Below are 115,828 nucleotides of genomic sequence, written 5' to 3'. Positions count from 1 at the left end.
GAAGGAAGGCAGCAGCTGGCCCAGGCCTTTTCTCGCCCACTTCAGCTTTTAAAGGCATCGGAGCATCTTGTTAATTGTTCATTTCCTGGAGCTACAAATGAAATTAGCTTTGCAGAGCATGCTGGCACATGGCAAGGAGGAGATCACCTCCCATCACAGACTGCAAGGCCTGCCTTTTCTCCTCCGCTGTCACCTGCTTCTCCTTAACCCTCTCGATTCACTGTTTCCCCCTTTTGCTGGCTTCTTGGCTTCCACCTGGCCCATACTGAACCAACAGTATGACCACTGGTCTTGCTTGCTAGGGATGATGGGAGTTGTAGTCCAAAAATAGCTGGAGACCCAAGTTTGGGAAACCCTGGTCTAGCCCCAACACTTTAACCGCTGTGCCACAGTGGCTCTTTCTCCTACTAACCCACAGTATGAGTTGCTCTCCAGCACTTGTGGCCCCAAGTAGACTCTGCTGCCCTAAATGAGCAAGAGAGATCTTCACTTGCCCTCCAACACACCAGTAATTCTAGACGGCAAGCAGATTCTCTTGAGCTACCTCAGCCTTAGCTCTGTTTCCACAGGAATCAGAGAAGCTGTTACATATTGAGTTCTTTTGGATCCAACTTCTTAGGACTCAGTTCTCTTGCTTGAGGTTTTAGACTTAATGCTATCATGGAGTCACTGCACCCAGAGTCGGCTGGTCTGCCACACTGCACTTCAAATAGAATTTATAGTGCAACATCAATACGTTTATTAAGGGAAGACATGAGGTAATCTGAGGTGGAAATGAGGTTTGTGCGAAACAAAATGGCTGTGCAGAAATAAAGTGCCAAACAATTTCTAATTTAAGATAGAGATTCCTAATTAATATTAATTTCTCGGAGATGCTCTAAGATTTCCTTGGGCGCCTTCTTGAGTTGCCTGCTGAAAGATCAACTCCTCATACTGCATGCAGTTCAGAGCTTGTTTTTGGTCCTTTGAGGATGCTCCATAAAATTCTTTGTTCTTTGCTAAAATTTGATAGGAAATCCCCCAAACGGGCTACGTCTTCATTCCATGGTCAACCACATCAGCCTGATGTGGTGAGAAACTGGTTGTACCTTAGAAGCTCTTTGAGAAGAGGAGATGCTCACTGCACAGGACCACGAGCAAGTCCCATGGTCACAACTGCTGCATCCACACACTCCCATTTGCCGACTGATGGAAGCCCTTAGGGACCACTGTTGGCCCACAAAGCCACTTGTTGCTGATTCCCACCTTAGACCCTCTATCAAAATCCTTCCTCTTTCCCCCCACAATAAATTGACAATCAGAGCCTAGTCTGATGGCGTATTAAACCAAACCATTGCCCCCCTCCCTGAAGCTAAGCAGGTCTGAGCCTGGTCAGTGCCTGGATGGGAGACCATCTGTACACTGCCCTGGGTTCTATGGTGGAATAAAAGTGGGATTTAACTATATGGAAATTTCAGTAATAAGAGGAACATAACAGAGCTTCTTTCACAGGCACTAAATGAGCTACTATAGCAAGATCAATTTTGATCAGAGAAAGGAAAATGTAAAAACTCCAGTTTCCAAAGAACCAGGCTGATACACCTCCCCTGCGGTGCATTGTGAAAACCCGTTAAAGTTTTTGACTGTGAGCTGTCAGATGAATTGCCTGCACCTATACCACCCTGGAATATTATGTCGTTATCAGAGTTTTGAGTCTGTTTTTATTTTTGTGATTCTGTTTCATTATTGACTCTATATGGTGATGGAGGGGTGATATACTTGTAGCTTTCATTGTTATAAACTACTTTGGATGGGCTTGCCTGGAAAAGTGGCACATAACTATTTTAAAAGAAAATATATTTTGAAAGAAGAAGGGGAGAGAGAGGGGGAGAGAGGGAGAGAGAGAGAATGAGGCTATAAGTTTATGGGGGGGGTGATTAATAAGCACTATCTTGCATAAGACATCTTGGGATAGCTCAATTGGTACAAGACTCAAGGTTAATCTCAAGGTCATGGGTTTGGGTACCACATTGGGCAAAAAGCTTCCTGCCTCACAGGGGGTTGGACTAGATAACCCTCATGGTCCCTTCCAACTCTACGATTCTATTATTTTGACTGTCAAGTTGTTGTGACGGTATTCTGCACTGAATAAGTCCTCTTAACAGAGCTGAGAATGGGAGGCAACATGGAAGTGCCCCTTACATCTGCAGAAGCATTTCTACTGGGTCATCTGTTCTTCTGGTTCCCTCTCTGTTCTGGCAGCCAAGGCCTAAAACACAGCAAGTAGGGGAGAGGACAGTGTCATTGCTAATAGGGCACCTTGACTGCAATGTTAACTGTGTCCAGCAACTGGCTGGGACCACTCTGTTCTCCCGGGAAAGAGCTTGCCTAGGCAGCTGCATGACTGATAATAAGCCGAGCCAAGAAGGAGCAAGTGCTGCTGGGAAAGACAAGCCCAGATGTGGCATGAGCATCTCCTTTAGGACTATTTATCGGCTTCATGCAAATAGAAGAGGCTAATGAGTCTCCAACTTCACGCTGCCAAGTGGATGTAAATAAATATCCAAGGGACGGGACTAGTAAGTGGGAGCAAGTATGGCTTTGTCTCATTCTCTCGCTCTCTTGCCAGCCACCAAAGTGTTCCAGAACAGCAGGGACTGTGCCATGGCTGGGGCCTGCCACATTATTTGCAGGAGTTGATTCCTGGCAGGTATATGGCAAGGTCCCTGAGAAAGGCTTGGCAACTGTACATAATGTTGGAGGACAGGAGTGAATGGGCAGAGGAAGGGGGTTCTGGCAAACAGACACCCAGAGGGAAGACTCTGCAGCAGTTGTTGGCTAGGGAAACCCTTCTGGGGAAGAAGAGGGACCGTGGGTCCATCTGATGGTGTGTAAAGGTGTCATCTCAGTGCCCAGAATTACATGGAGACAAATTAGCACAGGAGACGCCTATCTCTGCAACCACGTTCTCTGCCAGCGTACCTCATGAAAGCCACTCTTGATCAATTGTGCCCTTGCAGCACACAGTTCCACTTTTCAACTGGTGACATCTGTACTTATTCCAACAGTAGGGATTTGCAAAATTTGGAATAGTTTGGCAAAGAGTGGGACAGCAGAAAGGACAAAGCTAGAGGAAGGGTAAACCAGAGAGAGTAAAGCAGGCTTAAGGATAAGGGAGTAGGGTTTGATGGGGCAACACAACTAGTTTTTGAGAGCACAGAATCCCCATTTCATTCTGACCAGTGGGAGCCCTGGCCAAGGTTTCGTATATATTTTTTAAGGCAGAGCTTTGAAGCAGGCATAGTCACATCAGTTTTCACCCCTTGGGACCAAGGAAAGCTGGAGGCTTGCTCTACCATCCCCATCACAACTCTCTTCAGACGCACACACCAAGGTTCTCTGGAAGAAGTCAAATTCCATAATATATCTGTGCTACTCAGTGTGGTGTGTGCACATATACGTGATGTGGGGGAAAGTGTTGCAGTCCATAATGGTTGAGCCATAGGTAGGCAAACTAGGGCCCGGGGGGCCAGATCTGGCCCAATTGGCTTCTAAATCCGGCCTGTGGATGGATCAGGAATCAATGTGTTTTTACATGAGTAGAATGTGTCCTTTTATTTAAAATGCATCTCTGGGTTATTTGTGGGGCCTGCCTGGTGTTTTTACATGAGTAGAATGCGTGCTTTTATTTAAAATGCATCTCTGGGTTATTTGTGGGGCATAGGAATTCGTTCATTTTTTCCTTCAAAATATAGTCCAGCTCTCCCACAAGGTCTGAGGGACAGTGGACCAGCCCCCTGCTGAAAAAGTTTGCTGACCCCTGGGTTGAGCCCACACTCTCTATCCTGGCAAAATAGTTTCAGAGGCCCTGACTTCCTTTCAGCCGCTAAACAGTTTTTATAAGCAACCCTCAGCCTAAGCTAAAAGATGTGTTTCCCCTAACCCTGGCCACTCTCACCTGACACCAGGCCTGTTCTGCCCAGTTGCCAGTTCAGCACAACAATGAATGCCTGCTCCCCAAGTCTCTCTCTCTCTCTCTCTTTCTTTCTCTCTCTTTCTCGTGTGTGTGTCTCATCCTATATTTCCTAAACTGCCTCTAACATTATCAGAATGTGTTTATGTGGGGGGTGTTATCTGTCACTCTTGGGGCCATTTGCTGTCACCTTTCACTGACATCAGAAGAGCAGCCAAGTAACCAGAACATGACCACAAGCAGGGATCAGTTGTGCATTCACATTTACTTGATACTGCTCAGTACCTGAAATTCCTCTCCTCGTCAAAACCATTCAGGGGATGATGAACACCTGCTGGCTCATGGCCAGATCTTCCCCTCAGCCTCCCATCAGCTCTGGTCAATCTGTGTTGAAAAGAGGGGGGTGTTTCTATGGAAACCCCAGTGCTGGGCAGTGATGTCACTACCAAGGCAATGCCTCATGCAAGGGGGGGGGCTGTGGCTGCCAGGATGGGCATCCCCTCAGAGAGCATCACCCCCTTTTTCCCTCTGACATTTAAAGTGTTTGTGTGCTGCTGCATGCTCTTTGTAGGGTGCTGAGACCCGTGGTGGCAGAGGTCAGGCAGTACTGACAAAACAGAGCAGGCTCAGGCTGGGATCTGTGGTGGGGAAAGCACCCTCCAGCGAGACTCTGGGGGTAGGGCATGGGCCTGGCAAAAAAGCTCTCAAGATAAACACACACACAGCACAAGAGCATTCTGTAGGAGGCTGCAGCAGGAGCAGATTTATTCAAAGTTCTATAACAGACAATTCCATTCAAAAAGCCCAATGCATTCTGGGCCACAGGGGAGTTGTGTGTGTTAAGAAAATGCAATCTTTAAATAAGCAGAAGAAGGTTTTCTGTGTGTGTCTGTGTGTATTTAAAGGTTGTGAACTTCTTAACTTTGACTAGGTCTGCTCCTGCACCTACTTCCAAATTGCTCTTAGGCAGCCCACCCTGCTTGAGGAGCAGTCGAAGGGTGAGAAATTGGGGTGGGGAAGGGGTTACCCTCAGCCATGTGTTTTGCTTATTCCTTGGAGTGATGGGATGACTGTAATACTGGCAGCAATGCCTGGCTGGCACTTGGTGCTGCAGAGAAGCTAACTGTGGCCAGCAGTTTCCCTCTCCGCAAAGTCAGGGTAAAAGATGGAAGCCCTTATGCAGCTGCCAAAGAGATTCCCGGAGGCTGGATTTGGCCCCACTTCCCAGCGCCCAGCGCGTGTCTTGCAGATGAGGGATGGGAGACTCAGGCACAAAGCTCACTCGTGACCTTGGGCCAGTCCTTGCCCCGCAGTCTGACCTACCTCGCGGGGTTGTTGTGAGGACGGAATGGGGACGGGGAGAACCATGCAAAACACTTTGAGCTTGGAGATAGTGTGGAGCATAACCAAAGGCTGGTATTCAGCTCCGCCCTACTCAGAGTAGACCCATAATGAATCTATGCGAGTTCGGTCCAATTCATTCCAGTGAGACTACTCTGAGTAAAACTAAGTTGCAGAGGCCACCCTAAATAAACAAACAAAGTGTAAGGGGGAGGCTCCCGCGTCCTGCCCTCCTAGTACCATGTGGTGAGCGTGGGACCTGGTGTGTTGAGCTACGAGCCCCGCTCTATACAAAGAGGCAGCGCTGCCTGCGAGGGTTGTCGCCCTTGCATCGCGCGCGCGAGAGAGTGCCCGGGGTCTGCTCCTGTTCCGTTTGGTCTTTCTGTGCGAATTGTCTGTTGTTCTTTGTGTTGCTTTGTCTCTCCGCCTCCCTCCCTCCTTCCCTCCCTCCCGCTCCCCTCCTCCTTCGGCGCGTCTCCGTTCGCCGTGTTCATATCCTGCGTTGTGTTGACATGCGATGTGCATGCATGCATGTGGCTTGCGGTGCAACTCTCCCCGCGATGCCATGTGCCCGCCGCCCTCCGTACGTGCGCCGGAGTCTGCCCGTATTGTTCCGAGCCTGTTTTGTCCCGTCTTTTGTGTCTCTTCCTGCGAGAGCGGCGTCTCTCTCCTCTCTCTCTCTCCCTGTGCCTCTCCTTGCGTTGCAAGAGGCGCGGGCTTCTTCCTCGCCAGCCCCCTCGCCTGACCCTGGCGCCCTCCTTCCCCGCCCCCTCGCCGGGCAGGGTTGCCCCGCGGGCTCCTTCACACCCTGCGCCCTTCCTTCTTCCGCCCGCCTCTGCTCCCCGCCCTGCTGCGGCAGAGACGGCACCGGGAGAGCGCGGGGGTCCCAGGCAGCTCCTCAGGGGACGTTTGTCCAGAACATACATGCCGGTGATTGGCAGTCCCTGCTCCAGACAAGCCCAGGACTGGAGTCCGGACGAGGCGGCAGCCGGACGGGACTCTCTGGACCCCTTGGGAACGACGCCTTGCGCCCTCAGAGACGTTGGGGCCGCCGGGGGGGGGGGCGGGAGACTGGAGCCCTTTATGAGGGGAATGGTCCACTCTCCTGGAGCGGGGGGGGGCTTCTTCCTCCCTCCTCCCCTCCTCCCTCAGCCCTTCTCCCGCTCTTTCCCTTCTTCTGCGATGTGTGAATGCTGCTCGCTCGCCTCTCAGGAGTGCTGTGGAGGTGTGATGATGTCTCCCAGAAACAGCAGAGATGGCTAAGGGGGCGGCGGCGGCAGCGGGATCGCTGCGAGGGGGCGGGGGGGCTGAGAGACCTTTGGCCCCGACCTGTGTGAAGAGGGGGCTGGGGGGCAGGCTGGCCGTCGGCTGGGGGGCGGAACTGGGGGCTTCCTTCGAGGAAGCCTGCTCGCCTCGCGCTGCTGCTGCTGCCGCTGCCGCCTGTTGCTCCTCCGGGGGCGGGTAGGGAAGCCTCGGGCCCGCGGGGAGGGAAAGTGCTGTGAGGCCGGCCAGTCGAGAGGATTCAGCCTCCTGCCCCCCCCCCCGCCGTCCCTACCACGCCAGATAAAAAGAAGAGACTAGCAAGCGCCGGGCGCCGTTGGCCCCCGAGCCCACCTCCCTCTCCGAGCCGGCGGCGGGCTTTCCCTCCCTCCCTCCCTCGCCGGCTTTGCCGAGCGAGCCCGGCGCGGGAGGTAGGTGTGCTGGGCTCCGCCTGGCGGCTGCGGCTCCCTCTCCCTCCCAGAGGAGGGCTTGTTTGCGTCTCCGGAGCTTGTCAGTCTGGAACCAGCTGTTGCTCCGTCCCTTCCCGTGGCGGAATCCAGTCCGGGTTTTGCAGCCCCTCGCTGGCTCTTTCTTCTTTCTCTTCTGCATTGCCGCGGACAAGGTGCTTGCAGCCAGCCCGGCGCTGCCTGGCAGTGAGTGGCAACGAGGGTGAGACAGGCAGAGAGAGAGAGGCAGAGAGAGATTGGCATACGCGCAGAGAGAGAGAGAGAGAGAGAGAGAGGCGCGCACACATACACACACACACGCAAGACGCACCGTCGCGCCGCCGCGACCGGCCGGCGAGGGGGTCTCTGCGGCTGCCCGGCACGGAGCTCCAGTGCTGGCTGCCGGATCGAGCCCCCTTCTCCTGCCGCCGCCCCCTGCCAGCTGCCCCTCGAAGCCCTGGCGGCGGGTCCGTCCGGCCATGAGCAGCAGATGGAGCGCGCAGGGAGCCCGCGGCGGGCTGGGGTGCTAAGTGCCCCCGAGGTGCCTTGAGGAGTTGTTGCGGCGGCGGCGGCGCGGCGCGGAGCAGACTCCAGCTGGGACACCCCCCCTCCAGTGCTCCCTGGGACGTCCCCACCCCCTCCTCCTCTCTCCTTTCCCCTCTCCCTGGGCCGGATCCTGCCCCGTCCTCACACGACGACCCTCTCTCCTGCCGAAGGATGGCTTTATGGCAGCAGCTGGGAGCCGGTGCCCGCCTGGGCACAAGGCTATGGCATGTCCTGCTGGCTGGCACGATCCTCACTAGCCACATTCATCCCAACGGTGAGTCAGAGCGCTCTTTACGCGCGGTGGCGTCGGTCTGGTTGGAGCAGCGTGAGCGGCTCTCGCGCTCTGCTCGGGTGCCTTCCTTGACGGGTGGCAGCCTCGGGGACGGCGGGGGGGGGGCGGCGGCGTGAGGGGGCGGCTGGAGCGGAAGATGCATCTGAGTTCGGTTCGACGGGGAGTACGGTGGGCACTGGCGGAGGATGCGGCGCCGTGGCTTCAACCAAGGGGGCACTGGAGCCGCCAGGTGGCATCGTCGTAGGAGTGGGCACGAGGTGTGTGTTATGGGAGCCAGGGGCTCGGCAAGCGGGAGTGGGCGCGGGTCGTCGAGGTGCGCGGGAACCCTGGACTCGACAGGGAGCCACTCGGCATCACCAAGTGTAATCACAAACTTTCCAGCCCGACTGCACCCCCTGCTCTGTCTAAAGCAGCCATTGGGCTCGGTGCCATGTGCAACGCTGCCTCCGCCACCCGCTGCCCTGGCACTGCCAAAGTGTGTCTTGTGTCTGCAGCAGGAGGACCCTCTTTTCCGGGGCTCCGTCCTGATCTCTCAATGCTTGCGTTTCTGCCCATTGCTCCTGCCCTTTGATTGAGCTAAAACAAGAGCTGGGGAGCATGTCTGGCTGCATCTCTGCCCCCTCCCCACCCACCTCTTGCCAATCCTCTTGGCTTCAGTGGAGCTCACAGTCTTATTTGTCTTGCTTCTCAGATCTGGCAGGCAGCTCTTTTTTTTGCAAGGTGACCGAAAGGGTTTTGTAGGAAGGATTTGAAACAGAGACTGCTTGACTGCTCTGGCCTCAGCAGGATAACTGGGACCTCTCTGTACAGGAGGAATACTGGAAGTGGGACTTCCAACAACTACGGGGGCAGTTGTGCCTAGAGGTTGGCAGGGGAAGTTTGTGGTTGGGGTAAGGGGAGAAGATTATGGTACATATATTTAACCTGAAAAGCCCTGGGTCTGTGATGGGAACCCCAAGCTGAGGATTTGACGAAAGTCATGGGGCCTAGTGGTGCATCTGCGTTCAGTTTGCCCTGTGCCAAAGAGAGGAATATTGATGTGGGAAGGTGTGTGTGTGTGTGTGTGTGTGTGTGTGTGTTATTAGGATGACAGAGGGTGTCTTCAGAGGGTTGGCTAATTGTTTCACATTCCTCTCCAACAAAGACACCCATCTGCTCACCCAGAGTTCACTGTCCGGCTGGGCTCAGAGGCAGTTAGTTTCCTGATCAGAGCAGCAACCAAGGCTTGAACAAAAAACAACAACAGTGCATGAGGCCTGGCAGGGCTTTGATTCTCAAACTAAACTGTGGCGAACTGAGGCCCAGAGCCTTAGGGACATTGCCAAGGTCAGCCAGCAGGTCAGTAGCAGAGTGTGGAACCGAAGAAGGACAGCCATTCTCATTCCTACCACCCTCCTTCTCTAAGCAGGGTCTCGGGGAAGCTAACCTGGCATGCACAGGTGTGTCTCTGGAATTGCTTCTGGCGCCTCATCAGCAGAAGGATTTCCAAGCTACAACCCCAGCCACTCCGTCATAATGCACCAAAGATACACACACACACACATGCACTCATGGACGCACGCTTTTCAGGACCTCTTGAGGATTAGAAGGGTCCTTTGCAAATTGTTTGCAGCTCCCACCGACCCCATACAGCAAGAGGTTTGAACATATGCTAGGCACTCATGTGCACGCACGACAAGCACAGACACAGACACATTCACAAATGCAAAAGATAATGTGCACATACACAAACACACACACACACGAGGGTGATTGCATTGTCAGCAAACAACCACACAGTCACACAACTGCACACATGTTATGCTGCCTTTGATCATAACAACTCCTCTCTAGGCAACACGCCTCCTGGCCGCACACTTGTATGTCACAGAGCCCTTCAGTTACGCACCTAGCCAGAACACCTGGCAATGAGAAATACATGCCCTCTACAGAGCAGCCACTACCAACTGCACAAACAAGCTGCCTATTGTAGAGCTGCACAGTGATTCTTTGAAAACCCACACATGCCACAGGCTGCTTTGAAGGATGAGGACCTGGACCTGGCAGCAGAGAGGAGCATGAGTGGATACTGTTTTGTCTTTTCACTCTGCTCTTCCCACTGATCTCAGTGCCAGCCTGTAGGGAGACAGCCAACTTTCAAGCCAAGCAGGGGGTAAGTCTTCCCGTCTAGAGGCACAGTCACAAAAGGGGCCCACATAGAGGGGGGCCTCTTCCCTGCTGAAGATGGTGGGCGTTCCACCTGCCTGGAGGCTGCGGCTCATCCTGGCAGCATAGGAAGCCTTTTGCCTATGGATGAGGGCAATTTGACCCCTTTGCACAAAGCGGGCAGGCAATTCCAGAATGCAGACAGTTTGTTCTGTGCTTTTCCAAATCTACAAGAGCCCAAGCCAATTGCATCACCCCACATGCCCCAAGTTATTGTGCTGTTCTGAGGACTCAGGGAGCCACGGCGGTATCAGTTGTAGCCAGGCACAGTGTCAGAGATGAAACAAGCATTGAAAAACTGCTGGACTAATTGCCTCTCCCCCCTACTAATGCTCCATAATCCTGACTGTCTCAGCCTGCTCCCTTAGGATCACACAACTACCTTTTTCATCTCAGATTGTCTTTGTCCCTTAGCTCTCTTTTTGCTCCCATGCATTTCCCCCAAATTCATGTCTCTTGGTTTTCCTCACTGGCTTCTTAAGTCGAATGGCCCTCAGTTCAGCTCTATGATCCTCCACTGCCTTGATGCCAATTTCCCTCCACAGTTGTGTTTGTGGGGAGTGAGCAAGGAGATCATATGGGGAGAGGTCCACAAAGAACTCATAACCCACCTACTTTCAGCAGCCAGAAACACCATAACCAGACACTGGAGAGACCTGTCAGGAGTAAGCATGGACCAATGGTACCAAATAGTATGGGAAACAGCCCTACTAGAAAAATTAACTAATAAACTGAAACTGACACGGGGACAAACAGAAGAAGACACCTTCACCCCGGTATGGCTCCCCTTTATCACATACACAGCCCAACAGGACAACGACAATAATCCACCAACAGCATACAAATCAATATGGCTAACCTGATCCAAAACACACACCCACCTCACTCACACACGAAAACAAAGATCACCACAGCCAATCACAAACAAACAATCACACCCTAGGCCAACCCCAACCTCTCTCACCACCAAAGGAACACAAGTGAACAACACAAGCACGCTGACACCAAACTCTACATACATTAAGCATAACAGAAACACCGCTACCTGACCCCACCCCCATCCATCTCCCCTCCCTCCACCCCCTTTCTTTTTTTTCTTTTTTTTTCTTCTCTCCCTAATGCCTCATCAAATGAAACAGATTTGTAAAATTGTTACATGGAAGAAAAAAAAATACGAGGCATTACACTTACACTGTAAAACAAGAAAACCCTTAATAAAATATTTTTTAAAAAAAATATGGGGAGAGGTGATCCAATCACTATCAACACATAATGCAATATCACCCCATCTTATACTGCTAGCCTATGGTTGGGTGCATTCCCTGCACAGCACCAAAGTGAACTAAAATCTCCTTTTCCTCCATTTCATTTCCTCCAGAACATGGTAGGGGTCCACCCATTGACTCTCTTGGGCTGCCCTGATAGCTTGATGGTTTGGTTAAAATAAAAAGTAGTATGGGGTAACTGATCTCTATTGAAATTGATCTTGTGACCCCAGCATGTGCTCCAATGGAGGGTTGATTGGAAAACTCACAGTGGACTAAGATGTCAGAAATCAACCGCTGTAGATGAAGGATGCCTCTGAGCTGTGCCTGGGGTGGGACATAAGGGGCCAGTGGATGTAAGTAGGAGGGATCTGAAGCCTGCATTTCAGTTGGTGTATTACTGAACTGCCTCTCCATTAGGCATCCAGGTCTGTGATTTGCCCTGCCTATATGCCAGTGGTGAGATAAGACAAGGCATCATCTGTTTATTTTCACAACTTCATGGTGCCCCCAGAGTGCTCCTTGCCTAAGTTAAGCTACAAGTTAAGGAAGCATACAACCCCACTTCCTTTTGATAAGCAAAAGGAAAGGACAGGGTTGTCAGATCAAAATAAAAACAAAGGACACCCTGGAGATGTGCCTTGTGCTCCACAGAGTTATGCGGAGGTGAAATGTTCTTAGATAAAAGGGGTGACCTGTCTGCTTGGTGTTCTTGATTTGCTTGGATGTGAGGTGCAACCCTCTATAAAGCCTGAGATTTGGAACAAGTGAGCTAGTGACAAAAGACAACCCTGGGAGAATCCCATGGCAAATGTCATACGCTAGCGGGTCTGGCGTGAGAAGGTATGTTCTCTCATTCACTCACTAGAAGATGCTGTCTTCATAAGGACCTTTGAGTCTGGACTCTGCAAAGGTAGAGAGAAGGATGTAGGTGGGGGAATTCTCTTGGCAGAACTAGAAAGGTGAAGGATTGGCAAGGTAAAAGAAAAGACTGTGGCGCCAGGTCCCTATGTTCCCATAATTACATAATTAAATACTAATGCAGGGATGTGGAACCTGTGGACCTCCAGATGTTATTGTACTATAATTTCCATTATCCCTGATCACTGTTCATGCTGGCTGGGGCTGATGGGAGCTGGAGTCCACAGCAGCATCCCAACCCTGGTACAAACAGCACACAGTGGCCATGGGATGCTGATGGACTGTTGGAGGGAAGGAGAAAGAGCAACAACAACAAAACAGGGGTAGGGAAATGGAATGGAGTAACCTGGGAGAGAGCAGGGCTCTAGCCAGCCAGCCAGCCATGAACAGGTGCACTCCATGCTGCAATATTTTATTGTCAATCTCTCCATGTGGTCATTCTTATGGACATAGGGTGGTCATACTTAGAAGCTGAGTCATGAACCAAGGGCCCTACTGTACAAGTCCTCAGCAATCAGATGCTACCCCAGCCCAGCCAGACAACCTCAGACACATGCTTTGTAGAAAGAAAGGGGGAGCCCAAGAAGATTCCTGATCTAGGGACTGGTCTCAGTGCACCAGCTGTCCCTCCACAGTCTTTCACATGCCTTATATAAGCACCTCTGAACTGCAGTGGTTTGCAGGATTTCCCAACCTCCAGGGAAGTCTTGGTTGGACCACGACTCTTGCTATCCTTGACCATTGGTTGAGCCAGCAAAGAATTATGGGAGTCGATACTCAAACATTTGGAGGGAACCAGATTGTGGATGCCAGAGCTGTTGTGCCCATGAATACCAGTTGCTGGCAACTGCAGGTGGGCAGAGTGCTGTTGTGCTCAAGTCCAGCTTTCAGGCTTCACCATCTGGTTGGCCATTGTGAGAACAGGAAATTGGACTAGTTGGCCCCTTTGGCTTGATCTGGCAGGGCTCTCTTCTTATGTGGAAGGCAGGGGCTTCAGGTGTGGCACAATATATTCATTTTCTCCATGCCACAGAAACAGAGGCAAGCTCCAGAAGGGCTGGTTGCAGCCAGGAGCCATTTCTAACCACTATGGTGGTTTCCACAGTTTTGGAAGCCTTGGTTTTGATAATGTCAGTATGGCTTAGGTAGGATGGGCCAGCTATTGCAACGTGAGAATTGTCAAATTTGCACCTTTCTGGAGCAGGAGGGCGGTAGCAGTCCAAAACCAGGGTGGGCTTTGAGAAGCCTTTCCTAGGCTGACTCCCTCCCATTGCCTAGATGAACCTCTATGGGTTTTTGTCACCTCCACCCCTTCTTCCAGCAGTCTTGGTGGATCACCAGCATAGAACCTTTCTGCTCCCACAGCTCCAAATCAAAACCAGCCAGCCTACTCAGACTGACAGCTGAATGTCACCTTTCCCAGAGATGGAACTTGGTTGAGAGTTCTCTGAGTCTCTCTGAGAAATACATATAAAGATAATTTAGGGGAGCTGTCATAAAGTAACACATTTTTATTCCCAATTAATCACAGTCACCAATGTGGATTAGCATCACCACTCTAGCTTTTAATGCAGACGTGAGGAAACTACCTCTGTCCAATGGCCACATTCCTTCCAAAGGGCCACATGCCGGTGGTTTGCGGGGCCAGGGGCAAAAGTGGGAGGAGCAAGGGATGTAAATTTTGCCTTTGCAGACCTGGACAATTTCTAAATACACTCACACACCCAGGCACCCAAGAGGCATGATCAAAGCTCAAGGACACATTCCAGCCAGGCACAAACATTCAAGGAGGGTGTGGAGCAGGGGAGAATCCTGAGGGCCATATAGAGGGGTTTGAAGGGCCTGAGGTTGCCCACCTCTGTTTTATTGTGTGTTCTCAAGATTACTTAATGTGTGTTTAGTCATCCTTTTGCTTTGCGTAATTGCAGAAGCTAAAGCATAGTAAGTTGATGGACTCCCACCTCCTTCTCATTCAGTGCATCTTCTGGGGAGGGTACTCCCAATTCCGTGCTAATCTGTGTATTTTATTCTGGGTTAATTAACACAGAGTGTTCCTTTATAATCCTCAACAGGTAGTACAATCACCTTTCCATTCTTGGAACACTCTTTGGAAGAGAAAAGAGGGGTGGTCCACCTTTTTGCTAGTCTTCAAGCATTCTGGTTATAGAGTGGTTTTTCATGCGTTTTAAAGTGTGTGGAAGGTTAGCCTTATATTATCTTGTAAACAACCCCTTAAATAAGCAGGGGTCATTGCAGCAGGAATGGGAAGACGGTGACGTTACCTTTGTGTGAATCGTGAAGACGAACATTGCTAAAACCTGCATCCTGAGCCCTGCTTATATTGCAGTTTTTTATTTTTTTAAAAAAACGTGTCAGTAAAAATGTGTTCATAAATCAGAGGAAGTAGGGAGAAGCTGTAAGAATAACTGGAGGGCAGGGAGCCCTGCCTTACCAAAGCAGTTCGATCTGTTTAGTCTCTCCGAGAGAAGGGTAAAGGGTGACTTGATCACAATCTCTAAGTACCTACATGGTACGGAAGGAGATTTCTGACGGCAGGCGGCTCTTTAATGCAGCAGACAAAGGCAGAATGAGAGCCCCCGGCTGAAAGCTGAAGGCAGACAAATTCAGACAAGAAATTAGGTGCAGATAAGCTGCACCCTCTTAGCATGGGGAAGAAAGAAAGTAACCACTGGAACAATCTAGCTAGGGAATTGCCAGACTCGCCTTGCTGCTGCTGCTGCTTTTTTTTGGGGGGGGAGCCCTCCTTCACAATAGCCCCTTACGGCAGAACGAGGTATGTGCAAGATCTTTCATTATCTCTGCGTTCCAAGCAATGTGAACACCAAACGCTTCCTGGTGACTTTGGGATGACATCAGCTGGGCAACTTGCACTGAGCCGTTTCATTTTGTTTCTTACCAGCTCATGCTGGGGTCAGGTGCGTTCAGCTCCTTCCTTCAATATTGCAGGAGAAGGAGACGGGAGGGGCACTTTCTTCTTTTCTTGAACCAGAGAGGCGTTCGTGTGAAGTGAGGCTAAATGCCACCCAACCTTTCCAGGAGCTATATGCCAAAGTCCCTTTGAATGTTTGGGTAAGAATCTCCGGCCCAGCAGGTGCAGAAACTCACAATGGACACTTCCAATGTTCTGATATTGGGGTCAGAGCTCAGTGGTAAAGCTTTGCATACAGAAAACCCTGGGTTCAATCCCTGGTGTCTCCATGTAGGACTAGGAAAGACTCTGGAAAGCCACTTCCATTCAGGGTTTTCACAATATTGAGTTAGCTGGAGCAATTGTGTGGCTTGGAATAAGGCAGCTTCTAAGCTTATACCTATGTCCCTACAGTTTTCTACAGTTCCAGGGTTTGAGATCGAACGACTTTCATCCTACCTGCAGTTCCTTGAGAATGCTCGGATGAGGAGCTTCAAGTCTTTTTTGCCTGTTATGTAGTTCTCAGCTCCTGGTGAAAGGAGAGAGAGAGAAATGCAGGAATTAGTTCCCCGTGGTATGGTAGGGGGCCTCTGTATGTGTCCGTGTGTGTATGAGAGAGAGAGAAGCAATATCACAACTACGTGGACAGGACCAATCATGCATCTCTTTCCCATGATACTGAAACTGGCCTGCTACTGGAGTCATAAGCAATGGGGAAAGACCCAAACAATCAGCTCTACCTGCATGCTTTTTCTTGCTGTTGGCATGGCTGGTCCACCCATGAGGCAAAATGAGACAACTGCCCCAGGTGGCAGGATCCACAGGGGCAGCAGATCCAGCCTCCAAGGAATGCATGTTGATTGATTGACCCACGACAGCAGGAACATGGGAACCCCAATAGATCAGACCACTATTGTCTACACCAAGGATGGCCACATTGGCTTTCCCAAAATTGTTGTTGGACTACTGCTCCTATAATCTTCAAGTATTGGTCATGCTGGCTGGGGCTTATGGGAGTTGGGAGTCCAAAAATATCTGGAGTGTTACAGTCTCCACCCTTGGTCTACCCTGACTGGCAGGAGATCTTCGGTGATTCAGGCAGCTATATCTAGAGAGACTGCAAATTGAACTTATGCAAGGGCTTTGTTTTTGCACACCAGGTTTTCCTTGTCCAGGTAGATAGAGGAAAACAGTACTGAGTGAACAACCCCTGCAACAACTGCAGGCACTCGTGTTAATATAATCACACCAATATAAGAATAACAGAGATCCTGAAGTGCATCTAAATATGAGAATTTTGCCAGTGGTGTGACCCTCAGTCCCTGCCAGCATCTGCTAGTATCTCCATTTAAGATTCCTCCTATTCAGGCCTTTCTTGTACTGCCACCCCAAGTCTGACCCCCCCGGGGTTGTTCTGATTCTGCACACCCCCCCAATAGCCTACTAATTAATTATTCATAGTTGTAGCTCCCCCACTTCTGCTGTACCCGAACTGAGCTTCAAATGTGACCACAAGAGCATAAGCAAAGACCCACTGTCCCTAACGCTGGAAACTCAAATGACCTTTGGATCATCACAGGCAGGTCATGATGAAGATTTGTTTGTCCCCAGCATGTGTTAATTAGAAGTAAACTGTTCCTGAATATAGAATTCCTTTATTCATTCTCATGGCTAAGACACATTGATCAAACTATCCACCATTAATTTGACTGATCCTCATGGCCTCCACCACATCTTGTGGCAATAAATTCCACATGCTAATGATGTACTGCATGGCTATGTTCTTAAGTATCCTGAGTCTGCTGCCAATCAATTTTTATTTGGATGATCCAGAGGTCCAGTATTTTGAGAGAGAAATCTCTCTATTCATCCTATTCACGCCATTCAAAATTTTATAAACCTCTATTATGTTCTTTCTAAGTCATCATTTTTCCTAAACTAAGAAGCATCTCCCTTTTTAGCATTTCCTTTTAGGGAAGATTCTCCAACTTCCTGATTTGTTCAGTTGACTTTTGCTGCATCTCCTCCAGCTGTGCTGAGGATGTCCCTCATCAAGTCCTCCCTATTTAGACCAAGTAGGCTGTCAGAAATTAGGGCATGTCCTCCCCCCCCCCCGTAAGCAAATATTGATTAAGGACTTTTTTCACTCATAACTCAACAGTACATGTATGTTCAGATACACCGAGGTTTCCCAAACTTGGGTCTCCAGCTGTTTTTGGACTATAGTTCCCATCATTCCTGACCCCTGGCACTGCTAGCTAGGGATGATGGGAATAAAAGTCCAAAAATAGCTAGAGACTGTAGTTTGGGAAACCATGATATACACAGACACACAATGTATTCAAATGGGGGAAAGGCTCTTTCTGCAAAGTTAATTCTACCTCATACTCCCTCATAAGAGCAGCTCTACTGGATCAAACCAAAGGGCCATCTGGTCCAGCATCCTATCTTCACAGTTGCTGACCTGATGTCTATGGGAAGCCCACAACGAAGACCTTGTACCTACTGATAGCCTCATCCTCCATGAATTTATCTAAGCCTCTTTTAAAGCCATTCCAGGTTGGTGGCTGTCACTGCCTCTTGTGGGAGAAAATTTCCAAGTTTGCCTCTGTGCTATATGAAGAAGTACCTGTCCTGAACCTTCTAACATAATTGTTTGTATTTGTTTATTGCATTTATATCCCACCTTTTTCTCCAAGGAGATCTAAGCAGCATGCATGTGAGGTAGGTTAGGATGAGAGGCAGTGACTGGCCCAAGGTCACCCAGTGACCTTTAGGGCCAGGTGGGGATTTGAACTCTGGTCTCCAAGATTCTAGTCTGACCCCTCTTAACCACTAGACCACACTGGTTCTCCATTAGGGACAGGTTGCCTTATACTGAGTCAGGCAATTAGCTCAGTGTTGTCCACACAGGTTGGCCACAGTTCTCTAGGGTTTCAGTTGAGACTTTGTCCTACTGTCCCAGCCCTACCTGAAGATGTAAAGGACTGAATCTGGAGCCTTTGCCATGGGCCAGGTGTCAGCTTTGCCTGCTGAAAAGCAGCCTGAAGGGGGAGAAAGGGGAGTGACTCCACCTGCATCTGATCAACCTTCAAGGACTTAAGAGGAGAATGTGCTGATGAGAACCAGCTGGCTTCAGCCTTCTTAAGCAGAGCTTCAAGCAGCAGGTGGATGCTGGTAGCAATGCTAGTAGCTCCTGGCCCTACCTTGCTGTTTCCTGCTTGTTGTGACCCTTGGCCCCGTGATCAACAGGTTCCCTGACCCCTGAACCATCTGACCCCATGGATCATCCAGCTGTAGGACTGGACCCGACTTTGGATGCTGCCTCTGCCTCCAGGCAAGTACACTTCAGAGACTCTTCTTGTAAAAAGACCATGGCAACCTTCTGTAGGCAATACAGATTCTCCGTGGTGGAGCAAGGGCCATAACCTAAACATTCAGCTTCACTGATAGCCAGGGTTCTACTATTATGAGAAAAGGAGAAAAGCTGCTCTCTATCTGCTTCTTCCACACCTTGCATAATTTTGTGTGCCTCTGTTATGTCTCCCCTAACTTACTTGCCTTAGGAACAAAGGCAAATCATTCCACAAATACAAATGGTACTGATCGCTTGGGACTGAACCACCACTTCAGAATGCAGGACAATATTGTGTTTCGATGCCCTCCACCCAACACGCAATCTCTTCTTGCACATAGAAAATGAGGAACATAAGCACATACAGAAGAGCCCTGCTAATTTAAATGGTGTTCTAACCTTTGGGAAAGACACAAGCAGAGCGTAAAAGCAGCAGCCCATTTTGTATCCCCCACAAGGAGTATTCAGGGGCTTCTGATCTGTACCATTCAGAAATTGAGGGGAAAGCTTGCGAGAATCCTCTCTGGCACACCCCCCCCACAGGCAAGAGATGCTTGGTGTGTTTTGTTTTGTTTTGATGATGTGGAGCTTTCCCTCCTATGAGCCCCTCACCTGCATTCCAAAGTGGTACACTCCTAGGACAGCAGCACCATGTGCTATTTCTGGAGGTGTAGTTCAGCTTGGAACTCTTTCCCGGTCTTTCTTAGGCTGGATCGATCTTACTGCCTGAGGGCCCTTTCAAGTGCTAATCCTGTCTGAGTCTTGGATTTTCCTTCATTTGTCCCTGTATTACAAAACTAGTCCCATGGGTTGTGGGGCTTTGCATAATAGGTGGCTATGGGGGGGTCTCTATAGGAGAATATAGGAAATCAGACCATTGGTCCACCTCACTCAGCATTGTCCCTGCTGACTGGCAGCAGATCTCCAGGGTTTCAGGCAGGGTTGCAAGGTGGTAAACGGTTATCTAATGCTTCCTAGGAGTGCCCTGGGAGCAGCAGAGCTCCTTTCTCAGACAACCTGACCATCGATCCTCATATAGACGTGGCAAGCCCAGCCCCAGGACAGACTGGGCTCCCAGGAGGGAACTCCTAGGCAGCTTGCCCTCTGATTTCTGGCTTCCATATGAGAAACCACAGATGTGCATGCAGGCCCAAATGTATTGAACAAGGCAAGTTGGTGTGTTTTGATGTGCATCAGAATAAAGGTGTGTGTGTGTGTGTGTGTGTGTGTGTGTTTGTGTTGGTATGGTGCCTGGGGGTCTGTAGCAGCTTGTGCTTATATCTCTGAACTGGGCTATGGATTAGCTTGCGGTGCTGAACGTCAGCCCAGGAGCAGGGACTGAGAAATGGATACTGCTCCAGAAGGGGGGGCTCTATAATTTCCAGAAGGTACACCTCCCTCAGTAGCTGACCCACATGGTAGCAACCTAGATGCCCCACAGCCTCTAGAGTAAACCTAAGCGGCCATGAGAGAGTCCCACATCCATAGCTGTTCTCCGGGCAAGGTGGTTGGTTGTGCGCACATGTTTTTGAACTCCAGCTTGCGTCAGCCAACAGGGCCAACGTTCAGGGGTGATGAGAACTGTCATCTGACAGCAGGGTGGCTCATCCCCCCCCCCCCATCCCTGCTATGTGTGCATGCATGGTGGAAGCAAGGGCCAGGGAGGAAGGATCAGTGACGTTTGAGAAAGTTTCCTGCGGCTGTAATTATGTGCTTGGGTCATCAGACAAGCGCTGGAGCCAACCCAGCCATTTCGTGGAACGAAGCAAGGAGACCCCCTACTGGGCAACTCTAGACTAACTGGCCTAGAGCTCTCTCTACTCAACCTTTAGGAGTTTCCCCCAAATGTCACTCAAAGCCATTATGCTGCTATTTGTGTGCACATGCGGGCACTGTTTATGCAGGCTTGAAAGCGAAAAAGAAGCATTAACACCCCCCAACAACATCTAAGTAGAAATTGCATTTGAATTCCAGAAGAGATAAATACGCACACATCAGATGTGTGAAAAGGGCCACAGAAGAGGCTGGCTGGCTTTTGCCCTGGAATGGAAAAGGAATTGTATGTTAGGTCCGTGGCTGGTCATGCCCGTGTCAGAGATCTATCAGAGCTTGACAAGCCCCAGCCACACATAATAGATCTGTATGGTTCTGCGTTTTTGTTACTGTGACAATCACTATGGCTCACAGAAGCGGCAGGGCTGGAGCAGACCACAGAGACAGAACAGCTGAGGAAGGTGCTAATTGTGCAAGGCCTTACCTGCCAACATTTCCCTACTTCACAAGTCTGCTTGCTAAATAATTGCCCCATCTCCACATGGATGCATTTTGTGAAGGAGGCCAGGAGACAGGAAATGTGTGAGGAGCTGGAAATCTCCCTGTCTTGTGGGACACACCAGAGGCTGAACTGGGAGAGGGATTGCAGGGGGGGTGGGTTTGTGGTGGTGGTGTGGGGCACCACCACCTCTCAAAATTACATCTCTCCTTCCAGGCAGGGCAAGTTGCATTGCACCAAACACAATTTGCCTCCAGGGAGGAATAGGCAGAGGCACTCTGTGCAGGGCGAGAAGAGCCGAAAGCCCTCTTCCCTCATTGCATGTTCCTTCTAATGTGGGGCAAGCTTGGGATCCCACTGCTGGGCACTGGCTGTGCGTATGTGGGGAGTATACAGTGGCTGCCTCTGCCTGCTGCATCGCCCCCTTCCTCCTCAAGGCCTCTGTCTCCTCCTCCACTCTGCAGCTGGAGGGACCAGGGCTCAGGGTGACCTTGAGGCTCCAGCAGGAACGTTATTGAATCCAAGCGTTTGATCCTCAGTTGCAATTAAAGGAGAGGCAAAGAATTTGCTTGGCCTCCTGGAGCCACCGTGACACTCCCTGCTGGAACAGCTGCTGTATGTAGTCTTGCCCCGGAGGGCTGAGAGGAAAGGAGAGAAGGGGTTCACAGGAATTTTCAGTAGTGTAGTCCCTTCCTACCCAGAACCTCAGTTTCTTCTCCTCCCCCAGCCCGACAAATGCCCCACAGACCCCAGCAGGCACACCCCCATAGCTTCTCTTCTTCCACCTAGTCTTGCTTTCATCCTTCTGTCTGAACCTGGCCCTCTCCCGCTCTGCCACCACGGTGATTCCGACTCCGAGCTCCATCCCCCTCCTCATCTCCAACTCTGCAGCGGCCCCTAAATCTGGGACAGGTGGAAGTGGCTGTGGCAAGCGGTTGCTGAGGTGAGTGGTTGCTACGGCAGCACGGCTGATGCCTGACGACCGGGGAAGCATCTGCCATTAATCAGGGCAATAAGTGGGTCTCTCAAGGCAGGATGCTTGGTGCAGATCAGCAATTAGCAAGGGCAGCCTCCCTGTAATGAGCAATTGTGGTAACAAGGGGGTGGGTGGGGAGAGGCAGGAGAGAGGCAGCAGGAGGAGAGTACCCGGCAGCCCCTTTCCCTCCCCTCCACCACCCCATGAAATGCCTCTGTGCTGCAAGGGAGCTGTTAGCGGCTTCTGTGCTGAGCTTGTTGGAGCCCAGCTGCCTCTGCCCCAATTAGCCCAGTGCCCTTTCTGCTATAAGTCGATGTTACCAATGTCGGGTTTGTAGTCTGGCCTTTCAAAGAAGCCGCTTTAATGTATTCAGTGACAACTGGGGAGCTGTGTTAAGATATCGCTGTCAGAGCAGGAACTCAAGCTCTGGATCTTTGTTGACCTAGACACGGTCTTGCACCCCTGGCAAAATAGCAGAGAGGTGAGCTGGTGTGTGAGCGAGGCTGGCAGGCTTATAGATGCTCTTATCTGTTCATCCTTCCTTATGTCCAGGTTCCACTGCTTTCTGCTGCTATTCTTGATGCACACTCCCTCCAACGTATGCTCTGCCCCAGGATTCAACAATGAGTTGGTCAGACTATTGAAGTGCTGTCCATGTCCGAAATACTGCCAGGTTTCTGATCCTAATTTAACATGACATGTGTTAATTCTTGGGCCTGATTCTCTTCCTCAGTCAGGTGATAAATTTGTGTTTACTTCAGGCTTCCTCAACCTCGGCCCTCCAGATGTTTTGAGACTACAGTTCCCATCATCCCTGATCACTGGTCCTGCTAGCTAAGGATCATGGGAGTTATAAGCCAAAAACATCTGGAGCACCAAGGTTCAGGAAGCCTGGTCTACTTCAAACAGCAGGTGGGAACTTGAGCAACTGAGTGTCACTATTCCATACAAAATACTCCCTGCACATAGAAAACAAGCTGTCAAGTAGAGAAGTGTTCTAGCCTAGACTTTTCTGCCTGGCTTCCAGCCCCCCCCCCCCCATTCTAATGTGCAGGCAATGTTAGGAAAACACTCCACAATTTAAGTTCCCCCCTGCAATTTGAAGTGGTATAGTCTAGGAACATTTTCACCATCTTGGTGAGAATTAGTCCTAAGAAAGGTTAGTAGGAAAAAAGCAACAGAAAATGGAGTATGGCTGTTCCTTGGGCACAAGCATAGGAAGGAACGATGGGTTAAAAATGGGAAATGACGGCCTCTACTATCACAGCTGTGTCGCTTCAAAGTGTAGACCAGGGCTCCCACAATGAAATGCTATTCCACACAAACAAAAACTCCCTGTGTATAAAATGGTAGTATGTAAGGGAGATTCCTGTCCTTAGCAGACCTGTTGCCTCTGGCAAGCTGGCTGGCCCCAGTTGTGTGATTGTTTTTTTCCTTTGATAGCTTTTCTAGGATCCAGTTACTAGACCCACACCACTTGGGATGATCATATGGGACTTGGCTTCCCAAGATGCAGAACTAACTCAGTAATTCCTATAAGACAGGAGCTCAGTCATCGTCACCATCACATTCCATAATGATGCAGATGCATTGTTGGGCCCTAACTCTTGTTAGTATCAGCCAGCATATCCAGTGCTTGGGGATGATGGAAGTTGTTGTCTTGGTCAAGATAGCAAATTTAATTAAAAAAAAAATTTTAAACAACATTTGGAGGGCCACAGGTTTGCTACTCTTACGCCATACATACCCCCAGCAATGCAAGTTCTCTTATTTTGCCCTGGTATTGGGGAATGGGGTGGGATCTGATTATGCTACAACACAAGCGTCAAGGATTTCTGAGCAATACACCCTCCATTTTGGGATTCTGGGTGGTCTTTGTAGCCCAGCCCTAGCCCTGGGGATGTGCTTGTTGGCTGGAGGGGCGGCAGCAGAGATCTTTGCAGCCTCTAGTGCTTTGCTAATTGCATGTAATGGGAGAAGTGTTATCAGCTGAAATACTTAATTAGCTAAATTCCATTGTGATGCAAAACCGCCACTGACAAATTCATTTATAACAATCACTGACTTAATCAGCACTTGGCCCTACCGTTTATTGCGAGTACAACATGAGGCTGGGAACTGGGAACCAACTTCAGTCTCATGAGCGCAACTCCGTTTGGCTTTCCAGCCGAGAGCCTGGCGGCAGGGAGTGTGCTAGAAGCTGTGTGTGAGAGAGAGGCACTGGCTGAGGAAGGAGCTCCTATCCTCCTCAGGTGGCATGGCAAACATTATACCTTTGAAACACATCCTTTCCCTCAGAGAATTCTGGGCACTGTAGTTTACCCTGCACAGAACCACAATTCCTGGCAACCTTAACAAACTCCAGTGCCCAGAATCCTTTGAGGGAAAGAACATCCTTTGAATGAGCTTCAAGAGGCATAGAATGTGCAGAGCCAAAGTTACAGCATCCCAAATTATGACAGTTGGGTCTGGGGAAAAAATAATATAAGGCTGGTGGTAAGACAGAATCAGATACAATTCTATGACGCTGGGTAAACCATGAACTGCTGGGTTTTTAACCATGGTTTTAGGGCAGTTTCCCCCAGCCTGGTGCCCTCCAGATGTATTTCGACTCCTAACTCACATCAACCTCAGTTAGCATAGATAGGTGTGATAGAAGCTAATGTTTAATAACATCTGGAGGACACTAGGCATGGGGAGGTAGATTTAAATGGGCATCTGGTGCCCACTGAGACTGGTATCATGAAAGGCAGGGAGGCCAACAGCAGGTGGCACTAGAGTCAATGAGAGGCAGAGCCAACACCGTATTTTTCGCTCTATAAGACGCACCAGACCACAAGACGCACCTAGTTTTTGGAGGAGGAAAACAAGAAAAAAAAATTCTGAATCTCACAAGCCAGAACAGCAAGAGGGATCGCTGTGCAGTGAAAGCAGCATCCCTCTTGCTGTTCTGGCTTCTGGGATAGCTGCGCAGCCTGTACGCGCTCCATAAGACGCACACACATTTCCCCTTACTTTTTAGGAGGGAAAAAGTGAGTTTTATAGAGCAAAAGATACGGTAATTCCAGTAACTTCCTCTTCCCTGCTGAATTCTATAATAGCAACACTAATGGTTTACCCACACTTGCCCTGCTCTTTCCAGACATAGGGCCACTCTTTAATGCTACATGCATTGAAGCATTTTCTTTTTTGCCCCAAACTTTCCCCGCAAAACCATACTCTTAAAGCTGAATCGGAGCAAAAGTCAGTTCAGGTTTTCCACGGATTGATATTTCCTCTGATTGAGCTTTAAAGAGCAGGTTTTTGGCAGGGAATGCTCTGGAGCAAACAAAAGGGTGCTTTAACACAGAGCTTTAAACCATGGACTATATCTGGAAAGAGCAGAGGAAAGGCAAGTGCAGTGGCACCTCAGGTTACAGACGCTTCAGGTTACAGACTCTGCTAACCCAGAAATAGTACCTCAGGTTAAGAACTTTGCTTCAGGACGAGAACAGAAATTGCGCAGCAGGAGGCCCCATTAGCTAAAGCGGTTCTTCAGGTTAAGAACAGTTTCAGGTTAAGAACGGACCTCCAGAATGAATTAAGTTCTTAACCCGAGGTACCACTGTATGGATAAGTCCTGAGACTAAGGAGGAAGCTGACAGCCAAGGCTACCCCCTGGATTGGATGCAAGAAACGCATAAGACTTTCCCAATCTGGGTTCCTTTAGAACAGGCATGGCCAAACTTGGCCCTCTAGCTGTTTTGGGACTACAACTCCCATCATCCCTAGCTAACAGGACCAGTGGTCAGGGATGATGGGAATTGTAGTCCCAAAACAGCTGGCGGGCCAAGTTTGGCCACGCCTGCTTTAGGAGGAAGCTAAGGACATAACAGCAGCAACAGCAACAATAATTATTTAAAAGGCAGGCAAGTGGAGGCTGCTTAGAGCAGATTGAGATTGCTGGGGCAAACCAGCCTCCATTGCTGATTTATGATATGACTCCCAAATATAGGCTGTAGCCGGGGTTAATTTATGTCAGGACCCAGCCCTCCCTCTCAATAAATGTTCAGCACCATGGTTGAATAATAAGCATTTCTTGAGCATGTGCAGAGTGCCTCCTCCCCATCTCTCTCACCCACCCCAAGGTGTAAAAGATAAGGAGCTGCTTCAGCCCCGACCTCTCTGTTTCCAGAAATGAAGCACCTGCTCTTGCCTGGTTCCATCCTGGGTGGGCCATGCTCACTCTTGACAAGCCCCTCATGGGAAGCTATATTTTGGAAATGGCACATCTTATCCTGTCAGTGATATTTCTGGCTTGATTTTGATAAGAGTGGGAACTCTGGCCTGTTTTGCATCCGACCTCTGCTGTATGGCTGCTGCAAAGCGCCCCCTCTGCAGCTGCTTCTTACGAAGCATGGGTCACATGTCAAAGTGCCACTCAGTTGGACTGGCCCAGGCACCATAGGCACCACACGTGCCAGGAATCACCCCCTGATCAGGGCTGCAGGTGCCTGGGACTTTTACATATTTCTAAAAGATTTCAAGGACCAGCCACAAGGAAGCTGTTTTGTGATGGCAATCACACCTCACAGGGACTTCCTGATGACAGTGACTGCAGCAGTGGGTCTTGGGTAACTCAGACACTGTCAGTTTTGGAGTTGTTTGGCACTGGGATTCTCAGGGATTCCTCCAGGCAGGAAAGAGGTGGAGATGGGTGAGGGAGAGAGCAGCTTTCTGTAAACCTCTTCATGGCTGACATGTCCTCCCACCCCTTTGATGCTCCTGGCTTCAGCCTGGCTGGTGGGCACAGTTCCAGTTCCACCAGCCAGGACCTCCTGCCAGATCAGCTTGGCCCAGGTGTGGTGGATGGAGCTTGCTGCTCATGCAGAGCCAGTGACACAAGCAGTGCATGGATCTTGCAGAAGGAGGTTCAGCCTGCCCAGTGCTCAGTGCGTAAAAGGACTTGGGGGAACCCAAAGGACCAGGAAGAGGCCCCAGAAGTAGAAAGATTTTAGATCTTTCTCAATTTTTTCAAAGGAAGACCTGTGTGTGTGTGTGTGTGTGTGTGTGTGTGTAACAGAAGCAAGAACTTGTTGGGAGGTACTCACGTGGGCAGCTGGGTAATCCTTGTAAGCAATGTCTTGCACCTCTCTGTTCTGTTTATGTCCAATTTTGCAGAGTGTTCGTCGCCTAAGCAAGTCTTTTAAAAAATAGTAATAGTCCAGATATTGTTTTTCAATCTCACCCACTTATGACTTCCCAACCTACCTCTACTCATTGGGGTGGGGGCATCAGGTTGATGAAATCTTATGTAGAGAAGAGCCACTTTTGCAAAGAGCATGATTGCAACACTGTTTACAAAGAATTAGGAAATGAGTTATCAAGTTCTTTTCTTTTTGCAAAGGCATATAATAGCTTTTGCAAATAGCATTAGAGAAACCAACTGTCCCAGAGGCTACCAGTTACCAACCAGTGCAAGCTCATCCCACTTCCAGTTTATGGGACTGGAATATCCAGAAACCAGCTTGCCCTAATACTGCCCTGATATATCCCAATAGTGTGATCAGGTGTAGTCTCTTCAGCTCCAGTACTTAAGGAACCGAGGACCTACCATCAATATCCTCTGTGAAATGAAAGCCTTGGAGACAGCAGAAATGTTGCCCGTGGACTGCTTCTCTCCTTTTGCATGGGGATCATGCCCAGTGCAGAGTCAGGTCCCCTCCTGGGTTCTCTCCTAGTTCTGGGAGTGTTTGTTCTGCAGAGATCAGTAACCTGGCTTTTGTTTGCTTCGTAAACTATCTAATGCCTTTCTCATTGATGTACAAACAAGAAATCAGTCTAGAGGTCAGTGCAGTGGGGACTAGATGTCAGGACTCCTGGGTTCTTTCTCTGGACATGGATGGATGAAAATAAAGAAGGGAAGGTCTCTTTCTCATCTTTGGCCATTTTCTGTTATGTGGCTTACTTCCTTTGCTTAGTTTGGGAACGGGTTGTGCACTGGATCGAACTGTGTGTGTTTATGTGTGGCTTCTGACTCATTGTGGGGAGAGCATAAGTGTTTCTGGAGTTTTATAAAGCTGAACTTCTTGCTTTGGGGCACTTAATTTCCCTCATGTATCCGACTAAAAATCACTTGCCCAATGATTGGCTAAGATTTGTCTCAGTCAACAGGGAGGTTTACATTATTTTCATCGGTTATGCCACAAAATGCTGAGATTTAGACATTAGTTTTAGGTCCTGTGGCTCCTGGCCAACTGGTGTCCTCTGATACTGCCTCTTCCCATGAGCAGGCACCTACTTTCATCTCAACCTCCCTCCCCAACTTGAGTTTCCTTCTCCAAAGGAACACAGGTGATCCCACAAAGGTACCTCATTTCAAATAAATTCGTCCAGAGCCAACATGTCTCAGCAGTGAAAATTGCCAGTCCTTGTTGGCTGGCCCAGCTAGCCTTTCCTAACCTCACTTCCCAGTGGTCTAGAGACACCAGCCACAGCTTGCCAGGCCTAGCCTGTCTTTGGCTGCTAACTCACTGGAGCTCAGCCCAGGTAGAATTGGTGCTTGACAACTCCAGCTGGCATATCCCAGTTTTCTAGTATTTGCCCAGCTGGATAGCCATCAATATTGCATTCCAGTGTCATTAGCAATAATGAATCGGACTTCCTTCCTGACAGTATGTATCTCAGGATATATCTTCTCAACTGTCGTGCAGATTTCACTCCAGGTGCTCTACAAGTGATCTGTCTTGGGGTTGGTATTATTGTGGGGCAGTGTGGAATTGGCTGCATGAACGTGGAAAGGCATATATTGGCCAAGGACCATGTCATCATTAATGATTAGCAACACCACTCCATTCCTCATGCCATACATTAGTTGTAAGTACATTTAAACACACCCTTTAGAGAAGGGATACTTATAGTTGTATAGTAGCATTGAAAAGCCCTCACTCTGGGCCTGTGAAGTGGCAAAGTGGAAAAGGTTCAGAAGAGAGCAACCAAAATGATCAAAGGGATGAAGCAACTCCCCTTTGTAGAAAGGTAGATTTGGATCTTTTTACTTTAAAGTAAGAGGCGACATGATAGAGGTATGTAGAATCATGCGTGGTGTGGACAAAGTGGACAGGGAGAAAGGAGTTTTCCGCCATCGCTCCCAATACTATGACTTGGGGCCATCCAATGAAACTCAGTGGTGGAAGATTCAGGACAGGCAAAAGAAAGTACAACTTCGCAGAGTACTATGACCCACAAGAGAGCAATGGCCATAGACTTGGATAGTTTCAAAGAGGATTAGACAAATTCATGGAGGACATCAAAAAAGACTAGACACAACGGCTCTGTTCCACCTCCACTGTCAGAGGCAGCATGTCTCTGAGTACTAATTGTTGAGAAACACTAGTGGGGAGAACCCTGCTGCACTCAGGTCCTGCTTCTGACCTTCCCATAGGCACCTGGTTGGGCACTTGGGAACAGGTTGCTGCTCTACTAGGTGGGTCCTTCTCTTGATTCAGCAGGACTGTTCTTATGATCCAGATGGTACTACTCTTTCTTTCTGCACTCCAGTGATTCGGTTATTTGTTCTTTAGTAAGGTCCCATCCCCCGCCATCTCCTTGATTATGTTAGAAAGGGATATGATGTGGTTGATTCTGAATCGTAACAAGCCACAAACGTCTACTCAAAATGCAAAACTTTTAATTCTCTAGGTTTATAGATTGTTCACAAGAAAGCTCAAGGTATCCTTGTGTGCTGCTCTGTTTCTTACATACCGTACTCTAGATTTTGTGGGTAAGCCTTTGGGAGGTGGGAAATCAAGTGCGGATTTCTACCTCTATTAAAGGTAGGAAATGGGTGTATTTCTTGCCTCTTCCAGTCCTAGAATGCTATGCTTAATATAAATTATGCAAAGCAGTAATATGTATGCAATAATATGTATGCAAATACCTTTAATTAACATAACTTGCTCAATTGGCATATTTTCTTCTTAACCAAATATTTGAGTATTAGGAGAATTTACAGTTCTTTTGGCAGAGAGTGGTGGAATGGCTGGATGAAATGCATGCATGGATGGCAATAGGAGAGCAAAGATGAAGGGCACAAAGGTGGACCAGGAGGCTAGGAAGAGCCACCCAAACTTGCTCCCCTAAGAAGAGTAGCTTTCTGGAGATAAGTGCTCCAATGCAGAAATTTATTATGGGAGCAGAAGCCCTGGCACTCCCATGGGTTAGCATGTTGTCTTGAGCACACTGATCTTTTCTCTCTACTGAAATTAGTGGGGCAACCTGCGCTTATTTGAGTTCTCTGTGTGCATCACATCTCCAGGCTGTGGCTCAGTGGCAAAGCATCTGCTTTGCATGCAGAAGGTCCCAGGTTCAATCCCCAGGTTCTCCAGGTATAACTGGGAGCGACTTCCCACATGAAATCCTGCAGAAGAGCCACTGCCAATCGCTGTAAGCAATACTGAGTTAGATTGACAATAGCATGACTAGGTCTAAGGCAGCTTCTTGTGGTCTGGATGGGTATTTTTGGATATTCTCTATGAAAACTAGACACAGGTTTTAGAAAAAAGCTAAATTCTGCACCTGGTGCCATACATACTTCTGTCCATGCATATCTAATGATGTTGATGATGATGGAGTCATATTTATAGTGGATCACAAACTGCATGTGCCAGAAAGTGTCATGTGCGATTGCACTGACTACTAGAGTACCAAGCCTTAGATAATATCACTTCACTTGGCACCGGATAGGTTGCAGCTGGAGGATGGTATGTCCAGTTTCAGTCACCAGATTTTAAGAATGCTGCAAAGAAACTGGAGGGAGTTCAAAGGAGGGTAGCTAAGATGATAAATGGTTTGGAATGCAAGACGTATGGGGAAAGGTTGAAGGAATTGGGGATGTTCAGCTTAGAGAAAAGAAGATTAAGAACATGATAACAGTCTTCAAATATTTAAAAGCCTGCTACAAAGAAAATGGGAAACAGTTGTTTTCCCTCACGACAGAGCAGGACAGCAGAAAATGGCTTTAAGATGCAGGGAGGAAGATTTGAGTCAAATAGTAGGGGAAATGTCTAAGTTGGGCAATTGAGTACTCCCGAGGAAATAACAGAACATTAAGTCCCTATGTAGGGAAGTCATGGAACTGCTTTCATTTGTGATTTATAGAAAGTGGCTAGATAAACACCAATCAAATATGATATATTGGATTTAGATTGCCAAATGTGGCTGATTTCCCCCCCAAGAATAACAACTAACACCCTTATTCTGAAAGATCACAGCTCCATTAAGCTTAATGGATGTGCCTTAAGTTATTCCAGAACACCTCTATGCATCTCTTAGGAAAGAAACCCAGAACTCCACATGCCTCCTCCTTTTTTAGACTCGCATCTGGCAAGTGTAAAATACGCTCTCCTTCGTTGTGACAGGTGGAGCGTAGACTGAGTCAAACAGTAGGCTGACCCTTGAGGTTCTTTGCAGACCATTGAGTCTGTGAAGCTGTATGTAGGAGCCCACCTCTCCCCAAAAGTGTTTGTGAAGCTGGTGGGGAGAAGGGAATCTCCAAGGCCTTCTTTCCTTGTCAGATCAGTTGTAGGGAAGGGGAAGCATAACACTTTCCATCTGGTATTGAAGGTGGTGCTGCAGTTTAGCAGATACCAAATGCTGGACCTCCCCTTCTCCAGCTTCATAGGTCACATCAGAGGACGGCTGGTAAGAGGTAATTTGTGTATTCAAGAGGAAAAGAAGGTTGGTCCATGTGCATTGCCTCAAAAAGATGGTCTATTTGTAACAGACTGTGCGAGGCCTGCCTCAAAATAAGGCTGCCTCATATGCCCCAATATTCATCATCTTTTCTAAAACATCTTCCAAGGTGCTTATACTTAACCCCTCTAGGTTACCAGCTGATTAGAAAAAGGTTTGTTCTTGTACCTTCAGGAGCAGCTTGATCTGCAGAAATCAGGAGAAGCGAGGAGGTGCTTTTTGATGGTACAGAAATAAGCACCATCACCCTAATGCCTGTAGATGAAGCTGATGTTAAAGGCAGAGGAACACAGGATGGTAAAAAAAGTTGATAACCTTATCCCCCCACCATTGCCTATGGCTTTTCTACCTGCCACAGCAGGTGAGCACATCTCAGACAAGACTATTTCCCAGCCTTGGAAGTTTGCTTTGTTTCTTGATCCCTGCAGAAATATGTAAATCTGCAATATGTGCAGATATGGTGCCTCAATATAGCATTTTAATCACATCTGAGAAGACAATTGGGGATGGGGAAGAAAAGTGCAAAACACAGAGCTGCCTTTTTTGGCAGGGGATAACCTGCTGCAGCGTAAACACTGGATGCATCTTTAATTTGGCAGCAGTTAAATGAGTCAGTGGCTGGATGCAAGAGCAGAAGAAGCCCTTCAGAACAAACTCATGTCGAACTATGCTTTTGCTTTAGGAAAGTAAGATGAAGATATTTCCTAAGCATCCTCTTGGGGCTTCAGTGCTGAGGGATGACAGGAAAAAAGGTAAAGCATATGAGCTTGCTAGGTGAAGCCACTGAGTGACTGAAGCTTACAGGGGTCTCCTTGGGCCAATCTGTATTCCTTATCAGCCCAGCCTACCTCACAAGGTTGTTATGTGGATACAAAGAGAGTAACCACTAGGCCACCTTGAAGGAAGAGATGGCTCAAAGTGGAATACATAAGTAAATAGAACAATAGAGCAACTTTTTGTTGTTGAGTCGTGTCCGACTCTTCGTGACCCTATGGACCAGAGCACGCCAGGCACTCCTGTCTTCCACTGCCTCCCGCAGTTTGGTCAAACTCATGCTGGTAGCTTCGAGAACACTGTCCAACCACCTCGTCCTCTGTCATCCCCTTCTCCTTGTGCCCTCCACCTTTCCCAACATCAGGGTCTTTTCCAGGGAGCCTTCTCTTCTCATGAGGTGGCCAAAGTACTGGAGCCTCAGCTTCAGGATCTGTCCTTCCAGTGAGCACTCAGAGCTGATTTCCTTAAGAATGGATAGGTTTGATCTTCTTGCAGTCCATGGGACTCTCAAGCGTCTCATCCAGTACCATAATTCAAAAGCATCAATTCTTCAGCGATCAGCCTTTTTATGGTCCAGCTCTCACTTCCATACATCACTACTGGGAAACTTTAGTTAAGCCAAATTACCCGTCAGGAGTGGGGGCAGCAGGGCTTTCTTGTGATAGTCAAAATTTGGCATTTACTGTATTTTTTAAATATAATGTCACTTTCATACATCTTACACATTCATTTTAAACGCAATGTTTACAAAGGCAAGCTTTGGGCGGCGGGGGTGTGATATGCAGTTTGTCTCACATATAAAATAAAACGTATGCTGTAACACATACGTTGCTCAGACATCACTGTCATTCAAAATAGAACGGTTTTCGCGTAGATGGAAGAACACACACACATTGCACTTTTTAAAAATATAATCCTAGAGACTCGCGAGCCAGGTTAGGATCCCGCGGGGCCACCGTGGGGGCGGAGCCCTCGCATTTCCAACCTCCTCCCCTCCCGGGTGACTTGGCCAACCCCTCCCCCCACCCACAGCCTTTTCGCTCTGCAGGGTTAACACCAAAGTTTCCTCGTTTAGGAAGCGCCATCAGAAGCAATTATTGCTTTAATTACCTGCTGTCGGCGCGGGCCGGGGAGGTTGTAAAGTGCGCTAAAATCTTTCATTGTAATGGAGTGCCAGCCCCGCGGCGGGAACTCGATTTATAAGGCTCCAGATGGTATCTTTAACTCCGCCGTGAAAACCCGCAGATTCTTAAAGGGGCCCCCGGGAGTGGGCGGGCCCGATCCGGGGGGCGAGGAGGGAGGGAAGGTGGCGGGTCCGGCAGAGTTAGCCAGAGGCGTAGCTCGGGGCGGGGGGGGGGTAGAGGCAGGGGGCGCTGGGCGCCACACCGCAGGGGATGGCGCTTACCGCGGGGCCTGCAGCGCGCCCCAGCCACGCGTCTCTCCTGGGAGTGACGCGGTGGCTCGGGCGCCTGTAGGCTCTACGTTGCCCGAAAAAGCAACGAGGGCCTGCAGACAGGGCGCCGGAGCGGAGCACGGCTCGGGTTCTGGGATTCTGGCGCGCCCTGCCCCGTCCCATCCCGCGGACACCTTGCCCCACGTCCTGTGCGCGCCGAAGGGGCTACCTACGCCGCTGGAGTTAGCGGCATCGGGGTAAGAAGAGCCAGGCTGGAGCTGGGGGTGGGGAGGGGATGGGAAAGCGGGAGGGAATCCCGTTGCATTACGCTGACCAATGCTTTAACTTCTAACCTAGAGGGAAGGCTGTTTCAAAGCCTTTCTCCGCAACCCCTAATAAAAGCCTGCAGCCTGGTTATTTATTGGTAAGGTAAATAAATGCACCGCAAGTTTTCAGAGTTGATTCCCCTGATTTATTCTTTCGCCGGTATCCATCCAAATAAAGGGTTATAAATGCTTGTGAATCTTGGTCTCAGTTATGCCCCATAGTCAGCGCTGCTTCTCCACCCAAACATGCCAAGCGCAGCCAGCTGTCAAAAGTAGGAAGGTGAGGTGCAGGCCCCAAAATGTTCGCATTCAAGAGTGTGTGGAAAAGGCAGAGAGAGATTTCTAGAAGCCAGCCGTCGGGGAGCTTCTGCTGCCCAGAAATGGAAAGGAAGGGAACTGATCAAGGTCATACTGATCAAAGCAGGAGGGGTGCCAGAGAGAAGGAAGTTTGGGGTATTTGGCCAGAAAGAGGAGCACAGGCCCCATAAGTAAGTGTTGCTGTGAGGTGAGGAGGTGCACCTCCCCATCAAGGATGAAGGGGTGAATGAACTACACTGGGAACAAGGGTGCGAGGAAACCAGTAGTACTTCCTATTCAAACAAGAGGCCACTAGAGGTGGCAGTGAGGGGAACTGCTGAGGAGGAAGCAGATCCGGCCTCCAAGGAGTGCTGCTGCAGTTGCCAGTGCCACCTTGACAGCAGGAGCGGGTAATGCCTTCCATGGAGGCCAGATCTTCTGCCCCTGTGGATCCTGCCTCATCTTGACTTATGGGTGGGCAAGCCCTGGTTATAGCATCCAAGATTCAGTCCCAAGCATCTCCAGGTGGGGCTGAGAGATCCATCTGATATTTTGTGGAGAGCTGCTGCCAATCATAGCGGTTGTCAACCTGTGGGTCCCCAGATGTTGTTGGACTAAAACTCCCATCATCCCTGAGCTCTGGCCTTGCTAGCTAGGGGTGATGGGAGTTGTAGTTCAACAACATCTGGGGACCCACAGGTTGAGAAAGGCTGGCTGAGCTAGATGGACCAATGGACTGATTCATTAAAGGCAGAACCTATACTCCTAATGTAGTTTATACTTCACTGAAGGCTCAAAAGGCACTCTGGGCTACTATTTCTGTGCTGGGAAACGCAAAAAAGGAGGCCTTTCTTCCTCCTAGGAGGTGGTAGGAACTGGGGGTGTGAGTGGAGTAGGACATGGGGTCACCCCAACAAGGAAACCTGTTACATTCCCTGCTTTCCATCCTTGGGCATAGCCAGGATTTTTCTAGGGGGCAGGCCTTTTGTTGGGGGGGCAGAACCTCAGTTAGCTATGGATTTCTGTTGATTTAGAGGGGGCAGCTGCCCCCCTGGCTATGCCCATGTTTCCATCCCCAGAGAGTCTCCCCACACCCATAGGGTTTCCTATCTGGTTACTGAGTGATGTGAGGTTGGAGGGGTGGTGAATAAGCCTGCCCACCAACTTAAGGCCTTGGTGTGCTGCAAGGGAAGTCAGTGTTTTGTTACTCAAGTGGATCGGTCTCACTTTATATTAATGAACAAGACAGTCAGGCACTGGGTATAACTTCCTAAGATCACTAGGTAAATTGCACTACAGAAACAGCTAACCATTTTTTTCTACCTGTGGCCTTTTGTAGAATAAACGAAGGGGGGTTTCAGGCCATTGCTGGACATATGAAAATGACCGTTGCAAATTTGGAAATGAACAGCTGAAATGCATTGTTTAAACTATGTGTCCAACTACAGGATACTCTTTTATTCTATGCTTTCTTGAACCAAAGCCATGAAACAGATAAAATGACACATATTAGTAGTCCAACATCTAGTCCAACACATCCTTTTGGAAGGACACATAATTCTTCCTCAAGCAGCTCCTTTCCTTTCCCATCTGAGTTTTGTGGTTGAATATTCTTACACTAATGAAACTTGATATGATCTGGATCTACTGGAAGAAAGGTACTGTATAGCTCAGCAGCTTGCATATTGCCACATGAACATACTGTAGAGTATTTTATGTGGCATCGATTCTGCATCTTATTCTGATTCTCTGAGACTAACAGAGCAATCAGCAACAATACCAGTCATAGTATTATGTCACCAGTAGCATAAACAACCACTTTGCATCATACTGTCAAGTTGTGAGTTGCACAGTTCAGGCTCTATGTTCTCTCTCCTGTCACCACATTTGGAGGCTGGCCCAGTACCTATCTGGAATCTCGGCCATGGATCTTGGATTCTTTGGTGCATTCCATTGGAGGCACTATTGATTTATTGCTTGTGAATCACTATTGTCAAAGAACAATGGCATCTTATCTTATCCATTCTTTATAAACAGGTGTTCACAGATCTTTCTAGCTGTAAACTCCACTTGCTGAGAAATCTTGGACTGTACTTCAAAGTCAGAGGCAATGTTATTTGTCTACCTTTAGATTTTAATTAATAACGAGCTGAACCCCTCAGGGCTGTTTCAAGCCTTATTTTTTGCAAGCAGAAAAGGACTTTGTGATGGAGGTGGAGGAGGTGGATGCTGAGAACATAAGTCTTCATAATGTCATAGTAGTAAGGCACGCATCTGAAAAAACGGATGTTTATGCGATGTGCAGGTTTTCTTTTTGTTTTTTAGTCATATGAATTTATTCTCTCTGCTGGAATTTTTTATTGCAAGTTGTTCTTTTATTATATTGGTATTTTATGACATTGTATTTTAATTGTATTTTCTCACTTTATGTTTGTGAGATACCCAGGGAACAATGTTATTGGGTGGTCTCTTATACATACAGTAAATAAATCAAATCAATTAAGCTGCAAGCCAGATCTGGGGTGCTTCTGTTTGTAGACCTACCTTACAGTGTTGTTGTGGAAGCAAGCAGAATAAAGACAGTATAGTGCTTGTGCAAACTAGAAGTCCTTAAATAGGAGCAGTGGCATAGGTCATTTGTTCGAACCACAGATTATATCTAAAGCAACAAGTTAATCTCCAGGAAACAATCATAATGTGTAATAACTAAAACTGCAGTTCCTTCCTTAAAGCTATTATACATCATAATGCTGAAACAATAAAAATGATAACCACAAATACAGTCAACAAAATTTAAACTGAAAGCCATCAAGCTACAATTTTCCACATACTGTGCCTTTGCTTTAGGTGCAGCAGCAAATGCCACCCAATAAACAATTTTCTGATCCACAGCAATAAGCAGCTACTTGATTATTTGAATCCCTGCCAGATGCTGCTTGCCTTTTTTTAAAAAAAAAAACCCAAACAACCAGCCTCCCAACTAAAACAGGAGTAGCAGGCTTTGTAAGATCTGCTAGTTCTATGTCAGTTTGACATTTAACTGCTTGAACATTACAAAATCTCATGCCCACTTTCCCCCATTCTCTATGTCCAGATGAGAGTGGGGAAAGCTACTAGCTGGAGAAATGGATATAGAAGTATGGGGCTATCTGTTTAGCCCATTTTAGTGTTGGCTAAGTTCTAAAATCTTCCTGGATGTTTTAACTGTGTATTGACAAATGTACTTTTTTTCTGACTGACGGTCGAATAAAAGGTTGATGATGATGATGGATATAGAAGTCCACATACCTGGTTGTTGTTTTTTAAATTAAAATGGTAGCAGCAGGGTATGACTGTACAATGCCTTACTCTAATAATAGATTGGCCTCAAGGCTTAATTTGTGCCAAGGCCAGAATCTATTTCTAACCCTAGGATCCAAGAATACACAAAACAATTAGAAAGCAGTCTGATTCTGAGCATGTGCAGTGCGCCAAACCCTAATCTGTCCTCACATTCTTAGGCTTGAGGACCAAGGTGGGGACTTTCTTTCCAAAAAGCAAGCACCCGCATCATAAGAGCCTAGGATAATTTTAAAATAAACCCAAATTTAAAGTGAGGGAAGGCCTGGAAGACACTGGGATGGGGAGGACATCATCCTCTTCATACATTTTGCTTCGGTGTAGAGAAACTTCCTGGCATTCAGAGAAGCACTGGCCTCCAAAACCAGACTACAGCAATGGACATAATGACTCGAAGTACACCTGAAAGCGTTCACACGGCCTTCCAAAACCCAGCTCCAGTTTCCACGTAGAGAAGCGCGGTAGGAAGCAGGCCCGGCCCGGCAGGCCCCGTTCCCGGGCAGGGCGCCCTCGCTCGCTTCCCGTCCGGAGCAGGGCCGCGTTTTCCTGCCACTCCATCACCCTTCCGCAGCTCGACACTCCGGCGCGCTAAGAGATTCCCGCGCGCTTGTTAGGGGGCAATTAATGAAAAGCGTCTGGCCCGCGGGCCTGTCCCCGCGAGGGCGCTGGCGGGAGAGGAAGAAAGCGACCGGGGAAGGGCGGGAGGAGGGAGGGGTGGGCGCTGCGTGTCAGCTCCCCGCTTCTGGTCCCGCGGGAGGCTGCGGCTGCGCTAATGGGCTTCCCAGCTCCAATGTCTCCGCTTCCTTCTACCTGTCTATGCGCATCGCATCAGCCCGTCTCCCCAGGTCACAGGGGTGGGGAGGGGAGGAGCGGCTGCTTTTCTTCTCTCCCCCCTCCCCTCGCTTCCTGCAGGTGGCGTCGGGATCTTGCTGAGCCTCCAGTTCCCGGCGTGACTCCGGCTCGCGAATGTTTTGGGAATGGACCTGGCCAGCAGGGGCCACCCTCTCAGTAATTCAGCAAAAGGGGGAGCCGGCAGAGAAGCCCGGAAGCGTCTTCGGAGCGAGTTTCTCCTCAGTTCGTGGCGCCCCCCCCCCCACGTTCAGCGGCCACGGCCTGCATGAGGAGGGGTCGTCTTAGGGGTGACCCGGGTGTCAGGATGCATGCGAGAGGCCCCAGAGGAACCGAATGGACCCGCCTGGGCAGGAAAGCAAAGGGGAAAGAGGAGCGTGAACGGCAGGCGGGCAGAAGCGCCTTCGCCCTCATCTCCTGAGCAGCAGGCTTTTCTCTCCGAAGCGGCGGCGGAGCTTAGAGTCTACGAACTGCAGGGACTGGGGAAGAGGCAGGTGGCTGCAGCGCGCGGCGGCTCCGGGGCCTCCCTCGTGGCTCACGCCGGAGAAAGCCACGTGCCAACATGGCGCTGAGCGGCCACGTGCGCGTCTAGACGGTGGGCCATTTGTTATCGGCGGTACAGGGGGAGGAAGAGCGAGTTAGGAAAGTGCGCCTGGTGGAAATCATTTGAACTAGATTCGGGCTCATCCTCCATTGAAGGACGACTCTCCGTTTAAACGCAAGACGAGCTTGAGAGGGGAAGCGGGGCGATTCAAGGACGCCAGACAGGGCGAGCCTCAGGAGGACGCATCCAGGCAATTGCTTCCACTTCAGAGGGGAGAAAAGAACTTATCTTCGGCCTTGTCAGTATGCTCACCTTAGTTACCCAATTAAGCTGTGCTGAATGTTGGGCCCAGGCAGAGCTGAGTGAACAGGAAAGGGCCAAGCAGCATACTTGAGCCCTACAACCAGAAATTTGTGACCCACGGGGAGGACTTTGGGAATATGGAGCCCTGAACGAGGACAAAAATTGACGCCTTCCCAAAAATATCTATTATTTTCACAATAATTCCTTTATTTTAGTATTTTGCGCTGCTTTAAATCCAGTGCTGGTGGCTGTGGGGGACTAGGTAGAAGTCTAGGGCAGCTTTTTCACTGTGGGGGAGCAAGTGCAAAGAGCTTTGCCAGTCCACTAGTATGGAGCAAAGAATCTGAGAGAGAGCCTGATGGGAGATGGAGCTGAGGAAACATTGGCAGAAAGGGATGATGTGTCAGGAAAACAATCAAATTTGGGGGAGTAGGGGCACCAAAGGATTAGCTATCATTTATATCCCCATTTTATCTTCGCTACAATTTTATAATATATAGTCCCTGAGCCACATCACCAAAATGACAAATTCTTACCATATGAGATGGAAAATACTGAATGTAATTTTGGTAAGGAAATAGGTAGTAGACTTAATCGCAAATTATATACATCCATCCCATTTCCCCCCAGTATAAAAAGAAAGGTTAATGCTGTAGAGGCAAGTCAGTGACAGGAGAAGGAGATGGGAGGAATTCAGTAATCTGGGAGTGAAACCTCAAGCACCTCTCACTAAGACATGGGAACAGGAGCAAACTACAGTGGTACCTCAGGTTACATACGCTTCAGGTTACAGACTCCACTAACCCAGAAATCATGCTTCAGGTTAAGAACTTTGCTTCAGGATGAGAACAGAAATTGTGCTCCGGCAGCAGCAGGAGGCCCCATTAGCTAAAGTGGTGCTTCAGGTTAAGAACTTTGCTTCAGGATGAGAACAGAAATTGTGCTCCGGCAGCAGCAGGAGGCCCCATTAGCTAAAGTGGTGTTTCAGGTTAAGAACAGTTTCAGGTTAAGAACAGACCTCCGGAACGAATTAAGTACTTAACCCGAGGTACCACTGTAGTCTCTTGCAGGAAACAACTGTCTGGGTATGGCTGTGGGAACATCATCAGGGCTCACAGAGCCTGGTGAGGTGACCCAAGGAGTCCAGTGGTTCCAGGAAGTAGTACACAGAATAGATTTTAACATTTCAGCTTGGTGAAACTTAAGACTGGTGCCAACCTCAAACCTTGCATAACCATTAAGTTTCCTCTAGTGCTAAGATCCTGTCTGTATTCCACAGAATAAAAGTAAGAGTTTTTGTTTGTTCAGGCACGCTAGTACATGCTTTAGTACTTTCCAAGTAGAGAGCAGGAGTCAAGATTTATCTTGCCTGAGGTGCCTATAGGACAAAGAATATGATTGTAACCACCACTCTATGTAAGACTTAAGTGGCTAATGCACTTGCCTACTTGATAATGTTTTGTGTTACGACAGCCATGTGTGTAATTCATGCTTCACTTGGCAGTTAGCTGGAATTTGTTTACCTGTTCCCTATCTCCCAGAATCTTTTTATCACACACCCATATATTCTTGGTTTCCCCTAGCTCTCCTTGTGTCCTCGCTGTTCCCCTATTAATATCTAACTTGGTGGTCTTTTATGCTGTTCTACATCCTTCTGAGACATCCTTGTGGCTTTCCCAATTCTCCCTCTCAAACATTAGGTGTACTAGTATTGAGGGGACTCTAATCAAGATCTCTGTAACAGAATACTCTATAGCCCATTTATTAGTTTCCTTCTTGTTACAGAAGCACAGCTTTGGATTGGAGTGGTTACACAAGAACGTAGCAAGTGGTTATGCTGAATCAGACCATTGTCCATCTAGCTCAGTATTGCCTACACGGAATGGCAGCAGCTCCCCACGGTATCAAGCTGAGAATATCTACCTGGAGATGTTGGGGATTTATTCTGGGACCTTCACCATACAAATCAAATGTTCTGCCACTGAGCTATGGCTGTTTTGTCAACAGCCAGCTCGTTTCATCAAAAATTTTCAGAGTTTTTCAGACAGTTTAGATGCCATACATCATTGGTTCACGGTCTTGCTTCCTTCCACCTCACCTGCTCTCTGGTTTGGCCAGGCAATGTGCAGTCCACCAGGGGAACCCATTTCAGGAAGATCAACACAGATGGTGAACCTCACCTGTGGACAGCTCACTTCATCCATCCACTGTTGGCTGTTAGTAACTGGTGTTTGCTTGGTTCTGTGTTTTAGTGATGAACTGCAAACAGCTTGAACCAAGCTCCATAGAGGCATGGCTTGGAAGCCTCTTTTTCTGCTGCTCAGCCAGCATGCCTGAGCCATAACCTAGAGGGACATCCCCTCTGTGTGTTCTTGGCTGGGCTTACTGTGCATGTCCAGTTGGCTGCTTCCTTTGTCACTGGAGCTGTCATGTGCTGGGGATCTAGAGGTCTCAGCAAGCCACTTAGAGGACAATGGCCCAATCACATAGATACAGTGTGGAGCCTGAACACTCCCAGACCATATGTGCCTGTTGGGGACAATAGCCCTCCAGTTAATATCCCTGCCAGACGGGCCTCTCCTTTCAGAGAAAATGTTTCCTCTCCCTTTATCAACAAATTCAGAGCATAACTGAAAGGGCTGGAGTCTAAAATAAAGATTGCACCAAAGAGAGCACACTTGGAATGTGGCAGCTGGCATCTCCGCCAGCTGAGAAGTCACTTGTGTGGGCAGAGGCCAAAAGAGCCCCAGTTAAATGCACCATGAGCCAGCGACCCATAGCTAGAGTAATGAGAGCCATATCAGCACCATGGACAGGTCAGTATGCAATTCCTAGTTTAAAGCAGCTTTCTATGAACAAGAGTCTGGGCATGCGAAATCCCTAGGCCAGGGGAAGGCAGAAGGTAGATAGAAACTGACTGGTAAAACTCTGGATGGTCTGAAGTAGATTGGCAAGGCTTTCAAACTCCCAATTTATTACACTGCTTAAATTAAGGAAGCCTGGGAAGGGGTTTGCCAGGAGTAGAATTTGTGTGTGTGGAAGTACCATAAGCTCAGTTCAATTCTGGTATTCAAAACCAATCACTTCGGCTCGGATTTAATTTTTTTCTAAGTGAATATATCTCTGGTTGGTGGATCTTGAGTTTCTAGAACACAGCAAAATAGATCTTCCCTTTTTCTAGGCGGAATAGGCGGCTTACTAGGAAAATACAAGGATTCAGTGCTGAGTGCAGTCAGGGTTCAAAGCTGGTGCAGCTCGCCTGAAATTCACTGAAAACTAGAGGGCTGGCAGTAAGGCACCCTAGAAACCTTATTGAGCTCTTCGAAAGGAACTGTACTCTGTGAACACTTTCACACTCCACTGCCCATGGCAAGAGAGTGCCAAAAACCCTTTCCCCTGACTGGGGAAATCATAATCTTAAGCAGTCAAGGGTGATTTTGAGAGAGAGAACCAAGTGTTGCAGGATGTGTCATGAATGAAGTGTGAGAGTGAGCTGCTTCAAGCAAGGATTCCGGAAATGTTTTTTGGAAAAGAAGTCCAGTGGCCCAGGACTCTTTTCTGTTCTGCATCTGCATGACCCCACTTTACATGGACAGAAATTTGGTGTTTGGTACACTAAATAGCATCCAGAAAATCTCTTTATATTTTAAAAGCATGTTTCTAGTCCTTAACAGACAAGAGATTTGCAAGTGTGGGAGTTATTTCGGAACCCTCAGAAATCAAGGGCTTTGTAGAATTCCCAGTCATCAGAATGCAAGGCCTTTCCATAGCTCCTTGGGATGGATAGAAACAAATAAATTATGCAAAGTAAGCAAATTGGTGCAGATTTGCTCAGCTTGCAAAACTGATATAGGATGCAAAAGTCAGCTTTACTTGACACAGAATTGGGGGCAATTTGGCACTGAATGTTGAACCCTTCTAATATACACAACCTTACCTATGAACTATATGGTAGAGTGATGAACCTTTTCTCCGTTTTGGCTGCAGTGTGTTACTACTTGGAAAACCTCCTGGGAAATTAAGAATAGCTACTGCTTTGCTTAGATGGCCTTGTGACACGGGCAATGTCCTTTCTTCCTGGGCTTGAGTGATGTCAGCTTGGGCACAAGAGAATAATAGGTTCCATTTGAGGGTTGAAGCTTTTCTCCACCCCCTCCATTCAGCTCCTCCAACCCATCCCAAAACAGGCTCCCAAGGCAGGGCTTCCTAGCATCTCCTTTTACCCAGCACATCAAAAGTGGCGTAAGAGGAGCTGTCTGTCCATTCATAAATGGAACATTCCCGCAGTGCTTAATTAGGCTCAGCAGCCGAGGCGAGCAGTGTGTTCCAGGCCTGATCTTTTGTTAACAAAGTCTGAGGGGACAGTAACTGTGGAGTGAGTGATGGCCACATGCCTTCAGACAGCGGAATTTAGAGATGCTGCAACTGCTGTCTACATCAGGGACAGGCTTTGGAGGGGCTAGAGAGGCAATTTGCTTTGGAACAGGTAAAGCGCCAGATTTGTAATTTTGCCTTTCTTTTAATGTCTCTGACTCCTCCTCAATGGACGCACACAGAGAAATAGTCCTTAGCAAGCATGGTAACTGCAAACTGACTTGGGAAGTGGATAGGACTGGCTTCATAAATCTCTTCTGCCGATGATGCTATAAAAGGATGCATCACATGTTCAGGTCCCGTTCCCCCCCCTCCCCACACACATGCACGCCAGTAGCTCCACAGCACTGGCAGAAGAAACAAAACACCACTCTGCTGTCTCGGCCACATCATAGTCCTATACTGAGCAATATTACCAGGGTCTTGCTTGCAGCAGAAAGGGCTTGATAAATGGTCTGTGTCAGAGTCGCTCAGCTCTGTGCGCTAACATTGTCACTGGAGTGGACACATTGGGCTCGTATGCTGATCTAACCCATCAGAGTAAAGCCCAACATGGTGTCAAGGCCTGTCTGCTCCCAGAAGCCTCACATGGCAAGATCCTCCCTCCCTGCTGGAGAAGTAGGAGGCTTGTTAGTCCATTGCTTAAGTGAAATCCCAGGAAGCTTGTTCTTGGTGAGCTCTGGCCACACATACTAAAACCCCTTTTGTGTTCTCAGACCAGAGGTAACAAGTTTGTTCACATTTTGCTGCATTTATAACTCTTTGGAGTTTCATTTCTGGCTTCTCCCTGGATGAACACTACCTGAGTTCTGGGCTCATGGGGAGAGGGAAGGAGTGAGGGACACATTCTGCTTGTTACAAGTTCCTTGCAGGTGAACTGGGACAGTCTTTTCATTCTCTACTGCTACTCCCCCTTAGATGAGAGGACAGGGCAGTACACTCTCCTGCTCTATCTCAGATCAGTGGGAGAGTTGCTGCCTTGACTCCTCATGGCTGTTTTCTTTCTCTTGGTGGTGCTGGGCCCCTAGCCGAATAGTGTCCTGTAGCCCATGAGCATTATGCAGGTGGGACATACCTTTTGGGGCAAATCATCGTGCTTGCTGTGCCTACCGTAGTGGTCTTTGGAACGTAAAGAGAACAACAGCTAGATTTTCAGTGCAGACTTTTATCAGGAGAGATCTGTTGACAACACTGGATGATGGATGGTGGGTTTATAGTAGTAAGGAACGAAACCCTCCCAGAATTCCACTTCTTAGGCACTCAGATGTGCCTCTGGAGTAACGGTATGTGTGCAGTATTTCAACCCTTGTTGCTAAAGATTATTTTCAGTTCTGGAGCACATGTTAACATAATAGCCCTGCTGGATGAGGTCAGTGATCTATCCAGTCCAGCATCCTTTTCTCAGTGGCCAACCGGATGCACCAGCAGGACCCAAGCGCATATCCTGCCCTCTTGCAGTTTTCATCCATTGGTATTCAGAAGTATCCTTCCTCTGACTGTAGGAGCAGAGTATAGCCATCATGGGTAGCAGCCTTATCCACCATGAATTTGTCTAATCCATGGGATCTGGAGAAGGGGATAGAGCGGTTGTAGTATCGTGGTTAAGAGCCTGAGCTGTGAACCAGGAAATCTCACCTATGGCAAACCACTCTAGCCCTTTTCATGCATTACTTGCAGGTAGAGGCATTACCACGATTACTCTAGAGTGGGTTTGTGCTTTTAGCCCTCCCTTGGTCAGTGTTGCCCATGGTTGTGAAAGTCTACCATGTGAGATCTTGCTCAAGTATGGGGCTCTGTTGATGTAAGGGTTGCTGAGGCAAATATATCTGAAGTGCTTTGGACTCTCCCAAGCACAAGCTGGTTGGTGCAGAGGAACTTTGTGGTGCCACTATTGGAAAGGTCCAACCACACAGGGGCAGCTGTGACACAAATGGGTATATGAAGAGTGAGTTGTAGATGGTTCTATTCTGCCCTATGCTGACAGCAGAAGGTCCTATGTTGAAAAGGCTTCCCTTCTCCAGGGATCAATGGGCTGCACATCTTTTTTAAGGGGCAGAGGACATTGTTCTGGGCTGTAGTGACTACTGTGTCAGGTTAATGTGCTTCTGGTTTGTTAAATCTCATGAGTACAGCTTGGTGGGATCCAGCTGGTGTAGAGTAATAAGCCAAAGCAGCCGCTGGGTCTGGAGCGCACACATTCATCACCCTTCTCCATCCTCCCCCCCAACCCCTGGTCTCTTCCAAATGCTCAGCAGCTCTTTGAAAATTGGCTGCTGCACTGGCTGCAAGCGGGATGTTTCTGAGGATCTGTGGCATTGTGCCTCTTGTCAGAACTGTTGCTATGCACTACCTTGATTCTGTCAGATCCCTCATTATTGTGACTGACAGCAAGCGATTGGCCTCTCCTGTCTTTCATTTGCCCCACTGCAGGGGGAGACATACACATGCCTACAAAAGCAGCGGCCACTCACCTGAAGGTGGGCTTAGTTCCAGAGGGTCTCAGTCTCTTTCTGCCATGATAGCTGCAGTTCTTTTGCTTTGCTAGCCAAAGCCTCTACGCTTCTATCAGATTAAGAGTGTGTGTGTGTGTGTGTGCACATGTGTGCGTAAATGTTTGCTTAAGTGTGTGTGCGCCTGGCAGGACCCTCCCGCAGTGTGTAGCTGCAGATAATATTTGTGCCTCTCTCACAATGCATCCATTTCCCTAAATGAGCTCACACTCTGGATGGCAGTTCTCTCCCCCTGTCAGGGCTGTAATAATAACTAACTGGGCTGGGAAGAGGTGAGCTTTTTGATGCTTGTCTCCCTTGCTCAGATACATACATTACCATAGCCAGAAATAGCCATGTTAAGCAGCCCCTGAAGTGGCAGGATCTCTAGCAGTCTCTGGGGGTTCAATTCCTGAGCCATCAGGAGGGCAGAGCAGAGGCCTGTTGAACCCAGATGTGCTTGGACAGTGTCTCTCCTGATTCTGAGACTGAAATTGCATCTTAGATGAGCATTACTACTACTACTACCACCCTATTATTATTATTTTCACTCATGAATCATTTCCCATGAGACAACCTGAAGCAATTTGATATATCTGTTGAAGCAACTGCATATATAAATACAAATTTAAAAGACATATATAAACGACAACACATACATAAAATCAATTCAAATCAGAAACAGATACCAATTGGGATAAATATCTCCATTCAGAAGGCTGGTTGAAAGAGGAACGTCCTCAGCAGTTGAGAAGGTACCTGTCTGATTTATAATGGGAAGGACACACTAAAGGCTTGATTCTGACATGTGGGACAGAACTGAAAGCATGGGTCATAGCCTCAGCGTAGGGCCACAATGCCCGTGGCTTGTTCTTTTCCTCCTAGAATTGGTGTGTTTGTGTGTGTTGGAGCAGCTTTATTGGCACCATGACATTAGGCTGTCAAACTTGAGATGATCTGGTTCAGATCTGAGCTGGGTCTTAACTGTAGCATGAGAGAGGCAAACAAGTCGGTCCTTTCTATGCCCCTGCAATGCAGCCGTCTACTTTCCAAAGTATCTGAGAGGCTGGCGCAGATGCCTTGTCTTTCCCATTGTGCAATGGTGTGCAAAGGGGAGGGGGTGATGGATGATGCAAGTAGGATGGCAAGGATGGCAGACAATGGTGCATGCCTGATTGGATTCTGCCACCATCAATCCAGATTTTGTTCTGGAGCTAATCAGTGGGTCACCAGGCTACTAACCTAGGAATATGCACCAGGTCAACTGGTCTCTAAATACAGTGGTACCTTGGTTTATGAACTTAATCCATTCCGGAAGTCTGTTCTTAAACCAAAGTGTTCTTAAACCAAGGCGTGCTTTCCCATAGCAGCGGGGGACTCACTTTACAAATGGAACACACTCAGCAGGAAGCGGAACATGTTCTGCTTCCAAGGCAGTGTTCACAAACCAATACACCTACTTCTGGGTTTGCAGCGTTCTTAATCCAAGTTGTTCATAAACTAAGCTGTTCTTAAACCAAGGTACCACTGTATCTCTACCACCAGAGCACCTGCATATAAGAAAGAGTCCCCACCACCACCACCACAAAGCTTTCTATCTGCACTATGCATTTAAAGTATCATACCACTTTAAATAGTCATGGCTTCCCCCCAAGAATGCTGGGAACTGTGTTAAGGGTGCTGAGAGTTCTTAGGAGATGCCTTTCCCCCTCAGAGTTACAATTCGCAGAGCTCCCCATAAAGAAGGATTGTCTATTAAACCATATTTGTAGCTCCGTGAGGGGAATCAGGGTACCAAGTACCAAGGCAAACAATGTACCATAGGGGTGGGCGGCAGAGAGCAGTCTTTGAGGGTGCAGAGCTGCAGTGAGCACTCTCTTCACTCATGATTTAAAAACAACAACATGAAAATTAAGGTTTCCTTGGACTTGAAGTCTGGTGGGGAGGCATATGATTAAGCGACACCCCCCCCCCCAGTTTTGTCCCAAACAGTGAGGGCCAGAAACCTCTTTTCTGCTGGAAGTGATGAGCACATTCAGGGGATGCCAAGAGCTGGCATCCTACAAATAGCAAATGCCAGTCAGCATCTCCATGAAGTTGCCAGAAGAGGCAGCTGTGAGACTCTCAGACACCCACCCGCTTCACTGGGCTCAGCACCCTGGAACCATCAGCAGTAAACGCATTTGGGCCATGCTGTTCCCCTTGCTCACCGCTACAAAACGCATAAATGAAATGGGCTGAATACAGAGCAAACAGCAGTGTTGACGCCACACTCCTGGTGCTCATCAAAGTGCTATAAGTGGAATCATGTGCTTTCCTAGGGAAGGTTTGTTTGGGGGAAATGAGTTCTTTAAGAGCAGGGATAGTCAACAAGGTGCCCTTGAGATGTTATTGAACTCCAGTTCCTATCAGCCCCAGCCAGCAGCAAATCGTCAAAGGCGTTGTAGTCCAGAAACCAGTGGAGATGGGACCATATTGGCTGCCTCTGAATTAGGGCAACTGGTCGCCATTTGCAAGGTGTTTTTGTTCTAAAGTACAAATACCTGAGTGCAAAATAGATGCATATCTGCATGCTCTGTTTATTGTTTTCATATTGTATAATGCTTAGAATTTTTTGAAATATTAAGTGGTTTATAAATGCTTTTTAAGTTAAATAAAGTATGTGTTTTAGGGCCATCCCAAGCATTTTTGGCACTTTCAAAGGACCCAACCTTTCTGTAGCTCATAATTCACAATCCTTTATGGTGCCTCAGATTATTGCCAAAGGAGTAGGGGCTTGTGCTGTATTGGATCTGTTGTGTTGGCTGCTTGCTGAAGGTAGGCGCTGCTATTGCATCCCGGCTTGCATTGTAGGCCCTGTGGCTTGCTTTTGAGATGATGCAGATTGAACTAAGTTGGCCAAAGCAGATGTCAAAATGGAAGATTGCTCAAAATGGCTGATTGTGGGAGCTCTGTGAGAGAGAAACTCCGATCAGAGGCAATGCTGAAGGGTGACGCAAGCAAGAGAGACATAAAGGAAGAACAGACACCTGCTTAAGCTGGGAATTTTGCCCAGTCAGTTGTGGTTAGATTGTGGTAAGATGTTCTGAACTTTGCTATTTGGAGAGATTGCAAAATATATTAGTGGTTTGGCTGTAAAACAAAGGCCCTCTACGAGGACACTTTGAGATGGTGTGGACTTTGACGGGAATAAGGGTGGCCCCTCTCTTGGCAGAAGGACCGCCTCAAGATAAGGTAGCATAATAATGGTTTGGCCTATGTAAGTGTTTCTGTGTTTTATTCTCATCTTTTGGCTGTTGTTGTTTTTTTCCCCCTGCCTAAAAGAACCGTATATTTGTATAGCTGCTCCCAAACCACACTGTTCTCTGGTAACCAGAGCAACTTCAAGAGGTGATGAACTTGTACCAAGGAAGTAGAGATGGGGAGATGTGCTTACCCAAAATTTGCATGTTAATTGAGACTTACTTCAGCGAGATTTGTAAGAACCAGTGTCATCAATTATGGAGGAAGGAGCTATCAAGTGCTCCAAGCCCTAATGAGGGATCTTTACACTCAAAAGGCTGTCTGAGAGGACCCTTAATGGGAAAGTTAGCCCCTCTCCACCCTTCCTGCCCCCTCCTCAACACCCTGCCTCTAATATCTACTTATACAAAAGAAGCAGCCTGTTAGCAGATGTGCTTACGTAAAATTTGCATATTAATTTGAGTTGTGGTTCTTGAGGTAATTAGTTTTAATATCCACCTGACCCTGTGCCAAGATTAGCTCACGAAGGAAGACGCCTTATAGTGAGTTGGGCAATTGGTCCCTCTGGCTCAGAATTGTCCCCACTGGCTCTCTGGAGTCCCCCCAGCCCCACCTGGAGATTCTGGGGAGTGAACCTGGGCCCTTCTGCATGCAGAACACATATTCTACTACTGAGAAGCACAGTTTATGGAGCCACCGCCATAAGCTCTGCATGCACTGCCTTTAAAAAGAAATGGTTTTCATAATATTGTAGTATGAGTTTGTCAGTGATCTTTGACCTATGTGAGCGTGTATATATATATATACACAGTACTTGTCTAATCCTGTTCCTAACACAACTAAGCACGTCTGCTGCGCTTGGCATAGCAGCCCAAATCTAGCTAGGGTACGTTTCATCATCAGTAGATATATTTTGTTTGTTGGCTTGTTTTCTTCTCATCCTAGTATATATGTGTAGTGAACTGCTCTCTATTGTGCCTGCATCTGGTAAAATTCAAACATTCCGACCTTCTCTGAAATCTCATTTAATTGCTGGCTTCTGCGATAGGCAGGAAGCTCCAAACCCCCTGGTGGCTATGGCTAGTGGTGCAGCAGTAAAACTGCTAGCACATTTGCAAAGCTAAGCAAATTGGATGGGGAACGGTGTGTTGAGATTCTTGCATTGCAGGAGGTTGGACTAGATGACGCTTGGGGTCCCTTCCAACTCTACAATTCTAAGATGGGCTTCTCTTGATATGCCCACATCCCCAGCTCTCTTTTACAGGTCTCTTACCAGCCAATGTATTTGTAATAATAATAAAAACTGTTGTACCATAAGCGTTAATCAAAATTATGATGCAACAATAATATTTATTATTTATAATCATTATGATTTGCATTTGTTTGCTACTTTGAAGCAACTTAACAGAAAGAAGAAATACAAAACAGGTAAAATCAATGAAAAACTTAGTAAGAAAAGGAAAACGATGTACAATACAAAATTCCTAAAATGCCCATCTGACAATACAGTATGAAGGAAATGTTCCATCCCATGCATTCTGCAATGGCATGCCTGATTTTGCCACTGTGGGAAACAGAATGCTGGACTAGATGAAGCTTTGACACTGGGCCTCAAATGGTAGCTGGCTATAATTTTGGTTGGTTCAAGGAAGAATAGGTATGAAATTAGGAATTCCTGGGTACCAAGATCCAGGTTTGGAGTAAGTACTCTTTGGTGAGAAAACCCAAGCAGAGATTTAAAATCACAAAACATGCAGTAAAGTAGTGTGTGGAAATATAGCCTGTTAGACCTTTAAAATATGCCCTTCTGAGTTTCCGCGAAAGTTTCCCTCTTCCCTCAGCACAGGAAAAGACCACACATTTGGTAAATTAAAAATTGGTTTACTTACAAACTCCTCAAAGGTCTGGTTCATGTGCTTTTCCATATATCTGAACAGAAAGGTTGCACAGGCAGTAAAAGTTTGGCAAACGTTCCTAAATTGTTGGTATAGGAACTTGAGTGGTTTGTGAGAGGCATGTGGCTAAGCCGAAGCAACCAGCTTTAGTCTCTTCACACTCTGAGCTTCTGGAGGGGAATAATGACTTGATGACCTAGTCACTCCCAAGGTGAGCTAAGCCTGGCAGGACAGCTTACTATAGAGTCTATAGTATTAACCCAGGCATAGGCAAACTTGGCCCTCCAGATGTTTTGGGACTACAACTCCCATCATCCCTGACCACTTGTCCTGTTAGCTAGGGATGATTGGAGTTGTAGTCCCAAAACATCTGGAGGGCCAAGTTTGCCTATGCCTGTATTAACCCTTTCATGTATCAATTAGACTTAAGTGTATTGGTTATATGAGGCTGGTAAGCACACAGTCTTTTTCTCACCACTGACCCTGACCCTTGTGGCATAATTTCTGATCACCTCCAGGCCCTAGAGCAGGGGTGTTTCCCATGGGCATCTGGTTAGCCACTGAGCGAAAGGGATGCAGGACTAGATGGAACTTTGGCCTGACCCAACAAAGCTTTGGCCCTTTGCCCGATGTTATGCCACTTTTATGGCCGACTTTCAAAGTCCCTTTGCAAACCACCAGTTTCAATCTTCGGCAAGAGCATTCTCTTTCTTCCTTGGCAGCCCACTAAGCAGGCATGGGGGAAAACCTCTGGCTCCCAGATGTTGCTGAGCTACAACTCCCATCACTCCTAGCCATTGGCCATGCTTGCTAAGTCTGATGGGAGTTTTAGTTCCATAAAATCCAGAAGGTTAGAAAGGTTCTCCCCACACACACCTGCACCAGAGGAAGAGGAAAAGAGAGGGGGAGAGAAAGAAGGGAAGGAGGTGTCAGGAAGAGAAAGGGCAGAGAGAGAGAGGGAAGGGGTGGCTGGCTTTGGACCTGAACGCAGTCAGTATGCAGCCACCAACGGGGTACCCCTAAGGGAATGGGGCCATTGACAGGAAAAAGAGAAAAGGTTGGTCTAGTGCAGCCTTTCTCAACCGGTGGGTCCCCAGGTGTTGTTGAACTACAACTCCCATCACCCCTAGCTAGCACAGCCAGAGCTCAGGGATGATGGGAGTTGTAGTCCAACAACATCTGGGAACCCACAGGTTGAGAACCGCTAGTCTAGTGCGATTGCAAGGGCAAGCTCTGATTCTCCCTACCCTTCAAATCCAAGCTGGGTAAGAGCATCAGGGACCCTTCCTGCTGCACTGAGAGAGTTGCACAAAGCAGTAAAATGCCTCTCTGCTTTCTGAGTGGCTCCCTGTGTCAGATGAGGGAGACTTCCCCATTCTCCTCCTGAGCCTAGAGGAGGGCAGCAGAGTTTATTGAAGCCCATGCTGGGTTTGGGAAGGCTCATAAAGGGCTGAGACCCCTCTCTGCTTTCCTGTCCATTCTCAAACCAGCACTAGGTCCATGAGGTCCGTTATCTTTCTCCAGGCTTGCGAGAAGGAGCAAGGAAAAATGTGCTCACCAGCAGTGGCAGGTGAGTGAGCTCATTTGTGGGGTGCTTGACTTTTTATCTAAGAGGACCCTATTCAGTTTCTTACATTGGTATGGACCAGAGTGCGATGGGTAAGAATCCTCCCTCCTCTGCAGCCTAGTAAGCTGAAGCGAAATGATACATTTCCCAGGTGATTGTGTGTCTTGGGTTTTTCCTTTTCTTTTAGAAATAGCTGTGGGGGCTTCATCCAGATCACTAAAATAGTACCTCAGGAGAAGGGATTTACCCCTGAAGGTGACATTTCCTTCAATAGCACCTTTGAGCCAAATTATAGTTTCAGGGGGATTATTTTTTTTTGGGGGGGGCTGCATTTACTGCAGCTCCAATCCATTCCACCCCCTCCTGCCCATGGCTATTTCTGAAAGAAAAACAAGCCTGGAATAAATGATCACATGCCAAGCGTATTGTCTAGTCCAGGACTTAAATTTCCCTGTGGGTTGAAAAGATTTTAATCTTTCTCTCTCTCGTACAGATTTGCTCACTGATAATTTCTGAATTATAACACACCTGTCTTCCATATCAATATATCTGTACGCTTGCTATCTTTGGAGATAATTAGTTGGATTCAGACTCAGGTAGGTAGCCAAATTGAGGCCCAGTTGAAATCTGTTTGGAAAGTTAATAATGACTCATTATGCTCAATGGACTTCAGTGAGATCTAACTAACTTAGTCTCGATCCAACCCAATATCTCTTCCTGATTGTGAAACCTTTTTAATAAGTGATTCCCATTCCAGAGCTGGTCTTCTACCAGAACACGGCTGTAGGAACAACAGCAAATGAGAGAACATCTATACCTTACTATTGTTTTTGGTAAGGGAGATGTCCTCTGGAACCACCAGTTTTAGCACCAAGGCCTTCATGACCAGTTGTGATAGCGAGTTTGTCGGACAGCATTTCTCCACACAACTGATTCTAGTTGTGCACAGCCCCTCTTCTCCCTTCATTCACCAGACAAGGGTGTACAAGTTGCAAATTCTGGAGCATCCTGGGAGATAATGGAAGCCAATGTCTGGCAGGTGGCAATAAATAACCATCTGGAAGAGTGGAGTCGTATGTGTGAGTTGCACAGTCAATACCCTAGGAGAGTAATAGTCTACACCAGGCATGGCCAAACCTGGCCCTCCAGCTGTTTTGGGACTACAACTCCCATCATCCCTAGCTAGCAGGACCCAGTGGTCAAGGATGATGGGAATTATAGTCCCAAAACAGCTGGAGGGTCAAGTTTGGCCATGCCTGGTCTACACAGACTCCATGTATAAGAAGGGTAAACTTTGAGAATTCCCAGCTTGCTGGGCTGATGGGAGTTGTAGTCCAAACTAGCGCTATTCAGATAACCAGTCCTGTCTCTGCCTCCCTCCCTCACCCTGGAACATAGGTCTCTCTCAGAATTACAAAAGCAAAGATGAAATGTTTGAGAATTGGTGTGTCGTGGTTAAAGTGGTAGAGTAGGACTTGAGAGACCAGGGTTCAAATCCCCACACAATCATGAAGCTCGGTTAGGTGCTTCATGGGTCATTGACTGAACCTCAGCCTATCCTATCATGCAGGATTGGATTTGAGGATAAAATGGGGAGTGGGGTGAGAATTGCCTGCCCTGAACTCCTTGGAGGAAAGGACAGATACACATGTAAAATGAAAATAGCTTGCATGCATCATGGTGATTAAAACAATTAATTGGAAAGTCCAAGAGGACATGGGGGTGATGCCCTAATGCAAAGCAAGACAGCAGGGCATGGATTTTGCTAACAACTTCCTCCCATCTGGGAAGAGAGTCAGAATGAGTGCAGTGGACATCAATATCCGTGAAGGTGAGGAGGAAGAACAATTGGTGTTGCTTTATGGATTAGTGTCTGGTGACTACTGGGGATAAGCTTGGTCCTAGTGCAGAGAAACCCAGCAAACGTAACCTCAGTCATATAGTGTCTCATCTGCACAATATATGCAGCCTCTATGAGGACTGGATGCTATCCATTTATGGCATGCTGAGCAGAGCCTGATATCAAAATGAAAAGGCTGACGCCCAGCTGGAAGTTACACCAGCTGACCTTGAAACCTCTCCATCTCTGCGCGCGGGCTGATTATGGGCTTGTTCAGTGGTGAGAGGAAGGCTCTCTATACATGCTCAAAAGCACACTCTCATTTCAGGAGTTTCCATCTTCCTAGCTCTAGAGGCAAGCAGTATATTGGACTACTAAAATAAACAATCCAGTTTTCACAGCCTGATCAAGTTGCTGGTCTGCCACTGAGGCTGCTCCCCCAGCTTTTACCACCACCCCTGCCCTTGAATGCCTGCCTCACTGGCAATATCCCTGTTCCTGTGTTCCTGGGGAAAGTTCTTGCCCTTGGGCTGCTCCCTCCCTCTTTCCACCTGAGGCTTGGGGCAAGAACAGCCAGAACTCTCTCCCCCACACCCCACCCTGCAACACTTAAAGGCATCACTTTCTCTATTCAACACTGCTGGGAGGGATAATTGATACTAAAGCCCTAGTTAATGCACTGGCTTTGCTGGGGGATTTATCGCTGCCGATAGCGTCTCCTGCTCCCAATTACCCATTTAGCTGCTGAGATAACAGGCTGCTCAATCAGCCCCATCCCCATGGTTATATACTGCAGCTCGATGCTCATAAATACTGTCCAAGCACAGCTGCAGGCACCTCCTTGCAGGGTTATGGTAGGAACTGCTGGCATCCATTCTGCAGAGTCTTGCCTCCCTTCCACCTGGCTCAGCCCTTGCCCTCCCCCAAGGCCTCACCTCCCTTTCCTGCTCCTTGTCTGGGAAATGTGGCTCAGATCCATCACCTAGGTGACTTCAAAAGCATTGAGCCTGTTTCCATGACAATCCTGATGCAGGTGAGCAGGGCAGCAAAGGCAAGAGGGCAATCTGAGCCTGCCTCCCACTGCTCCCAGAGGTGCAGGCCTCCACTGAGGGTGCCAACCCTCTGTCCTGGGAAGTCTGGGGCACTGTCTCAACTTGGCAGAGGCTGCAGTGCTGGAGCAAGTCTGTTATAATGCTACTTTTATGTTTCAGGGTTCCCTCCCTGTTTAACGCCCCCCTGAACACCACTGGCACAGTCTCAACCCCATCATCTGTAAAATGGGGATAATTGCACTGATCCCCCCTTGAATGATCTAATAAACAAATACAAAGGTTTTCTTAAACACCACAGGAAATGCTGCACAAAAGCAAGGGCATAAAATTATTGCTGAAACACTGCCTGCCCCGAATTAAAACTGGAGGTACCCTTCAATCTTATAGCCAAATATATTTATTTTTAAAGTGTGGAAGTGTAAGCATTGCTCACCTGCTGAAGCCTACATCTCATGTAGGAAACTATGGTATCTTCAACCAGGTCTGGCTATTTGCTTATCTAGCTCAGTATTGTCTCCTCCGATTACCAGCCGATCTGCAGAGTCTCGGGGCAGAGGCTTTTGCCCCATTGCATGCTCCTGATTGTTTTCAAACCGAAAATGGCAAGAGAAGAACCCGGGACCTCCAGCACACAAACGTGGGAAGTGCTATGGAACGGTGGTCCCCTTCCTCTCTGTTTCTGCATGAGTCACTAGGATGAGAGCGACTCCTGGTGGGATGAAAGCACAGGAGCTGAGGGCAGTCACGCAGACAGCTTCTTCTGAGAGCAGGTAACTCTGCTGAGTCTCTGCATCAGGAGCGATTGGATGAACCAGTCACATGCGATGCCAAACTATACCCCTGCCCTGCCAGTGGAGAATGATCGAAATGAGGTATGACTGGAGCAGTAAATTGTTGCAAGATGCGGCAGGTAACGAATGAATGAAGGCTTTGGGCTCACAAGTGACTGTATTTCCCATGGTACATTGTTTGGGGATCACAATGCTAAGGATAGTGGGTTATATCCAATGCCAGTCCTACTCAGAGTAGACCCATTGAAATGAATGGGCATGACTATCTTGGGCCTATTCATTTCAACTGGTCTGTTTTTAGGAGAACTTGGCTGGATGCTACCCAGTGACAACAGCTACTGTATACCTGCTACCCAGTTCCTTGCAGCATGTTGTCCCACAGAGCTAATTCAGGGGCCCTTTCCCCTCATGGCAACGAGTCTTTCCTGCTGCCCCAGCAAATGCCAGCTCACCCAAAATGGCAGGCTCCTCTGCAGCAGAAGGGCTTGGATTTTGCATGTTTCCCTGCCATGTGTTCGTCGCTGTGTCAAGTGGTACAAAAGGAGGAGTTCACTATTACAACCATTAGTGTAATGAAAGGTGGCAGCCCCTTGATGTTGCAGCAGCCTGGCATAAGGAAGGGATTCGCTGAGCTCCCACTCTCTGCCTCCACAATCTGTGCCCCCAACAACACACACACATACACACAGCCACACGGCCACATCCCCAGCTATTAAAGGGGCCGGGAAGATAATGAGCTGACAGGGAAACACAAAATCAAGGCAGCCCCCAAGCTCCCGTTGTGCTCATAGAAAGAAACAAGATTGTAATTACAGGGACAGCGGGCAATTAAGTGGGTTGAGGGCTAATTAGTACCATCAGGTGGAGGCCTGCCACAAGGGACTTTCCCCACCAGCTCTGCAGGGATAACTGTGATCAGGGCAGTTTACTAGGGGCAGGAGGGGAGGCAGGGGGCTGCACTCCGGCTTGTGCTCAAGAGCCAGCCCCAGAGAGGTCCCTATCCCAGCCCTATTGCTGCAAGAATAAGTCAAGGTCATAGAATCTTTGAATTTGTAGAGTTGGATAGGGCCACAAGGGTCATGTAGTCCAACCCTTTGCATGGCAGGAATATTATGCCCTACGTGGGGCTTGAACCCATGACCCTGGGATTAAGAGTCTCATGCTCTCCTGACTGAGTCATACAAATCTTTTGCCAAGTTAATATCAGGGTGTAGGTATGGACCCAGTCATTAGAGCTCCTATATGCAGGTGTACCCTACGCGGGTGGCGGGACGCGGGTGGCACTGTGGGTTAAACCACAGAGCCTAGGACTTGCTGATCAGAAGGTTGGCGGTTCGAATCCCCGTGACGGGGTGAGCTCCCGTTGCTCAGTCCCTGTTCCTGCCAACCTAGCAGTTCGAAAGCATGTCAAAGTGCAAGTAGATAAATAGGTATCACTCTGGTGGGTTACCGTGCGCTGCTCTGGTTTGCCAGAAGCGGCTTAGTCATGCTGGCCACATGACCCGGAAGCTGTACGCCGGCTCCCTCGGCCAACAAAGCGAGATGAGCGCCACAACCCCAGAGTCAGTCACAACTGGACCTAATGGTCAGAGGTCCCTTTACCTTTATGCAGGTGTACCCTAGGTCTCTCTGTGTGTGTATATGTGTATGCACTAGATCCACATTTGTTGTCACTGAGGATTCTGTTTCCATGCTGGGGACAAGCTATGCATTGACATTTGAGGCACAACCTTTATGAATTCAAACCTTTAGGATGAATGTAAAGTTACTACATATGCATTCTGCCTCCTTTCCCCTAAAGACTTCAGTGTAGCAGCAACAACGCCCCTCCCCATTTTATCCTCACAACAACCATGCAGGATAGATCAGGTTGAATGCTGTGACCTGTCCAAATCCATCCAGTAAGCTTTGTGGCTCAGTGGAGATTTAAACCTGGGTCTCCCTGGTCCTAGTCTGGCGCTCACACTCTGCTGCATTGACTATCAATGATCTGAACACAGACCTCCCCATTCTTAATCGGCCGCTCAAACTAGTACACTGCAGGTAGCCTAGCATTGTCCTGATTCCTGCCTAAAGAGCATTGGGAATGGGCCCAGAAGAACACAACTTGTTCCAAGCCAACATCCCAGTCTTACATCTGTGCTGGAATTGTGGGTTTGGCATGGATTCCTACCAGGAAATGATTGAGGAACAAAAGAAGATCCTCACAGTTAACATGAGGAGGTGTGAAGGGTGCTTGTGGAAACCTGCCGTTCTATTCATTAATAGTTTGGGGGCATGTCACTGAAATCAGGAATCCGACAGGTGTTTATACTGCAGTATCATGTGCAAAAGTTCTGGTGGTTAAGGTCCAACTCTGCTAAAACAAAGGGTTATGAACAACCAATGTACGGTAGCATTGTCACTTGTAGGAGGCTGTCCCTAATTTCTGTACTGAAATCCTGAATTCTGCAATTGAAATGAAATCTGTGAATCCAGATCCATATATGCATATGCATGTGCATATCTGATTTTAGGCAGCTGTCCTAATCCCACTTACCTGGGAGTAAGCCCCATTGAATTCAATAGGACTTACTTTTGAGCAGGCATAGTATCATGCTGTTAGTCATTGAGCTACTCTAAAAACAAACAAACAATAACTATGCAGTGTGCATCATCCTCTCCACCCAAGCAGAAGTATGCCATAAGATCTGTTTAGCTGGCCAAGGGTTTCTGTGAAAAGATTTCCCGGTCTCAAAGTCCATCTGCACTGTTTTGCTGCTCCGTACCTCCTACATTAAAACATTACTGTTGCTGCTGTCTTGTTACATTTATACCCCACCTTTCCCCCAAGGAGCTATATGGTTCTGCCTTTCCCCATGTTATCTTCACAACGACCCTGTGAGGTAGGTTAGGCAGAGAAACAGTGTCTGGCCCAAGGTCACCCAGAGAGCTCCATCTCTGGCCCAAGGTCACCCCATCTCCCAGTCCAGCACTCTGGCTCACTCAGGGTGGTCACACACAGTCTCCCTTTCAATACTATTTGTACCTGCAAAGTTTTGGGAGTGACCACATTGCTTCATTTCCAGTCAATGCATTTCCTGTAGCTTCTTGCAGAAATCCCATAACTTTTTATACCACAAATGTTCTGGTTTATTTTTGTCCAGCTTTTGGTGCGCTATAGCCCCTCTGGACAGCAATAACATGGTTGCATTGGGGAAGCACTGCAGAACCAACCCAAGTGGGATAAATCCACTACTATGCATTCTTATTGTGTCCAGTGCTTTTTTTCTGGGGATACACAGGGGTACGCATGCCCCTAAACACTTTGTGAATCTAATGGGAGAAGAAGCTAAGTTTCTTCTCTAGCACGGTGAATCTTCAGTTCTGTTGAATAGCATGATGAATCGTCAGTTTCGTTGTTGCCAACTCCGATGGCGGCTTCATTTCCTTTCCCAGTGATTTTCTTGAGTCAAAATGAGAAGACCCCTAAACATTTTTAAGAAAAAAAGCACTTATTGTGTCTATAACATGTTGCAGAGGACACCTGCAATGAAACATCTGTCTTGGGGGGGGCAAGTCCCTCTCCAGGCCATGCCCCCCACTCTCCTTAAGAACTTTCCCCTGACTCTTACTAGCCTGGATGTGCAGAGGGGTATAGGGGGTGTGGGTGTACAAGCTGTTGACTGTGTGACTGAAGTGCAGACTATATAATTGTAAGAATCACCTCCCTTGCTATGCCCTCTTTGGCATCTGGCCCTGCTTGTCATTGGCATGTGGCACCTGCAGGGGTGCCAACTTGAATAAAATATTTTGAGGGGCAGGTAATCCCGACCCCACATAATTAATCATAAGATGCAGCACACACACACTGCATTTGAATGGCAACGCCCATTAACTTTTGGGCCCCGGCTCCCTCAAATACTTTATTGGGGGGACTGAAGGGACCTTGGCCCCTAGGAGTTGGCTCCTATGGGTGCCTGGGAAGTCCACCACAAGAGGATGCTCCCTTGGGCTGGGAAAAGGTTTGCTACACCTGACGTAGCCTGTCGTATGTGGGAATGGTTAGCGAATTAGTCACCGAAGTACTCATCCTAGAAATTGACTAATATGTTTGAAAACATTTGATACTCTGTTTCTGTAACAGCTCAGGAGGTTGGATCTAGGATATTATCATCTTGTTAATGAAAAGGAATGGGGTGGGAACACTTCTATTATGCTTAAGAATCTCAGAGCCTTTTCAGATCATAAAAATATGGAGGATTACCTGTAGCGCTCTCTTTGCAATAGTCCTGATCCGGTGCCAGTTGCACAATCATTCACCCCCACATAATAGAGGAGGGCAGTCGTTTTGCGGCTGTTTGCCATTTGTTTTTGCTAAGTAGAAGGCTGGGCGATCACTCCAGGGCTGGCTTTGCACAGCAGGGGAGCACACAGGCAGCAAGAAAACGGGGAAAAAATAGCTTCCACGCAAAGGTTCCTGAAATGGCAGTGAAAGGAGGGGGCCGTAGGGGCAGATGTCAGCTTTTGGGATGTTAAAAACAACCAAGCGAGTGCTGGATGAGCTGTTACATCAGGGCTTACTTTGTGCATTGGGGAAACACGTAGCCATCAGCAAGATAAATTATTATCTTTTAAAATAAGAAGTGCCTAAAATAGAAGTTGGCAGAAGGATCCAATCACGAGGCAGAGGAGTAGGGCATTTATTGTTCAGCACTGGCACTGGCAGAGACAGGATGACAGAAGGCAGGTTTGTAAGTAGCCACTCACCTGGTTGCCTGTGGTGAAGGCCAAAATGGATGTGGCAATAATTTACACACTTCAGAACATAATACTCGCACAAAACCAGAAAACATCACAGACAATTGGTACTAGCCTCATCAATGCATATTTTATTCCGAGCCTCCAGATTTGCACAAACCCAGAAAATACACAAGCAACTTTGCAATTCCCTGGCTGTATGTTTTTGCACACTTCTTGGTGGTGGAGGTTGTTGTTTTAAAGCAGGGTGCATGTAGCTATCTGCACACATGCCCTACTGGTACTTAATTGGCATAACAGAATCAAGAAATTAGAAGGCAGCGACACACACAAAATGGAATGCCTACTGGTATGGACAGCAAAAACAAATCAAGTATATGCAATATACAAATTCATGTGGGTGCAGACTATTCTTTTCTAGTTCAAATGGAGAAGCCCATAGTTGTATGTGGGCTCAGCCCTACTATTTGTCCCTCATTGACTGCTCAAGATTGCTTGGGAGCAGTGGCGTAGCGTGGGGGGGGTGGGGGGGCCGGCCGCACCGGGCGCAACATCTGGGGGTTAGGGCAAATCGACGGGTTAGGGGGCGCAAATCCACGGGTTAGGGGGCGCAAATTACTTGCCTTGCCCCGGGTGCTGACAACCCACGCTACGCCACTGCTTGGGAGGTCACAGTGCTGCAGAGACCATTGAAGCCATGACTGTCAGAGTACCCTGTTAGGGTTTAGAATCCACATCTAGTACCCTGAAGCTCAGGTGTGAGGAACCTGTGGACCTCCAGATGCTGCTGAACTACAGCTCTCATAATCCTTGGCCACCAGCCATGCTTTCTGGGGCTGATGGGGCTGATCTGGAGGGCCAAAAGCCCCACACATCAGTTGTCCTCTCTTGGCCTCCTTGGTCCAGAGTCCCTATATCTCCTTCCTGCTTCCTTAACACCAACAGTGTTCAGTCCCAGTCCTGCTTTCTCCTTTCTTCTACTTGCTTGTCTTCAGCACCCTGTGGCACCCAATGTCTATGTTTGCCTTCCTTGTCTCTTCAAGGGCCTAGTCAGCCCCTTGGTTCTGCTTTCACTGCTTAGGGGCTCCCTGCACCTTAGCTTTTTGATATCTTTTCTTGTACCTCTTGATTCCCAGCCAAAGTGACGGCTTTCCTTTCCTTCGTAGAAAATGGATTGCAAATTGTTTAGTTCCCCGAGCAGGTAAGCAAACATTCTGAGTAATCTCACCCGCTCAACCAATGAGCGCCAGGTGCTTCTCCATCACAAGTACAATTCAGTATCGATGTGTTAGTTGAAGGGGAAATGCCGTTTTCCTACAGGCAAAATGCATGCTCCGCAGTTTGGCTAGAGCAATTCTGTTTTCTGGAGCGCCGCCATTCCTAACTTCTGCGGCGCATTGTTACCCCGACTTCCTCTCCCTGCCGCCTTCACCTCTGCTAACACCAGACCCATTCCTGATCTTTCTGCACCTTTTCCTAATCCCAGGTTTGTGTTCCCATATGCACAGCACTGCAGATATTCCCCACCTTTACCCCCATCTCGCAGTCCTTCCAAATAAGGATATATGGGCAATGTTTAGTGCTGCCAATGCACCTACTACCAGACAGCAGCAAACTGGTGGCTTGTATCTGGGCTCCCTCTTATTCTGCCTCACCTGCTTCCCTCCTTCTGCACTCTCCCCCCTTCCACCGTCAGCTTCTGCTAGCACCCTCAATCTTCTACCTCCACACCTCTAAACCTCCCATTTAGAGCTCCCTCTCAACAGGGACCGTTGCTTGCGCTACTGTGCTAGATTGTGTGCATTAGTTTTTGTGACAAAGCTGAATGCCCAATTTTAGAGGCTGCTAAATTCACTTCACCTGGTGGGATTAAAAGCGCAGGGCTCTGCAGCAGCAGCAGCCCTCTTGCATTGCCAGGTGCTCTTTCCCTGTGCCAGGCCCAAGAGGCCTTTGGCTGGGGACGGAGAGGAGAAGAAAAGGGCACATTGCACTTTATTGCCATAATGTGGCTTAATGAGGAGTAAATGGAATAAATAAAGTGGTTTCCAATAAGATGATGTTTCTGGCCGTAGGTGGCTTGCCTGGCAATAGATGAATTGGGCAGATGCACAGGATATGTTTGTGTAAGACCATAGGAGGCTGCATAATCCAGGATTACAACCAGAGTATTTGATATGTGAGTGGAGTGGCTGTCTGGCAAACTGATGTGTATATTTTAAGACACATTTTTGAGCATCTCATGTGCATCTTGCAGAGCAGTTGCATGGCAATTGCATTTTATTTCACAAGCCTCTCACTGGGATGCATACACAGTGCTGTGTTTGTCGGTGCATAGATTCTGGGTACCATTTTTTGAGTTTGCTGCAGCTAAGTGGGTATGAAGGAAGGATGCAATGGGTACTTGATGTATTTTCTGTGTGCCTCTACAAGTGCATTTGCCTGCAGGTACAGCGGCATGCTTGCTGCATGTGTACATTTTATGGCACATCTGCCTGACAGGCTTAAGTGTGCACAGTTCCTTGCACATGCAGACATACCTGTGCTAGTGTTTGTTGGACCCAGATGCCCCCCTGCTTGAGCTGTAGGCAGCTAGGCTAGGGAGTGGGGTGGGGGGTTGAGAGTTGTTAAATCAGTGAGTTATGAAATGCCTTTATATCCAGGACAGGGGTTTTAATTAAATTAATTGCCAGCAACGCTGTAAAAGTGCTGAGGGGTAATAACCGGAGCGTTATGGCGCCGTTTATCTTCCCCACGTAAATTAGCTGCTGCACCTTACTACTCTCGGCAGCCAGACGTGAGCAGGGTGCAATGCCTGGCAGGTTGAGTCTCTGGGAGCCAAGGGCAGGGAGGGGGAGTTCTCCTGCCCCCGGCTCCTCTTTCCCAGCTGCAGTAAGTGGTCTGTGCCATCGCACATCTGGCTGACATGGGGCCAGTTGTGGCGGGAGGGGGGGTGCGTGTTTGACTCAGCAAAGGCATTCTCTCCGCACCAGTCCATACTGCCCTCTTCTGGCTTGCTGGGAGGCTGCAGGGCACAGAGCATCCTTCAGGCTCTCTGTGCCAGCCTGACCGATGGGAGAAGTGGGTGAAAGGAATGCTGTTTAGACAGCGCCTGTTCACCGGCTGCTATGCCTGGGATGGGGCTTGCAGGGCTTGGTGCAGGAGCAGGTGGAAAGGGCCTTGGGACACTTTGCTCAGTAACAACAGGGGCAAGGGAGGAAAGAGGTCTCCTCAGTGTTGCAGGCAGGGCAGGAGGCCAGGGACCCCAAAGGCATGGAGCCAAGGTCCAGGGGGCATGAATGAGGCTGCCAATTGGCCTAAGACTGGACTTGGTAAAAAAAATAGGGTGGTGCACCATCATTTTCAGGGCCGGTAGCTGCATTCCCTTGGGTGGGGAGTAATCTAGGGCTGCATACCAGCAGTGGGGAGAGCCAAATCCAAAAACTAGCAGGGACAGCTCTTTTCTGTCTTTCCTTATCTGTCTGTCTCCTCCATTCATGTATCATCTTATGTATTCTCTCTCTCTCTCTCTCTCTTTCGTACTCACACTGTTAACTTGCACCCATTTTTACATGGATAGACACAGGCTCCCCTCACCCTGCAAGCTTGGCTCCCTCCTTCTGGGACCCTCAGCTTTCACTCACTCCCAGCCTCTCACCCATTCATTCATTCATTCATTCATTCACTCACTCATTCATTCTCCATCCATCCTCTCTCCACCCCGCCTCACACACACAGGTTCCCCCCTGCCCACCAGCCTCCATCCCTGCCAGGTAGGAGGAAGAAAGTAATGTTGGGCACTTTTTTGCCACAGAAAACTGTTGCTACTGAAACTCGCTAGCTTGCTGCCCCCAGATCTCAGAGGCTGGATCATTCCCAACTGCCAAGTCACCTCTAGCCTCAAACTCCACAAGGGAGGTTGATGGGGAAAGTGCAGAGCTGCTGCTCTGACTGCCTGCCCTGTGGGCAAGAGGGTTTCCTCATTGCCTTGCCCTCCATTTTGGGTGTCGTAGTTCTGATACACAGATGAGAAATCTCTGGTTAAATGTAGCCCTTAGGTCTCTTTATCTGACCCTGGGGTCTCTCTGAAGCCAACAGCCTTTCCCAAGACATGCCCCGTACAGTAGCCCTGCTTTCCACCCCCTCAGACTGTTTTTGCCTATCTGGTTTTGCTCTGCTAATGCCTCCTGTCTGACTGGATGGAGGACAGGCAGGCCCCATCCACTGCCAGCATGTGGCCCCCAGAAGGTTGCTCAGTGGGGAATGTGGCTCCCAGACTGAAAATGATTCTCCACTCCTGCCGTAAAAGCATTATTTACAACAGAGTGTGAGGGCACCACAGGGGTGGAAGCTGAGGCAGCTCTGCTCTTGTGGGAGCTGGTCAAAAGGGGAAGGCCTGGGCCCTGCCCTGCCCGTGTCCCGGCCCCTTGCCTTGTCCTCCATTGTGTTCTGGGCTTGATGAAGCACTGGTGGCGGCAGGGGGCTGCGGTGGTGGGGCTGCATGCAGCTCCCTGCCATGGAAAACAAAGCCAGCGCTTGATTTGAGATGGAATTTGCCCCTTGTATATTATTCCAGCAGTTCAGAAATAATTTCCACTTACTCACAGATGATGATTCTATATTTAATCTCTCCTCTCTCGGATGAACATAAAATGCCAGTTTCTACATCTCTGCAATTTCTCACTGTTTAGTCAGCCAGTCTTTCGGTGGCAGCGAAAGAGACTTCCTTGCCTTAGCCATGATGTTTTTTTTTCTGCTGTCAAAAGGTTTAATAAACAATTCTTACCCTCTTGGCATGCATCACTCAAATAAGCTAGAGCTTCTTATCTGCACATTTGACGGAAGGTTTTGTTGTTATATTTCCATTGTGAGTCAGACCCTCCCCCTCCAAAGCTCTAACGTTTAGCTCTTCCTCCAATGGACGGGGTTCTCTGTCTTCTTTCTAGCTCACGCTAGACTAGGGGGTTGCAAGACTTTCTCTCATTCCCTCTAGCTGGAATTCTAGGGGTTGCCAGAAGATTCTGGAAAATCTCTTACCTTTGCAGAGCCCAGGTGAGGGTGAGTTTGAGCTGACAGTTCAGTGGGATCCATGGGGCTCAGCTGTGCGGTAGGAGCTCATTTCTAGACAATGAGCTTCTTTCTTTCCCTCCAAGGGAATAACTGTTTGCTGGGGGCCACAGTTATAACTGTGTGCTACTTCCAAAATCACCATCCTCTGGATTCAGTCTCACAAAGCCATCTTTTCTTCTTCTTCTTCTTCTTCTTTTTCAGCCAGAAGAACTGTTAGCATATGTCAGTGGATCTGCTAATTTTGACATCATTCTGCCATTTAGATATGGATTTTCGAAGTCTACATAGAAGTTTGGTTTTGAAAGCAATGCAGTGGAATGGGGGAAGTCCATGGTGATGGAGACAAAATGGTGGGAGAGGCAAGGGCTAATGAATCATGTTCATCTGAGCCATGCTGTTCTATCGTGCAAAATGGAGACAGGGCCCATCTTTGGGGGGGCTTTAGTATGGCCTGGTCACTGATGGTGGACAAATGGGAAGTAACCATCAGTTTGTCTCAAAGGCCTTTGTTCCAAGCACCTGAAATGTACCTGGAGTTAGATCTTCAGCAGAAACTAGTTCTAACCTGGTAGAGTGTGTGTGAAGGAAGACCTGGCGGGGTCATCTTGTGTTTTAAGACTGACGTTGCTTTCACTTTGGGACTGGTACTACTTGCACTATGGACTTGCTTCTGTGGCCCTGTAATACCCATTCAGCCTTTACGGATTAGTAAATAAAAAATAATGATTACAACATCACAAGTCTCTAGGGCTCTTTTCTTCAAAAGAAGCTGCCTATGTAAAAGCTGCCCTGAGCATTTTTAGACAAAGAATGCTGGACTAGATAGACCTCAGTCTGATGATAGCAGGCTGGTTAAGAACCTGAGGACAAGTACAAATATTATATTTTTGTGGCGGCTTCCCTCTTTATAGCTGTCTTCAGATTGTTTATAGCTCTCTTCAGTCTCATCATTATGCTTGGGGTAGATTCCCATTTACATCTAGTTAGTTGCTTCTAGCAACAGTTTAGCTGCCTATTAATTTTTTTATATCCTACCTTTCCTCCAAAGAGCTCCAAGTGACATATTTGGTTCTCTTCCCCTCCACCGCCTTCCCCTGAGGCTAAGCTGAGCAAGAGTATCTGGCCTAAGATTACCCTGTGAGCTTCCTGGCAAATGAGGATGTGAGCCAGGGTCTTCCCAGTCCTAGCCCAACCTTTTAGCCCAGGGGTACTGGAGGAGATATCGGTATCTCCCCCAACCCCTCTCTGGCCAAGTTGGACAGACGGGAAGAATCACCTATCAGTGATGGCAGGTAACCTTTTTTGCCTACAGGGGTCTTCAGAAGTCCTCATCAAAGCACTCTCTCAAGCTGCACTTTGAAAGAGCTTCAGGACATCTGACAACCAGCTGATTGTTGAGTCTCCAGAAGCTGCTTTTGAAGGGACGGGCACTTTGAAACGGACTTCTGAAGAACTGAGAAGTCAATCTAGTCTAGCACATATTTTGGTGTGGCAGTCCTAAGGAATAGCCACATGATCATTAAGGGGATCCAACAAATGCCAAAAGTAATGCCTGCAAGGTATGCAAGAGCTGGAGGTGTCTTGGGGGGCATGGGGGTGTCATATGAAGGCATATAGTGAATGTGTGCGCATTCTGAAATTTGCAGGTGAGAACAGGACATAAAAGGAATGCAAGCACAACAGTTGTGTCTGCAAAGGATGTACTGGTTTAATTTGCATTTATGGCCCACCTTCCTTCTGTTCCATGATGGAAACCAAGGTGGCATACTTTGGGTTCCCAAGAGGAGTCTCCCTTCCAGGCACTGATCTTTTTTTTTTATAATAATTTTTATTAACTGGCCAATCACATCAAATTAAATCACATCACATAAATTCCAAATTACAAAGCCAAATTTTTAAATTTTGTTGGGGGAACCCATACTTCAAGATCCAAAGGGGGATTCAGATCATCTTCTTATTACTGCGTCCAAATCAGTCCCAATCAGTCCAAACAAAATTCATAATTCTATCCAGTCTTATCTTGGTGTTTCCACATCATATCTTGTTCATATAATTTCTATTTTTCCTTTACGATCTCTTCTGTTAGTCTCCTTAAGCCGATAAGCAAAATAATAATCCTGTGTGGATTTCCCGTTCCTCCACTAAGTCCAGATGGTTTCCATATATCTCCTTCGTAGATAACATCGCTCTTTCCATCATAAATTTGGCATTTGTCGCTCTTAAGTCCCACCAAGAAGTTGATCCACGATATGTAAACAACTCTATTTCTCTCTTTCTCCTCCCAGACCCAAGAGCTCCAACAATGCCTCCCAAAATGGCGACGGCATTTTTAACTGCGTCATTCCAAATCTCTTAGCTTTCCAGCTTCATCTTGAAACATTGCTTTGGTTCGAAAGTTTATCTCCACACAGCCTTAAATCCACAGCTTAAGTCCTTAGTTTCTGACTCATTAGGGGAGGGGATTCTTGTTAAATCACATAAGAAAAAGGAAGGCAGGTTTTTCCCCCCCTCCCCCCTCAGTCATACCGTATCTTGACGTATCTTCTCATATTTTATTCTTGTCTTGTTATCAGAGATCTCTTCTGTCAGCAGTCTTTACTCCCCTTTTTCCTTGAAGCATGTGCAATTTATCTCGTCCAAATTGTTTCTTTTGAAGATGCTTGCAACTAGCGGCGCGAATCAGGGACGGCGTCCAGGAGTGCCGGAATCCCACAGGAGGGCTTTGTGCCTAGTGCCCCCACCCCCACAAATTCGGGGGTGGTATAGGGCACAGCAGGCAAGGGCCGTCCCCCCCACAATCCTGGGGGGGTTAAGGAGGCTAATTACCCCCATCATAGCCTCCAAATTACCTCGTGTGGGTCGGAGAGATGTTATTGTCAGCCATCTTCCGATGCGCCACCTAGTAGCCCCCCCTTCCAGGCACTGATCAAAGCCAGAACCGCTTAGCTGCAGCAAGGTGCTCACCTCATGTGCTTTTAGGCCGAATGCCAGGAGTCTGAGAGATGCTTGGGGTGGCGCATGAAGGGAGCTCAGGAAGTCATGAGCCACTGTGAGACAGGCAAGCAAGTCCAGGGATATTTGCATTGCACATGTGAAAAGTCTGGTAAGGAGAACCTGTAGGAAGCATGTAGGTGGATCGAAAATCTTGGAAGCCTGACAGGAGTGTGAGGGAAATCACTCTACTGTCAGGCTTCCAATCCCTTCCGGCACAAGTGGGCTTTCTGGCATGAGGGGTGCATGTGGGAAGCCCACAGACGAGGACTGGATATGTGGGGCGCTTTGTGGGAGGCAAACGGGTGGGTGTGGAGCATGTGGGGAAGGGGTATATGTGGGGAGCAGGTGGAAAGTGTGCAGGTGGGCGGGGAGCAGGCGGGGAGCAGGCTCGGCGTTAATTCCCCTGCATTCCATTCTGTTTAATTGCTTATTAAATTCTAAGCAGCCAATTATCAGCAGCAATTACAGCTCCGCGCAGTGACACAATCGCCGCTTTAGCATTTGTTAATCAAATGCTTATTTAGGAGTCCGCTTTATTAGCTGTTGTTGGAAGGAGAGCCCAGTCCCTGAGGCTGGGGGAAGGGAGCTTCAAGGCTCCCCCCTCCCCACATTCTCTTGCCTTCCATGATGCGCCTTGACTCTTCTCTCCCTTGGGGTTTCAAATGCCTCTTCTCCTGAGATGCGCCAGATAGGCAGGCCAATCATCCAGAGTGTGTAGAAACCAAAGCAGCAGCTGCCATTTGGTGCCTCTCCATGAAGGCATCGGTTCAGGACACTGGGAATGAAGTGTTCATGCACCCATCACTGGGGACCGTGACTTAGTGACAGAGTCCATGTTTTGTACATAGAAGAACCCAGTTTCAATCCAGGTGGAAGAATCCGCCATGCAGCAGACTGAAGCAAGCTGATTCTGGAGGCCAAGCAGGGAGTGGGAGGAATAAATGCGGCAGGAATTTAATGTCTGCGTAGCACGACTTTTAAAAAGTGATGGCTAGGGCATCCTTTGGCATCTGCTTCAGCTAAAGTCTTGGTCGAGCGGTGAAGATCCGGTAGCAGGTGATGGGGAAAGCCATTCCTTGGAAAGCTGATGCCAGTCAATGAACAAAGAGTCTGACCTGGTATAATCCAGTTTCCTATATTCCTATGATATGGAGTAACGCACATGTGAAACTCTGCTTTATACAGCCGGAAGAAAGGGCCTCGGGGATCCCGACAGAAAACAACAAGCCCTGCCCCCAGTCTAGCCAATGGCATTATTGAACATTCACTTTGAGTGCTGTAGCTGCATTGCCTTGGGGAAGGGCGCTGCCTCATTTCAGCCACATCCAGGTAGCCATAGCCAATCAGGGACAAGGAGATTGTCCCCAGTCAAGAGGCAGGAGGATGAGATAGGCAGCTACTGGCAACTAATTGGCTCCCTTTTTGCAATAACGGTACATGTTTTATGCATCTGGGCATGAAAAGAACCATTCCAGATATGAACAGGGAGATGGGCGAAATGTGCAAAGAGGTCATCCTGTGGTATAGAAATTGAGTGCATGATTTGATGGTATGTCTGTTCCAGGTCAGCATTGAAACATGTGTGTGTGGACTGAAATGTGTGTGTTCCCATGTGATTCATTTGTTTTATAATCAGAGTGATTAAACAGACTCTCACATGAACAAAATGTCAATCTAGGAGCCTCTTAAGGGCAAGTGAAGGAAGTATATCGCTTCTTTTAAACATGCAGGAAATTTCAGTTCAATAAACAAAACTACTGCTATGTATAATCAGAGGGGAAATGTATTTCTCTTCAGTTTGGCTTGTCTGCCAAGTAATAATCCCTATGACAGCAACAACCTACAGCCAACGTGGCTTTGGAGGGGGAATTCAAGTCTCATCCATGCTAAAGACCCAAATTTTAAGAATGCATTGGCACTGATATTAGCTGATATTAGCTGATCACTACCATTTTTTGTGATTACAGTGGTACCTTGGTACTCAAACTTAATCTGTTCTGGGAGTCCGTTTGACTCCTGAAACTGTTTGAAAACCGAGGCACGGCTTCTGATTGGCTGCAGGAGCTTCCTACACTCAAGCAGAAGCCACGACAGACGTTCAGTTTCCGAAAAGTGTTCACAAACCGAAACACTTACTTCCAAATTTGCGGTGTTTGGGAGCCAATTTTTTCGACAACTAAACCATTTGAAAACCAAGGTACCACTGTACTATTAGCACTAGGTCAGGGGTGCCCAAACTTTTTTCAAAGAGGGCCATATTTGATGAAGTGAACATGCGTGAGGGCCGACTGAAGTTGTTGAGGTTTTTTTTAGATTTAACCCCAAAGTTGTTGAGTTTTTTTTGGATTTTACCCCAAGACATATACTGCCACAGGGGCCAGATTAAATCGACCGGCGGGCCAAATTAGGCCCCTGAAATGGACATGCCTGCACTAGGTGGAAAGGCATAGCTATGGAGGTTTTACCCTGAAACGCTAGTTTTGGATACGGACTGGAAGAATTTATTTATAAAACTTATACCCCACCATAGGAAATCAAGTCAGCTAATGAAATCAAGCAAACAAATATCATACACACCCTCGTTCAAAACAGCAAGAATAATAAACCCCGTGTTAATATAATGAGCCAAAAATAATGACTGTCATTATGTGACCGATGAATAACATAGAATAAAAAAAATATTCTGGGAACAGCAGTCAAACTGCAAGTAGCAATATCAATTAAATCGCATAGTATTTATGAAGATCCAAGTTTCACCAACTGCTGAAAACATTATTATAGCACCTTGGGGGCCTTGGCAGAGAGGTAGTAAATAATTGCAAAAAAACAAACAAATAAGAGTGCCAGGGCCTGACTGATCTCAGCTGGCAGGGCGTTCTACAGGGTGAGTGTCACTGAAGAAAAAGCCCCATGTGCGGCAGCTAAGCTGTTTGCTTCACAGAGTCAATGAATCTGGAGCAGTGTGTCAGGTGATGACCAGAGCATGCAGGGAGAACCATATGGAAGGAGGTTGGTCCTTCAGAAAAAAACATATTGAAGGTTCTTTTTAATCAGCTTTGCTGCAGGGAGAAAGGAGTTAGTATGCTGATGTGGCTGTGTAGTGCATGTGCACTTTGCAGGTTTTCATTCAGAGATGAAGACTGTGAAACTATCCACACCCCAAGAGGGGGTGCAGCAATTGAGCCAGCATCACTCCTGTTCTACTACTCCCTTTTCACCTCCCTCTCTTCTGCTTGGGGGAGGGGGCAGAAAGATCCCTGCTTCCATGTCAATAGGAAAGGAGGCTGCATCTCTCAGCCCCACCAATTAATGTTAATCTTCAATTAAAGCTTTTGTTTATTGATCAATTGATCATATTGATTTAAGCTTGCAGAACTAGATAGTGTATTGGACTGAGAGGCCTGAGGTGTGTCAGGGTCCCTCTCAGCTGCAGATTCTCTCTCTCTTCAGTCATAAGCAAGCTTCCCTCAGTTTATGATCTGTCCAATGGAAATTTTAAAAAATGACTACCTCACAAGGTTCTTGGATGCATAATGACCAAAAAGATTCTTGTTAGTTTTGCTTATTATGGATTTATTCCACCCTTTTAAACCAGGAATTCAGGGTGTCATACGCAGGTTCTCACAACAACCCTGTGAGGTAGGTTAGGCCGAGAGATAATAACTTGTCCAGGTCAGCCAGTAAGCTTAGTGTCTACATAGGGATTTGGACCTGGGCCTCTCTGGTCTAAAGGTCAAAGAAGATGTGATAGCAGAAAGACCTTGGTCAGATTTCTAGCGGTCCCATCCCCCCCTTTAAGGGGGACTGATTCTGAAAAGATGATCCTCTCTTGGAATTACTACTCTCCTTATGGGGCAAAACATACAAAAGTAACATATGGTGATCAGGTGTGTGCGTGCAGAATTGGGAATATTATTGCTTTATTATTTTGTTTGCTAGTTGACTAATGCCAAATGGTCTTTAGGTGACTCACAACAATTCTAAAGCTTGCAGAATTTTAGAACAACAAAGATAAAGCAACGTTATAACATTTCACCTACCCCACCCCACAACCAACAGCTCACTCCGATTTGAAATAATTACGGCGCAGGAACTGGCACATCACATGCCTGCGAAAAGAGCAGTGTGGGAGCACTGTTCCTATCCCATGTGGTGTGTGGATGATAGGTAGCAAAGGGTAGGTCAATTAAAGCGTGCGAACTACCTACATATTAGAAATAAATCTCTAGCATAGAGACACTAGGAAGCTTAGGAGGTAGTGGTGGTGGTAGATGTTGATCATGCCGCTGCAGATCCTTAAGGCCTGAGTTGGACCAGGGGAGGAGGAAAGCAGCAGACTGGCCTGGGGCCATGGAGTAGAGAAGCAAGTGGGGAGAGAGTGAATCTAAGGGTGGATCCACAACATATATTCAATGAGCATTTAAAGAACACAAGTCCCCCATGAGAATCCTGGGAACCATAGTTTGTTTGCAAAGTTTTAAAATAATAATTTCATTTTATAATATATATAAAACAAGAGAGAACAGTTATAACAACAGACGGAAATCAAAGAAAGACAAAACTATAAAAAAGGCAAGTAGAAGGTGACCAGTTGCACGTGGGTTAAAATCACAAAGTCCAAGTAAAAACTATGGGGAATCGTAGTTTGTTAAGGTTGCTTAGAACGGTAGCTCGGTGAGGAGGGAAACTACCGTCCTTAGGCTTTTTGGGGGGAAGTCATGTGCTGTAAATGTGCACTGGGTGTGCTTTAAATGTACAGCAACGGGTGGGGCGGAAAGATGAGTAAGGGGAGCAGTCAAGTGCCGAGGAGGACAGGGCACTCCTGTGCCCGTCTGCAGTGGTGGTGTACAAGACGGCACTTGGGCGGCTGCAGCTTATCTCACTATTGTAGTGCTGCAGGAGTGAAAATCCCTTCTTGTTGCGCGCAAACCTGAGAGGTGCGGGAGCCTGCGCTGCGCTAAACCGGCCCTTCCTGCTGAGAAAGGGAGCAGCAGCAGCAGCAGCAATGGCAGAGCTTCCGAGGGGGCTGTTGAAATGGGATGCAGAAGGGAGCGGCGGGGCAGGCGAGAAAGGAGGCCAGCTGCGAGGAAGGAGGCCTGTCCGAAAGGGGCGCGCGTGTTGCGGCTAGAGAAGCGGCCACGCGAAGTCCCCGCGTATTTTGCTCAGGCTCGCCGCAATCCTGCTCCCGCCAAAGGAGCAGCGCGGGGCCTCCCTTTCGCCGCGGCCGGTTTGCCTCGACGAGCAGGCCTTGGCCGGCCTCCCCGCACGGGCCGCGGGGCCGGAGCTGGAGGCCTCGGGGTTGCCTGCGGTGGCGCTGCCCTTGCGGAGAGAGGCGCCTGGAGGCCCGGCGAAAGCGCGGCTGGGAGGCGGAGGGGAGGGAGCGGGATCAGCTCAGCGTGGCATGACGAGACGAGGCCCCCGGAGAAGTGAGCTATGTCCCTTATTGGTCACACTACATTTCTTTTTCATTAGCAGTTAAATGCAGACATGAGGGATCGGCGCAGGTTCACTGGGCGCGCGCCGTGCGGCATTTCCGGCCGTGATGGATTAGCCCCGGTGGAGGCGGCGGCGGCGGGGACGAGGGCGGGAGGGGGGAGAGCCTGCTGTCAACAGCCCCAGCTGTGGACGCCTGTCATGGGGGGAGGTTGGTGGGGGGACACCGTGACACACGTCTCGGCAAATAGGAAGGACAGGGAGAAGAACCAGGGCCTCGCATTAGGGTCCAGGGATGAGGGCACAGTGGCGGATGAAGTGGGACAGGTTGGGCGGGGAGTAGGTTGGTTGTATATATCACAGGCAAGTGTACCTATTGGCATTTCCTCGTTGTGTCTGCTAGTTGCCAGCACATTCTCCCCATGTATGTGTTCGGCTGGTGAGCACAACTGGCTTTCTTGTTTTGTGAATGAGTCTGGAACCGTCCTCAGCATACACTTGTGCTTCAGAAATTCTGGAATTGTAGCATCCGGGCACGTGGGCGAAGCAGAAGAAAATGTGGTGCTTTAAGCATTTGCATATACATTTTAGATGATAGGGCAATTGACATTTTGAAGTGAAAGATTCCAGAATGCTTAAGTGTCAGACAAACTGTGTGCTGACCCCCACACTGAAGTGGATTGTAATCTCTATGTTAGCATTTATGTATTCTTTTTTAAAAAAAGTGTTATCAGCATCTAGCCCACCCCATTCCCAGGACAGCCAGCAATGTGCTATTTTACTGCAAAATCGCATCGCTTTAACCTCATTTGTGCTATCCCAGCTCAACACAGGCCAGTGACAAATGGGAAGCAGTGCAAACATTGCGAAGATTTTTACCTAACACATATTGGAGGATATGTGGGTTGACTCTAGTGAGACAGAAGGCGGAGGGTTCTAGCTCTCCATATCTGGAGCAATGTGAGTTACATCTAATAGCTGGTTTTATCTGAGCCGATCATCAGATGGGGCTTCCTGTTCCTCAGGTGTAGGAAGCTGAATTTAAGGCATAGAGGACGGAATTTAAACCTGAGCACTGTTCCTATCCATACATCACAGGCTGCCTGCTTGTCCCAGTAAGAAACTAAAAGGGTATTTTTAGACTTAAGTTTGAAGAAGGAACCCCAAGTTCATCCAGGAACAGTATTAACAAAGCAGTGATATGGGGGGGGTGATTGTAGGTTAAAGCCAAAGGGCATTGCCAGTATTTTGCTTTGAAACATACACACAGGCAAGTATCACAATTGTTAGTAGCATCAGGCATAACCAAAAGTTATTCCATATTGTGAACAGTCAGGAGGTAAAACAAACCTACACACAATCAATGAGCATCTGCTTCGCATGCAGAAGGCCGTGGGTTCAGTCGCGGGCATCTCTACCTAGGGCTGGGAGAGTGTAAGCAGTTTTTAACTAGATGACCCAGTGGTCAGACTCAGTATAAGGCAGCTTCTGACTACCACACCATCTGTAAGTGTGCATTCCTGTTGAAGGCAGTATCTAGAACTATCGCCTCTGATTATCCCTGTTAATACACAAGCGTGGGATGATGTATCGTGTGGCATTGTAATGCTCTTAACTTACTACTCTGAAAGTGTTTTCTGACATCTCTCACCAGCTTCCTAAAATCTTAAAAGAGTTACTGGTAAATGTCAAATGATGGTGAGTTTTTGACACTTGCATACTTAATAAAGAGGAAGTACCTAGGGGGGCTTTCTGTTGGCCCTTACCCCCAGTGGTGTTTGGTTGCAGCAGGACTGAGAACATGGCCATCTGAGTTGGCTGTGGGGACAGCAGCATGGCTGAGAGCTCTTGCTGCAGTTGCTTTCATTAATGTTACAGACCAATTAACTGTGTAATTAGCCGAGATCCCCAAAGAGCTGCTGCTGCTCTGATTACAGTGAAGGAGAGTTGAAGCCTTGCCCTTTAACTGAAGAAGTTTGATCTTAGAGGACTGCGGGGTTTGGTGGCCAGCAGAGCAAAGGCGTTTTGCATGTACTGATTTAACCTTGAGGTTTGGAATGAAATCCACCTACGCAAGGCCCATGGTGGAAACCTGACTCTTCATGGCCTCTGTGAATGTTGTGGTTGCTAGTGTGCCAGTTTCTAGCCCCTCTCCTCTCTGCCCAGGTGCCCAGCAGAGTGCCACAGTGCCCATCCCTGTGCCTGGCTCTTCCTCCGACCTGCTCCCTCACTTCCTGCTGGAACCGGAGGATGTTTACATTGTCAAGAACAAACCGGTGACACTGGCCTGCAAGGCCACGCCTGCCACCCAGATCTACTTCAAGTGCAATGGCGAGTGGGTGCACCAGGGCGACCACATCATACAGCGCAGCATGAACAAAACCACGGGTGAGTGCTGGAAGGGGTGGGGCATCAAAGGGCAGCAGAGGAATCTTGTTTTGATGGCTGCAGGGCCGACGCTCAGCTCCTGTCCCACTGCTGACCTAGAGTTAGGAGGCCTCATATTTATACTGTTAGCATGGCTTTTGTGCTTCTTTGGCTGCTGTGGTTTCCTGAGATTTCACTATTACTTTTAAAAGTTTTTTTTAAAGATTTCTCACATGCTTCTGAGCATATATTTGCAACAATCAGAGCCAGAGACATGTCTGGGTCTCTCCCCCCCCCCCACTTTTCTCATGATACTTGAGGTTCTCTGGAAACTGAACACAGCAGCGTTCTGCACACTTACTGCACTTCCACAGAATTGTGACACCCATTCATGTAGAGCTCCTCCACCCACTGATCTCTCCCCCCTTCCCTGCTTTCCACCCTTGCCTCTTTGCCCCCTGGTGTTTTGGCAGGCCTGCCCCTCATGGAAGTGCGGATCGACATCTCGCGGCAACAGGTGGAGAAGATCTTTGGTTTGGAAGAGTACTGGTGCCAGTGTGTCGCCTGGAGCACGTCTGGCACCACCAAGAGTCAAAAGGCCTACGTGCGCATTGCTTGTGAGTGGCGCCCTGCTTACCATCCTGTCTGCTCAGGGGACCCCTCTAGGACTTCAAACCACCCATCATCCCTCTCCTAGAGCCTCATTGTCATTCCCCCCACCTACAGCTGAAAATCAGAGCCTGTTCTTTCATGTCTGAATCGACTACGATCAATTGGCTGCTCATGTTGGCAGGGAGCAGACAAGGCTGTGGCCTAGTATGACCTGGGGGGTCTTCGATGTCATCTTGACACCGCTCTAAGCCTCTCTTCTTTCTAGATCTGCGAAAGAATTTCGAGCAGGAGCCCCTGGCCAAAGAGGTCTCAATTGAGCAGGGAATTGTGCTGCCTTGCCGCCCTCCAGAGGGGATCCCACCAGCTGAAGTGAGTACTGGCCCTGCATGCTTAATCCTGGGCAGAACTGAGGGGGCCATTGGGGAGAATGGTTGAGGAAGCCCACCAGTAGCACAAAACCAAACCAAACCACTTCATGGGGACCACCCGACGTTGGAACCCACATCTCACCAGCGTTGGCTTTGCCACCCTGCAGTTCCTGCAGACGATCTAGGTTGGGTTCGTGGTAGCCCATTCGCCCTCACCCTCATTGCAGCCACTTGATTGACGCCGGCCTGTCTCTCTGCAGAGCTCATTAATGCACATTTCGGAGCCTCCCTGGGCTGCCCTGGTGCTGAGTGGCCTGTCAATCTCTGTCCCTCACTAGGTCAGTGCCAGAATGTGTTTTCTTCTGAGACAAGTTGCAGTCGCAGTGTCCTTAAAGGCTACGCGGCCTGACCCAATCCTCCTGCCCTATGTGTGGCTTGTGTCTCCCCAAGGTCGAGTGGTTGCATAACGAAGACCTCGTGGACCCAGCACTGGACCCCAACTTCTACATCACGCTGGAGCACAGCCTGGTGGTGAAACAGGCCCGCCTGGCGGACACGGGCAACTATACCTGCGTGGCCAAAAACATTGTGGCCCGTCGCCGCAGCTCCCCTGCTGCTGTCACTGTCTATGGTAGGGCCCCACCAGGCGATGGGATGGGTGGTCCCCAAGAAAAGGGGACCAATGGGTGAATAGCAGGTCTCTCCATAAGTCTTCAGGGTTGGGGGCAAGGGCAGGAATCTGGTTTCTTTGGAGGCTTGGCTGTAGCTCAGAGGGGAAGATGGAGCAGTGACAGGGCCGGCTCTACCATTAGGCAGAGTGAGGGAGCCGACTCAGGCAGCAGATGCTGGTGCAGAGGGGAGGAGTGGCAGCCTCATGTTAGGGAACAAAGCTGGGTGTGCCTCTAAGATCACTTGCTGCCCTCAGATGGGGTGGGGGATGCTATCCCACTGCCAGCACTGAAGGAAGATTTGAACTGCCGGAGCCAGCCAGCTTTCGTAAAAGGAAACGGGAAGAATTGTGTGGATGTCAGCTTGTCCTTCCCTTTGGGCAGCACTGTTTCTTGGGCTGGCCCAACTGTTTTGGGGTGTGATGAAGAGGGGACTTTGCTAAGTACATGCACCTCAAAATGGGGGAAATATCCATCCTGGAGGGAGAGAGGGGGTGGGCGGGGGAGCCAGGCTGTGTCAACGCGACGTCGAGAAAGCAATGCTCCTGCAGAATCTCACAGGAGAAAGCGGCATGACCCCCCCACCCCACCCCCTCCTCCAAGTGTCCGCCCCTCTGCTTGTGACTCCTCCTGCATCCCCCCATGTTTTCCTGTGTATTCTCCCCAAGCTGTACACACATACCAAAAGCAAGAGGGAAGCTGGCACCCCAGAGCCGGCCGTTTTGCCCCAGGAGAACCCTGGAAGCGCTCGGCTCCTTCTCTGGGCCCAGAGAGAGAGCCCCACCTCCCTCCCTGCTGCCAACGACTGGCCCTCCCAGGGTGCACCGTCGTTGGGAGCTCTAGCTGATGCTGTCCCTTCCCCCCAGTGAATGGCGGCTGGTCGACGTGGACGGACTGGTCAGCCTGCAGCACCAGCTGTGGACGGGGCTGGCAGAAGCGGAGCCGGAGCTGCACCAACCCAGCACCACTCAACGGGGGGGCCTTCTGTGAGGGCCAGAATGTGCAGAAAAGTTCTTGCGCCACCCTGTGCCCAGGTACTGCCCTGCCACTGCTGCGCACCTGCTCCGGCGGCTCTGTTTTGCTGTGCTCACTCGCACCCTTGGCCCCCGCCCCACCACCCACAGCAGCGGGAAAATACTCGAAATCTAACACATAGGAAGCCCAGAGCAGGCTGAGCCACACACGTCTCCCACTCTCAGTCCACTCCAAGCCCCCCTTTTTCTGTTTCAGCCCAGAGTTCGCTGCTCACACAGCTTTGCCTATGCACCATCCCATCACTGTTTGGTTGCCCCTTCCTTCCCCAAAGCAACCTCGAGCCCAGAATGGTGCTGCATGTTCCTGGGACTTGTTTTTTCAGTGCCTTCAGCTCTGTTTGAGCTACTGGTCCCAAGAGAGCAGCTGGCCTTTGCCTTGCCTTCCCCTCTTTGCTCTACCTGTCTTCCCCAACCCATCCATGTGTCTGTGTTTGTCCCTTCCCATCTCTGAGCCCCTTCCAAGGCATGTTACAAATATGGGAGGGCCCCCCTTGCCCCATTAGAAGTGGCTTCTGTGGTGGCCAGCAATGGGTCAGCCCTGAGCTACTTCAGCCCGGTCCCTCCTCTCTGTAGCTGACATCGCCCAACAGTGTCCTCTTGACCCACCAAGCTGCTGCAAGCATCCGGCTAGTGAGATATCTGCTTGGGCTTGGCGGGGTGGGGAGGTAGAATTTATGCTGAGGATGAGAAACCATTTGAGATTTGGGATTTTGGTCCCTAAGCCTCTATACTGCCTCCTCCTGTCTGGCAGTGCCTGGCGGTTGGTCAACCTGGAGCATGTGGTCAGTGTGTGGTGCAGACTGTACACACTGGCGAAGCCGTGAATGCTCGGATCCAGCGCCCCGGAATGGTGGGGACGAGTGCCAGGGGCCTGAACTGGAGACCCGCAACTGCACCAGCGAGTTATGCACTCACGGTGAGTTCCTGCTGCTTTGGGGGAAATATAAGACTCATGCTGTGGGTGGAGATGGAGGGGAGAGGTGCAGGTGGTGGCATGAATTTGACGAGCATCTTCTGGCACAGGTGTGCCTCTCCGGGGTGGCCGTGGACATAGGCAACTGGTGCTGCCTCCTGTTGCGTAGCTTCTTTTGAGCGACCTTCCGTTGCAGGCTGATTGAGATGTAAGGGCATTGAGGCCTGTCAGTTCTGGTCTGCCTATCTGTCCACGTAGGAACTAGCAGCCGTCTGCCCAGCACAGATGGAATCTCTGCTGCCTGGTTTAGCGTTGCTTCATAGCCACAGGCTAGAAGGCAGAAACCCACCTTGTCACCGGCACCCCCTGGCCCATGCGTCCCGCCACAGGCTCCGTCCCTTAATGAGGAGGCCCCAGAGCTCTCTCCTGAAAGATCACAACTGGTGCGCACTGGCCCAGCAAGCAGGCTGTGTGCCACCCTCACCCCAAGGCAGAAGAGCTCTGCGCTGGCCCTGCCAGGGCGGAAGAGTGAGTGACAGGCCCCATCCTGGCTCATTAACTATCCTAGCTTGTTAGGCCTCCTAGGGGTTTTCTCTTCCTTTTACATCAAATTAACCATTCTCACAGCTGAAATGAAGCAATGGCCCCCTGCCCTCCCCAGGGGGACTCAGGCTGACGGTTTGACCCAGCTGGCAGTGGGGGTGGGGAGGAAGTGCATGAGGGATTCAGAGGGACAGCAGGGCAAAGTGCTGGTTCACAACACACACACACACACACACACACACACACACACACACACACACACACAACTGGTTCATTCTTCCTCCCTTACATGCAATTCCCTGTACATATGTTGCCTCATAAACCAGACTAATGCTTGCTTCTGTTAACACAGAAGCCTTGTTTGTTCTCTCTCACACACCCACACCAGGCCTGCATTCTTTCTTTCCCCCTTTCCCCCTTCAGCCCCCACCAACCTGCCTTCTTCTGTACAGAGGCTTCATACAAAGGACAACACACTCTCACACTCTTCTGCACAGCTGGGATTTTGGCCATGGAGCTTTGAAGGTTTCTACTTACTCAACCTTCAGAGATCATAAGCAAGATCCCAATTCTCCCAATTAAAGACTGTCTGCCTTTACTTAGAAATTATGAGACAGGAGCAGAAGGGCTCCTTTTAACCCAAGCTGCAGCCTTACTAACCCTGCCCAAACCAACCTCTGCCACAAAACCTTTCCTGCAGAAGCACCCTTTGTGTCTAGTCTGTGTCTAGTCCTCCTGGAACCACATTTCAGATCCCCTTCTGAATTATTATTTCTATAAACATAAAGATTTTTAGATAACACACTGGTTCGACAGACAGGGTTATTGTTCTTATGAACAATTAAATGGGCTTGTATCCCAGGCATGATCTCACACTTACGAGACCCCTTTTCTGTTTCAGTCCCGGGTTCACCATTCACCCAGCTTTGCCTGTGCCTCAGCACCCACTGTTCCCCAGAGCAGCCCTTTTCTTTCATAACATGCTGGTAACATGGCTGTAGTTATTATAAAAGGGAACCACAACAGATGCTCATAAAATACGCTGCTTGTTTTGAATGTCATTTTGCATTTATCTAAAAATGGGTTGAGAATCTTATGCCGCCGCCACCACCACCCCGCCTAATTCAGACCCTGATTCCCAAAGGAATCTCTCATGCTTTCCACCCATTCCTCTCCAATATGGATTTTGCATCATTTTTAAGACCAGGACTTGAAGAAGGCTGTGAGTTTAATACTCTGCTCAAAAAGGAGGAGGTTGGAAATGTGACTTTGCACTGAAAGACAGGGAAAGGGCAGGGGTTTGGGGCGGGGTTTTTTAAGGGATCACAGGATTTGGTTATCAATTCCTTGATGACCCTCATTGCAAGAAGGCCAATGACGTTTCATTCAGTGTCTCTTCCATCTCTAGAGACATTGGCAGACTTCCATAGATAATTGCGCACCATGCAGATGAGCGGTGCGCTCCTTCTCCAGAAGGGGATGCCATTATTTTATACAGGGCAACAACTGGCTCAGAATTGCACACCTCTCTGTTCTCTCCTGCTTCCCCTTTTAGGAACGAATGGCTCTGAGGATGTGGCTCTGTATGTGGGCCTGATCGCTGTTGCTGTCTGCCTGGTGCTGCTGCTCCTAGTGGTAACCCTTGTCTACTGCCGCAAGAAGGAAGGGCTGGATTCTGACGTGGCTGATTCTTCTATTCTCACTGCTGGCTTCCAGCCGGTCAGCATCAAGCCAACCAAAGCAGGTGAGCATCACGCCAGTCTTGGGGCATCCCGGGGATTTTTGGAGTCCTTTGCATTGAGTGCAAGCAGCCTTCCTGGAGCCACGGTCAGCTGCCAGGTCTCGAGGTGGAGACGGTGTTTGTCTCTTCCACGACTGCAGAAAGGTTAGGTAAGATACAGCTGCAGCGTGTCTTACCTTGTAGCAAAATAGGATGGTGTCTGCCATTTTAAGAGTCCCATGACTACTGTGCCAACTCTTAATGTGCTCTTTGGGTTTCCTCCCCTACTCTGTTTCTCCTTCCTGCTGTTACAAGTGCTACAAAAAATAAATACGAAATTGTAGTATTCAACACGTACTAGCTCAAGGGGATTTCCCATCCCTCTATTCCATCTGCACTATTCTCAAATTTATTCCAGAGGGTTGGGGGAAACCCCAGAACAGATTTAGAGGGTGGGGGAGAATGTTTCATTGTGCACACGCGCGCACACACACACACACACACACACACACACACACACATATCATTTGACTGAGAGAACATTCATTGTAGTGCTACGTTGAACAAAAACCACAGATCTTAAAAGCATAATGGAACCTGGTGACAACTAAAAACAGTGGTTTAAAGAGATTCGTTGTTTAAAAAATGGCTTCCTGGAATAAGCTCAGAATAAGCTCAGCTGGTTAGAGCATGGTGCTAATAACGCCAAGACTGCAGGTTCTGTCCCCATAAGAGACAACTGCATATTCCTTCATTGCAGGGGGTTCGACTATATATGATCCTCAGGGTCCATCCCAACTCTATGATTCAATTCAAGTCAAGTGAGCAAATGGGAAAATTTCTGATAACAGAAGACTAAAACTGTTTAAACACCTGAAGGCTTCCTACAGTAGGCAGCGTAAGCAGAGGATATCTGCAGAGGACTACGTAGGAAAAACCACAGACCAAAAATCTCTTACAAAATACCGTAATTATAGCCAGAGACTCACCTCTAGCCATGCATCTCTACATCACTGAGCATTGCCTTTGCCAAAGAAAGATGCAACACCAGAGGGTTAGAAACAGGCCATCTGCATATTTTGTGAGAACCTGCTAAATTACCCTTTCCAGTTACAAGGCCTTAATGCTTCCTGCCAGCCCTCACTGGGCTACAGGACGCCAACCAGTAAGGGCAGCCCAGCACTGGTCAGAACAGGAGCCTGTACAAGAAGGGTTTTCTAATCATCCCACCCCCAGCTCATCTGCCAGGCATTCTTCAAGTATTTCTGAACTAGTTAATTAAAGTTGGTTCCCCACTAATCAAGAAACATGAACTTCTAGAGGAAAAGTAGTTGCTGGAATGGAAGATGCAAGAGCTTGCTGTCACATCTCTGTCACAATGACTGTCACAGCCCCAGGAAGTTAAAAATGTAGGGAACCTATTATGTAATGTAGAAGAAGTCAGTAAAATCAAATGGCCTTGAAGTCATCATAGGTAGTTGTATAGTAAAATGACACTTGTGGATAAGCACATCTTTCATCCTAACCAATCCATTTCTGTCATTTTGGAACCGGTTTACAAAGACCCACTAGCCTGGTTGGCAAAGCCATGGCCCAAAGGTTTTAGGCCCTAAAACAGACCATGGTTTATTTTGAACACAGAGCCATGGTCTAAAATGGCTGTTCATGAATGAGCAGAGTGCTAGAGTGTGCTGTTCTTCCTGCTTGCCCCCTTCCTTCCATGTGCTGCTTAGGAGCTGAAAGAAACCAGATCCCTGGCCTCATATTGCATGCAAACCAGCACTTGTGGTTTTGTTTTTCTCCAAACAAACTATGAGCAGTAACCGATGTTTTTTCTTAGCTTACTGTTTGTGGTTTGCTGGGAGGGAAACAAACCACAACTGTTAATTTGCATGTAAGACTAAGCCAATGCTCTGGTTTATTTCTACTGCAAGGCAGCCCAGGGAGGAGAGAGGGAGGCACAAAGAGCAAGGGCTGGTCTGCTTTAAACAATAGCTTCACATACACGTGGACTGGGTCATTTATGAGCATCTAGGTGTGGGTGGAAGAAGTATCCTACCATCATTCCATCAGCCACTTAACTTTCTCATCACCTCATGATGCGACCTTTGGCCTTTGAGGCTCACCTCTTTGCACCCTGACAAGTGGTGGGGCGTTAAAACGACAACTGTGTCATGCGGCCAGCTCCCTTAGTCATTCTGCATTTGGATATCCTGCCCGGATAGGTTGTATGAATTAGTCCGGACTCCTGGGCTCTGCAAGGGAGACTGTACTGCATCTTTAGGAAGCTGTCTCTGGGAAATAAAATGCACAACCTTATTAATACAAAAAGTGATGGTTTGAACAGGGATCTTTGTTTCTCGGGTCATTGCAGCAGTCTGTTACCCCTGCTGGTTAATGTATTTTGTGCAACATTGTCTGATGAGATGATGTTTTGTGATTAGGCTGCTATCTACCTGAGGTGACTGAAAATATCTGCATTTGCATCTGTAAGCAATATAGGTCTGTATATTGTGCTAAGAATGAACTCTCTTTTCCATTCTGCCTAGAGAAGAGCTTTCAATACGTTCAAACAGCACATGTATTTTGACCGGCTCAGTTTGTTGGGTTATTGACATAAATCTCTCTCCTTTGCAGATAACTCCCACTTGCTTACTATCCAGCCTGACCTGAGCACCACCACCATGACCTACCAGGGCTCGCTCTGCCCACGCCAGGATGGACCCAGCAAGTTCCAGATTGGCAATGGGCACCTGCTGAGCCCCCTGGGCAGTGGGCGCCACACCCTGCACCACAGCTCACCCAGTGCGGACCCTGTGGACTTTGTCTCTCGGTTCTCCACCCAGAGCTTCTTCCGCTCCTTGCCCAGGGGTGGTGCCAACATGGCTTATGGAACCTTCAACTTCCTGGGTGGACGTTTAATGATCCCCAACACAGGTGAGATGGGCAGAGAAGGAAGGCTGGGGATTTGGGAGGCTGAGCTAGGTAGGGAAATGTGTAGGTTCTTTATGATGCTCGTAGTTCCCTTCTGGACCGGCATTCAAGCATACACATGCAAGAGACTGAGGCTTCCTGTTTAGCCTGTATAGGAATACGATAAGTGATCGTTTTGTGGATAAATTCCAGATATAAACTGCATATACCATTTCCCCACTTTACGGGGAAATTGTCCTGATCCTGAGCAGCCCCTTATTAATGCCCAAGGGTCAGCATGCCCAAGAGAACACGGAATGTTTCTTTCAAGCCTGGACCCATAGGAAGGTCTGACAAGGGCTAGTCCACCCACGAGGCGACTGCCCCTGGTGTCAGGATTCTCAGGGGCAGCAGATCCTGATATTGATCTTCCCCCCTTGTTCCTGGAGCTGGCTCTTCCCTCACATCTTCTTCTCTGTTGGGGAGCGGGACATCATTTTGGGGTCTGCCTAAGGTTCAAAAATGTCTTGGGCCATCCATGGACACTGTATATTGCACCCCCTTGAGCAATAATGTCTGTGCCCTTTAGGTGTCAGCTTGCTCATCCCACCTGATGCCATCCCGCGAGGAAAGATCTATGAAATCTACCTGACGCTGCACAAGCAGGAAGATGTGAGGTACCCCTCTTACCCCTGAAATCCTTCAACTACCCCGTTAGTGGTCAGTGGGACCCCTAATTTCTCATATACCAATTTGACTCCAGTCCACTGTATGCCTGCCCCATCACCTGTGGCACATAAGGGCTCTCCTACAGGTTCCTGTAGAATCCACACGGAGTTCTTGGACAACTGCATCCCTGTAGACCTTGTCATGCAGATGGGCTGCAGAAATTTGCCTCCACTCATGAGGTGGAGGGAGCAGCATGAATTGAATGTCACTGTGGAAGGTCAGCTACAGCATCCAGGAAGAAAACAAAGTCTTGACATACACATTACTCCTCTTGCTGGAAAATTCTCAGTGTAATTCTATCCCTTCAAGATCCACAACTCCAGATTATCCCATTCGGCATTTCAATCTCTTACCAGGCACACACTTGCCTGAAGGAAACAAAACTGATTGGAAATAGGCAATAGGACTCATCTACTTGTTCTACATGTACAGAGGCTACAGGGCCAGCAGCACCCCAACCCTGAGCATTTTACATCAAAGCTCTAGTAATACCAGTCTAGCGCTTCCCACGTCATGCTCGTAAGATTGAACTATATAATCAACAGAGATCACCCGCCATTTCTAGGCAGATTTCTCTGTCGCAATCTTAACTACATCCTAAAATGCTACCGAGCATGTTTCTGATTTAATGTTTTTGTGCTGGCCCTTGACAGCCCACTCTTGCCCGCATCCCTCTGCTCACAGCTGCATCAACAGCAAATGGAGAAAGCATGCTTCTGTCATGGCACATTTAGTGTCAAGAATCCCTTTGGTGCTGGTTGAGGATTGAGGTGGGAGATTTGATTAGGACATCTAAAGCAACGTGGCCTGGAGCATGAAGGATAAGTCATGTTAGCTAAGCGGGTGAGATCTGCCAGCCAGAAAGGACCTTGCCAGGCTGCTCAATGGAGCATCACCCTCTGGCTAGTCATCCTCTAAAGAACTTGAGTGCTGCACACTTGTACAATTCTTGCCCCCGCCCTGTCCCTGCTCCCTTCCAAAGAAGGATACCTAATGCAACTTATTCATCGTGGATATATTCTCAGAAACATTTTTGGAGTTCCCACTTTGCAGATAGCTCCAATAACAGCTGTCTGCCATAACTGAGGCATTTCCACTTTTCCCACGAGCCTTATGCCAATTCACACATCTAGCTCAGCACTCAGAGTCCCATCTAGCTCAGCACTGACTACACTGATGGGCAGCAGTTCTCCAGGATCTTCCTGGATTACCCAGAGATGCCGGGGATTGAACCTGGGACTTTCTGCAAACAGACGCTGTGCTATTGAGCCATGATCCTTCCCCATTCCCTTATGTCAGCATCCATTTCCGATGCACTTACTGAAGACTGCCAGCTCCAATTCTCTGCTTGGATTGCCAGTAGTACATGCTGACTATAACCCCACCCAATTTCTCCACTCTGCTTCCACCACCCAGTGGAGAAAATGCAGATCCTGTTTGCTTTCTGTGCCCATTGGAATGATAACCAAGGGAAACTAGCTCATGGCAATAGTCAGAAGCGTCTGTGCTTGGCTTTGTATGCCCCTTCTCTTTCCAACTCATGGTTTTCTCTCTTTTTTGAGGCTGCCCCTGGCTGGCTGTCAGACCCTGCTGAGTCCCATTGTCAGCTGTGGGCCCCCCGGGGTGCTGCTCACCAGACCTGTCATCCTAGCTATGGACCACTGTGTGGAGCCAAACCCGGAGACCTGGAGTCTCCGCCTCAAGAAGCAGTCGTGTGAGGGCACATGGGAGGTGAGTGCTTGGCCTCAGGCAGTCACAAACCAACCCGAAGGCTTTAAACAAGGCTGTATTGTACTTTTTGCTTTACAAAACAAACAACCTTCCGGGCCAAAGTAACCTAAATTCTGAAACCTGCTTAAATTATGCAAATCAGTCATATTGTTCATAGTTTTTTTTTTGCTTGCTTTGCAAACTCTATACTGTTTCTGCTACTTCTGAGAAAGAGGAGGAACTATGCGTGATGCTGAAGTCTCATCCTTGGGAAACAACGGAAGTCTTATTCAGCTATCCCTGTAGCTTTCTCAGGGCTTCACCATACACTCTCAAGCATATCTTTGCATCCAAATGTTATAGAAACATGCTTTGTAATATATATATGAAAGCTGGATTCTGCCTCCAGTATTACAATCTTACATTTCCCCCCAGAACTGTAGAATATACACTGCCCTATTTTCAACATTAGCAGAATCTGATGGACTGTTTACTGCCCAGCACTGGCACATTTGATTCTGATTTGTGTTCTACAGTGGAGGCTGTGATGGATCCCTCAGACTAACTGAAGATAGCTCAGTCAGTAGAGCATAAGACTCTCAATCTCAGGGTTGTGGGTTTGAACCCCGTGCTGGGCAAAGAATTCCTGCATTGCAGGGGGTTGGACTAGATGGCCCTTGTGGTTCCTTCCAACTCTACCATTCTATGATTCCAGCTTGAATGTAGTGCAAATGTTCCTATATATGCCTAAAGAGCAACAGTCCTCCTACCCTCTCAAGCTCAGTACTTCATCCTTGGTCCTATATACCAGCTGTTTCCTGCTGATACCCCACCCATGCAGATTCATTCTCCTTGTGTGTTGGCCAGCCATTCTTGCATAATTTTTTTTCAGAATTCATAAACAGCTCCGGATTCAAGGAAATACCCAAGCACTGTACTTCTAGCGTATTAGTCAGCCTTCTCCTTCTGACACCTGTTTGTTTGCCAACAGACCTTTGCAGCTGCTTAATTTTTGATTAGCCGGCCACCTTAATGATTATTTGTTCTTTTAAAATGCAATTTAATTTTTTTAATTGATGCTTTTGCAGTGTACACCACCTTGCACGGTACAGAAATGCTTCTAAAAATAAGCCATAATCTGCACTGGCTCCCTTGTGCTGCTTCTGTGCTCATTGTGCCAGTAACTGTTGATCAGGGCGGTTTTTATCTCTCTGCCCACCCCTCCACCGCCTTTCCTGTTTCCTCAGGATGTGCTGCATCTGGGTGAGCCCGTGCCCTCGGAACTCTTCCACTGCCAGCTGGAACCCCAGGCTTGCTACATCTTCACAGAACAACTAGGCCGCTTTGCTTTGGTGGGGGAATCGCTCAGCATGGCGGCTTCAAAGCGCCTCAAACTGGTCCTTTTCGCACCCACTACCTGTACTGGGCTGGAATATGATGTCCGCGTGTATTGCCTCAGCGACACCCGTGATGCACTCAAGGTATTACCCCACAAGGCCAAAATACTGCCCTGGAAATGCCCCAAACATACACACCTTGAGCCTCTTTCCCACAAATTCGCCACCTGCCCCAGTCTCAATAGCTCATTATTTGCTCAAGAATCACAGCTGACCAGCCTTAATGCTCTAGTAGTACGGCCTATGTGTTGCTTCAGGGACACTGACCACATGCCCAGTATGTTGCTCTATAGTTTCAGGGTGTCCGGCCTCACCTAGGCCTCTCCCTTCCCCACCATCCAATGATTTTGTCACAACCCGGATCAGTCCCTTGCAACTCCACACTGTGCCTCCGCAGGAGGCGGAAGACACCAGGAAATGGGTGTTGATGGGTTCTAGTCACTCAGCCTCTGCTTTGTCCATGCAATTCCAGGAAGTGGTACAAGTAGAGAAGCAGATGGGGGGGCAGCTGATTGGCGTGCCGCGGATCCTGCACTTCAAGGACAGTTACCACAACCTGCGCCTCTCCATCCATGATGTGCCCAGCTCCCTGTGGAAGAGCAAGCTTCTTGTCAGCTATCAGGCAAGTGGCCCATGGGCTCTGGGAGTGTTCTGTATCCAGAGTAGGCTCCCTCTTCTTCTGCCTGCTGCCATCGCGCTATGTCACCTCCCTTTTTCATCTCTTATTTACTGGGATTCATTGCAAAGCCCCATATCCTCAGGACCAGGAATACCCCTTCTGAAAGATGCTAAGCTCTTATGAAGCTCCACCCACTAGCTGTAGTTGTGGGAGGGGGGCAGGTATTCATCAGTCTGCTTTTATAGTTTGTCTAGTTCCTAATTCTACTAGCAGTTGCTGACATCATGGGCCTGATCATCATGCTCCTAGGAGCCTCATTCCTTACCACTGAGGAAATCCACACACCCCCAACCCAAGCCTGCTCTCTTTCTCTCTCTCTCCAGGAGATTCCCTTCTATCACCTTTGGAGTGGTCTGCAGCCTTACCTGCACTGCACCTTCACATTGGAGCGACTTAGCACCAGCACTTGCCAGTTGGCTTGCAAAATCTGGATCTGGCAGGTGGAGGGTGATGGGCAGAGCTTCAATATTGACTTCAACATTGCCAAGGTGAGGGCAAGGACATGGCCATGGGAGAGCTGGCCAAATGACCTCTGCGGTACCCTTTTGGGTGGGAACCTATCTAGCTTTTGAACGGGTTTTAAATGCTTTATGCGCACTTGCAGTTATTGTGTCGAGGACTGTTTCATAGAATTCCCATGGAACAGAGTCAAAAGTGGAAATGCAAGGCAGGGCGGCGTCAATAGGTCTTTCCATCCTAACATGAGCATAGAAAACTATCGCAGGCTGGAATTGTGTGCATGTTCAGAAAAAGCATAGAATGGGCCAGTTCGGACATGGCTTTGTAACAAACCATAGTTTATGAAGCCAGGTGGAGTGTTGGCTCTGCATGTCCTCATCCCATTCACCCTTCCTTCCCTTGCACACAAGCTTTGGCGCAGGGGTTCTAGAACTAGGGCTGCCCATGCCGTTTGAAATTGGGGTTTACAATTGTCCTTTTTATTCTTATTGCACCCTGTCCTGGGACTTTCTGTGAAGGGCAGGTAACAGGTATTCATAATAAATAAATACTAACTAGAATATTAACCGGGGTCAGAGCTTGCTTTAATTATCCTGGTTAACAAACCAACACTAGTCCACCTCCCCATTTGAGACGTTATTAGGGAACTCTTAACTCTGATCTGTGCATCAACACCAACATGCAATGGGAGGAGGAGAGTGGCAAGGAAGAAGCATGTGGGCCCATTGCTCTGCCATGGCTTATGAGACTATATGTGAAGCAGCCCAGTGTTATGTGAGGTGTGAAATTTAACATCTTAATAACCTTCTTTCATAAAAGCAGGTTTTTTAGTTACTTTAGGGCTGTGAAAGTGTGGCCAGTGATTACTGGAATCTCAGAAGCCAGAGACGTGGCTAACTAGCAATTATGCTCAATTTCCATAATCTGTAGAAGTCACAGGATCCCATTTTTTCTCGGTGCAAAATACAGCCGGCCCTGCGCATCGCTGCTCTTTACGTCAACAAAAGCCTCCTTTCCCCCGCAGCACTGAGCCTACCCTTTAACTTTTCGTTCCCCTTCACTCCTCCTTTCCCAGTCAAGCGGGAGATATTCTTTGTGATCTTTAGGTATCCTCCTTCGCTAAACCTGTCAAGTAGACAGAATTACCCTTCTGGGGAATATCTGGGAGAAAATCATATTGTGTCAGGGAGGCCTCTCCACCTTACTTAAAGCAGTATCAAACTGAGAGAGAATATAAAGCAGAAACAGCCTTGTCTTCACGGGCACTCTCTCCTCCATTGCCTCCTCTCACCATGAAGACTTTGTTCGCCTTATAGGTCCTAATAGCTGCTCTCCTTTTCCCAGGATGCACGGTTCTCAGACTGGCTGCCCCCAGACAATGAGGCTGGCTCCCCTGCCCTCGTGGGCCCCAGTGCCTTCAAGATCCCCTTCCTCATCCGCCAGAAGATTATAAGCAGCCTGGATGCACCAGGGGCCCGTGGGGCTGACTGGAGAGCATTAGCCCAGAAACTGCACCTCGACAGGTAAAACACTATACCAGGAGAAACAAGCTGCAGCTGGCACAGACCCTACTAGGTGGATGAATCTTGCTTTAGCAGGAACAAGTGACTAAGGTGGGAGGAGGGGTTTCTGTATGGCGGGCCAGCAGGAACAGATGCAGTCACATTGTTTTTTCCTGTGAAATAGTGGGGGCAAGGAAGGAGAGGAAAACTGGGGGCTCATCTGGACTTCTTTTTGTGCTGTGAAAACCCGCTCTTTACTGCTGAATTGGAGCAAACAGCAATCTGCAGAAATCCAAAATTGCCATTTGTTCCAATTCAGCATTAAAGAGTGGGGGTTTTGCTAGGGCAAAACAAAAACGCTCAGACAGAGTTTTAAAGAGCAGGCCTGTGCCTAGAAAGCATGGGGCAAAAGGTGGGTGTGAATAAGTGCTGCCTTGGGGGCTCTTTCTCCTGGGTAGTAATGGCCTCTCCTCTTTCCACAGCCATCTAAGCTTCTTTGCTTCGAAACCCAGCCCAACGGCCATGATGTTGAACTTATGGGAAGCCCGTCACTTCCCCAACGGGAACCTCAACCAGCTGGCGGCTGCTGTGGCAGAGGTGGGCAAGCAGGACAGCTCCCTCTTCATGGTGTCGGAGGCTGAGTGCTAAGGCACTTGGTAGGGGCAGCACAGGCCTTTGCTGGGGGATGGCAGAGGGCATCTCCGCTTGAAGGAGGCAGTGTTCCCACACTTGTCCTGCTTTGAATACGCCTGCGTGCTCCGTCGGAGGCATCCTAGCCTCACGCCCTCTGTTCCTTGTGCCAAATACAACTAGAAGGCAAGCACACCGGGCTCAGTCTCTAGTAGCCATGGGGTGGTGGGGGAAACTACTGAATGCCTGCCCTGCCACTGCCATGGAAGCTCTGGGACTAGCCGAGGGAGGCTTGCCCCATATTTTGCAGTAGGCTGGCAATGGATTCTGATGTACTTCTGTTGGGCTTAGTCATATACCCAGGGCCCTCTTCTTCCCCAGCATGGGAAGAAAGGGGAAGGGAGATGGCTGGGTTGGTGCTTGTGGGCAGTGACCCAGGACAAAAAGGTAAGCTTGGTCCTGGAGCCGAGAAGCCCGTGCCTCTCGCACTGCAGCCCCCAGAGCGTCCCATGCTGCGATGAAGCAGAGCCGGGAGGGGGGATCCGACAGGTTGTTTCCAGAGCCATCTCTGTATATTTTTGCTCCAGCCCAAGAGATACCCGTGACTTGGTCATAGTGGGCTGCCCTGGGGTTGGTGCTGACACTGGGGACCCCGAGGGGACAAGGAGAGGAGATGGTCAAGGGCAGCCCAGGGAGGTGGGCCATGCTGTGCTGGATGACAGGATCTGTGCCTCCTTAGTCCTTGCCCAGTGTATATGCAAAGGGAATTGTGCGTGTGCGTGGCAGTCCAATCCGTGCAGTGAACGTGTGCTGGGCCAGGCGGGCCCATGCCGTATTGTGTAAAGATCGTTTTTTATTCTGTATTCAAGTGCATTCAAGTATTTACACTTGGCCTTATGTACATATAAGCGTCCCGCACAGGGTTTTAGCGGGCATGAATGTAAATAAATTATATATATATATTGCTACATGGGACTTCTTGTGTCTGTACTCAACACTAGGCCAATGGAAGCATTGCCAGATCTGGAAAAAAGCAGAGAGAGTCCAAAGTCTGAGCAGAGCTTCCTTGACAGCTTAGTAGGTGTAGAAATGTCCAGGGTTATTAAGAAGGTACCTCCATTTTAGCACTCTCAGTCTGTGTTATCTTTGGGCTTCGATTGTTGGGGAAAAATATATATAACTTGGAAAACCAAGTGGCAGCAGGAATTTGTTTTATTGTTTTCCTCGCTTGAACATGAATCAGAGATGGTAAAGAGAGCTATAAAGATGGAACACCACTGCTGACACAACTTGCCTTTCCTGCAGTTTGGCCACAGAGGAGGGTGAAACACATTGCTGTCGGTCAAGGTCTGGGCATTGTAGAGAATGGCTTGGTGTCCTGGTTACTGGGACATCTTTATTCAAGTCAAGTGGATGGTTTGGTTATTTATGGGCCACAGCAGCAATCAGTGCAGCCCCCTTCCCTGAACCATCCTCTGACAGCAAGAACTTGACGTTGCAGTTTGGAGCTATCAGAGCCGTCGTCTTATGAAGCTTTGTTGCAAAGCTGAGAACACAAAGGGAGCATGTCCGTGAGGAAGAGAAAGCAATGTTCAGCCAGTATCACACCCTCCCCTGGTTACATGGTTCTTGGACATACGTTATTGCAGCTTTCCCCTCTTTCCCTCACCCAAAACAGGGGCAGCATTCAACTTTTATAGGCAGGTGCTGCAGAACCCCATATTCCAAAGAAAACCAGGTACTGCCCATACAGCCTTACTGCAGCTTAGGAAGAACCACCCTTTACCATGCACTGTGTCTCCCAATAAGTACTAAGGTCCTCCAGCCTAGCATGGATCAGTAATGGCTGAGTTTCTCCCCATGCATCAAAACACAGTTGTTTTCATCTCTGCCCAACCTGGTCTTGCCATCCATTGGGCAACTAAAGTTTCCATTCCCCTACTGGCACTCTGTTGGGTTGAGGCCTTGCTTGCCCCACAGTTTAATGAAGCAAAACTGACTCACTAAGGATGCATCTTGTAGAGTGTCCCATCCACGCCAACTGTTATATCCAGCTTTGACGCACGACGGTTCTCTCGGATCTTCTCCACAACTGCAGATATTCCCACTGCACACATCTTAGCGGCACGTGACGACACGGCACGGCACACATCCTTTACCACCAAGGCATCCTCCGTAGATACACTCAACCCATATTCTTCCAGAATGTTACACACGTAATGGTGACCAGGAGTGCTGCTTACAGAACATTATAATCAGCGGTGGAACTGCTTGAGGCACCGATTAGATTCAACAAGAGCTGTTGCCCTCTTAGAAGCTAAGCATTTCTAGTCTCTCAGTTTTGCAGATGGGATTCAATCACAAATGGGCAAATTCAGGCTGCACAATTTAACTTGATTTGGCGTTCTTGAACAACAAACCAGCTTCAATCCCAAATCAGTTTTGTTTTTGCAATATGGAAAGTGGGAGATTGTCTGGTGCAATGTTGTATAACTTCCCCACGAATAAAAACGGATTTAACCTCCCCACAAACTTTGTGCAAACAAATCATTATGGATGCTGTATAAACAGGTGGTCTGGAAGCAGCCACATTCATCCTGAAAGAACCCATTGTTCCCCAAAGGGTTCATGCAGCAGATCATGAAGGTTTTTACATTCCAAAAGGGGGGGGGGAGGGGAAGCCAGGCAATGCCAAATTACTGAGAATTCTGCATCAGCAAGAATAAAGCTTGATGCTCAGAATGTATTATTGAAATAAATACAATATCTAAAAATTTGCTTGCTTTCCATAAAATCATTTAAGTTTGCATGCTTGCAATATAATCTGGGACAAGAGGTACTTGCTTGTCAGAAGGTGATCCAAGCCTAGGTAAGGTGAAGTTAAGAATGAGGGGTGGACAGATAACCAAGTAGGACGTAGAGACACCTTGAACAATAGAGTCTTTTACAAGTAAAGACCAAAAGAAGCCTCAGGAATTTGATTTCTGCACCAAACCTAAATTCTACATGAAAAGAGAATGTTACGGATACACACTTACTCCTCAACATTTGTTAGGAATTTGGTGGGGAAGATGTTTTTGGTCTTGAGTACTTCTGATGGGCGACCCCTGAAGATGATCTTGCGCATTGTTAGCTCCAGCAGAATATAGCGTACAATCTCGCCCAAGTACATGCCACTGATGAGCTTTTCATACCTTTAGGGGAAATGGAAATGAGTGTCACACAAGGAGACCCTGGAGGCAGCCATCACCCCAGATCACTCCCAGGTACCCGGACTCACCTTTGCTGGCCAGCATTGATGGATTCTGCATCCACTTTCTCATCAAACTGTGTTATGTAGTGCTCGAGGCAGCCATTGTCTCCAAAGGCCCCCCATTCCATATTGATACACATTCTGCCCTCGTCCCCCTCCACAGTGCCCACATTCCTCATCTCCTCCATGTAACAGGCATTGGTACCCGTACCTGAGAGAAAGGGATGGAAATGAATCACTGATGAAAATAGACTGTCATATTTCCCCCTGCTCAGAGCAAGGAAAGTATTGGGATCAAGCCTGGAGGAAGAATCTTCAGCCCACTTGGCGGTCCATTCTAAATGTCAAAATTACAGAGAAAGGCTTACCTGTCAGGGAGCAGCCCAGATTCTGGTTATAGATCCCCCAAAGAAGGTAATAGTTTCAAGAAGAAGAGTGCAGGAGGGCATCCGCTGTTGGAAATATAGTCCCTTGGAAAGCACCACATGTATAATCCCCTTGCCCCTAAAAGACAGATCCCGCTCACCTATTCCCAACCACCCTAGGAATTTTATCAAAGGGCAGAGCAGTATACATTTCTAGAAAATAATAATTAAAATAATGCTGCCGCAACCATCTTACCGACGATGAGGCCAATCTCACAGTTGGGGTCCACATAGGCACATGCCATCATGGTTCCTACAGTGTCATTCACTATGGCAACCACATCTATATCAATGTCCTGGGAAGAGAAAGGGAGGGAGACAGAGAGCAGCAAGATGTGTTACCAGGCAACACGATTCCCTATCACCACAGTAACCAGCAGAGACCCATAGGCCCTGTCGCTTGGGAAATAGGCCCCCTCTCCCTGCCCCCCCCCTTCTGAAGGCCCCTGGGGGCATCAACCTGAAGGGAGCTCTCAAGCTCTGTCACTGCCATCGGGCTGGCTTACCGAATGGTTGCTGTTACGCCTTCCACTTTCTCAATGGGCTACATAGCAAGTGACCCATCATCACAGAGTAGACCTAGGGGTGGGGGTGGGGACTGAGAATATGGAGCACTGTAATGCCTTGAAGACGCAACACAAACTTCTTGGGCCTGCTTGACATACAAGTTAGTTCGCCTCAGAGTCGTGAGGGGCTCCTTACGCCATATCCAAACTGAGTGAACTCTGCCAGACACATGCCCCATTTCCCAGGTCTGACAAAGAATAGAGACGAGGCCCTTTTCTACTTGAAGCACGCTCTCACTCGCTCACCGATAAACATGGGAGAGCTGTTGCTAGACTAGAGGTACGCATCACACGTATGCAAGGGAAATAGACATGCGATGGCTGCTTTTCCTTGGGACTGGGGAAAGCAAATGTCTGGAGGCATGCTTGACCATTTGCCTGCGGCTTCTCTGCTTCAAATCGTTGCCTGCAAAGTCATTCCTTCCCAGGGTTCCACATAAGGCAAACCCAGATTTGGTGCGGGAGGCATTTGGAGCAGAGAATTAAGAGGCAAGAATGTGATTAAGCACCCATTCCTCCTCTCCAAAATCACACCCTTTTGAAGATGGATTTCCCTAAGAAAAACAGGTGCCAGGCCTGCCTTGTGTGGATATGCATGGTTAGTACCTACAGTATATGTATAGTATATGCATGGTTGGTACCTAGAGCTAAGGTGAATTAAAAAAAAGAGGTTCTATCATTATAAGCTTCAAAATTCTATAGCTTAATAAAAATGGTATCTGTTTGACTAATAACTTCAAAGCTGGCCTACACGATTTGCCTGATGAGGTATACAAAAGTGCCAACTTCCACATCAATCTGATAAAAATTGCCACCAAGTTTAAAGGGTTGGAAACTGACACTTTGGCCCCCTTTCCCCCAGTTAAGAAAGCATATAATATATATTCTTCCTAATTTTCACAAAAACTACTGAGAGTGGTTATTCTCTTCCAGTATTTAATACCACAATGACCCTATAAAGTAGGTCATGGGGGGGGGGAGTGGATTAGCAATGCATACCAGTGAGATGCATGCCTTGTGTTTAACCAAACTACTAGAAGAGACTACACCCCATAACCACACATATACCCTGCGCTGAAAACCTCTGCCCCCACCCCATGCTGCAAGCCGCCAAATGCCCAAATGAACCACACCCAAGGCCCCTTGTACACATTCTGCCCTAAGCTTGCCACACACTCCACCCAACACAAAAACCCAAAACGCACCTCACCCCTTGCACTGAACCCCCCTCAACCCCCCTCCTGGTCACATACACACCACCTCACACTGAAACCCACCCTATACCGAACCCGCTCCCACACACCCTGCCCCACAGTGAACCCGCCCAGGAGGATTACGAAGAAGAAGACGGCAGTGGTTCTCTTCCATTATTTAACCTCACAGTGACCCAGGGAGATAGATTATGTCTCGAGATAGCAACAGTGGCCATGTGTTTAAGAAGGCTCCTGTCCAAAACAGAGATGTGGGGTGGCGGTTGGGCTATTGGACTGGGTGAAAACAAAGAATGCATTTCACAGGGATATATCATCACAGCCGCTATCTCTGGGACAGAAAGGGTATACTTGTCTATATGCAGGTGGAAGTGGTTAGAGTGCTGGCAGAGGGGAAATGAATGCATCGAGAGTTAATTAAGCTGGAACTGATTAGAGGGTGTCCCTTGTTTTGTGACTGGACAAGTCCGGCTCTGGCAGCCATTTTGTGCTGTTGTCTATGAGCTTTTCAGATGTCCAGATGTTCCCATGGGTCCAGAATGGCTAGTTTTTGCCAAGGTCTAGGGGCCAGGAGACAGATGTTAGAGAGCTGGGGATGTTTTTGTGAGTGTGAATTAGCCAGTAAATTGCCTAAATGTCATTGTGATTAGGTCACAGGTTATTTTTCCCTGTGGCCTCATCCCTTCAGATCAGTGGAACAGAACTAGAGCTGGCGTTTTTAGGAGTGACAGTACTACTGGCAGTTCAAGATAGCAAGGACCACCCCCCATGGTGCAATGAAGTATTATGGCATACGACTTAGGCCCAAGCTATCTGAAAGACTATATTCCCTCAGATGAACCTGCCCAGGTTATGAGAGCTTTGGGGGAGGCCCTTTTCTTGGTCCCACCACCCTCACAGGCATGCGTGGTGGGGATGCAGGAGAAGGCCTTCTTGGTGGCTGCTCCCAGAACTTTGGAGCTCCCTCACTAGAGAAGTTAGACTAGCTCTCTCCTTGCTGTCCTACTAGCAAGTGAAGACCCTATTTCAAGAGGCTTTAAGGAACTGACTGCTTTTAATTAATTGGGGTTTGGGGGGGGTTAATGATGGAGGCAGTTATTTTCTATGTTTTAAGCTGTTCTTATTTTATCTGTAAGCCGCCTAGAGTCCCTGATAGTAGATTTAATAAACCAAGAGGAACAGGGATCAAGGGGGCACATGATCAAGCATATTGCTGCACACACCTTATTCATATTATCAGTTGTATTAAATAAAAGACAGCATTGGACACTTGAGTTGGAAGGACTGCAACTGCTGAACCAAAGTCTCTCTGAAGTAGTTTTGAAAATAATCCACCTGTTTCATAGATTTTAAAGAGGCAACACTAAAAGCTGCATTTTGGCAGTGTGGAGGAGGTGAATGCACTGATTCTGAGTAGGAATGAATTGTTTTCATTCATTTCATGTTATTTCAGTGAATTTGTAGGGCAGTGCCTCTTTCACACAAAAAAATAAAAGAGCCTCCAACAGGGACTTATATAGAACATCATTAGACAATTGAGCTTACAAATCTTAGCCCACACATCTTTTCTATTACAAACTGGTGTTGGGAGGGTGCAATCTGAAGCAAAGTGGTGTGTTGGAAGACGGTGCTTAACCCTTTCCAGGCACTGGTCCAGGAATAAAAGCTCTGTGTCTGAGCATTGTTGTTGTTTGCCCTGGAGATTTCCCAACGAAAACCCGCTCTATAGCACTCAATCAGAGCAAATGTCAGTTTGGGTTTCCTGTAGATTGCTGTGTGCTCTTATTGAACTCTAAAAGATGGGTTTTCATGGGGAAGGCACTGAAGAAAAAGAAGAAGAAGGGGGGGGAGGATGCTTGAACACAGAGCATTAAAGTGTGGGCCATGCCTGGAAAGAGCAGAGGAACGGTAAGTGTGGATATGCCCTTATTGTAGCGACAATTTTCTTGTAAATTGCTTAGAGATTTTACTACTTTGAACTGGTATATAATTTTTGATAAATGATTTTTAAATAGAATTTTAAAAACCCTCCTCCCCATCAGGATTTGGGCTTGAAAGACCAAGGAGAAGTGTGGGTACTTAGGGGTGAGTTGTACACAAGTGCAACTTGTGTCCTTGAACAACAACTTTGCTGATTATGGGGCACATCTGTTAAAGCATTAGCCTCAGCTTCCAGTTTTCTGGCTTTGTGGAGCTTGAGCCAACGTGAGATAGCCTTAACTCTGATTTTAAACCAGCGGGTTTTGTGATAATTTAAAAGCCTTTCATTTTGATAAATCAGATTAAGCCTGAATAGTCCAGCCCAAACTATAATCTCTGGCAAATCCATCCAGAGCTCGTGCCCCATATCCCACACATACCGTTTGACGCTTTACAGCCTCTCTTAGCAACTGCACAACATCTTCTCCCACACAGCCTGTGGCACTGAACCCCTTGGTCCATCTCAGCAAGATGCCCTGTGAGACCAAGAGAAACAAGGAATTGTGATAAACATGTAGGTGCAACTGGACTGCTTTCTCTGAGCTGCTTGCCCCTCACATGTTCATGGATGATTCTACTGTAGCTAAGCTGCAACAGAGAGATGGCAGTAGGAGACATGCAGATAATGCAGGGACCTGCCTCTGCAAAAGTTCTGCAGGTCCTCTAGCTTCTGAGTTTTCTTTAGGCATTGCTCACCCAATCTCAAGTTTATCCTTGCAACAATATGGGCTAGAAACTTGCCAGTGCCAAATTGTGCAGCTTTTCTGCGCTTCCACAGAATTGTAGCATACACACTAGGACAGAGACTGGACCTATTAGAGAGAGATGCCTAACTAGTGGGGGCAGGGGGTTCAACAGGGGTTTTTCGCAATGGACAGCTGAATTTCACAATTTAGAAATCCTACAAGCTGAGCTTTCATTTCAAGTTATTTGTAAATGGTTTGAAAGCTATGTTGTTCTCATAGCATTTGGAAATTTTTCTCTTTCTATCTTGGGGAACACAAGGTAGTTCAACCCCATTTCTCTCCCTTCCCATCTACCACAAAAATACATTCCCAGCAGGGGGCTCCACTGGCTAACCCAGCTAAGGGAGGCAGCAAAGTCCTAATTCCCAGCATCACCACATCACCACATCACTTCCATAGGTGCTTCATACCTTGTCCAGGTTCGTCTGACTGCAGGGAAACGAAAAAGTGAAGCCCAGTGGCAGTGTTCGTCCCACAATGCTATGCTTGCTATGGAAATCATTAATGCATTGAACAATGTGATCAAAGAGCTGCAGGAAAATGGGAGAAAGCATGAGGCCTTATGAGGTAAAGACAACTTTGGAGAGGAAACGCCATCAATAACAGTATTGCCCATCCCCACAGTTGCCAGTGTCACAGATTTAAGACCCAGCCAGTCTGTAATAGAGGCCAGTTCAACCCAGCCATGTCTTCCCCTTTCTTGCACCTACCTCTATTGCATTACTCTGGGCCACTTCGGGTGGAATTGTGTAAGACTCAGAGACCATGTGTACACCACCCTCTTCTTTGCTTTTCACCTGCACCATAAGCACTCGGAAATTGGTTCCACCCAGATCCAATGCAAGGAACTCCCCTCTCTCTACAAAATGTATAAGGGACAAGAGCTTGAGTGACATAGACTCTCAACTACAACCCAACACAGTCATTGCAAGGGTCTCCTTCTTTGGCTTCTTTGCCTGAGGTCAACATCATTCCCACCAGTGCTGGCAACTTAAACTATAAAGCCTTGGGAAAGCATCTCACCTGCCCTCTAGAATATTGGTTGTCAACTGAGGGGTCGAGACCCACTGGCACCATACCAATATTTGCTAATAAAATAAAATGCATATTTGTGCTATATGCGGGTGCAGGATCTGAAAAGCTTGGAGACTCCTGTTGTTACTAGCAGTGGTTATGCTGCACCCTTCTCAGTGAGATGAACATAAGTAACAATAACAACAGCCCCATATCAATTAAAAGACTTGGGGGCCCCCAAAACTCGGAAGGTTTTCTCTGGACCAAACACAACTTCCCTGAGACTTTTTTTAAAAGCCCCCTTGAGCTCTTCAAAGCTCTTCCCTCCCAAGATAAAGGCCATTCCCAAGAGGTTGTTCTCTGGCTCTCACCGCTGCCGTCAGGCAAATGGCGGACGTAAGTGGGCAACATGCGGACGGTGGCTGTACTGTGTGTCTCCTTTGACAGACCCTTCTCCATTTCCTGTCTCATCATGGTCCGCAGTGTGTCCATGTCGGACATAGAAAGTCGGAAAGGCGCCAGGACCTGGGCTACTCCTTCCTGTTGGTGTTTGAGCCTCAATGTCGCAGCTGCTACCCTGGCAGCCCCAAAAACACAGCCATGTTCTGATGTGGCAAATGTGACAGTGCAATCAGGAGCCAGTGATTTCAATGTTTCTTGCAATATCTGACCATACCTGGAGGGAGAGGAAATGTCAGAGACCTTGAAGCAGGGTGACTGGAAGTAACCTTTCTGGCCTTTCTGCACCTGTCCCTTAGCTTACTATGCCTTTGCTCCAAAAGGAATGTGAAAATTTGCTGGATGAATGAGTCTTTGGGTCTGTTTACATTATCCACATTTTCTAAAATTGCTGAACTCCCTGAAGTTAACAGCCTCCTAACTTTGGACATGTAACAGACCCCCTAGCCTGGGAAACCCCAGTAACCAATTTGAGAGATTCAGATGGATGGATGGATCCATTTATCTGAGTAGTATAGATGGGTTACTGTCCTGGAAGGAGCTGTTATGGCAAGAGAGAGGATAAAATATGCTGCCTACTGAGTTTCTGGCAACAATGAATAGCTAAGCTGACTTAATGGTTCTCTGGGTTGGAGGAAAATATTTGTATATCTGGAAGAAGACACTGGAAGAAATGCTTTCTTGGCCAGTGATTTCAGTCCAGGAGAAAGCTTGCTCCAATAACCTGCTCATGAAAGGAAGTCAGGGAAAATATGATGGTTAGTCCAGTGGTCCATAGGAAAGTGGGATTGGTGGGTTTCTTGGTTTTGATTTAGATGAGGGGCAGCCAATATGATGCCCTACAGATGTAGCTGGGCTACAGTTCCCATCATCCTTGATCATCGACCATGCATATGGCCATTATAGTCCAACAATATCTGGAGGTCATCGCACTGGCTACTCACGACACAAACAAATATTTATATGCCTGGTACAACTCCTTACTGTGGTCGGCTCTTGTACATGTCCCCGTCCACAGCCACAATGATTTTCAGGTGTGGCAGCCCTTGACTGATCCGGATATGAGTAAGAACGCCAGCCAGTCCAGCAGCACAGAGCTTGGCAGAACGGACATAGACCGCTTGGCATATTTGCTGCACGTTGAAACAGTCTTGGTTGCTTGCCACCATTCCCAGGCGGACAAGGAAGTTCTTGGTATTGGCCAGGCCAACTTTTTCACTGCAGTTAAAGCATACATGAGTTAAAGCAGGGTGGCAGCAGCAAGAGGCATGAGGGAGACTCTAGTTAACTGTTAATTGATCTCAGCAAAGAATAATATTGATTCCAAATTGAAATCACTGAACTCTCCATCTATAATGAACTAGCACATGTATGTGTGTGTGTGTGTGTGTGTGTGTGTGTGTGTTTAGTTTTGTTTCTACCCATGCTGACTTTTTAGAGATGGACACAAGAACTGTAACAAGATAAATATTTCAGAAAGTGGACTTTGTTAACATCTCGTTGATATTTAAGGTTTTGTTTTTAACGTCTGTTACTTGATTATGCTTTGTTTTATTTTCTTCTTTTATCTGCACTGCTGTACAGGCCCTTCTTACAGCCAAAAAGCATTATAAAAATTGTTTACAAATAAAATAATACCACAAGGGCCATAGCTCAGTAGTATAGCCCTTGTTTTGTATGCAGAAGGGGGCAGGCAGCATGGGAATGCATCTGTTGGTGCTGAATAACGCAGAGTATTAAATGATTGTACTGGGGGAACAAACAGTGACATGTCACATTTACCAGTTCTGATTCTTAGCCTTATGACACCTTTGCTATTCCCTCTTCCTACCTGATGAGAGATATACTTAATGAATGGCCCACTATAGACACTTTTCTTTAAAGCCTTCTTCTTTTAAGACATCTTACTTGAACAAATATCTCTGGCAGTGTATCTCTGGGTCATCCTACGGTGTATTTAAATGTGCAAGTTGATTCATTCATTCATTCATTCATTCATTCACCTGCTTCAGTGTTGTTGTTTTTTATGGGCTACAGATGTAATTATTTATGTGGGTCCATTCCTCTTGGCTGTTTTTCTAGGGCTAGGCTAACAAGGCATGCCAAGACACACTCTGCTGCTACTGAGGATATCAGGTTGACCAGGTCTCCCAAGACGCGTTTGAGGAACTCACTTACTCTATGATGTCCACAACATCTTGGAGCTCCATTTTTCCCTTGGTAAGCAGGGTGGGAGTCAGGACACCGCTGAAGATATCACCTTTCTCAGCCAAAGTAGCCAAAGTAACACGGATAGTATCACACAGATATATGCTACTGATCAACTTCTCAAACCTGCCAGTGAGAAGAAAGAAGAAAATCAGTGCAGAAAGAGAAGGAATTGAAGTGAAAGGGTGGTTGGCAGATTACTGGTCAAGTCACCCTGTCTATAGGAGAAGTCTTGGCCATTTCTTACAACATTTGCTGCTAAGACAGACAATATCATAGGTTGCTTGTTTGTAGACCACCTGTTCTATAGGGTATTCATCCTGACTGCACAAAGTTCACATAAGGTTACACAATGTCAGCATTCATTCAGGACTTATACAGGAATGACCATTCCCAGTGGCTTCATGTCACCCTAATCTCTGAGCAGAGCACGATTCCAAAGGTACCAAGTTTGCTGATCAGGGTCTGTGTTTCCTTTCAGACAACAAGGCACAGCAGAGATGGTGTTTTTTTGTGATATATGGCTTGCTTACACATATATGCAACCTGAACCTGGGATGGAAGGGCTTCGAGCATTACTCTCCAAGCGGGTTCCATTTCTTCCACGGCTGCCACCTTAGATTCAATCTGTCAACCCACATTGCTCTGACTCCCCACCTTCTCCAGCTTGCAAACACAACCATTTTTCCTCCAGCCTACACCACGCAAACTGCAATCCTCCAACAACTGCTTGCCTTCCTTGACATTGTTTTTCTAACTAATTCTGAGTTGAGAGGGAGGGGGCTTCACCCATTTCCCAGCTGGCACAGTCTTAGCTTTGCTGATTGATTTCTTAATGGGTCACCCTTCACCTTTTGCTCTTTCAATGGCCCATCTCTCCAGTGGTGTCCAAACTTTTTCAAAGAGGGCCAGATTTGATGAAGTGAAGGGCCATGGGTGCCGACCAAAGGGCCAACCAAAGGTATAAACTGCCACAGCAGGCCAGATTAGGCCCCCGAAATGGACTTTGGACATGCTTGCTCCAGACGATTATTTCATCAGGAAGCCAGCCTGGCTTATATTTTAACATGCTAAATTCAGCGCCTGACACCCAGGAATTAGAAGGGGAGTCTAGGCACCCCACAAATGTATGACAATGTTAAATAACATTGGGGATATAACTGTGTCCTGAAGCACCCCATGGTGTAACTACCAGGGGGCTGAAAAGCACTCTCCCAGTGCTCCTCTCTGGACCCAGTACTGTAAATAGAACTGGAACCAAGGTAGCACAGGGCTCCCAATTCCCATTCCATGGAGTCGGTGGTCAATGGTATCGAAAGCCACAGTCAGATTGAGATGCAGGCGCGAGGTGACCCTCCCCTTGTCCTGCTCTTCGTGAAGGTCATCCATCAGGTGACTGAACAAAGATGGGTACTGAACAATTGCAAACACAAATTTGGAGTTTGATTATGCAGAAAATGTGTTTTTGGACATGGAGCACGACTAACCTTGATTATTCCAGTGAATCCCGGGCACCAGTAACCAATGACTCATTTTTTAAACAGATTGTTACTTCCTTTACTGTGACTCACTTGTTTTTGCCTCGGTCCATGGACTGCTTATCCATTTGCAGGTCAAACTCTGTCGTTATGTCATTCAACTCGCCCAGCTTCCCGAAAGAGCTCCATTCGGTGTTGATACACATGCATCCAGCACCATGCTCCATGCCTGCTATATGCTGCAACTCCTCCACATAACCGCAGTTAGTGCCAGCATCTACCATATGCAGGAAGGCAGGACACAGGGAGAGAAGCTCAAAACAGGAGAAACAGCATTTTAATAAAGCCTCCGGCTGCACGGCAATGAGAAAGTGCAACTGTCCTGTAACTGTCCATCTATATGCCAGTATCCTAACTCTCACAATAGTTAGGGCCTGCCATTTTGATGAAATGCAACATCTTCCTAGAATGTGTGCTTAGAATCCAGCTCCCTAATTCTTAATCACCAGGGAATTGGTTTCTAGCCCTGTGATGTGGCTACATACTATGCTGAGATTCTTCCAATCTAGGAAGAATAGCCAGTTTCTTGGCACCCCTGCCCCCCACATCTACTATAAGGCATACGCAAGCCTTCCAGCTCAACAGCTTGCTAGCAAGTCGACAGCACCATGCAAGGTTTTGCTTACCTATCACCAGCCCAACCTCACATGGCTCTTTCTCAGAATGGCAGCTCAACATGGTTCCCACAGAGTCGTTTATTACAGCAATGACCTCAATCTGGTAGTTCTGGAGAGAAAAAGATTAAAGCGACTCTCTCGTTTTCTCACCAGACCAGAAGCACACCCCCCCCCCATGCATGCTTCAGTCACAGCTGACGCAGCCGCTGTCCTCACCTTGCAAGTCTGGTTAAGAGCTGTTTGGAGCAGTTGTGCCACATCATGCCCCTCCACACCTGGCCACCGGCAATCCTTGCTCCATCTGATCAGCTTACACTAAGGGGAAACCAAGCAGGAAGGCCACTGAGAAACTTCAACAAACCACTGAGAAACCCAGCCCTGCTTCCTACAAGCAAAGTATTCAAGCAAGAGGACCAACGGGGTTATTCATGAAAACATGTCCTGTGATCTTTGAAAAGTAGAAGAATCCAAATCTGAGAATGACTTTGACAATTCATTTACTCTATATATTCATTCAGTAACAAGCTCTATATTGGTTTAATCAGCTGCCACCAGTTTTGTATTTGGATAATGGGTTTGTGTATTTTCTAAAGAGCTGTGTTATGTTTTATTCTTTTTATGTGGGCTGCCTTGGGAGGATTTTCCCTCCGAGGCAGCGTGCAAGTTCTGAAATAAATGAATAAAACAAATAGCGCAAAATCAGTATGCTGATGACACCCAGCTCTATCTCTCTGTTCCATTTGAATTTGGAGAGGCAGGACAGGTTCTGGGCCAGTTTGGAGTTGGCAGCAAACTGGATGTGGGCCAATAAATTGAAAATGAATCCAGACAAGACCAAGGTGCTGTTTCTTCCAGGTTATTGAGATCTGGATGTGGGAACACAGCCTGTTCTGGATGGGGATCCACTCTCCCTAAAGGAGCAGGTACTTTGCCTGGAGGTGCTCCTGGACTCAGCACCACCAAAGGAGGACCAGGTGACTTCAGTGGCAAGAAGCACCTATTTTCAGCTCTGGCTTGTTTGCCAGCTAGTCCTTCCTGGACAAGGAAAATGTGGCCACAGTTACGTGTGTTCCGGTAATTTCCACCCACCCAGGTGGACTACTGTGATGTACTGTGCATGTGGCTTCCCCTGAAGGTGGCCCAGAAGCTGAAACTGCTGGAGAATGTGGCGGCCTTGCTACTGACAGGTATCACTGGCCAGATGCACATTTTATCAGTTTTGAAAGATCTGCAGTGATAGCCAGTTTGCTTCCAGGCTCAATTCAATGTGCTTCTGTTAACACAGAAAACCCTAAATTACTTGGGTCCCAGATATCTGATGGAGTGCTTCTTCCAATGTCAATCTGCATGAGCATTAATATTTGCAGGGGAGACTCTAGTCATGCTGCTGTTATGGAATGTGGTTTGAGAATAAGTGGTGAGCAGAAGGACCTTTTCAGTGGCAGCCCCTAGGCTTTAAGAATGTGCACCCTTCAGAGGTGCATATTGCCCAGATACTGTACAACAGCAGTGACGAACTCAATCTGGCCCATGAGTCAGTTTTCCCCAAACCCAGTGCCGGAATTAAGTATAAATTAAATAAGCTATAGCTTAGGGGCCCCAAAAAAATTAAAGGGGGAAAAAAGATATACATTTCCAAAATATGAGATAAAAAACAAATAAAATAAAAGCTACATATAGCAACAGTATTTTGGCTCCTATCATGTAAGTAATGGACCCCACCTGCTAGCCTGCTCCCTAAAATATCACATATAAAGGGCCCCATTACCTTCAGTAGCTTAGGGCCACATCAAACCTAAATCCGGCCCTGCCCAAACCATGCCCATATGCTGCACCCTTGACATCATGTTATGTCAGGTGTGGGGCACATGAAGACGTGACTGCAAAGGGGAAATGGGGAGTCTTAAAGTGCACTCCTGACCATTCCTTGGCAAACAAAGCTTGTTCTCAATGCCGGCCAGCCGAGTGAAGTGAGTCAGGGAAGTGGGTACAAGACCATAGCTTTAAAGTTCCATTTGGATTTCCTTCCTCTCTCCAGTCTCCCGTACAGCCTGCTGCTGGGCCAACAAAGTATTCACCTGGTTCAGCGCGATGTGTTCACAAGGAAAGGGAAAGCAGAAGCACAGCGGCAAATTTTTGGTGTTGAAGCTAAGTACATCTAAAAACGTGGCCACACATTTTGCAAGGAATTCAAAAAGCTGGAAAAGAAAGCACGGTATTAGGAGTACATTCCACTCGCCTCAGGGCACGATGCCAACAAATGACGACAGCAAATATTTGCTAGCAGCGTAGAACCTGAAATTTCACCAGTAGTGTGATCTCACCAAATCACCCAGTTGGGTTTTTTTATCAACCTCTTACCAATATATTATTATTATTATTATTATTATTATTATTATTATTATTATTTTAAAAACAAATGTACACAAGATAGAAACAAATATTTTTAAAAGGGAATGGCTCTGACGATGCTTAAGCAGTATAACTGAAACCAGCATCAAGACAGGTTCTGCTAGATACACCCAGAATCTGACTCGGTATAAGGCAGGTTCCGATGTACGTGGCAAAATCTGTCTTTTTCCTATGGGGACAAATATCTGTTTTGGGTAGGGAATTTAATTCAGAAAAAATATATTTGCGGGGAGAAGGGTTAATCTGCCCATTACCCAGTATCACAGTCACAATATGATGGGGGGCAGCGGCTTGTAGCTACTTTCCGCATTTAAATGCAGGAGATACTGTTAACTGCCAAGATTAGGGAAATTGTAGGGGAAATTAATAAGGTAAAGGATCTAGAGCAGGAAGAATAAGAAAGAGCAGGAGGAAAAATAGAGGAGAGGAATCAGAATACATGTTAGCCCCTCACTGTATTCAGTGGGGCTGATTCCTGTGTGTGTGTAAGACGGCAGCTGAAGGGCCCCAGGATGAGTAAGTCAATTTTAAGGAGCCAAACAGCTGATAGGCTACAGGGAGGAAAGGTGCTCTCAGGGCATTGGGCAGAGAAGAGTGCCAGAAGAGTAAAATGATCAAGGAGGGGCAGGGTGAGATGAAAGAGCAGCTAAGTGGGAGAATGAGAAAGAAAACATCTGAAAATCAATACAATAATTTTAAATTCAAGACAAACGAAGAAGCTTGTGAAGAGAGCAGAAGGTGCATTCATGATTATTTGTGCTCATGATGGTAACTGGTTGGATATACTGCTTCATTTCCAATCAGCGCATGTCCCATAGCTTTCCATTGTCATCCTGTAATACCACAAGTGTTTCAGTTTTGGTTTGTCTTGCTTTTGTTATGTTATAGCTCAAGAAAGTGCCCTTCCAGGTGGCAATAATGCAGTAACAGTGCAGAAGCACTGCAGAGCAATTAGCAAAGGGGTATGGTGTGCAGACTGTCCAGTTTCAATCCAGCACTAATGCATTGCTATTCCATCAAAGACATACTGCAGAAGACATCAGCAACCCAACCCAGCCCAACCCATAATAACAAGCAAACTGAATTAAGTAAGCTGAAGAACTCATGACAGAGGAATGATACCTGCTCCCCACTGCCATTGACAATATTCTCAGTAATGGGAAAGTCCTTTTTCTTCATCACCACAGGCTCATCCTTGCGATCTGATAGTTGCAAGAGCATGATCTTCACTTGATCCTTCTTCATTTCTAAACCCAAAAAATCCCCCGTCTCTGAAAAATAGATGTGAACATTAGGATATATAGTGATCAAGACTGCCCATGTCTCATTCATATGGTTGTCATATAAATTCTTTTTAAATTGCTATAAGGGGGCGGGGGAGAGCTGGAACTGAGGTGGGGGGGTGTCTGTCACCAGGACTGTTTGTTTGTTTGTTTGTTTAGCCCAGCTTTGCTGCTAATCAATGGACAATCTTAAATTAGAATATGAATTATTATATAGTCAATAAACACTGATAGATTATTTTCCATGAGGGAGAGGAAGCAACTGTCCAGGGTTTCAGTGGCACACAATAACAAATACAAAATGCAGTAGGCCAATCATCACTTAGGTTCATGATCATCTTATGTGACTAGGTGCTGAACGGTAATAGTAATTCAGAGTCACCAGGCTCCCTGCATAGGTTTAGAAACTAAAACCAGCTCAGTTGGTTAGAGTGTGGTGTTACTGGTGCTAATAACTCCAAGGTTGCAGTTTTGATCCCCGTATGGGACAGCTGCATATTCCTGCATTGCAGGGGGTTGGACTAGATGAATTTCAGAGTCCCTTCCAACTCTGCAATTTTATGATTCTATAATTCTGTTGAAGCAGACTAGTCTCTTGGCTAGTCTGTGGAAGTGATTTCAACCTAGCTGTTTCTGCTGTTGATGCAAAGGGAGGAGCTGTCACTGCATAACACATTATTATTACGATTATTATTACTATTTATATCTCACCTTTCCTCCCAAAGAGCTGGTAGTAGCACTGTACTTTAGAGGGTATCTATGTGTTTTTAAGGATTCTACTGAGCTTCTACTACAACACAGTTCTGCCCCTGAACAAGAAGGGTCATAGCTTAGTGGAAAAGCACCTGTGTTGCATGCAGGAGGTCTCAGGTTCAATTCCCGGTATTTGCAGGTAGGGTTGGGAGAGTAGGTTCCTTGTCTGAAGCCCTGGACAGCTGCTGCCCGAAAATTTAGACAATACTGAGCTAGATGGACCAATGGGTCTGACTCAATGGTCCAAGAAATGTACAAGGGTGGCAGGTGCTGCTTGGCAATCTGTGCTCAACAAGACCGAAGCTGTATGTGTTAGCCTACCAAGCCTCACAACCCTAAGCAGAGCCCAAGCCCTTCATCCTCACTCAGATGACTGCCTGCTGTATCATTCTGCAGGCCACCTCTCAGCCAACACCAGCACTGTTACCACCAAGCTAGACAGGCAAACTGTGGACAGATGCAGATTACCAGATTCTGGGTCATTCTTGCATATGCTAGACAAACCAGGAAATCGCTCCTTCGCAAGGCTCTGTGCATGATATAATAGCATTTCATCTTTCTCTTTGTTCCCCCCCCCTCCCAAATATGTGCATCCCTGTGTACTCTCAGAGATTCACAAGCTAGTACTTGGAAGTTTTGAAGCCAAATGTGGCAATCGGGAAGCCAGGATGTTGTGGAAAATAATGTGGAGCAGGAACAAAAGTGTGGAAAGGAATGGTATTCAAAGTACAGCTACATGGGCTGTTTAAAAAATTGGCAACCCAGTGCAAGGTGTAAAGGAGTCTGGAGTCAGCCACTGGTTTTCAACTGGTGGGTCAACTCAGGACCCACTCATAACCCCTAATCCAAGGTGGGCCACAACAGCAGCACTATCACCAGTGGGTGATATATTGGGCGGAAATTAAGAAATGGGCTCCTCAAATGCATGCTTGGGTTAAAAGTAAGTCCTAGGTCTGAAAAGGTTGAAGACTATGGGTCTAGACTAGGTCTCCAGCTGTTTTTGGACTCCAAATCCCATCATCCCTAGCTAGCTGGATGGTGGGAATTGTATTCCTAAAACAACTGGAGACCCGAGTTTGGGAAACACTGGTCTAGACAACAGTTCAGGCAAACTGCCAAAAAGAAAGCACACTTACCAGTGCCATCAGTCAAGGTACAAACGTAAGAAGGCAGCATGGGTAAAGGGAGGCCATCTTTAACCTTCTCCTTGAGGCCACTCTGCATGGCTGAATACACAGAATCCCTCACATGTTGAAGCTGCTCCTTGGGTAGATGAAAGGCCTGTACATGTTTCTGGATCTGGTCAGAAACAGGAGCATTTTTAGAGGGAGCACGGTGGGGAAGCAGTTTGTGATCTTCCCTGCCCTCAGTACTGGACGTGCCCACAAGGGAACTTCTCTTTAACCTGGGAACAAAATTCATCTCGCGGGAGCTTTGTGGTGAAGGTGAAGCTGTCGGTGTAGGTGTAGATGTACGTGATTGTGAAAAGGTGACAGCTAAAAAAGAGGACTCGCTGGCATCAGAGTCCCGCTGCTTGGGAAGAGGGGGAAAGCCTGAATTACGTCTGGAGTCGAAGGAACTAGGTCCTGAATTAAGAGCGAAAAATGTGTTGGAGGCCGAGCTGGAATCCAGCGAGGAATTTACCACTAAGGAAAACCTATGACGGTCCTCGGAAGCTGGATTGGGACCTGACATGGAATTTAGCAGAAACGAAACTTTAGAACACAGATCGTCGTCACTGTCTCTCCGACTGGCTCGGCCCCGGTCAGACATGGTGTCATCGGTCACAAAAAGCCCTCGTCTGTCAAGTCAGCAAAGGGCGGAAAGCGCAAGGGGGGAGCGGGGGCGAGGCAGGCCAGCATGTGGGGCTGGGAGTTGAGTCCGGCTCAGGGTGGGGCGCAGAGTGAGGCCGAATGTGAGTGGGCCAGTTTTGAAGCTGCGCGAGCGAGGCATGAACAGACACACGAGGCAGGGTGCAGGAGGGAGAGGTGAAGTAGAAAGAAAGCAGAGTGGGAGGGAGGGAGGGTGGCAGAGGAGGAAAGGAGAGAGAGAAAGGAGAGGAGGGCTTGGAGCAGGAGGCAGTTGGAAGATTCCTCAAGCGAGAGAGTGGAATGGAAGCGGGGGGGGGGGGAGTAGAATGTGGGGCCACAGAGTTATAAAAAGCACAGAGGAGACCATATAATTGTCTGCATAGGCCGTTTCATGGTTCATACTGAAAAGCCGTTTTTTTAAATAGCCTCTGGAGCTGAGGGCTGGGGAGGAGAGTCCCCTGAGGGGATTTTAACCTTGCTGTGACTAGACCCCCTGCAGTGCCCACCTCCAAATAAAAGATAGCTGTGGAATTCACACACTTTCTACACTTTCTATCTTGTAGGAAGACGTTTCTTTCTTTCATTCATTTGTTTTCTCCACCATTGAAAAAATAGCCTTGCCAATGGAAATTCCAATGCGAGTGCAGACTTTTGTCCCAATTGGTTGGTGGGGCAGAGAGGCCTATGACTAGGGACAGGGGAGCAATTTTCAGTTTGCATTTAAAGCCAGATTTATCAAAGTTGCGCTTTCCAAAGCAATATGAGGACTGAAACATAGCTATCCTCCAAGCTTCACACTCATCTGAATTTTGTGATGCAGTTCTCCAGTCAAAAACGTTCACAAAAATGCATATGTTAGGGGAAAGGGTGCATAAAAAGGAATTTATATACAAAAATAACATACAAAAATAGATTCCATTAGGGGAAAATGCTTGTTAAAATGTGTACACCAGTCAAAAATGCATATAGAAATGTATTTGTTAGGAGAAATTCGCACTAGAATGCTGAAGAATTTTCATGAGGGTTTTTCCTTTAAAACAACAACAAAAAACTTCACAAACTGATGCTGAAATGTGGAGATTGGAGTTTATGATTTGGAAAACAAGAAATAGAGAGAACCAAAATTGACAGATTCTTCCATTCCAAACTATGTCAGCCTTTCACTGAGGTTCACTTTGGATATCACAGGTTGAGGATCAAGATTGAGACTAAGCCTGCTTCCAGACTGTCACCATTTTGTTCCAGTGCATTCCAAAACTTTAGGCTTGCAGAATTAAAGCAGATGAAATAGTTCTGTCACAGACCACTTTTAGCAATCCCTGTTTCCCCTTAGTGCAGCCCGCTCTACCATTACAGTAGCAACATCCTAAGTACAGACCTTACTGAGCGTGAAACAGTCTGCTTCAGGAGGCAGTGGGCTTTTCACCACTGGAGGCCTATAAGCAGAGTTTCCCATCCCTCAGGTGAAATGTGACTTAGCATCAAGTGGGGAATGTGCTTACTGAATGAGGTCTGATTGTGCAACAAGATATTCACCTCCTCTCCTCTCTCTGCACACGCCCTAAACTCATAGCTGTCAACTTTTCCCTTTTCTTGCGAGGAATCCTATTTGGAATAAGGGAAATGCCCTTAAAAAAGGGGAAACGTTGACAGCTATGCCTAAACCTGCCCTGGGGTGTTCTTCAAACCCACCAGAGCAGATTTAGGAGGCATAGGGAGGAGGAATGGGGGGAAGTCATGCTGCACAAGAAGACCTTGTACCAGAGCATGCAACAACTTAGTTGAACGCTGCCCAAAGCAACAAGCCCAAATTTATGGCAAGCTTTGAGAACAATGACAGAACAGCTAACCAAACAGGTCCATGCTTTTATTACCAATTGATTGGCAGCTAGAGAGAAGTGCTCTTACCTTAGACTCATTGCACTGGCTTCGCATAAGAGCTGCTTCCAGGAGCTTTTCCCACTCAGAGTTCATTAGAACTGAGCACCTGGCAAGATACACTGTAAGGAGACAATGGACTGGGTTGAATTCCGCATATGCTTTGCATGCAGACAATCTCAGATTCAATCTCCAGGTAGGAATGGGAAAGGTTGAAGCCTTGCGTGGTCTAGAACTGTTCTTGGCTTCCTGCTTGTGGTTCATCTGTCTATGAGTCCAGGTTCGCCTGCCATGACCAGCCAGACTCTGATTTTTTTCAAGTTTGTTTCCTCTCCCATGGGGGATGAGCAAAATGTGCTTTAAAGAAACCACGGTTTAATGTTGTGTGCAAACCACCTTATTGCCAGTGTAGTAGACAATACTGCTAGATGGACTAATGTCTGATTAACCCAGCAGATGGCAGATTCTTCTGTGCTTCCTAGTCATCCTACCAATTCTAGATGCTGGTATCCATTTCGAACAGCTCGACAAGAGCCTTGTAAACGAGTGATTGACTCTGTGTTGGTTTTGCTGCAATTGGATAATAGCATGACTACATCTGGAAGTTATTCCAGTTCCTTGAGTCAAG

At 47.9% G+C, this 115,828-nt stretch overlaps 2 protein-coding genes across 5 annotated transcripts; one reads left to right on the top strand and one right to left on the bottom strand.

Annotated features, from left to right (window-relative positions):
* The first annotated feature begins 7,337 nt into the window (after positions 1-7,337).
* Positions 7,338-94,014, top strand: UNC5A (unc-5 netrin receptor A). Of its 4 annotated transcripts, none has more exons than XM_083603822.1 (16): positions 7,338-7,819; positions 76,969-77,190; positions 77,643-77,786; positions 78,047-78,150; positions 78,600-78,780; positions 79,684-79,851; positions 80,603-80,767; positions 82,863-83,051; positions 85,665-85,964; positions 86,530-86,617; positions 88,232-88,400; positions 89,627-89,860; positions 90,249-90,398; positions 90,779-90,943; positions 92,259-92,437; positions 92,899-94,014. In XM_083603822.1, exons 1-16 carry the CDS (start codon positions 7,717-7,719, stop codon positions 93,062-93,064), a joined length of 2,727 nt encoding a protein of 908 aa, XP_083459948.1. In that variant the 5' UTR covers positions 7,338-7,716; the 3' UTR covers positions 93,065-94,014. The 4 variants fall into 4 exon arrangements, with proteins under 4 accessions (XP_083459948.1, XP_083459950.1, XP_083459949.1 ...); XM_083603823.1 differs by lacking the exon at positions 7,338-7,819 and adding an exon at positions 74,222-74,795; XM_083603825.1 differs by lacking the exon at positions 7,338-7,819 and adding an exon at positions 75,035-75,165.
* Positions 94,015-94,240: 226 nt separating this feature from the next.
* Positions 94,241-113,619, bottom strand: HK3 (hexokinase 3). The gene is made up of 17 exons (XM_083603818.1): positions 112,648-113,619; positions 110,598-110,746; positions 109,142-109,261; positions 107,280-107,378; positions 107,073-107,172; positions 106,480-106,663; positions 104,879-105,034; positions 103,685-103,918; positions 102,613-102,917; positions 101,938-102,086; positions 101,638-101,757; positions 100,862-100,957; positions 96,921-97,020; positions 96,327-96,510; positions 96,085-96,240; positions 95,051-95,281; positions 94,241-94,592 (listed from the first exon to the last, which is right to left on the bottom strand). Exons 1-17 carry the CDS (start codon positions 113,282-113,284, stop codon positions 94,469-94,471), a joined length of 3,144 nt encoding a protein of 1,047 aa, XP_083459944.1. The 5' UTR covers positions 113,285-113,619; the 3' UTR covers positions 94,241-94,468.
* Between the last annotated feature and the right edge of the window lie 2,209 nt (positions 113,620-115,828).

This window comes from Podarcis filfolensis, assembly GCF_964270895.1.
Source record: "Podarcis filfolensis genome assembly, chromosome: 2".
Taxonomy (NCBI): domain Eukaryota; kingdom Metazoa; phylum Chordata; class Lepidosauria; order Squamata; family Lacertidae; genus Podarcis; species Podarcis filfolensis.
Note: the sequence above shows the minus strand (reverse complement) of the source record. Positions and strands in the feature narration are given on the sequence as shown.

What these genes read in the sequence shown, in the direction of transcription:
- UNC5A (XM_083603822.1), top strand. Translation starts at nt 7,717, where the DNA reads ATGGCTTTATGGCAGCAGCTGGGAGCCGGTGCCCGCCTGGGCACAAGG. An exon ending in TAGCCACATTCATCCCAACG is followed by an intron (nt 7,820 to 76,968) that starts GTGAGTCAGAGC and finishes CTCTCTGCCCAG; the next exon opens with GTGCCCAGCAGAGTGCCACA. An exon ending in CATCAAGCCAACCAAAGCAG is followed by an intron (nt 83,052 to 85,664) that starts GTGAGCATCACG and finishes TCTCCTTTGCAG; the next exon opens with ATAACTCCCACTTGCTTACT.
- HK3 (XM_083603818.1), bottom strand. Translation starts at nt 113,284, where the DNA reads ATGTCTGACCGGGGCCGAGCCAGTCGGAGAGACAGTGACGACGATCTG. An exon ending in CTCTTAACCAGACTTGCAAG is followed by an intron (nt 107,173 to 107,279) that starts GTGAGGACAGCG and finishes TTTTCTCTCCAG; the next exon opens with AACTACCAGATTGAGGTCAT. An exon ending in TGAGGTTGGGCTGGTGATAG is followed by an intron (nt 106,664 to 107,072) that starts GTAAGCAAAACC and finishes TGCATATGGTAG; the next exon opens with ATGCTGGCACTAACTGCGGT.